General features: G+C 57.7%; 9 protein-coding genes across 23 annotated transcripts; 5 read left to right on the top strand and 4 right to left on the bottom strand.

Annotated features, from left to right (window-relative positions):
* Nucleotides 1-13,690: 13,690 nt before the first annotated feature.
* LOC308676988 (solute carrier family 12 member 9-like) lies at nt 13,691-23,786 on the top strand. The gene is made up of 14 exons (XM_081343069.1): nt 13,691-13,913; nt 14,487-14,728; nt 14,880-15,014; nt 15,578-15,709; nt 15,838-16,128; nt 16,342-16,449; nt 16,541-16,652; nt 16,865-17,022; nt 17,118-17,200; nt 18,303-18,427; nt 18,581-18,773; nt 19,846-20,020; nt 20,217-20,363; nt 21,562-23,786. Exons 2-14 carry the CDS (start codon nt 14,503-14,505, stop codon nt 22,464-22,466), a joined length of 2,790 nt encoding a protein of 929 aa, XP_081199195.1. The 5' UTR covers nt 13,691-13,913; nt 14,487-14,502; the 3' UTR covers nt 22,467-23,786.
* A 1,115-nt stretch (nt 23,787-24,901) lies between these two features.
* Nucleotides 24,902-30,797, top strand: LOC308677467 (ufm1-specific protease 1-like). 2 transcript variants are annotated; one of them, XM_081343906.1, is made up of 2 exons: nt 24,902-24,984; nt 29,161-30,797. In XM_081343906.1, exon 2 carries the CDS (start codon nt 29,178-29,180, stop codon nt 29,856-29,858), a length of 681 nt encoding a protein of 226 aa, XP_081200032.1. In that variant the 5' UTR covers nt 24,902-24,984; nt 29,161-29,177; the 3' UTR covers nt 29,859-30,797. The 2 variants fall into 2 exon arrangements, with proteins under 2 accessions (XP_081200032.1, XP_081200031.1); XM_081343905.1 differs by lacking the exon at nt 24,902-24,984 and adding an exon at nt 25,659-25,843.
* A 4,779-nt stretch (nt 30,798-35,576) lies between these two features.
* On the top strand, nt 35,577-40,039 carry LOC308677106 (beta-1,3-galactosyltransferase 5-like; the record flags this gene model as incomplete). The annotated part of the gene is made up of 2 exons (XM_081343271.1): nt 35,577-36,165; nt 38,473-40,039. 2 exons carry the CDS (start codon nt 35,577-35,579, stop codon nt 38,928-38,930), a joined length of 1,047 nt encoding a protein of 348 aa, XP_081199397.1. The 3' UTR covers nt 38,931-40,039.
* LOC308677851 (beta-1,3-galactosyltransferase 5-like) lies at nt 39,970-47,784 on the top strand (the record flags this gene model as incomplete). Its single annotated transcript, XM_081344548.1, has 4 exons — nt 39,970-40,022; nt 40,876-40,938; nt 46,082-46,617; nt 47,263-47,784. 4 exons carry the CDS (start codon nt 39,970-39,972, stop codon nt 47,712-47,714), a joined length of 1,104 nt encoding a protein of 367 aa, XP_081200674.1. The 3' UTR covers nt 47,715-47,784.
* Nucleotides 47,785-48,702: 918 nt separating this feature from the next.
* On the bottom strand, nt 48,703-64,001 carry LOC308678162 (serrate RNA effector molecule homolog). 3 transcript variants are annotated; one of them, XM_081345104.1, is made up of 20 exons: nt 63,909-64,001; nt 63,663-63,799; nt 62,100-62,228; nt 61,475-61,621; nt 59,451-59,639; nt 55,792-55,961; nt 55,368-55,543; nt 55,170-55,274; nt 54,641-54,752; nt 54,381-54,541; nt 54,229-54,290; nt 53,362-53,440; nt 52,968-53,162; nt 52,263-52,433; nt 51,995-52,148; nt 50,911-51,104; nt 50,669-50,825; nt 50,350-50,439; nt 49,804-49,900; nt 48,703-48,984 (listed from the first exon to the last, which is right to left on the bottom strand). In XM_081345104.1, the coding sequence occupies exons 2-20, from the start codon at nt 63,779-63,781 to the stop codon at nt 48,909-48,911; spliced, it is 2,583 nt and encodes an 860-aa protein (XP_081201230.1). In that variant the 5' UTR covers nt 63,782-63,799; nt 63,909-64,001; the 3' UTR covers nt 48,703-48,908. The 3 variants fall into 3 exon arrangements, with proteins under 3 accessions (XP_081201230.1, XP_081201231.1, XP_081201232.1); XM_081345105.1 differs by lacking the exon at nt 63,909-64,001 and having other exon boundaries at nt 63,663-63,815; XM_081345106.1 differs by lacking the exons at nt 63,663-63,799; nt 63,909-64,001 and having other exon boundaries at nt 61,906-62,228.
* Nucleotides 64,002-65,551: 1,550 nt separating this feature from the next.
* Nucleotides 65,552-66,546, bottom strand: LOC308678309 (stress-associated endoplasmic reticulum protein 2-like). 2 transcript variants are annotated; one of them, XM_081345418.1, is made up of 3 exons: nt 66,381-66,546; nt 66,229-66,301; nt 65,790-66,050 (listed from the first exon to the last, which is right to left on the bottom strand). In XM_081345418.1, exons 1-3 carry the CDS (start codon nt 66,462-66,464, stop codon nt 66,010-66,012), a joined length of 198 nt encoding a protein of 65 aa, XP_081201544.1. In that variant the 5' UTR covers nt 66,465-66,546; the 3' UTR covers nt 65,790-66,009. The 2 variants fall into 2 exon arrangements, with proteins under 2 accessions (XP_081201543.1, XP_081201544.1); XM_081345417.1 differs by having other exon boundaries at nt 65,552-66,050; nt 66,229-66,546.
* Nucleotides 66,547-67,012: 466 nt separating this feature from the next.
* On the bottom strand, nt 67,013-88,283 carry LOC308676986 (polyamine-transporting ATPase 13A3-like). 8 transcript variants are annotated; one of them, XM_081343062.1, is made up of 32 exons: nt 82,641-82,725; nt 82,191-82,284; nt 81,687-81,860; nt 81,127-81,306; nt 80,898-81,049; nt 80,736-80,805; nt 80,514-80,648; nt 80,360-80,432; nt 79,315-79,446; nt 79,066-79,245; nt 78,821-78,978; nt 77,302-77,490; nt 77,151-77,212; nt 76,280-76,487; nt 75,978-76,094; nt 75,850-75,867; nt 75,581-75,734; nt 75,232-75,352; nt 75,017-75,141; nt 74,312-74,490; nt 74,073-74,219; nt 73,878-73,957; nt 73,730-73,772; nt 72,615-72,724; nt 72,378-72,474; nt 72,221-72,293; nt 70,925-71,099; nt 70,081-70,280; nt 69,070-69,158; nt 68,135-68,215; nt 67,939-68,028; nt 67,064-67,425 (listed from the first exon to the last, which is right to left on the bottom strand). In XM_081343062.1, exons 2-32 carry the CDS (start codon nt 82,239-82,241, stop codon nt 67,261-67,263), a joined length of 3,828 nt encoding a protein of 1,275 aa, XP_081199188.1. In that variant the 5' UTR covers nt 82,242-82,284; nt 82,641-82,725; the 3' UTR covers nt 67,064-67,260. The 8 variants fall into 8 exon arrangements, 6 of the variants coding, with proteins under 6 accessions (XP_081199189.1, XP_081199192.1, XP_081199188.1 ...); XM_081343064.1 differs by having other exon boundaries at nt 76,280-76,430; XM_081343065.1 differs by having other exon boundaries at nt 70,081-70,277; nt 76,280-76,430.
* A 3,758-nt stretch (nt 88,284-92,041) lies between these two features.
* On the bottom strand, nt 92,042-105,447 carry LOC308678161 (TSC22 domain family protein 4-like). 3 transcript variants are annotated; one of them, XM_081345101.1, is made up of 5 exons: nt 103,927-105,447; nt 102,956-103,119; nt 97,326-97,377; nt 92,409-92,510; nt 92,042-92,280 (listed from the first exon to the last, which is right to left on the bottom strand). In XM_081345101.1, exons 1-5 carry the CDS (start codon nt 104,698-104,700, stop codon nt 92,122-92,124), a joined length of 1,251 nt encoding a protein of 416 aa, XP_081201227.1. In that variant the 5' UTR covers nt 104,701-105,447; the 3' UTR covers nt 92,042-92,121. The 3 variants fall into 3 exon arrangements, with proteins under 3 accessions (XP_081201227.1, XP_081201229.1, XP_081201228.1); XM_081345103.1 differs by lacking the exons at nt 92,042-92,280; nt 92,409-92,510 and adding exons at nt 94,918-95,657; nt 98,754-99,065; XM_081345102.1 differs by lacking the exons at nt 92,042-92,280; nt 92,409-92,510 and adding an exon at nt 94,918-95,657.
* A 1,737-nt stretch (nt 105,448-107,184) lies between these two features.
* LOC308678164 (neuronal tyrosine-phosphorylated phosphoinositide-3-kinase adapter 1-like) lies at nt 107,185-122,118 on the top strand. 2 transcript variants are annotated; one of them, XM_081345110.1, is made up of 8 exons: nt 107,185-107,261; nt 107,548-107,753; nt 108,110-108,362; nt 116,139-116,431; nt 118,086-119,330; nt 119,675-119,881; nt 120,292-120,401; nt 121,586-122,118. In XM_081345110.1, the coding sequence occupies exons 3-8, from the start codon at nt 108,157-108,159 to the stop codon at nt 121,844-121,846; spliced, it is 2,322 nt and encodes a 773-aa protein (XP_081201236.1). In that variant the 5' UTR covers nt 107,185-107,261; nt 107,548-107,753; nt 108,110-108,156; the 3' UTR covers nt 121,847-122,118. The 2 variants fall into 2 exon arrangements, with proteins under 2 accessions (XP_081201236.1, XP_081201237.1); XM_081345111.1 differs by having other exon boundaries at nt 108,107-108,362.
* Nucleotides 122,119-134,215: the final 12,097 nt, after the last annotated feature.

Below are 134,215 nucleotides of genomic sequence, written 5' to 3'. Positions count from 1 at the left end.
CCTGGCTGAGGGATTCTGGGAGTTGAAGTCCACAAGTCATTAAAGGGCCACGTTTGAAGACCCCTGCCTTAATCCAAGGCACCCACAGCTCACTGAAAACATTACTCGGAGGGTCTCCTGTCTCCCGCTCCCATCACATCCATCTTCCCCTCCCAGGTGTGTGGCATGTGTGGCAACTTCAACAACCAGAGCACAGATGACTATCTGATGCCAAATGGACTCTTGGCGGTCAACGACAGCCAGCTTGGGAATAGCTGGAAAGTGCCCGGTGATGCCGACCCAGGGTAAGCTGTCGGGGGAAGAGTGGGCAGTAAACGAACCAGCAGGAAGCTTATAACTAACGTTGCAAAGGATCTTTGCAGCATAGAACGCTAGTCTGGAAATAGAGTGTTTTTCAAGCTTGGCAACTTTTAGAGACTGGACAGCCCCTTGTTTGGAATGGTATAAGGTCTCCTGCTTGAGCAGGGGCTGGACTAGAAGACCTCCAAGGTCCCTTCCAGCACTATTCTCATCGACTGATATTCCTCCTAAAGCATCACGACCTCTTTTTCCGACAGCTGCCAGCCGGACAATCGTCCGGACTCAGAGCCCAGCTGCTCCCGCCAGGAACTGGAGCGCCTGAGCGCCTTGTGCCTGGAGATCATGGCGCCCAAGTACCAGGCCTGCCACTCCCTCATCGACCCCAAGCTCTTCTTCCAGAACTGCCTTTACGACATGTGCCAGTACCAGGGCATGGCCTCCGTCCTCTGCGACAACATCCAGGCCTACGTGGAGGCCTGCAGGAGCCACGGCGTGGCCGGCATCTCTTGGAGGAACAGCACCTTCTGCCGTAAGAGCCCTGGGGGACTGCAAGCAGGGGCCCGGAGGGCCACACACACGCACAAAAACCCACAACAAGCGATGCAAGGGACCGCTAAGATGTGCGGGAGGGCAGTCGGGACACGGAGGACCTTCTGCCCCTTTGCGTCCGTCCTCTCCCACAATCCCCCCAGCAGCCTGGCCCTCGTCCCTTTGTGCTCTTCCGGCACTGTTGGGTGAGCTTCTACCTGAGTTTTTCATACAGATCGTTTTTCACACAATCGCCGCAGCCTCCCCGTGCTTGCACGATCAAAATTGTGACACAACTGACTCGTCTTTATGGCGGTTGTAGCGTACTGGGAAGTTATGCGGTCCCCTTTTGTGACCTTCTGACGAGCAAAGTCAAGGGGGAAGCCGGACTCACTTAACGACTGTGTGACTGGCTTCACAGATGCAGCGATTCGTTTACCAACCGTGGCGACGAAAGCCGTACAATGGGGCAAACTTCACTTAACAAAAGTTGCACTTAGCAACATAAATTTTGGGCTCCATTGTGGTCGGGTACTCGAGGAATACCTGTCCTCACGTTGTAGTGGCTATTACAGGTAGTCCTCGATTTACGACAATTCATTTAGTGACCGTTCAGAGTTACAACCACACGGGAAAAAGTGACTTATGAGCGTTTTTCACACTTACGCCTGTCCCAGCATTCCCCCGGGTTACGCGACCAAAATCTGGGTGCTTGACAATGCTTGAGAGTTGTTGTGTCGTAAGTTGAGGACTACCTGTATTGAGGCCATGAGATTAGTGTAAAAGCACCCCATCCCCACCCCCCGACACACACACACACACACAACCAGCACATCATTTGCTAGAAATGTCCTCAGCTGCCCGGTTTAAAACAAAGGGAGTTTCCGCGATTCTGTTTCCAAAAACACTTATTGCTTTTTCTGTGCTTCTCCGTCTCCTGGCACAGCTCTTCCCTGCCCTCCGAACAGCCACTTCTCCGAGTGCGCCTCTCCGTGCCCGGCCACCTGCGCCAATCTCTATGCCCCCGCCAGCTGCCACCACCCCACGCCCTGTGTGGAGGGCTGCGCCTGCGACCGGGGCTACGTGCTCAGCGACCTCACCTGTGTCCCCATGCGGGAGTGTGGGTGCCGGGACCATCAGCAGGAATACCACAATGTGAGTGGGGAAGGCAGGGGCCGTGGACTCCCGCCATAGGTGGGCAGTGCCACCCTCGGGCACCCAGAGCCAAATCTGGCACCACGTACCCACCACGATCCGAGTAGCCCTTGGTTCCTCCCTGGATGTTTTGGGGGTCTATCCAGCGGAGATCTATCCTGGTGGTCTGCCATCTGGGCACCTTCTGAAACTGGTCCGGGGCCAGCTGAGCGTGGCATCGAGCTGGCCGGGCAGCGGCCGGAGCCTCACCCGTTGCGCTTCCTTTGCAGAACGGAGACACGTGGGTGACGAGCGGCTGCCAGCAACGCTGCACCTGCCTGGGCGGGCAAGTTCAGTGCCAGCCTTTCAGCTGCCAGGCGGGGTCCCTGTGCAGCACCAGCAACGAGGGCTTGCACCACTGCCGACCCACCAGTGAGTCCGCGGGGCGCCCAGGGCCACGGAGTGGGGGTCCCCGCCTGGCTCTGCCCCCCTCCTCGCTTTTGCCAACTCCCTTTCTCCCGCAGCCTTCCACCAGTGCGTGATCTCGGGGGACCCGCACTACCGCACCTTCGACAACTTCGTCCACCACTTCCAAGGGCGCTGCACGTACACCCTGGCCCGCACGCTGGGCCAGCTCCCCGAGGGCCTGGAACGCCTCTCCGTGGCGGGCCGGAACCACCGCCGGTCCATCTTCCACCGCGTCTCCTTCCTGCGCGAGCTCTACGTGGAGGTGCTGGGCTTCCAGATCACCCTCATGCAGGGGCGCAAGATGGCGGTAAGCGGCCAGGAGACCCCCCCCCATGGGCGGTGCTTTGGTTGAGGGGCGATGGGCCGGGGGGGGCGCTCGGCCTGACTCTGCCTCTTTTCAGCTCTTCTTCGTTCTTGGGCTCCTGGATGGTCTCTGCTCCCCATTGCGGATGATTTCCCCCCCACACACATCCACTCAGCAGCTGGCCTTAGACACCCCCCCGACCTCTGACCCTCCTCTTCCTCTCCATCTTCCTTTCTTCTCCCCCTTCTCCTTCTTCCCCTCCCCCCTCTTCTTTCTCCCCCTCCTTTTTCCTCTTCCATTCTTTCTCCGCTTTTCTCCTCCTCCTCCTCTTCCTTCCACTACTCCTCCTCCTCCTCTTTTCCTCCTTCGCTTGCCGGGAGCCAGCTGGGAAGGTGGTAGACGGTGAGCACAGGATGCTGGGGTAACGCAACCGTTGCGAGTGCACACCGGTTGCCAAGCCACCTGATTTTGCCTCGCCCGTTCGCGGGGATCCTTCGTCGCCATTTCCAGGCCCTTCCGACTTTGAACGGCGACCGGACGGTTCGTCATAAGACGAGGACCTCCGTCTTTGCCAATTGAGTCGCGGCATTGCAAAAAATGGCTCCGTGTGAACAAACCGCCATAGGGGCTGCTTTGGGGGCGGGGGTCCTTTCCCCTTTGCCCCCCACCTGCCGCCCCCAGTGACGGCTCCCCCCTTGGTTCCAGGTCAACAGTGTGAGGGTCACTCCCCCCTACTCCCCCACGGAGGGGCTCCAGATCACCCAGAGGGGCCGCAGACTGATCGTCCAGACCAATTTCGGCTTCTCGCTCTCCTACGATGGCCACAATGTTGCCGGTCAGTATTGTCCAGGGAGGGAGGGAGCAGGAGGAGGGGCGGGATGTGAGCGTCTCCTGACCGGGCCTTGGCCTCCGCCCTCAGACCACAGCTCCCGGCCAGGAAGAGCCCTCCCGTGGGGCAGGGACCGTTCAAAAGCAGGGAGGGTGTGGGTTAGGGTGCAAAGGGAGGGGGAGGACTGCCCCCCACACACTGAAATTGCTCAGAGGGCGGAGTGGAACTCAGAGGCCACGGCAAACCAACAGCTCTGCGGAGTTGTGAGGGGTCTCGTCCCCCTGGCCCAGCCGAGGGGCCTGGGTGCCACTGCAAAGCAGAAAAAGGGGAGGGGGTCTCCCCGGGTGGTCTTGGCTGGAGCACCAGGTATTCACAAGGTGGGGGTCATCTTTGGCGACCTTGTGAAAGCAGGCAAGGGAGTTGGCCTCCGTAGGTAGAGCTGAACATAACCCATCCTCCACGCCCATCCTAGAGGGTTGACACAAGAACCTCTGCTAGCCTTTCGGGGTCCCCAAAGGACATCTGAACCTCAGGGACAGCTACAGCAGCCCTGACCTCAAGCACTGTCGCTCCTCGACCTACGACCACAATTGAAGCCAAAATTCCTGTTGATACGCAGGACAGTTTTTTTGCCCCATTTTGTGACCTTGAAGTGAGCAACTGCGGCTGCTAAGTCAGGAAATGGGGTTGTTAAGTCAGTCTGGCTTCCCCAACGACTTGGCAGACGGCCGCAAAAGGGAGCCACGTGATCCCGAGACTGCAACCGTCGTAAATACGAGTCGGTTGCCAAGCGTCTGAATTTTGATCACGGGACCACAACAGTCATAAGCGTGGAAAGCGGTCCTAAGTCACTTTTTTCAGTGCCTTTGTAACTTCAAACGGTCATTAAATGAATTGTTAAGTGGAGGACTAACTTTAGGGCAGGGGTCTCCATCCTTGGCCCCTTTAAGACTGGTGGACTTCAACTCCCAGAATTCCCCAGCCAGCCATGCCTGTTTTCTTTCACCTAACCCTTAAAGTGGAGAGATTGGAGAGGAAGGGATTATAAGAGAGTAAGCAGAGCCACAGTGAGTATGCTGGCTGGGGAATTCTGGGAGTTGAAGTCCGCAGGTCTTAAAGTGGCCAAGGTTGGAGACCCCTGCCCTGTTTCATGTCCTCCCCTGTCCCAGCTCCCTCCTCCAAGAAAGGGGCTGGCTGGGGAATTCTGGGAGTTGAAGTCTTAAAGTGGCCAGGTTTGAAGGCCCCTGCCCTATTTCATGTCTTCACCTATCCCTTAAAGCGGAGAGATTGGAGAGGAAGGGATTATAAGAGAGTAAGCAGGGCCACAATGAGTATGCTGGCTGGGGAATTCTGGGAGCTGAAGTCCACCAGTCTTCATGTGGCCAAGGTTGGGGACCCCTGCTCTAGGGGATTAAGGGGTGATGGGGTGACCCACCCAGGATGAGGTTGGAGGGGCTGGGCTGGGCTCAGGATCCCCCTTTCTCTCTCCGTCCTCAGAGATTGTCCTGCCCAGCACCTACCAGAAGCGGGTTGGCGGCCTCTGTGGGAACTATGATGGCCGTCGCAACAATGAGTACATGAAGCCGGATGGGACCCTGGCCCGGACCCTCAATGCCTTTGGCAACAGCTGGCAGGTTTCGGTGAAGAGGAAGGAGCTGGACGAAGGCAGCGGAAAACTCAGCCCTGGCAGAGTCAGGTCAGCTGGGGGGCACCGTGGAAGGCATGGAGGGAGGGTCCCGGGAGGGAGGGCACTGGGCCCCCAGGAATAATCAAGCAAGGATCAATCAATCGGTCTATCAATCAGTCAATCAATCAACCTAGGAAGGCAGGAGAAGAAGCAATGGATGGAAAAATTATGAAGGAAAGAAGCAACCTGGAACGAAGGAAGAACTTCCTAACAGTGAGGACAATTAACCGGTGGAACTGCCCGCCACCAGGAGTTGTGGGGGCTCCATCGCTGATCGATTCATTCCTTGATCTTCCTCCCTGCTTTGAGCACCCCAAAGGCCTGTGGCTCTGGCTTGGCTGCCAGCCCCGGGTGCGAATCCTGAAGCAGCCCCTCTTTCCCGACAGGCGTCAGGAGCCGGAGGAAGAGCCCGAATCGGGGTTCCAGATGGACTGCACCCCAGAACAGCTGGCCGTCGTCAACGGGGCCAAGGCCTGCGGGGCACTGTCGGACCCCACTGGCCCCTTCTCAGCCTGCCACGCCGCCGTGTCCCCTGCCCCTTTCCAAGAGTGAGTGTGCAAGTGGGGTGGGGGTGGGGGTCCCGGGGCGAGGACAAAGGACCTCCCCCCCCCGGCTCTCTCTAACGGCTTCCCGCCTTGGGCTTGCAGGAGCTGCGTCTACGACCTCTGCGCCTTGTTTAACGACACGGAGTTGCTGTGCCAGGCCCTGGAGGCCTACGCCCAGCTCTGCCAGGAGCAGAAGGTGGACGTGGGGCGCTGGAGGCAGGAGACCGGCTGCCGTGAGTACCCCGGGCCCTGCTGTAAACGGGGGGGGGTGTCCTCCAAAGTGGCATTGCCCCCTGCCTCTCCAAATGAGCTAGACTACAAGGCAGGGGGGTCCTCGCTTTACGTCCCCTCACCCCCAGGGAGCGCGACCCTTTGAAGTTCTGACAGGCCTCCCTTGGGGTCCGCCTGACCCAGGTTCCGCATTCCGACGGTCTCTCTGCAGGCACTTCGGGCCCTTCGCTCAAAACCCTGCCCCTAAGCAACCCCACCCTGGCTTAAGGACCTCAGTGATTCTCTTAACAGCCGCCGCTGCAAAAAAAAAAAAAGATCATAAAATAGGGTGGGTCGGGTGGCGGGCCCATTTCACGACGGTCGAGGCGTTGCGACTGTGATGGGCAGGCCCCGCTTACGGTCGTAACGCGAGGACTGCCTGGATGCCACTCCTGAGTCTGCAGGGCCCTTTGGGGAACGGGCTGCCTGGGGGGGGGCACAATTTGGGAGTCCAGCGGCAGAGCCCTCTCCTCCCCCCCCCACAGCGATGGAGTGCCCGGCCCACAGCAGCTACCAGCCCTGCATGACCGCCTGCCCGGCGAGCTGTGCCAACATGGCTGCCCCGTCCAGCTGCGAGGCCCCCTGCGTGGAGGGCTGTGCCAGCGCCCCCGGCTACGTCCTCAGCGGGCTGGACCACGTGCCCTACGCGGAGTGTGGCTGCTCCAGCCAGGGGCAGTATTATCAGGTGGGGGCTCCCTTCCTCTCCCCCTCCCCTCCCCTCTCTTCTCTTCTCTTCTCTTCCTCCCTCTTTCTTTTCCTTCCTTCCTTCCTTCCTTCCTTCCTTCCTTCCTTCCTTTCTTTCTTTCTTTCTTTCTTTTTCCTTCCGTCCTTCCCTTCCTTCCTTTTTATTCCTTCCTTCATTCCCCCTCTTTTCCTTCCTCTGCACCTTCCTGCCTTCCTCCTTCCTTCTTCAGAGTCCTTCTATCACCTTCTCAAATTTCTGTATAAATGCGGAGCTAACCTCGAGTCGACCGATCAGACGATTCAGTGCAGGGGGATTATTCCAGGGGCTGCCAAATTGGATGGAGAAACAGACGGGGGGGGCTGGTGAAGGGGTGTGGGGTGGGCTTTAAGGAGGCGCTGCCATGCCTGACCCATCGCCCGCCCACCGGTGTGGCTGTTTTGGTGACCCCCAGAAAGAGCCGGCAGTTGTGGGATTTGGGACAGGAGGGCGGCCGAGCGGTGGGTGGCGAGTGGGGACGGGAGCTGCGTCCTCGGGGCTGCCCGGGCTCTCCTGCCTTCCCCCCCCATGTGGGCATCTAGTTGGCAGAGGGTTTCCCTGCCCTGGCACTGACCCCCTTCTCCCCAGATCAACGAGACCTTCCTGACCGAGGACTGTTCCCAGCGATGCACCTGCCAGCCGAGGGCCGTCCTGGATTGCTCCCCACTTGGCTGCAGCCAAGGGGAGGTTTGCGCCGTCTCCAACTACGTCCGCAACTGCTTCAAAGGTGGGCAGGGGCCCCGGGGGAGCGTTCTGCTCTCTGTTGCGGCAGGCAGTCCCTCGCCTGTGGGGCACCCCGGTTGGTGCCGCCCATTTGCACCACGTTTCTCCCCTCTCTGCCCCTGCAGCCGACGCCTGCCTCAGCGGCCCCTGCCAGAACGAGGGGACGTGCCAGGTCACCCCTGAGGGCTTCCACTGCCTCTGCCTCGAGGGCTACGTTGGACTCTTCTGCGAGGATTCCCCGCTAGAGAGTTCAACCCCAGCGCCCCCCATCCCCACCACCCACAAACCCATCCTCTCCAGCACTACCCAGGCCCTGCCAGACGTCAGCCTGACAACTAACCCTGGTAGGCAGCCCCCTGCTCTGCTGCCCCCCCCGGGCCTGGGGCTCTCTGGCCCCTCATTCCCTCCCCTGCTCCCCTCTTTGCTCTTCTCCTCCCTCCAGGGGACCCCGAGACACCCAACTTGCTGGCCATCCTGCTGGGCATCTTCATCCCCCTGGCCGTCATCCTCCTGGCGCTGATCATCTTCTGTGTCTGTCGGCAGCGGAACTTGTAAGGAGGGGCCTCAACCTGGGTGGAGTTGAGCACCCCCAGAGTGACAGAGTTGGGGGGGCTCCCCGACAGAGAGACGACGGTATCACTTGTGAGGAAGGAGAAATGTTTTAAGAACAAAGGAGAATATTTGTATCTCAGGGTTGAAATGAGGGTCCTCGGTGCTCTCTGAGCTTGGTGGGCTTCTTGCAGATGTTTTATGAACCAAATAGGTAACCTACATGGAGGGGGTTTTGGAGAAGAGGAGGAGGAGGAGGAGGAGGAGGAGGAGGAGGAGGAGGAGGAAAGGACTGTGGGGTCCTTGGTCCTCCGTCTGAGCTTGTTTTCTTGTGGACATTTCATTACCCAAATATGCAACATTATCAGTGCTCTGTCACCCAGTCTGGGTAATGAAACCTCTGCAAGAAAGCCACCCAGCTCAGAGGGCACCATGGAGAGACGTTTGGGGCTGGCTGCCCGCTCAGCCCCCTGTGAGCCGTCAGGGCTGCCCTGCCAGTGTGCTCCAGAGACTGACCCACACGCTGCCTCCCTTGTGCCCTCCGGCCAGCCTCACCCATCTCACAGCAAGGCAGCCCCGGACCGGTTGTTTCTCTGCAGCTCCTGCCACCTGCAGTGCACTTTCCCCCCCCACCTGCCCCCCCCAGACCCCGCCTCTTGCTCGCCAGGCTTCTCCTGCTGCCATAAGTCAAGGCCCGCCTGCAAAGGTTGTGTTGGCCTCACAGGAGACCCGCAATCAGCCGTTCAAGCGTGACGTTGCCCAGGAACTAACCACAATGCAGCCCTCCTGTTTTAGCCTCAGACTAGCCTTGCCCTGGCACTGTGAGGGATGCCACGGGGTGCAGGAGAAACCTCCGGGGAGGCGGGGGAGGGCACCAAGCAGGGCCGGGGCTGGAGTGGGGCGGCCTTTCTGGCGAGAGGGATGCTGCGCTTGCTCTGCTTCCCGGAGGGGCTTCAGACCCCGATTCCCCCAGACTCACTTTGCCTTCCTGTCTTTTCAGCGGGTACAAGATGAAGCTGAGGGAAGACCGCGTCTCCATCATCTCGACCTCAGGTGAGCCCGTCCCCTCCGGGCACTGGGCAGCTGGCAGCGAGCGCAGCTGGTTGGCTCTGACGGGTGACCTCCTGCCCTTCTGTCTTTCAGGCTTCGCTGGCTTGTGAGGCCCAGGTCCACGGGAAGAGGCCCACCCTCGTCCACCCCAAGCGAAGACACCCCCCGCCCCCATTTTGTCCGGGCAGCTTGCCATAGGTCACCACAGGACTCTCCCCCCCATCTCTAGAGCTGGCTTAATTGGGGGGGGCAGTGAGAGGACCTCAACCCCAACTCTACCCCACCAAGTTGCTTGCTGTTGCATCCAGCTTTCTCCCTGATGGGGGGGGGCTCATCACTGCACCCCCAGGAGGGGAAGGACTCTGCAGAAAGTGTCTCGAACACAGAGGGAGGAAGGGAGGGAGGGAGGGAGGGAAAGGAAGAACTCATGTATGTGAGAATTTGGAGACCCCATCCCATGGGGAGCACAGCAAGCTGGGCCCCCCTCTTTCCTGCAGGCCCCACTGCACCCAGGGTGAGGTTCAAAGAAAGACCCCAACAATTTGCCCTACCCCGACAGGCTCAGGCTGGCTGCTTAGGAAGCAAATGCCCCGCTTGGGCTGCAGGCAGCCAGGTGGGGCGGGGAGACAGGGCAGGGTCCCTGCGGGGAGCCAAAGGGGTTGGGGGCAACCAGGGCAGGGAGGGGGGATTCAAGTCCCAGATTTAATTCCCCAGCACAACCTGAACCCACCTGCAGGGGGAGCCCTAACACCAAAAGCCAAACACAGGGTTGAAGCAGGTGGATGGATCTTGATTGGCAGCCGCCACGGCTTCCCCCTTTGTGCTGGGTGCCCCGCCAGGAATGCCCAGCGGGCTCTTTGGGCCTTGCAGCCAGGGCAGGAAGGCGTTGGCCACGAGGAGCTGCGGGCCCCGGACCTCCCTCCCGGGGGCTGATCTGCCTCTCTTTCCATCAGGCCCAGGGCAAGCCAGCCCCCCCCCTGGTGTCTTTGCTCCAGATGCCCAAGAGACGGGGCAGCCTTGCCTGAGGAGCAGGTGCCAGGCTGCCCCTCGACGGCTGCTGCCAGCCCGGCCCCCAGGGAGCCCGCCCGGACTGGCCCCGGTTTGCACTGCTGCAGTTTGCGCCCCGCCTCCAGTCAGGGAGAGGGAAGAGGGGCCCCCTGGCCATCCAGACGTTCCCATGGATGCCCCCCCAGGGCCGTCCTGGGGGATCCTAGGGGGAGGGTCCCGTGACAGAGAGAGGCCTGCGTCTGAATGCGTGTTTCTCAGCCGTGGTGACTTTCCTTAAGATAAGGAGCCTTCCCAGAGGCCCCCAGCCAGCACGTGGGGCCAGGGGTGAGGCACACGCACCCCATAGCAGCACCAGAGTGGGCCAGTTTGCAGAGCGCCCCCCCCCCAGATGCGCTCCGGTCACCCCGATCGTGTCCAACTGCGAGACCCACGGATGTTTATTATTCATTTTAAGGGATGCCAGCCTCACACAGGTCAGCTGGGCACAAATGTCCACACCAGCAAATTAAACAACTTTGCAAAACCTTTCATTAGATACGTTGCTCTTGTTGTCCTGTTGTGTTTTTCCATTCCTCAACAACAAAGTGTTGTGTTCAGCTATTTCTCTGTTTTATTGTACTCGCTAAAAAGGCTATTCAAGGACTCTAATGAAGATAATGTTTACAAAGCGTCTCAAGAGGGCCCAGCCTTTAGTGCTGGGGGGCCATCCCAGCCCTGGGTAAATGGGGGGGGGGCAGAAGGGGCATAGAAAGGACCCCATGCAGAGCTCAGGGTGTATCTCAACCTTGGCAAGTTTAAGATGGGCCGATTCCCAGAATTCCCCAGACTGCGTGTTTTAAGATGGGTGGACTTCGACTCCCAGAATTCCCCAGCCATCCATCCTTAAATTGGGATGCAGAACTGTTCACGTGGGAATGTGACTTAAGCTGAAATCAGCTGGAACACTTCCGGATTCAGACCTTTTGCTGATTTGTATTTACACCTTTGCGCTCCCCCCCCCCCGTTTGCTTCTTCCAGGGGTTCCCCCAACATCTGGCGCTCCGTGGCTGTGGCCAACCTCATTTCTCGGCCTTTCTTCCAGAGGATTCCTCTGCCAGCTGCCTCTGCCCCACTTCCCACGGGGCAAGAGAGAAAATGGAGCCCAGCCTGATGGGGGAGATGGTACCTGGGAATTCCAGGCCCGGAAGTCTCCCCCGAGGCTGCTGCAGCCCTTGTTTGCGCTGATTAACCTCCAGCGTGTGGAGCTGGCTGGCTTATCGGCTGGCTGTTTGCAAAGGAGCAGCAGCTTCAATGGGGCCATTATGACCGCAGATTAAGAAGGCCGCTGACCCTCCCCTCTGCCCCACAAGGCCTGGCCCAGTTGGGGGGCGCTTGTGGAGCAGGACTGCAGGCTTTCCGGCCATGCCAGGGCTGTGTGCCAGTCAGGGCTGACCCCAGCCTCCCTGGCCAAGTGGGAATCGCTGCCTCTTCGCCTAAATGGGGGTTCCCACGGCCTTCTGGACCCAAAGCAAACCAGTTCTTCTGTTGGGGGGGCAGCCCAGTTGACAGGGGCTTGCATCCACCTCAGCCCCCCCCCCTTGCCAGGGAAACAGCAGGGGTGCTCCTGGCCACCAGCACACCAGGAGGGCGATGTGGATTAAGCTTTGGATTCAGGATGGGGGCATCCTAAACTCACCAAGCACTGCCCCCTTGGGGGTCTGGGGAAGGAACCCAGCCAGGCCTTCCCCCCCCCCTCTGAGTACTGAGGTTGGGTGCCTGGAGGAAGTCCCTTCCCCCGGGCTGGGAATCCCCCTGGACAGGGACCCACACCCGGGCCCTCCTGGAAGCCCACTTGGGGTTTTGCTACATGGCAGGAAAGAGTCTTCCTGCCCCCTCCTTTGTCTGAAGCCAGGCAGCTGGGAGTTCTAGTCTGGCCTCGTGCACGAAAGCCGGCTGAGTAACTTTGGGCCGATAACCAGGGGACGGTGAGTTCCAGTTGGGCCTTAGACACGAAAACCAACTGGGTGACCTTGGGTCAATCTCTAGGAGACAGTGAGTTCTAGTCCCATCTTAAGCATGAAAGGCAGCTGGGTGGCTTTGGGCCAATCACAAGGAAATGCGATTCTTCTCCCAACTCAGCCATGAAAACCAACTGGGTGACCTTGGGCCAATCCCCAGGAGGTGGTGAGTTCTAGTCCCGCCTTAGGCACGAAAGTTGACTGGGTGCCTTTGGGCCAGTCCTTCTCTCTTGGCCACCCCACAGTGTTGTTGTTGTGCGGAAAATAGGGGGAAGAAAGAGCATTGTGTTTGCCACCTCGAACTAGTTATAGAAATAATAAAGAATCTGGAATACAAATAAATGTTAAGAAATATTAAAAGCTTGCTTTCTTTGACAATGACCGGCCTGGAATGTGCAGCAACCAGGCATCACAAAGTGTCCGAGTGTCCTTCTGCGGCCGTTGTGTATCCCGGCTTGGCTCAGACCCAGCTCTGTCCTGGATCAATCCCCAGCGTGGGTGGTACAAACAAGACCCCCCCACCCCACTCTCGGAGCAGCCTAGTGCCCCAATGCTGAAGTTTTTGCTATGCAAGCAGAAAGCCAGGCCCCTCGGAAGACCCGCTGGGGACCAGCCCTTTCGCACACCCCACAGGTCCTCCACTAGGAGTGTCTCTTGTGCACCGGCTTTGCTTGGGTAGGGGGTCTGCAGCTCTCCCACCCCCAGTCAGCCAGCAGCCTCCCTCTGCCATTCAGCAACGGGGACTCTGGGGCAGCCCCTGGCGGGCCCTCCTGCCCGCCCGCCCGCTGCAACTCCTCCAAGGTCCCGGGGTTATCTCGGTCTCTTATCATCAAGCGATTGGGCACGTGTGGTGTTGTGGTTTTCGCAGCCCGGAGATAGCAGGGAGCCAGAGGTGACCAGAGGGGGAGGTGCCACCCGGGCCCAGCCAAGCCGTGGGGCTGCCCGAAGGATGCGGCAGACGAGGAAGGGGGTTCTCTGATGAGAGAGACACCCCACTGCTGGATCCGGATCTCTAAGCCTCATACCCCTCCCAGGGTGCCAGGAGAGACAGACAGACAGACAGACAGACACACACACAAATACCTGCAAAAGCCAGCCCTTGGTAAGGTGTAGCCTTGACTGTCTTTTCACTGGATTTTCACCTGCAACTGTCCCAGCCCCCTCCCCCTTATTCCCCGTTCTGCTTTCCGGGTGCCGGAGGGCAAACGAGCCAGAGGCCTTCGGCCATCGGGACACTTAAAACAAATTACGATCAACGAATCATAGTTTAGGATGGCAGCGATTGGGGAGGGGGGATTGCGATTCGCCCATCGCCTTCCCAGGAGCCACAAGCAAAAAGGAAAGTTGGGGGGGGATGTCCCCAACTTCTTTCCACCTGTTGGGAAGAATCACCACCGCGCAGGGGGCAGGAAAGGTGGGACCCTCCCCCCGCGCTGCAACTGCGGTCCGAGAAGACCCCCCTCCCCCCCCCGCAGGCGGGTAGCGTTTCCGAGCGGGGCGGGCGGACCTTCTCTCGGAGGAGCCCCCTAATTTCCCCCCAGCCCGAAGCAGCCGCTCCAGAGTTGGGGCGCCGAGAGGGGCTCCCCAGTTCTGCCCCCGCCTGGCGGGCGCTGCGGAGGACGCCCCGGGAGCCCCCTCCCCCCCTCCCTCCCCCGGCGCCGCCCCCGCCCCGCCCCGCCCCGCCCGGCAGGATCTGAGCTCACGGAGGAGGATGCAGCCCCGCGGCCAGGGCCCGGCCGGCCCGGTCACATGCAGAGCCCGTGACCGGCATCCCGGAGCCGCCGCGCAGCCCGGAGCCAGGTGGGTGCGGGGCGCCGGGTGCGGAGAAGCGGGCGGGGGGCTCTCGGAGCCGGTCTTCGCCCCCGGAGGGCCCGCCGCACCCCCCCTCCTCCTCCTCCTCTCGCCCGGCTTTCCCGGAGGGACCCCTCCCCCCTCCCCGCTTGGGGCGCTCAGCTGCTCGGCCACGGGCCCCCCCAGCCGCTCCCCCATCCGGGCGGCAGAAACAGCCCCGCCGCCTCCTCCGCGCTGCTCGCCCCGCTCCATCCCCACCGGCGAGGCGCCCCCCGAGGACCCCCGTTGCCCCCCCCGACTGCCCCGCCGGGCAACTTGGCGCTAGCGGCGCCCTCTTGATGGGCCGGAAGGGGGCGCCAGGAGACCACCCCTTTCCCCCCCCACCCGGTGGCGGCGGTGGCTGCCCCCAGGTAGACTCTCCCTGGACGCGGAAGCTCCAGGCAGCAGCGGCGCCGGGCGGGCAGCCCCTCCCTCCCTCCCGGAAGTCGGCTTCCTGCCTGCTGCGCCGGACTGGGAGGAGGGGGACGAGGAAGGCGGGGGGGGGGCTCTGCGGCAGCCTCTCATCGCCCCCTCCCCCCCCAGCTAAGCGGCCCGGGCCATGTCCACGGAGAGCTCCCCGCTGCTCAGCGGCCGCCTCTCTCGGCTCTCGGGGGACGCGGAGATGGCGGGGGTCGCCCAGGAAGAGGCGCCCCTGGTGGTGGGCTCGGGCTCCGGCGGGAGCGGCGGCGGCGGCCCCGACCCGGCCCGGCAGCTCTCCACCTTCTTCGGGGTGATCGTGCCCACCGTCCTCTCCATGTTCAGCATCGTGGTCTTCATGCGAGTCGGTACGTGGGGACCCCCCCCGCCCCGGCGGCTGGGGGGCTCCGGACCCTCCGGCCAAGCGGGTCCGGGACAGGGAGGCGGGGGGGGGGGAGCCAGGTTTCCCAGCAGGGGGAGGAGCCCAGCGCTCACCCCTCCCCCCCGCCCCCTCCCCAGGGTTTGTGGTGGGCCACGCCGGGTTCCTGCAGTCGCTCCTGATGCTGGTGGTGGCCTATCTGATCATCTCCCTGACGGTGCTCTCCGTGTGCGCCATCTCCACCAACGGGGCCGTCCAGGCTGGGGGCGCCTACTGTATCCTTTGGGGCTGGGGTCTCCCGGAGATTGGGGTCCTGGAAGGAGGCCGTCCAGGCTCCAGACGGCAGAAATCTGGTCTGCCTGCAGGGGGCAGCCCTGCTCAGCTCCTCCAGGTCATCCGAGGTCACCTGGACGCTGCCCCTCCAAAGCCCAGCCAGGGTGTGGGCCCTGCCCTCCCCAGACCCCGCAGAGGCAGAGATGGGGCTCCTGATCCTTTGGAAGAAGGAAGGGGACACGCCACGGCTGTGCCCCCCCCCCCGCCTCTGATGCAGGGCTTTAGCATCTCACCCAGGGAGGGAGACTGCTTCTCGAAGACCCTACAAGCTGCAAGGGGGGAGGGGGGACAGCCCAGGTGGTGAGGACGGGCGGGGCTCTCCAGGCTCACCAGCCAAGCCCCCCAAAAGTCCGGCCTGAGCGAGAGACACCCCCCCCCCGCCATCAGGCACCTCCAGCTCTGCCTCTGCGGGGCGGCCGTTGGGCTCCCTCGCAAGGGCGGTGTGTGGGGGGGGTGTTCCTTCTGTTTTTATGGAAGCTTTGCCTTAACTCCCCCCCCTCCCCAGTCATGATCAGCCGGACTCTGGGCCCCGAGTTCGGGGGGAGCATCGGCCTGATGTTCTACCTGGCCAACGTCTGTGCCTGCGGCGTCTATGTCCTGGGGCTGGTGGAAGCCATTCTGGACGTCTTCGGCGCAGGTGGGCCTCGAGCCGGACCCCGGGGGCTGGGTTGCAGAGCAAGGGCCACTTGCCCACCCTGCTCTGCTCTAGACACGGGTGCGAATGGCCCCCTGAATCGCCCCTCCCTCTTCCTCCTCCCGGCCCAGATGGATCCGACCCGCCAGGCAGTAAGACGCTCCCGCAGGGCTACCTGTACAGCTTCGTCTACAGCTCGCTGGTGCTGTTGCTCTGCCTGCTGGTCTGCCTGGTGGGTGCCCACATCTACTCCCGGGCAGCCTTCTTCATCTTCCTGCTGGTCAACCTGGTGCTGGTCACCATCTTCGTCAGCTTCTTCACCGTCTCCCCTCGGCTCATCACCGTCTCCCATGGAGACAACCAGACCTTCAACGCCTCCTTCACGGGCTTCAACATCTCCACCCTCAGGGACAACATGTATGGTAGGGGCGCTTCGCCCGCTTGGCCAGGAGGGGGGGGCAAGTGCTGGCGTTCAGCCCTGGCGTTTCCTGGGGGGGTGGAGGGCCTCTGGCAGCTGACCGTTGGCCAAGTTGAAAAGCCCTGGGGCGGGGAGGAGAACGGAGGACTATATGCAGCGGTGGGGTGGAGGCAGCCATGCCCCCCTCCTGGGATGACCTGGATCTTCCCCCCACCAGCCATGTACTCACAGGACTACACTACCAATAACCTGATGTCTTTCGCCACCGTCTTTGCCGTGATGTTCAATGGCTGCACCGGCATCATGGCCGGCTCCAACATGTCAGGTGAGGCCTGGGGGGCCCTGGGGAGGGTCTCGGGGGTCCTAGGAGAGCTTCCGTGGGGAGGCGGGATGGTTAACCCCCTCGATCCTTGCAGGGGAGCTGAAGAACGCCAGCGCCTCCATCCCCAAGGGGACGATTGTGGCCGTGCTGTACACCTTCGTCATCTATTTCTTCCTCTTTTTCATGACCAGCTTCACCTGCGAGAGGTGAGGGGCTGCGGGGGGCCCAGAGAGGGACCCCCGCAGCAGGTCGCCAGCCTCCCGTCCTCCCCCTCAGCTGGGGACTTCCTGGACTCGAGGCTGGCATGGGGGGGGCAGACGTCGGGCATGAAGGGGGGGGCATGCCTCCAGGGAGGGGCTTGTCAGGTGGAGGCCTGCTGGCAGGGGGGAGACTGACGCCCCCCCTTGGCCTCCCCCAGGGCCCTCCTGAAGGGCGACTACGGCTTCTTCCGGTCCATCAACGTCTGGCCTCCCTTCGTGCTGATGGGCATCTACTCCGCCTCCCTCTCGGCCTCCATGAGCAACCTGATTGGCGCTTCCCGCATCCTTCACGCCCTGGCGAAGGACGACCTCTTTGGTGAGCGAAGCCCCCTGCCTGCCGAGCCCCTCCGCCAGCCCTGCCCTCCTCCGCCTGGCCAGGAGGTCCAGCGCTGCATCTTTCTCTCTCTGCAGGGCCTGTCCTGGCTCCGGCCAAGATCGTCTCCCGAGGGGGCAACCCCTGGGTGGCCGTCCTCTACACCTGGGGCCTCGCGCAGGTAACACCTCCCCCCCAGGCCCTGGGGACCAAGGACCGCAGGTGGAGGGAGGCATCTCTGGGGCTCCTCCGGTAGCTGGGGTCTCCAATCGTGGCCCCTTTAAGACTGGTGGACTTCAACTCCCAGAATTCCCCAGCCAGCGTAAGTGATCTTGACCACTGGTGGGGGAATTCTGGGAGTTGAAGTCCACCAGTCTTAAAGCGGCCACGATTGGAGACCCCCGGTCCATACAGGCAGTCCTTGACTTACGGCTATAACGGAGCCCCAATTTTCCGTTGCTAAGCGAAACATTGGTTAACTGCCGCTTTGCAACTTTCCTCGCCACCGTCGTGAAATAAAACACTGCGGTTGTTAAGCCAGCAACAAGTGATTCCGGCTTTCCCCCCATTGAATTTCCTGGTCAGGAGGTCGCTGAAGGGGATCACATGACACCCCTACCCCGGGACATACCCTCCCCCCAAAAAACCCTCGTGTTGGTGGCTAAGCATCCAAGTTTTCATCAGATGACCATGTGAGGTGGGGGGGGGATGCTGCAGTGGCCTTAAGGGTGAGAAATGACCCCAAGCCCCTGTGTTCAGTGCCGTTGTAACTGAGCGGTCACTAAATGGGCCGTTGTAAGCCGAGGACTGCCTGTGCGCAGACTAAAGCAACTTCCTGCATCCTGGTGGGACAAGAGGGGTAGGCAACCTTGGCTCTTTTATGACTCATGGACTTCAACTCCCAGAATGCTGACTCAGGAATTCTGGGAGTTGAAGTCCACAAGCCATAAAAGAGCCGAGGTCCTCTTCCTGCTCTTTGGCCTCCGGAAGGCCGCCCCTCCCTCCTGGGACCCCAGACTGCCTTCCCCCACACCCCTCCCTCCCCTGGCCCACCTGGGGTGACTCTGGGGGTCCTCAGAGGAGCATCATTGGGCAGAAGAGACCCTAATTATGCAGGCCGACAACATGGCGGATGGCTTGTCCCGTTCCTGGCTCAAAAGGGCTGGCCCCCTCCGGGCCTTCAGCAGGTGATCTGGGCCAGGGGGCGCCGGAGAGCCCGGGGTCACGGACGGAAGGTGGGGGGGGTTTCTCCCCCCCCTTTTAAGGACTCCTGCCTTCCCCAGCTGGTGCTCCTGGTCGGGAAACTCAACACCATTGCCGGCATCGTGACCGTCTTCTATCTGGTCGCCTACGCCGCCGTGGACCTGGCCTGCCTGGCGCTGGAGTGGGCCTCGGCGCCCAACTTCCGGTGGGTGCAGCTTCCCAAGAGGGGAGGGGGAGGGCACGCCGGGGCGTGGGGGTGTCTGTGGGTCCGGCGGTGCCCTCGAGCCCCAGAAGGGATGGGGAGGGAGGGGCCGTGCCAGCCACCTCCCACTCGCTCGCTCGCCCTCTCCCCCGGCAGGCCCACCTTCCAGCTCTTCTCCTGGCACACCTGCCTGCTTGGCATCCTCTCCTGCCTGGTGATGATGTTCCTGATCAGCCCAGCGGGGGCCTCGGGCAGCCTGGGACTGATGCTTCTCCTGTTGGGCTTCATCCACCTGCGCTCGGCCGCCTCTTCCTGGGGCTACATCAGCCAGGCACTCATCTTCCACCAGGTGCGGCGCAGAGCGTGCGGGAGGCGCTGGGGGGGGCAGGGGCAACCTCTCCCAAAGGGGCCATGAGACACGGAGGGTCTTGGGGGTCCCGGGCGGAAGAGGCTGACTGGCTCTGCGCTGGGTTAGTGGGACGAGGGCTCCGGTCTGAGGAAGGGGCCGTGCGGATCCACGCGGGTTGGGGAAGGGGGCACCGTGGGGGTCTCCGAGGCAAGTAGGGGTCGTCCTCAACATACAACAGTTGGGACTGGAGCCTCCGTGGCTCAGCAAGGCCCTAGTCGTGCCTGGTGCTGCGGACTTTCCCCCCACGGTTGTTAAGTGAATCAAAAAGGGTCATAAATCAAATCTTGCTTCCCCGGGGAAAGTCAAACAAAGGGAGATCACCTGATCCCAGGAAGCTGGAGCCGCCCTCAGTCCGTGCTGGCTGCCAGGGCCCCAAATCTGGATCCCCACGTGACCCCTGGGGGACGCCGCAACCGCCGCGGCCCATCTCTTTTCCGTACGGTTGTCATTTTGAGCGGTCACTAAATGAAGGGCTGTAAGTGGAGGACTGCCTGCAATGCACAAGGCGGGAGCGACGCAGGGCAGGATCTGCTCGGTCCAAACGACAGCTCCCCCCCCTGTTTAGTGACCGTTCAAAACTACGACGGCACTGGGGAAAAAGCGACTTCTGACATTTTTCATACTTACGACTGTTGCAGCGTCCCCGTGATCAAAATCCAGACGCTCGGCCACTGACTCGTATTTATGACGGTCTCAGTGCCCCAGAAGGGTCGCGTAATCCCCTTTTACGATCTTCTGACAAGCAAAGTCAAGGGGGGGGGAAGCCGGATTCACTTAACGACCGAGTTGCTAACTTAACACCTGCGGTGATTCACTTAGCAACATAAAACGGGTCAAAACTCACTTAACAAATGTCTCGCTTGGCAACAAAAGTTTTGGACTCGGTTGTGGCCGTAAGTCGAGGACCACCTGTAGAGAAGAAGGCAGCAGGTAGACGAGGGGAAGATGTCTCTGGTGGGACTAACGGGGGGGTCTCTTCCCCTCTTGATCCTCCTCCTCTCCCCCCCCAAAGGTCCGGAAGTACCTGTTGCTGCTTGACATCCGGAAGGACCACGTCAAATTCTGGCGGCCGCAGATCCTGCTGATGGTGGCCAACCCCCGGGGTGGATCCCAGCTGATGCGCTTCATCAACCACCTGAAGAAAGGGGGGCTCTTCGTCTTGGGCCACGTGGAGATCGGGGACCTGGGTAGGGGCAGGGGTTGGGGCAGGGGGGGTGCCCTTCTTCCGTGGGACGCCACGTGGCCTGGGGTCTGTGGGGCAGGGCTCAGAGAGAGGCCGAACCCCAGAAGCGTGGCACAGCTTCGGGGGGGGGCGTTTCTTGACCCCTGCGCCCGCCCTGCCAGGGGCCCTTGGCGATGCCACCTTCGCTGCTTCTCCCGCAGACACGATGCCCTCGGACCCCATCCAGGCTCACTACAACTTCTGGCTCAGCCTGGTGGACAAATTGAGCATCAAGGCCTTTGTGGATCTGACCTTGTCTCCCTCCGTCCGGCAGGGGACGCAGCACCTGCTCCGGATCACTGGCCTGGGTGAGGGGCCCGGGGGGCTGCAGGGGGGGTGCCGGAGGGTTTGTGGTGCCAGGAGAGGAGAGACCCCCCCTCGGTGTTAAGGAGTCTGACACTTGGTAGCCCCTTGGGGTTGAGGCTGGCCCCTTGCAGCCCCTAAGGATGGAGCGCGTGCCAAGAAAATGAGCCTAAAAGGAGCCAGGGGCCCCTTGAGGTCCCACCCTGTGGCCCCCCCCAGGGTGGCCCTGCCCCCTCCCATCAACAGAGCGGCCAGATGTTTTGGGAAATCAAACCAAGCAAATCTATTTATTTAGTCATTTGTGTCCTGCCTTTATTATATTTAAGAATGACCCAAGATGGCAAACATACCTGATGTTCCTCCTTCTATCCTATCTTTTCCACAACAACAACCCTGTGAGGTGGGTTGGGCCGAGAGGGAGGGACTGGCCCCAAAGTTTCCCAGCTGGCTTTCATATCAAGGCGGGACTAAAACTCACCGTCTCCTGGTGATTGGCCCAAAGTCACCCAGACATTTTTTGTGCCTAAGGCTGAACTAGAACTCACCATCTCCTAGTTGTTAAGGCAGCCCTAGAATTCCCAGTCTCCTGGTGATTTGCCTGTTCACCCAGCTAGCTTTTGTGCCTAAGGTTGGACTAGAACTCAAAATCTCCTGGTTATTGAACTAAAGTCACCCAGCCTAAGGCAGGACTAGAACTCACCGTCTCCTAGTTTTTAAGCCAACACCTTAAGGCTTTCAGGCTTAAGATGGCATTAGAATTCCCAGTCTCCTGGTGATTTGCCTGGTCACCCAACTAGCTTTTGTTCCCAAGGCTGGACTAGAACTCGCTGTCTCCTGGTTTTTAAACCAGCGCCTTCACCACCAGGCCAAACTCTGCCACAGGAAGGCTGCTTGGACTTCATTTGGTAGCCATTCTGAGGACCTCCAGAAGGAGACAAAGTTGCTCAGCACACAGGGAAGCCCCCTCTGCTGACGTGGTGGGAAGGCTCCCCTCTGGAGCCTTTTGTCCCACTAAGTCAGGTTGCCCTCATCCCATAGAACAAAATATTGGGGGGCGGTTGTTTTCCCAGGGGACACTGGAATATAAACCACGGTCGGTGTGCTGGGTCTTGATCTGCCTGGGGGAGGCCAGCTGTTCTCCCCCTTGCTGAACCTGGCCAGACCATCTGCATTGACGTGGTCCGTGCGCTTCCTTGTCTGCAGGTGGGATGAAGCCCAATACGCTGGTCCTGGGTTTCTACGACGACTGCGTCCCTGAAGATTACTTCCTGCAGGACCCGGCCTTCAGTCAAGCCAAGGAGAACGACGAGTTCGGGGTGGACCTGGCAGCCCTGCAGGCCCACTTTCCCCCCGTGCGGGTCACGGCCAACCAGCGGGCTCTGAGGCCCTCCGAGTACGTGGCCATCATCTCGGACGCGGTGAAGATGCACAAGAACGTCTGCCTGGCCCGCTACTTCCACCTGCTGGACAAGGACCTGCTCTCCTCCTCGGCTTCCAAGAAGCGCCTGGAGGGCCGCTACATTGACGTCTGGCCCCTCAACCTCCTGCGCCCCAACACACCCACCTACGTGGACATCTGCAGCCTCTTCCTGCTCCAGATGGCCTGCATCCTCACCATGGTCAGCTCCTGGAAAGGCGCCCGGCTGCGCATCTTCCTCTGCGTGGAGTCGGGCGACCTGGGCTGGGTGAGCAAGGAGGAGAAGCTGCGGGAGCTGCTGACCAAGTTGCGGATTAAGGCCACCATCAAGATCGTGACCTGGGACCAGGTGGTCGCCTTCCAGAGCCACCCACAGCCTGCGGGGACCGGGAGGCCGAGCCCTGCCGAGGTTCAGGGCCCTCCCGGTCCTCCCAACCCAGAGAAGCTCTTGGGGGAGACGTTCCTGAACGCAGCCCCGTTCCGCGTGACGGACGAGTACTTGGCTTCGGTCAACGAGCTTCTGCTGAAGCAAGCTGGTCAGGCGGCCGTGCGCTTCCTCTACCTGCCGCGGCCTCCTGCAGACACCTCTCAGTATGAGCGCTACCTGGAGCAGCTGGAGATCCTCACCACTGGCCTGGGGCCAACCCTGCTGATCCACGGGCTGACCCCCGTCACCTGCACCGAACTGTAAGTGGCCAGCAGCAGGCATGCATTCGTGGCCAGCAGCAACCCCAACGCCTTGTCCTCAACGAACAAAACGTGCCTTTGTCTCTGGAGAAACGAGGAGGCCGTGCTGAGCACAGCTTTGCTGAAGACATGTGGGGGGGAAGGGTACATCTGGGGCAGCGGAGAAGGGCTGCTGAAATGGGGAGGGAGGAGGACCAAGGACTGCGCTCTCCAGGACACAGATGTCTTCCACTATTTGAGGACAACTTTCATGGGACCATCTCGGTGGGACTGAGGGTCCCAGTGAGAGATCTCCCTGGGCACCAGGGCTTCTTCTGAGCACTCCCACAAATCTCCAGAGCCGGAAGCACTTTCCTCATCCATTTCCTGGTGCAGAAGGCAGAGGGGGTGGCCTCCCTCCCTGTTGGAAGTAAGTGGGCGCGGATATTTGCCAAACGAAACATCTGGGACAGGCCCTTGTTGGACTTCAAGGTGACCTTCTCCTCCTCCTCAGCCGGGACTCTGCGCTGGCTTGACCAAGCCTGTTCCCCCCCCCCCCCGTGTGTGGAATTACAAGTCCCATCACGGGCCCCTCAAGGATAGCTAACTGTTGACAAGGACGATGGGATTTGCAGTGCAGCGTACCAAGAAGTGCATTTGGTGTCATTGCGAACACCGTTCGGATGAGGAACATTCTGTGAAGCTTCCGATTTGAGTTCGAAATGGGTTCTTTCTGCAGGGGTGTGTGTGTGTTTTGAATCCAGGACAGCTCTGTCTGGCTCGCGCATCTGGTTTTGGGCCCCAAATGGTTGGAACAAACCCTTCCAGAGGCCTTCGTCCTTTGAGCGAGCCTGGCCATCCGGAGTTGCTTCTTCCAGCGTAGCCTTCCTCCTTTTCAACAGCCTTTCCTTCCGCTGGAGCAGAACAGGCTGCTGGGGGCCACCCCAATTCTCCCCCTCCCCCGTGGCAAGCCAGGATGAAAGCTCCTGGGAGGGGGTCTCCGCCAAGCCATTAGCTTAGCAGCTGATTAGAAATGACAAGCACTTAACAAAAAGAGGGTTTTTACTTCTCTCCTGCGAAAGGTGCTTCTACTAACCACTAACCCACCGCAGATGAAGCTGCCTCTCCGGCGGGGGGGGGGGAGGGGGGCTGGGAAAAGGGGGCGCGGGGTTGGAAAGGGGGAGCAGCTGCTCCGCGGAACAAAGCCGGGCAATAAAAGCGAAACTTGCAGGAGCCGAGCGTCTTTGCCTTCAGGCTGCGGCGTTTGCGTGCCTTCCCCCGGGAGTCCCTGCTCAGCCAAGGCCGGGCGAGCACAACGGACCGAGGGCAGCGGCCGGGCGGCACCTCCGCGATCTTCCCGGACTGGCTGCTACGGAGGGGAGGCGAGCTCCCTTCCCCACCCTCCCCACCTCCAGCCCCGCCTGGGCTGAGCCTGCCGAGGTTTCGGGGAAGCGCCCCCGTCTCCTCCCCCCCCATGACCGGGGGTCCCTTCTCTCCGCGGGGGGACACTGGCGCGGCTCTCCCGCCGGGCAGAGCTTTCCGGGAGAGGCAGCGGACTGAGCCCCCAGGGGAAGCGGCGCTCCGCGGCGGGATCCCGACAGGAGCGCCGGCGAGAGCGGAGAGGCTGCGGCGCTGGAGCCGGTCCTGGTCCGAGCCCGGGTTCCGCGCGGGGCGGCGGCGCTGCAAGGAGCGGCTCGCGTCTGGGCTCCCCTCCGACGGCCGGCTGGGCGGGCGGGAAGCGCGTGGGGGAGGCTAGGCTGCCGGACCGCGGAGCCGGAGCTTCGTAGGCGAACTCGAAATGCCCCTTTTGAGGCTTGGCAGCTTCCGAGCGGGCGGACTTCAGCTCCCAGAATCCTCGCCGGCTGGGGAATTCTGGGAAGCCCACCTTTCTTAACGCAGGGTAGGCAACCTCGGCTCTTTTATGACTCGTGGACTCCAACTCCCAGAATTCCTGAGTCAGAGTGGCTGGCGCAGGAATTCTGGGAGTTGGAGTCCTTGAGTCATAAAAGAGCCCAGGTAGCCTATCCCTGTCTTAACGGATTGTTCTTTTCTTAAAGCTGCCGAGGTTGAAAAACCCCGTAGGGCCCTGCGTAAATCAGGCGACGGGTGGAGGTCGAAGGGCCTGCTGTCGGGGAATTATGGGACCTCGAGTCCTAAAGAGTTGGAAGGGGCAGCCCCGAAGGACCCCGGAAGTTCAACCGCCAAGTGCCTAGAGCGTCGCTCTTCTCTTTCGTAACTAGCCCCTCCGCCAGATTGCTTTGGCCATAGAGGCCCAATGTACAGAGCGGCGCTCCCAAGCAAGGCGTGGCTGTCCGAGCGCAGGTGTTCATTCGCGGAAGGAGGCCACGCCCCAGTGGGTGCAAAGGACGGGCCTGGGGGGGGGGACGACGAGGACGACACGCGTCCTTTCGGGCTGGCCCCTCCCAAGATGGCCGGCTCTCACTTCCGGTGGAGAACGGAAGCGCGTCCTCTCTAGGAGCGCGAGCCCTGTCTCCCTAGCCGGGCGGAAGCTCCCACTTCCGGCCTGCAGGTGTGCTCCCCAGGTGAGTCCAGGCGGGGGTGGGAGGAGGGAGCAGCCGGGCAACCCGCAGGAAGGAGCCGCCTCTTCGGACGCGCCCCAAGCCCTGACTCCCCCTCCCATCATCCCGGGCCCCCGAGAGTGATGGGAGTTGTAGTCCAGCTGTCTGGAGGGCGAGCAGGCGCCCTGAGCCCCCAAATGAAATAGAGACACACACACAACCTCGAGAGGCCCCCTGCTCTTCTTTGGGGTGCACGAGTTGGGTCTCTCCACCCCTAAACCCCCCCCGCCATGGAAAGGCCCCTGCGCCCCTCCCCCTGCCAAGCCTGATCCTGGTTTGCATGGCTCAGTGGGTTAGGACGCTGATCTTGTCAGTCAGAAGGTCGGCAGTTTGGCGGGTCGAATCCCAAGTGCCAAGTAGCAGAGTGAGCGCCTGTTACTCGTCCCAGCTTCTGCCAACCTAGCAGTTCGAAAGCACGTAAAAATGCAAGTAGAAAAATAAGGACCACTACGGTGGGAAGGGAACAGCGTTCTGTGCGCCTTTGGCGTCTAGTCATGCCGGCCACATGACCACGGAGACGTCCTCGGACAAGCGCTGGCTCTTCGGCTTTGAAACGGAGATGAGCACCGGCCCCTAGAGTCGGAAACGACTAGCACGCCTGTGCGGGGGAACCTTGACCTTTACCTTTTTCTTTTTTATTTATTTTTAACGCCTAAGGTCCTAGTTCCTTACGTCAACTCAAGATACCATATCGGTCCAATGAGATAACCCAAGCGGAGACTTCTTGATCAAGCAGCACTTTATTTGATTAAACTAAGCAGCTGGGCAGCCAACAAGCTGGAACGCAGGCAGAGTTACATCCAGAAGTGGCACACCTTGGAAAGTTGGTAGCATGCCTTTATAAAGTTTGTTAGACAATGAGAATCAGACAACGGAGCCGTTGCATCCTAAGGAAGACATCAATCACTCCTGCACACTCCCTTGTTCCCCCCTTCAGTACATCCCATCCATGCACACGTTTCCCACGCTTGCATGAGATTTCCCTGGTGCAAAAGCCAATTACGAAAAGCAGGAAAGCAACAGTTAAGAATAAATAATTCCCCTTTGTTCCAGAACCCTTCAAAAGTATGTTGGCCGCCCATCTTGCCCCTGGCGTAACTCCTGAGTGGCTGGCCATACTTCTGATTGTTGTTATTAGTTGCGAAGACCCGTCGCAACTCCATGGACAATATTCCTCCAGGCCTTCCTGTCCTCTACCGTCTTCTGGAGTCCATTTAAGCTCACGCCTCCTGCTTCAGTGACTCCATCCAGCCACCTCATTCTCTGTCGTCCCCTTCTTCTCTTGCCCTCCACCTTTCCCAGCATTAGGCTCTTCTCCAGTGAGTCCTTCCTTCTCATTAGGTGGCCAAAGGATTTGAGTTTCCGCTTCAGGATCTGGCCTTCTAAAGAGCAGTCAGGGTTGATCTCCTCTAGGACTGACCGGTTTGATCGACTTGCAGTCCAAGGGACTCGTAGGAGTCTTCTCCAGCACCATAGTGTTGTTGTTGTTGTTGTTAGTTGCGAAGTCGTGTCCGACCCATCGCGACCCTATGGACAATGTTCCTCCAGGCCTTCCTGTCCTCTACCATCTTCTGGAGTCCAGTTAAGCTCACGCCTACTGCTTCAGTGACTCCATCCAGCCACCTCATTCTCTGTCGTCCCCTTCTTCTATTGCCCTCAATCTTTCCCAGCATTAGGCTCTTCTCCAGTGAGTCCTTCCTCCTCATTAGGTGGCCAAAGTATTTGAGTTTTAGCTTCAGGATCTGGCCTTCTAAAGAGCAGTCAGGGTTGATCTCCTCTAGGACTGACCGGTTTGATCGCCTTGCAGTCCAAGGGACTCGCAGGAGTCTTCTCCAGCACCAGAGTTCAAAGGCCTCAATTCTTTTGCGCTCAGCCTTTCTTATGGTCCAACTTTCACTGCCATACATTGCAACTGGGAAGACCATAGCCTTGACTATATGCACTTTTGTTGACAGGGTGATGTCTCTGCTTTTTAGTGTGCTGTCTAGATTTGCCATGGCTTTCCTCCCTAGGAGCAAGCGTCTTTTAATTTCTTGACTACAGTCCCCATCTGCAGTGATCTTGGAGCCCAGGAAAATAAAATCTGTCACTACCTCCATTTCTTCCCCATCTATTTGCCAGGAATTAAGAGGGCCGGATGCCATGATCTTAGTTTTCTTAATGTTTAGTTTCAACCCAACTTTTGCACTCTCCTTCTTCACTCGCAACAAGAGACTCTTCAGTTCCTCTTCACTTTCTGCCATTAGAGTGGTATCATCTGCATATCTTAGGTTGTTGATATTTCTTCCAGCAATCTTAATTCCAACTTTTGATTCATCTAGCCCTGCCTTTCTCATGATGTGCTCTGCATATAAGTTAAATAGGCAAGGCGACAGTATACAGCCTTGCCGGACTCCTTTCCCAATTTTGAACCAATCAGTGGTTCCGTGTCCAGTTCTCACTGTTGCTTCTTGGCCCGCATATAGGTTTCTCAAGAGACAAATAAGATGTTCTGGTACTCCCATCTCTTTAAGAACTTGCCACAGTTTGTTATGATCCACACAATCAAAGGCTTTAGCATAGTCAATGAAGCAGAAGTAGATGTTTTTCTGGAACTCTCTAGCTTTTTCCATGATCCAGCGTATGTTGGCAATTTGATCTCTAGTTCCTCTGCCTCTTCGAAATCCTGCCTGTACTTCTGGTAGTTCTCGATCCACATACTGCTGGAGTCTAGCTTGTAGGATTTTAAGCATAACTTTACTAGCATGAGAAATGAGTGCAATGGTGCGATAGTTTGAACATTCTTTGGCACTGCCTTTCTTTGGAATTGGAATGTAAACTGATCTTTTCCAATCCTGTGGCCACTGTTGAGTTTTCCAAATTTGCTGGCAAATTGAGTGTAGCACTTTTACTGCATCGTCTTTTAAGATTTTGAATAGCTCAGCTGGAATACTGTCACCTCCACTAGCTTTGTTGTTGCTCAGCTTTTCTAAGGCCCACTTCACTTCACATTCTAGGATGTCTGGCTCGAGGTCAGTGACCACCTCATTGTGATTATCTGGGATGTTAAGCTCATTCTTGTATAGTTCTTCTGTGTAATTTTGCCACCTCTTAATCTCTTCTGCCTCTGTTAGGTCCCTGCCATTTTGGTCCTTTATCATGCCCATTTTTGCATTGAACGTTCCCTTCATCTCTCCAATTTTCTTGAAAAGATCTCTGGTCCTCCCTATTCTATTGTTTTCTTCTATTTCTTTGCACTGTTCATTTAAGAAGGCATTCTTATCTCTTCTAGCTATTCTCTGGAATTCTGCATTCAATTGGGCATATCTATGTTTTTCTCCCTTGCCTTTCGCTTCCCTCCTTTCCTCAGCTATTTGCAAAGCTTCCTCAGACAGCCATTTTGCTTTCTTGCATTTCTTTTTCTTTGGGATGGTTTTGGTTGCACCATAGTAAAACTCTGCAAACGTCCCTGTTAGGGAATTTGTTGTGCAAAGGTCTCCTTGTGCTACCAAAGAGTTGCACAGACAAGGAAGGGTACTGAGAGCAGTAAGAGTCACACACAAGAGTACACTGAGTTGTAAAAACAAAAAGTAGTTTACTTTGAGGTGGTGTAAGAACAAAAAATGCACAGTCAAAAATAAACAGTCCAGGTCATAAACAATAGCAACAGTCCAAGGAGTAATCCAAACTACAAAGTCTTCTTACCGGTCCAGAGGTCAATACACAGTTCAGGTTTACAACAGTAGTAAACCAACAGCAGAGCAAAAACAGTAGTAGAGATCAGTGAATCAGTGATAAGATTCTGTAGAAATACAAATACAGGCAGTGACCTGTTAACAACCTTTGCAGCCTTCCCCGCCCCTCCCCCCCCCCGGTCATTGCAATCAGAATGCAGGGGCTTGGCAAGTGACTCATGTTTATGACAGTCGCTGTGTCCGAAGGTCACGTGATCACCTTTTGCCACCTCCTGACAAGGAAAGCCAATGGGGAAGGCAGATTCGCTTAACGACCGTGTGACTAAGTTAACAAGTGAAGTGATTCACTTAGCAACTGTCTCGCTTAGCTACAGAAAGTCGTAAGTTGAGGACTGCCTGCACTGGAAGCAGCCACCACCCCTTCCTCCGCTTCGCTCCCCACACGTCTGCTCTTCTCATCTTTCAGGCCGTCCAGCTCCGGGCATGGCGTTGCTGTCCGCCGTCCACCTGGGCCTTCCTCCTCCGGGCTGCCCGCATCGCCAGGCCCTCGTGACCGGGCCCTACCGCCACTACCACTACGGCTGCGACGGTGTGGACGACCGAGGGTGGGGCTGCGGCTACCGTACCCTGCAGATGATGTGCTCCTGGCTGGCGGCAGCCGGGGGAGAAGCAGCCGCCGGCCGGCCGGTTCCGTCCCTGAAGGAGATCCAGGATTCCCTGGTGGAGATGGGGGACAAGCCCCCCTCCTTCGCGGGCTCGCGGGACTGGATCGGCACCGTGGAAGCTGCTCTCTGCCTCGATCATTTTTACCACGTGCCGGGCAGGCTGCTCCACGTCCGCCTCGGCCGAGACCTGGAAGGGGAGCTGGAGACGTTGTATGCTCACTTTCAGGGGGGTGGGGGCCCCGTGATGATGGGGGGAGGCCAGGACCACGCCTCCAAGGGGTTGCTGGGGGTCTGCTCCGGCCCCGAGGGACACCACCTGCTCACTCTGGATCCGCACTACTACGGTCCAGCAGGCTCGCTCAGCCGACAGGAAGCCCAGGCCAAGCGGTGGGTCTCCTGGCGGGGGCTCGGCTCCTTTGAGGAGGCCTCCTTCTACAACCTCTGCTTGCCCCAGTTCAGGGCCAAAGGGGCCCCCCCACTGCAAAAGAGGCCTTCCTGAGGCCAGGCACGCGACGCGGACCAGCAGTTTGAGCCCCTTCCAAGGGTCTGGCTGTGGGTGGGCATCACACGCTTGGCACGTGCTGGGGGCATCAACGTGGAAGGAGAAGCCTTGGCGGCAGCTCCTGCATCAGCCAAGAAGGGCTCCTGCCCTGGGCAGCCCTTGGGTTGCTGAAGCCCCTCACCCAAGCTCTGGAGCCACTGCTAGGCCTGCGGCATTGCCAGATCATTGCTGGGGCCTGGCTGAGCCCGGCCTTCCCTCCCTGGCCCGCACACCCAGCCAGCTCCGCTAAAGATCAGAGGACTAAAGTGGCTTTATTTTAATCTGGCTGGGGTTTGAGGAGGGTTAGTACCACATGGAGCTGGCTGGTTTGGTGGTTTAATCGCTCTTTAGTGCCGAAGCTGTGCTCCCAGCGGGCCTCTCCTGAGACGAGGTTCGTCGCCAGAGCCGGGCTGTCCTGCCCACTTGTGGACTTCAACTCCCAGAATCCCCCAGCCAGCAAGGATTTACCAGGATTCAGCAGGGGTTAGGACAAGGCACAAATACGGCCAGGTGACTTCGTTGCAATTTTTGGACCAGGTTAATTGTCTTAATAGCTGGTGGGAATGCTGTCAACATAACACAGCTGGCTGGGGAATTCTGGGAGTTGAAGTCCAAAGTCTTCCAAGTGGCCACGGTTGGAGACCCTTGCGTGGGTGACTTGGCAGGGTGTGGAAACTGTAACAAACGTTTCTTTTTTTTTTTTTTTGAAAAGTTTTTCAGTGCATTTTATCTTTAACAAAACAAAAAAACCCTCCCAACCCCCTCCCCTCTTCCCAACCCACCCCAACACCTCCCTCCCTCCCCTTCCCCCCTCCCCGACTTCCCAGAGCTAAATACAAGGTATAAAAGTAAAAACAATCATAATCTACCATATGCAAACAACAATAAACCATTAAATCTATCGCACTTTAACTCTTATAAAATGACTACAAGCAATATAAATATCACATCAATACTTATTCAAATGCTAAGTGAAACTTTTTAGTCCCATATTTATTCTGGATGTAATCAATCCATTTTTTCCACTCCACAATATATCTCTGTTGCGAATGGTCTTTCAAGTACGCTGAAATCTGCCATTTCCGCCAGGTTAGAAACTTTTAGAGTCCATTCTTCTATAGTTGCCAGTTCTTCCTTCTTCCAGTATTGCCCTACTAAAAGTCTTGCTGCCGTAATTAAATTCAACATCAACTTAATGTCCACAACAGTAGTGTCAGTAATAATACCCAGTAAAAACAATTGCGGACAAAACTTTATCCTTTTCTTAAATATCTTCTGCATATTCCACCAAATTTTAATCCAAAATGCTTTAACCCTTTTACAAGTCCACCATATATGAAAATACGTTGCATCCTCACAGCCACACCTCCAACATTTGGGCTGGCAGTTCGGATACATGCTTGCTAATTTTTTAGGATCTAAATGCCACCTATAAAACATTTTATAAAAGTTCTCTCTTAAATTTTGGGCCTGTGTAAATTTTACATTTCTCACCCAGATCTTTTCCCAAGTATCCATTGTGATAACTTCTTGAAAATTCTGAGCCCATTTTATCATACAGTCTTTAACAAGTTCCGTTTCTGAATCAATTTCTATCAATGCAAGATATATCCTTTTAATATGTGCTTGACCTTGATCTCTAATTTGCTTTACCAAATTTTCATCAGTCATTGAAAAACCAATTTTCTGATCTTCTTTCCACCTGGCCTGTAATTGCCCATCCTGAAAGCAAGTTTGAACAATCTTTTCTTCTCGTAAAAGATTATACGACTTCAAATGCCATAAATTCCTTTCCAAACTTAAAATTTCCTTATGTAACAAACATTTCTGACGTTAAACAATTACCAAAGAGAAACTCCCTTTCTGAATAACTAAAAACTGAAAAAGTACACATTGTTCTTGGACTGGTGTCGTAATTGTGTGACCGGTTGCGACACAAGTGTCCCAATACCCAACCTGGGCCACTCCTGAGGTGAAAGTCAGGGGAGTGCCAATTTTTATGACTTGTTCAATTGATGAATGGCAGAGCTGTGGAGGTAAGGCATGCTGTCCGGCCAGGAGGCTTGAGGTTTGAGGGGACTTCAGCGTCCCGTGGGGCAGGGGAGGGACACTCAGGGGAAGGGGGGGGAAATGTGGAATAAACAGGGGAAGGTAACAGGAAATGGGGGCTGGCTCCCCCCTCTTCGGCCAGCAAGACCCAATTGCCGCGTCCCTTTGGTCACATGGCCAAAATTCGGACACTTGGCAGCTGACTCATATATACGGCGGTCACGTGATCCCCTTTTGTGGCCTGACAAAGTCAATGGGGAAGCCGGATTCACTTAACCAGGTTACTCACTTAGCAACTGCAGTGATTCACTTAACTGTGGCAAGAAAGGTCGTAAAATGAGGTTAAACTCACTGAACGGCTGTCTCGCTTAGCGACAAATCTGGGGCTCTGTTATCATAAGTTGAGGACTACCTAAGGTTTTCCTGGCTAGCAACACCTGTCGTAACCCCAAATCAAGAATGGCACCTACTAACTAATCGTTCCATGCCAAATTCTTTGTCGTTTTACACCTGTAGTCAAAAATCTTGCCGGTCTGAAGGTTGTGTACATCTCCAACATACTTTGGGAACTGTTCAGGAGAGTCTGTCCTCACCCTCTTTCTCCCACAGTTCCTATCCGTGCTGAGTTGCTTCTTCCTTCTCTGCAGTGGGCCCCCCCTCCTGGGAATCCCCCTCGCTACATCTCCCTGCCCAGCACCCAAGTGATTATTTTCTGGGATTTATTTTGTTTTTTCCCCAACATCCCAGTTAAGTCTCTTTTTTGGCAGGGGTTGCCTGTCAACCGTCCCAACTTGGTCAGTTAGGAAAGAAAGACTCGCCGAAGTGGTTACAGAAGCGGCAAAAGTGAGATTTTCCCACGCAAAAGAATGATTAACCTTCCTCCCCTTTCCCTGGCCAGCCCTTTGGTCACCGGTCGCTGTCCAGTTGGATGTTAACAAACGGTTTGTGGAACCGTTTTTCACCTGCTCACCGGCTCTGCTTTCCTTTGGTGCGGGGGTCTCCAAACCTGGCTGGCAGAGGAATTCTGGGAGTTGAAGTCCACAAGTCTTAAAGCAGCCAAGTTTGGAGACATATATTTTGGTGAGTGCTTGAGACGGCCAGTGCTTCCCACGGGACAGGACAGCTTGGCTTCGATTCCTCTTGGTCCCCGCGCGACGTCTCCTCCCCCACTGCTCCCACTGCTTCTCCCCCCCCCATTACTGATGTCAGGGTGTCAGCTTGCAGTGCGTGGCTTAGCAGAACGGCAGCCGTGGCATGTGAGGCCGGGTGTTGCTGTGGCAGCCTGGCACCCTGTCAGATTCCCCCCAAAAATGTCTTCTTATTCCTTTATTCTATGTCTGCTTGTGCCTGCAATTTTATCTGGAAGACGGTTTTTGCTTGGAGCCGGAGGGAAACGAAACCAGCCGACAAAGACCTTGAAGAGACGGTTACCAAAACACAATGCCACCTGTGGCTTGGCCAAGATTCAAAAGGGCACTTACTTTTCTGGACTGCCCTATCTATGTTTCCTGGTAAAATAAATGGGGAAATCCCTTAGGAGGAAAATTCCACTTAGGGTTAGGGTTAGGTCGCCCTGAACTCGGAGAGCAAAATGGACACGGCCAATGAACTAGGAGTGCTTGGGTATGGTTAGGAGGGCACTGACTTCTAGGCTGCCCTATCTACGTTTCCTGGTAAAATACACGGGAAAATCCCATTGGGGAAAAATTCCATCCTGTTCCAGTAGCGGTTCAGCGACCTGTCCCAATAAACGGTCCTGGGTTTGTAAGTCCTGTCGTCTCTCCCGAGATCCTCCTTCTGAGGGTCCTACAAGAGGCCTGAATTCTGCCTCTCAGCCAGCCCGGACACAGGAATCCTTCGGTTAATGGCTGCCCTTGCTGAAGCCATTAATTTGGGCAGCTTCCCACCTCTCCGTGTCTCGCACCTGATGCTATCTCTCTGCTGCAGCCTTACGCGTTCAATCAGAATCGAGCTGGAAGGGGCCTTGGAGGTCTTCTAGTCCAGCCCTCTGCTCCAGCAGGGGACCCTATGTCATTCTAGACAAATGGATGCCCAGTCTCTTCTTCAAAACCTCCAGTGATGGAGCACCCACAACTTCTGGTGGGAAGCCGTTAGGCTGGCTAATCGTCCTCACTGTCAGGAAATTGTGTTCTAGGCTGGTTTGCTGCTTGATCATTTTTCATGTTAGTTTCCGCCCAGCCTCAGAAACTGTAAATGGGTGACCTTGCCATAATTAGACCTGCAATTCCAGATAAGGCTGATAATTGCATATTAGAACACATCAGGGCCAGATTTTATGATTTCTTTTTTCCCGTTTTAGAATCATAGAGCTGGAAGACTTTAGAATAACTTTATTGTCACTTTAGAACAGAAGAGAATCTGGAAGGGACCCTGGGGGTCTTCTAGTCCAGCCCCCCGCTCAAGCAGGAGAACCTATACCCATCTCAAACAGGTGACTGTCTAGCCTCTTCTTAAAAACTTCCAGTGATGGAGCGCCCACGATTTCTGGTGGCAAGCAGTTCCACTGGTTGATTGTCCTCACTGTCAGGAAGTTTCTCCTTAATTCCAGGTTGCTTCTCTCTTTGGTCAGTTTCCAACCGTTGTTTCTCGTCCGGCCCTCTGACCCCCCCCCCCCCCGTCACCTGCACCGAACTGTAAGTGGCCAGCAGCAACCCCAACGCCTTGTCCTCAACGAACAAAACGTGCCTTTGTCTCTGGAGGGGGGGGAGAAACACTAATCGGCATACATTGAACTTTCGTTGCATACAGCTCTCGCTCTCTCTCTCTCTCTCCCTCCCTCCCTCCCTCCCTCCCTCCCTCCCCCCCCCTCTCTCTCTCTCTCTCTCCCATCGGCCGCCTCCAGCGCTGGCACCTCTGCCCGAGTTCCGAAAAAGAGCCCTCCAACCTGTGACTCACGAAGGCGGGACCGCGCCCTGGGGCAGGTTGCGCAAGAGTCTGCCCCTCCGCCGGCCTGCTTGGACCTCGGGGGGGGGGGCTCTGTTTGGGACTGGGGAGGGGGCGGGCGAGCCCCAGGCCCTGAGAGGCTGTCGGGAGGGGCAGGGAGTCCCGGGACTGGGCTCTGGCAGACGCGGCTGCCCCGTTGCTGGCAGCACCGAGGACCCCACAGTCCTCCTCCTCCTCCTCTCCATCCTCATTTCTCCTCCTCCTCCTCCTCCTCCTCCTCCTCCTCCTCCTCCGCGAGCCTGAGCAGTGCAGCCGCCGCTCCGCGACAGACGCTCCGACCCAGCGAGGCGCCGTGTTGCGCCCCGACGAGAGCCGGAGCCCCAGCCTGGGGCGTGGGGGGCTCCTCCGGCCCCGCGGGGCGTCCAGACCCCAGCCCGGCTTCCCCTCTGCTCCCGGGAAGGGAGGGAAAGGCCGGCGTTGGTTGACTGTCAACGAGGCAAGACGAAAGAGGCTGCCTCGCTTCGCGGCGGGGCTCAAAAGCCGGGGGCGGGGGCGGGGAGGCGCTTGGGGGCCTTGGCAAGCCAGCTGAAGGGGGACTCCGGCCTTGGGGCTGCCTCCCGCCCCACCCCCAGGTGCTGCACAGGGTCTCCGGAGGGAGGGGAGGGAGGGAGGGAAGCAGGCGGCCAGCTTGGGAGCGGCGGCGGTTGAGGGCGGGCAGACCCCATGCGTCCCCGGGGCCTCCCTCAGCTCACCGTCCGCAGAGGCTGCCAGCTTTGCGGGCTGGCACTGGGGGCCCTGACCTCCATCGTCTTGACCCTGAGGTGGCACAGGGAGCAGCTGGTCCCCAGCATCACGGCCAGCACCATCGGCAGCCAGACCGTCTCAGCCCTGACCGACGGCACCTTCACCTTCCCCTTCAACCGGAGCGCCTACGAAGCCCACTTCCCTCACCTGCAGCAATACCGGTGCCAGGAGGCAATTGCCCGGGACGACTTGTGCCAGGGACCCTCCTGGCTGCCTTTGCTGCTCCTGGCCATCAAATCCCACCCGGCTTCCAGCGGCAGGAGAGCCACCCTGCGCCGCACCTGGGCCCAGCCGGCAGAGGTGGGGGGCTTCTGCCTGCAGCCCCTTTTCCTCCTGGGGGCCACCTCCAACCAGAAGCACCTGGAGCTGGTGGCGCCGGAGAGCCGCGTGTTTGGCGACATCCTGATGTGGGACCTTGTGGAGTCCCACCACAACCTGTCCCTGAAGGAACGCTGCTTCCTCCGGTGGGTGCACGGGCACTGCCAGCAGGCGGCCTTCGTCTTCAAAGGTAAGTGGGCAAGGTGCCCCCAAAACTGGGGCTCTGTTCACACGATGCCCTCAGCAGGCAAGGTCTGGAAGCTGATTGGCACCACCTGCTATGCTGGCCTGGGTCCATCTAGAGCAGGGGTATGGCAACCTTGGCTCTTTTACGACTCGTGGACTTCAACCCCCAGAATTCCTGAGCCAGCATGGCTCAGCTTGGAAACCTCTCCCTTTCCCCTCAGCACGGCTGGCTCAGGAATTCTGGGAGTTGAAGTCCACCAGTCATAAAAGAGCCCAGGTTGCCTACCCCTGATCTAAGTTAAGCCACAGCGTTAACGTAGACACGCTGTGGCTTAATGGGCTGATGATGGAAACACCCAGGCTGGAGAAATAATCTGTTTTTCTTGGAACACGATTCATTTCAGGTGAGCAAACAGGTTAGAAGTGTGTTTAGGTCAAATGGAATATAGACTGAATGAGGGAATTCACACACACACACACAGACACACACACACACGCCATGCTAGCCAGCAAAGGAGAAAGTGAGGGAGAGTTAATGAAGAAGGGGAAGGGCAGGTGTGGGGACAAGGCTGCCCTTTGGAAGAGAAACTCTCCTTCACCCCTTTGCCCTCCTGCCTTTTGTCCAGGGCCTTCTCTTTGTCAGCTGTGGGCCTTCGGGGGGGGGGGGGGAAGCCACGTTAGTCTCAGACTACCCAAGATCCAAAAAACAGGCAGCCCCTTTTCTGGGAGAGAATTCTGACGAAAGGCAGGTTTGTCAGATCACAGACCCACCCAGGGATGCCAGGATGGTTAACAAGCATCTTGCAAGCATCTTGCGTGGAGCTGCCCCCGGGTTACCGGCCTCTCTTGGCCCCCACAGTTCCTCTGCCTTCCCCCAATTTAACCCCCCCAGCAGCCCAGCCCCTCCATGCACCCCCTCACTGCTTGCCAAGCTTCCAAGGGGGCTCCATGGCTCTCCCTGATCTCTCTCAGCTGAACCCTTGGGGGGGGCTGTTCCAGGGACTGGGGGGTTCCCTTCCCACAAGTACAGGCAGTCCTGTACTTGTTTAGTGGCCATTTGAACTGAACTGGCTTATGACCAGGTTTCAGACAACCGTTACAGCATCCCCCCAGGTCAGGCAACCAAGATTCAAACGCTTGGCCACTGACTCCTGCTTATGACGGCGATCTTCTGACGAACAAAGTCAATGGGGGAAGCCAGATTCACTTAACGACCGTATGGCTAAGTTAACAACTGCGGTGCTTCACATAACAACTGTGTTGGGAAAGGTCACAAATGGGGCAAAGCTCGCTTAATGACTGTCTTGCTTAGCGACAGAGACCTTGGTCTACATCATAAGTTGAGGACTTGCTGCAACAGGGCTGGTTGGCCATCTTCGGTGTGGCCTTGGAGCTGAGGCAGAGCTGCGGGCCGAGCTGGTGGACAGGAAATGCTCCCCGTGGAAGCCCCATCAGCTTGAGCCCCTCTCCTTTGGGGCAGCCCCAGAGATACTACAGGACTTGCTATCCTGTCCCCCCTGGTCCTTCTTCTCTTCATTAAACCAGACACGCCCAATTCCAGCAACCTCTCTCTGCGTGTGCTTCAGCCTCCAGTCCTCTGATCGTCTTTGTTGCTCTCCTCTGCCCTCTTTCTGGAGTCTCACCACTTTCCTAATCTCCTCTGCTCCCTCTGCAACCTAAGCTTCCATCGCACTTGAGGCTGGGCTTTTGTCAGTGTGCCGTCACACGTCCCATGCTCTCTCTGGCTGCTCTGATTTCACCCTGCCTGCACAAGAGCCCTCCCGGCACCCGCTTTCTGCCCGAGACGCTCCCTTTGCAGGGTGCCTGCCAAGGCTGACTGGCGGCTGAAGCCGGACCCCCATTGTCTGGCCAATACAGAACTAGAACTACTATTTGACATGCAGGGAAATTTAAAAGCGCCACGTGGCCGGCCGGCCTCATTTCTTCATGTGTTCCTCGCCCTGACCGTCCCCCTGTCTGCTTCCACCGGCAAGCAGGGGGAAGAGTTACCTGCTGGGAGGGGGTGTCACAAAAGCCAAGATGGCGGATGCACCTGGCGATTAAGGCCCAGTCCTTTTAATCTGCAACACCTGTGAAAGCGTGTTTGTGTGTGTGTGTGTGTGTAGGCTCTTGACCTCCCGACCCTCCGGCCTGGATGGTTAGGGTTCCAGGGTCCGAAAGCTCCAGCTGGACACCGTTCCTTTGGAAAGCGGGTGGGGTGACTCTGGAAGCTTCAGTTGTGCACCCCGAGGATCAACTTGGGGCGTGATCTGTCACCATCCATGGGAGTAAATACCCCGTTGCTTTTCAGGGGACGATGACCTCTTTGTGAACCCCAAGGTGCTGACTGATTACCTCCGCCGGACGCCCAACGCCTCCCGCTTCATCCACGGCAACATCCAGGTCCACTCGACGGTCATGAGGTTTGGCAAGTATGCCGTCCCATGGGACCTCTACCCCCTGGACCGCTACCCCAACTTTGCCTCCGGAGGGGGGTTCATCATGTCGCGCATGGGGCTGGCCGGCCTCTATCGAGCCTCTCTGCAGCTGCCCGTCTTCCCCCTGGATGACATCTACCTGGCCTTCCTGACGCTGGCAGCCAAGATCCCCCAGCGGCACGACGGGGGCTTCCGCGTGTGGGGCATCCCCAAGGACGAGCTCTCGGCCTACCAGGACTCTGTGTGCATCCACGGGGTCAGCATGGAGAGGATCGAGGAGGTGTGGAAGCAGCTGGAGAGGCCCCCACAGGACCCCCGGACCCCCTCTTAATGGCTGCACATGGACCGGGCCTCCCCGCCCCTCCCCTGACTGGTGGGTTAACCAGACCCTCGCGGGCCTCTGGGCCTCGTCTACGGTGATTCTCGGCCATCCAGGTCATAGTTATAGCAAAGGTGATTTTCCAGGAGGCAACTGGATTTCCTTTTGTTTTCTTTGAAGACGTTTCGCTTCTCATCCAAGAAGCTTCTTCAGCTCTGACTGGATGGTGGGGAATGCGAGGCTTGTCCACTTCAGGTGTGGCCATGTGAACAGGGCACGAGTGGCCATAGGACTGCCCCCACCCCCGGGGAATTAGAAGATACATCACTGTGACAAAGCAGACATAAAAATTAGCAATATTGTTGGACCTGCCCCAACTCAGACCTCTGGGAAAGAAAGACCCTCAACTCCATTTGGTTGAAGCAATAGGTTCTTTTAGTAAGGTTAAGTGGTTTCAGTGAAAATAAAGCTAGATCTGAGTGAGCAAAGGTTACACTTTTCCCCCCCGTTCCCTGCCCCTTCCCCTTGACCATCACTGTCCAATAGGATGCCGTTTTGATATTTTGGGAGCCGCTTTGATACTTGGCCCCTCTTGACGTAGCTTTGCACTCTGTTCCCAGGCCAGACCCCCGTGGTTCTTGTCCACCCTCTCCCGTCCTCCCTTCTCATTTCCATGCCTGAACTTTACCAGCCCAATTCCTCCCTCCCTTCCCCTCCCTTTTATGGCAGGATGCCGGCAAAGCCAAAAAGCTGAAGATGGCAGACCCAACAAATACTTTTTGGGGCTATGCTGGGCGCTCCCCACCCCATTCCTTTCTCCGACCTTGCAATCTGCGTTTCTGCTTTGGGAAGTGAGCGCAAGGCGGACCAGCCTGTCCGGCTGCAATTTTTAGAACTGGGAATTCCCTTGGGTCAGGGTAAGGGAGGGTCCTTTCTTGGCAAGGAGGAAGGTTGGATAGGGCATCTCAGCTCTGCAACTGTGTGTGTGTGTGTGTGTTTGTTTTGGGAAGGCGAGCCCTGGCCAACGCCTGCAGCCTCTGCACCAGCTGCCATGGGCACACTGGGACTTCCAGAGCATCTGTTTTGCACACCGGGGCCTTTCCTGTGAGAGGTTTGGGGAGGGGGAGATGGGTAAGCGCCCCCCCCGACTCAGGAGATACCATGGGGGCATTTGGGAGGGAGGGAAAGGAGTCTCCTGGAGGGGAAGTGCGGCAGACCTCACCTGAATGCTGGGGAGGGGGCTGGAAGAGGCTGGTGTCCATAGTGAAAGGAATACAAGTATTATTCAGAAATTTCTAGTGAGTCTAAAGGTTGAAGCAGAAGCCAACTGAAGATCAGAAATAATATTTTATCTTAAGTATTGACAAGTACAAATACGAAAAGCAGAAGTTACAGATTGTAAGAGGAAATATTGAAACAACTATAGGAGACGGACTGTGGTAACAGAAAATCAGATGGTGAAAGATAGGCTATGGACAAAGGGGCTTCCTGGAACATGGGAAGGACGGTGGTTTAAGGCGGTCCGGAAAGTTTATCGGATGACTAGGGAAGGGGTGTAGAGTGCGATAGGGGAGGTGGAATCTCAGTTGGGGATAGGATATAAAAATGTGTTAATCAGCTCTGTAAGGTGTGGCTGAACTCGTGTGTGTGTTTCAGTCCACCAAGCCTTTGCAAACGCTTCTTTTGAAATAAAAACTTGGTTGCTGGAATTCCAAGTGAGTTCATTTGTTTTGGATCTTGAGCCACCTTCCAAACAACTTGGGGGCTCGTCCTGGGATATCACCGGGAGTGGGCACCCCTAAGGGGAAAGGCACCACGTCTATTTTGACGGTTTCCTGAAAGGTGACCACCACCACCACCCCTGCCCAGTACCCGTGAAGAACCGGATGCTAAATTAGTGGATTCCAGGAACAAAGGAAGTCAGGTCAATTTTTTTTAATGCCCCGAGGGTCTGAAGGACTGGCAAGGCAAGGAGGTGGGTGAAGTACCAACTGCCGGGAAACTCTGTGCACAGACCCAGGTAAGAAAATCAGGGCATTTTTAGTTACCTGGGCGGCTGGGTGGGTAGGCTGGTGTGAGAGGGTGACTGAGATGCCCCGAGAGCCATAAGGGCTGGCAAGGCGAAGTGAGAGCCGACTCCTGAGTGGAAAGGAGGAAGTCAGGTGGTCTCATTAGGTTGGTAAGGATAAGAGAGCCAGACAGTAACCACTGATGGGTAATAGATTTTCCGAGAAGCCACAAAAGAATCAAAGAGGGGACTCCCAAGATGAGGGAAAGGGAGAGAATGTTTTCATCCCTCCTCACAGTCCCCTGGGAAAGTTCCTGGCTGGATGGAATCATCCTCCTTATAGCGGAATGGTAAAAGATTTCGATAAAGATTTGATGATTCGATACTGTTATTTTATTTGGGGACAAAAACGAATAGATGCGGGAACTCAGTGGCCATAGTTAGGTAGTTTTAATTACTTCATTTGAGGGCAAGGTTGGCAGAATAAACTATATACTTGAGGTAAAAGTATTATGATAAAGTATTGCTGTTTTAAATGTTAGCAGGATGGGATGGAGTCATCTGGAAAATACACCTGGGATAAGAGTAAAGGTACCACGACTCAATATTGTTATTTTGAGTGGCCAAGAAATCCTGTTAAAAGCATTAGTGCATTTTGCTCAAAATATGGAAGTTTTAAAAATTGGCTATGTCAAGCACTAAATATTTATTTATTTATTTATTTATTTATTTATTTATTTATTTATTTATTTATTTATTTATTTATTTATTTATGGGACTTATATGCCGCCCTATCTCCCGAAGGACTCAGGGCGGCTCACAACAATAAAACAGCTATAAAAAAACAGTAATACAAATATTAAAAAAGAATTAAATTACAAAACCCCATAATTAATTACTAAAACCAATAAAATTTAAAACAATATTAAAAACCCCCATCCTCAGTCCAGGTTGGCCAGTTGGAAAAGATACGTCTTTAGGTCGCGGCGAAAGGACCAGAGATCCGGGGACATCCAAAGTTCTCAGAGGAGCTGATTCCAAAGGGCAGGTGCCCCAACAGAGAAGGCCCTCCCCCCGGGGGTCGCCAGCCGACACTGTCTAGCCGACGGCACCCTCCCTGTGTGAGCGCACAGGGTGGAGGGAAGTCATTCCTGGCAGCAGACGGTCCTGCAAGTATCCCGGGCCTAGGCCATGTAGGGCTTTATAGGTAAGAACCAGCACCTTGAACCTCACCCGGAGGACAACCGGCAACCAATGCAGCTCACGCAGGAGGGGTGCAATATGGGAGTATCGGGACGCTCCCATCACAACCCGCGTGGCCGCATTCTGCACCAGCTGAAGCCTCCTGGTGGTCTTCAAGGGCAGCCCCATGTAGAGAGCGTTACAGTAATCTATACGGGAGGTAGGCTAACAAAAGAAGTTTATATGCCTGTCGGATCCCAGGCAATATATAGTCCATTTTTGTTAGAGGAGTGTGGAGGTAGTGTCTGCATCTCTGTGTTGTGTCTAATAATAATAATTAATAAAAAGGCCTTATTTACAAACAAAGAAAGAGATTAAAAAAACAACAAAGTTGCTCATTGGCTTGTGAACAGCTCCTTGTAATTATAATAATAGTTATTGATTTGTCAGAAGAAAGTATGAAATAAAATATCTGTACGTGAAACGGTTTATTCAAGCAGCTTGAATGGAAGTGAATGTATGGATATGCTAATCCTCTGTCTGTGTGTGTGAAAGAGAGAGAGTTTCTCCCCCACCACAGACTGTGAAAGAAACAGTAAACTGCAGAATTTTTTGTTTGTTTATTGTTGCTGTAAAAGTGAAATGAAAAGGCAATATAAGCATTTGTGAGAGAATTAATGGAAATGCATGTGAAGAAGAGAAAACTATTTTGTTAGTGGTGAGATTTTTGTGTAATTCTTCTTTTTCTGGCTGGGGTGAAATTTAATGTTTAATGTTCCATCTGAATGGAATCTGATTAAATTGGAATTTGACTAAATTTATATTAAAAGCAAAGAGTTGATACTAGTTTGATACAAAACTATTTCAGTAACTCAGAATATCTTATTAAGCTTGTTTATTTATTTTTGTGTAGTTGCTTGTTGTTTTATTTTTATTTTTATAATGTTTTTATGTCTGTGTGCAGGACACAGTGATAGAAAATAATATGTCAGAATCCATTTATATCATATTCATAAATGTATGTTTAAAACATTATTCCATGGATTCTGCCATCTTCCAAAGAGAAGAGAATGGATGTGTATTGAACCCGTATTAGGCATTTCAAAGGAAAGGAGAAGCCTTTTGAACTGGGGAAACAAAAGGGGGGGCTAGCATCTGGCTTCTGTCACGGAAGAGAGCAATAAACATGAAGGGTCCTAAGTTCCTTTTTCCCACGAGAGGGATGATACGAGATAAAGGATGGGGGACTGACCAAATGGGGTTAAGGGGGGTTAAACCGGGAACTCTATATAAGGGTTTACTTCGTGGAATAATATTAAGTCCTGTCTCGTTTCCTACAACCAAGCATGTCATAGTAAAGATTCTTTTTGGAATAGACTTGACTCCAAGAATTTTGTCTTCCGAAGACGTGGTTTGGGGTGGGCCCTGACATAATACCTAAGAGAATTTAAGGAATTGTAATTCCACCCTTGTGTCAAACAGCTCTGTAAGGTGTGGCTGAACTCCTATGTGTGTTTCAGTCCACCAAGCCTTTGCAAACGCATCTTTTGAAATAAAAACTCGGTTGCTGGAATTCCAAGTGACTTTATTTGTTTTGGATCTTGAGCCACCTTCCAAACAATAGCGTGTGGGGTGAGTGGATGGGGGCTGCCCCACTCCAGAGGGCCCTTCTTGCAGAGGTGGGGTGTGGCAGCCCCCTACTCTATGGCTGTGTTTACGGCAGCCCCCCCTCCCTCCGAGGGGTCATTCCAGGTTCCTGGGATTGGATCCCTCCCAGCCTGCTTTGCCTCCTCCGGGGGGACTTTCCTCCTCACCCCCAGCCTGCCCTCCATCCCACCATGAGTGGGGTCAGCTACTTCCATTAACCGGTCTCAGGCTGGGCCTGGGCCATGCCTGTCACCCCCACCCACAATTTTTCTCATTGTCTCCTGTGCCCACCCCAGCTGTGGGGCTGCCCCCCTCCCCGGCCTAACCCCTTCCTAGAGCAGCCCCAGGGTGAAGGAAGGCAGCCTTCCTGGTGCAAACTGCCAAGATCTTGGCACCTTTTCAGTCAGGGATCTCCCCCACGGGGGGGGGGTGTCTGGTCCCCCAAATGGGCACTGGGGGGGGCAAGGCGAGCCAAGCAGAACCAAGGGGGGGGTTGCTTTCTGCAGCCCTATTTGATCTGGGGGGAGGGTTTTTGCCTTGCAGCCCCCCCCGGGTGGGGTTGGACCCCTGCCTGGGCAAACCCAGCATCTTTGACGCCCCCCCCAGCTGCATTGCATCTCTGCTTCCCTCACTACCACCACCACCCTGGTGTGCTGGATGATGGACAACAGAGTCCCCGCTGCCAGCCAGCGCCTGCCTGCGGCCATCTTGGTTGGGGCCGAGGGCTCTCATCCCCCAAGATGGCTCCCGGGAGGTGCTTCAGGAGGCTGTGCCCCAGGAAGTGGGTTCCGCTGGGTGCGCTTTGGGTCCGGCTGCCTTCCCCGGGGCGAAGGGGAAGGGCTGGCCAGCCACGGGGCCCGAGGCCTAAGGCCTGCAAGCCGCCTGCCTCCCTTGCAAAGCCTCTTTGCCCTCCCACCCCAGGCCAAGGCTGGGGGGGGGGGAGCTCCCATTGCGTGCTTTCAAAAGGCCCCACTCTCAGCCCCCCAACCCCCAATTTGAGGGGGGGAGACGGGGAGGGTTGGAGGGCTCTGGCAGGGAGCAGGCCAAGCTCCCTTTTTGCAGAAAAATAATTTTCTTTTCCCATCCAGGGAAGAAGGACTCTGCCTGCCTCTAGCGGTCTTGTCTCTGTTTACAAAGGCCTGGGGGGGGGGGGAAATTCTCTTTTAAAGAAATATCTGGGGCTGGATTGTTGACTCTGGTGCCCACAAGGGGTGACCCCTCTTTTCAGCCCAGCTGCCGATCAGTGATTATTACAAAAGACAATTGTTTGTGTTCTCGTTCTCTCCGGCCTGGGAGAATTGTTCCATTGATATCTAAAAATCTCTCCACCTTTTGGGTTTGGCAATGGCCGTTAATCAGGTTTGTCAATGAAAGGTGAGGTTGACACAACTGAATTGCACCAGGATGTGTCTTTTTTAAAAAATTATTTCCGTGTGTTGTTGACCCTCTCTGATTTTATCACCCCTCTGTAGACATTGCTGTAGCCCCCCCAACCCCAAGTTTCTTTCCGGGGGGAGGAGGCTATGAACATTGTGAAATGAAAAAAAAAGAAAAGTCAAGTTTTTAACCGTCGCTCAGTGAATAATTGGAAATGTCAGTTTGATGCTTGTTTGTAGAGGAGCCACTATGCGTCAAAGTCGTAAGCTATTTTGAAAGTTTGCCGGTCATCCGTTTCAAAAGGGAACAGGTTCAAACTCCTTTCTATGCAAACCCAACGGTTGGGTCCGAGTTTTAAGATTTTAGCTTCGTTGCTTCATTTGCAAGACATTGGGGGATCCAGCAGGGCCGCAGCCTACCACCTGCCTGGGGTACGGGATGTGTGTGGATGTGGCTTGGACTTCCCAGCTGCCTACCATGGGCACCGCAGTGCCCACCAGTTTCTTGAGACGTTGGGTGCCGAAAGTGCCCCCGGGCTCTGGGGGCAGCATCTGACGGGCAGAGCAACTTCCGGCTGCTTTGGCAAGGCCTGTCAGGATGGCATTCAGCCCCATTTACGTTAGTAACACCAGCTGCCTGCAATTAGTGCAGGTTCGCGTCCCACCAGGCTCAAGGTTGACTCAGCCTTCCATCCTTCCGAGGTGGGTAAAATGAGGACCCAGATTGTTGGGGGCAATAAGCTGACTTTGTAATAATGCCGCTTGGGGTGTGTGTGAAAGCCCTAACAAGCAGGCATATACATAGAATGAAGGCTATTGCTAAGCACATTGGTTTGTGCTTAAATTGTAAGCCGCCCTGAGTCTTCGGAGAAGGGCGGGATATAAATGGGATTAAAATAAAAAAAAGTAAAATAAAGTTCCCTTGGCTTAATTCTGCTTTTGTTTCCTAGGCTCAGCCACGTCTTCGTGTCGAAGTGGTGCCTGGGGCTGGCAGCTGTCCTGTTGGTCTCGTCTGCCGTGAGGAAGTGGTTCCCTCCCCCACCCCTGCCTGCGCCCATAGCCCTGACCGATGGCACCTTCACCTTCCACTTCAACCGGAGCGCCTACGAAGCCCACTTCCCTCACCTGCAGCAATACCAGTGCCGGGAGGTGTTTGCCCCGGATGACTTGTGCCAGGGACCCTCCAGGGTGCCTCTGCTGCTCCTGGCCATCAAATCCCACCCGGTTTTTGCAGGCAGAAGGACCACCCTGCGCCGCACCTGGGCCCAGCCGGCGGAGGTGGGGGGCTTCCGGCTGCAGCCCCTTTTCCTCCTGGGGTCCACCTTCAACCAGAAGCACCTGGAGCTGGTGGCGCAGGAGAGGCGCGTGTTTGGCGACATCCTGATGTGGGACTTTGTGGAGTCACACCACAACCTGTCCCTCAAGGAACGCTGCTTCCTCCGGTGGGCGCACGGGCACTGCCAGCAGGCGGCCTTTGTCTTCAAAGGTAAGCTGCCCAGGGCAGCAGGGGAGTGGGTTTTTGTGCTTGCCCCCCAGGAGACCCTGTAGGGAGAGTGAAGGGCTCCTTACATCTTTCGGAGGCAGCCCCAGTTCAGCGCTGTTGGGAAAGGTGTGTCCAGAGAGGGTCAACCAAGTTGAGAAAAACATTGTAGGTCAGTGTTTCAGGCATTTTCCCATAGTCCAGGGCTGTCCAACCTTGGCAACTTTGTGGACCAACTCCCAGAATTCCCCAGACAGCAAGGGTTTCCCGGAATAATAGAGATAGGACAAATGTGGCTAGACTACCTTATTACATTGTTGTTGTTTTTGGATAGACTAACTTTCTTAATAGATAGCGGGAATGCAGTAGATGTAATATATCTTGACTTCAGTAAAGTGAAAAAAAAGCTGGCTGGGGAATTCTGGGAATTGAAGTCCACAGGTCTTAAAGTTGCCAAGGCAGGACACCCCTGCCATAGTGCTTGCAGGCCCTTCAGGTAGCACAGCCTGTAGCCTGGCACCATCCCCACCTTGCCCCGCCGGGGTCCTCTGAACCTGCTTTCTGGTTTGGAAAGGCTCCGTAGGGAGTGCCAACTTTATAAACCACAACAGCCTGAGAAATGGCAGCCTGCCCAAGTGTCTTGCTCTGCAGGAGAGGACGATGTTTTTGTGAATCCCGCGGCCCTGACGAAGTTCCTCCGGCAGACGCCCAACGCCTCCCACTTCATACATGGCTACATCCACTTCCACCCTGCCGTGAAGAGGATCGGGCGGGACGCCATCCCTGTCCCGTTCTTCCCCGTGGCCCACTACCCACACTTTGCCTCGGAAAAGGGCTTCCTGGTGCCTGGCGCTGCCCTGCCTGCCCTCTACCAGGCCTCCCTTTGGTTGCCCACCTTCCCACTCTGTGGTGCCTACTGGGGCTTCCTAGCTTTGGCTGCCCGGCTGCCCCATCAGCACAACGGAGACTTCCGGGCCTGGGAGAAGACGCAGGACCACTTCACCACCTACCAGCGGTCCCTGGTGGTCCATGGGGTCTCCAGGAAGAGGATGGAGGAAGTGTGGCAAGAGCTCAGGGCCTCCCTGCAGAGCTTGCCCAAGTGAACGCAGCAGCGGTTGTGCCCACGACGCGCCTTCCTTGGCCCACGTTGGATTGGGGTTGAGCAGCTGTGGCTTCAGCATGGGATCCAGGAAAGGTGTCAACACCTGTTTGCACCAGCTTCCTTCGACCGCTTGGGAGAGGGCGGGCAGCCGTCAAGACCCGCGCTTGTCAAAACTGGTTCTCCATATTCTGTTATTAAAAAGTCTCCCAAGCCAGTGTGGCTGTGTGTGAATGCTTCCAAGTGCTTGTAGTCTCTAGAGCTGGAGGGGTGGGTGGGGGAGGGGTCCAACCTTGGCAACTTTTAAGGCTTACAGACTTCAATTCCCAGAATTCCCCAGCCAGCCATGCCAGAGCGGAGGCCGAGATGCCCGTGGTGTCATAACCATCTATTAATTGATGAAGAAAGCAAATGACTGTCAGGAGAAATGAGCGTTTCTGAGCTCAGCGCAAAAGAAGCAACTTCTGATGTCTTTCCAGATTTTATTTATTCATTTAAAACTGGGTTGTCCGACCTCGGCCCCTTTTATGATTTTTGGACTTCAACTCCCAGAATTCCCCAGCCCGCGTGGCTGGACCAGGAATTCTGGGAGTTGAAGTCCACAAGTCTTACAAGGCGCCATTGTTCGCCACCCCTGCTCTAGACCATGTTCAACATTGCAAGGCAGTGTTCAAATGATCCAGTGTGCACCAGGGAGGGAGGGAAAACATGTAATTCCTATCTAAACCCCACAAACGAGAGACACACAACTTCTCAAGGGCAAACGGGGGCTCTGCTCAGCGGCCTCCCTTCCCAAGCACCCTCAGCAGACTCGGGGGGGGGGGGGAAGCAGGGTGCAGCCCCAAGGCACACCTCCACTCGGCCAAGGCGGCCTTCGTTCGCACACTGAACCCTAACTAAATTTCATTTTGGATGTGTGCCGTTGTGCCCACAGTAAAGAAATGACAATAAAGGTTATCTTATCTAAGATATGGTGAGCAAAGAGAGCGGAGCATGGGAAACGGAGAGGCTTTTATTGAAATCCAAATACAGCTAAACACACAAAACCGGCAGACAGATCTCGAAGACCCGGCTGCTGACCTGGCTTCACACACACGGGGAGGGCCGAGCGGGAGGATGGGGCTGTTTAAAAAAAAGCGAGGGAGGGGGAAATGGGAGGTCATGAAGCCGAGTGTGTGTGTGTGTGGGGGGGGGGGGCTCAGAAGAAGTCCACGTCCTCAGGGGCGTCCAGGTCCTGATACTCCACAATGGCACGAGGGTCTCCTCGGACCATCCTGGAGAAAGAGAATAGCAGAGTTGGAAGGGCCCTTGGAGGTCTTCTAGTCCAACCCCTTGATCAAGCAGGAGACGCTACACCCTTTCGGACAAGTGGCTGTCCAGTCTCTTTTAAAAGCCTTTAGTGGTGGAGAACCCACAACTTCTGGTGGCCAGCTGTTCCCCGGGCTAATTGTCCTCACTATTAGGAAAGTTTCTCCTTAGTTCCCTTGATCAGTTTCCCTCCGTTGCTTCCTGTTCTGCCCTCAGGTGCTTTGGGGAGTAGGTGGAAACCCCCCTCTTCTTCGGGGCAGCCCCTCAACTGTTGCAAGACCACTATCACCTCACCCCTGTCATGTCATTAAACGGGACACCCTGAATTCCTGCATCTGTTCTCTGTACTTTTCAGCCTCCAGTCCCCCGATCCTCTTTGTTGCTCTTCTCTGCACTCTTTCCAGAGTCTCAACCTCTTTTTTTTATACTGTGGTGACCAAAACTGGATCCATTAATCCAAGTGGGGTCTCACCAAGGCCTCGTAAAGTGGTACTAACACTTAAGAGTAGAAATACAATTAGAATGAATTAGAATGAATTAGAATAGAACAGAATAGAACAGAACAGAATGGATCCAGAACTGGATCCATTATTCCAAGTGGGGTCTCACCAAGGCTTTGCAAAGTGGAACTAATTCTTCAGGTGATCTGGATCCCACCCCTCTCTTCACGCAGCCTAGGACTGCAGGGCCACAGGCGGTGAGCGGCCCATTCCTCCCGCCCCACGCAGGTTCGGGACCTGGCCCTGCCTCTCGCACAGGGGACGGGAAGGCTTCCCTGTAGCTACCTGTTCCGTGGCTTATTCAGGTAGCCAGCCTGCCCTCGGAAGGTGTCATAGTTGCCCCGCCCGGCGGCATATGGGGCCGGGGGGTAGGGAGGACCACCTGGAAGAGACGAGGAGAAAGGATGGGAATAACTAGAGAAGCAGGAAGGGGCCTTAGAGATCGCCTAGTCCAACCCCTGGAGAATCGGGAGATTCTATACCAGGGCTCTTCAAACTTGGCCGCTTTAAGACTTGTGGACTTCAACTCCCAGAATTCCTCAGGGCTGGTTGAGGAATTCTGGGAGTTGAAGTCCACAAGTCTTAAAGCGGTCAAGTTTGAAGACCCCTGTTCTGTACCCTTCTGGACAAAACACACACTACGTAGCCATCTTTTGAAGTACACCAGACTTGGTGGCCCCCAACCAGACCCGCAGCCCTGCCCATGTTAGGGTCTCTCCGTGGGGCCCTGGGTGCGGAGCCCAGCCTCTCTAGGGGAGGGGTCTGCGGGCCGCAAGCCCTCCGAGACCCACCCTGCCTTCCGCTGCCCAGAAGGGGAGCTGCACCACGTACCTCCGTATCCCAGGATGGGCGGGCGTGGCTGTCCGTAGGGCATCAGTCCCTGGGGGGCCTGCGGCGGGTAGGGCAGCCCCGGGGCCAGGCCTGAGGAGGGCAGAGGGAGGTGTTTGGCCCTTGCCAGAGGAGCGCCACCAAAGCCGCCCTTTGGGGCAAGGAGGTGACCGCGCATGAAGGCACCAGCCGGGCAGAGGGGCCGTTTCCCCGGCCTGCTCCTCGCCCCTCTTCTAGCCCGCCACACGTGCTGAGGGAAGAGGCTGCGGCGTCCCGATGTGGGGCTGGCCGGGGAGGGGGCTTGCCAGGGACCCAAACTCACCCTGTCCAGGGATGGGTGCCTGGTTCAGCTTGAACTCGGGGAGGGCCGGCCGCTTGGCGTCCATCAGGAAGTTGTTGAAGAAGGCCACCTCCTTCTTCACCTCCTCGATCTTCTCGGCGTGCTTGTTGAAGATGTGCTTGTGCACGAACTCGGGGCCCTGGCGGGGGGACAGAGGAGGGGGCGGTCAGGGACCAGGCTGCCCGGAGGGAGCCCGAGTCCCGGGGACGGGGAAGAAGGCGCACCTTGAACTTCTTCCCGCTGAGCGGGCACTGCCACTTGTCCTTGCCCAGCTCCAGCGTGTTGGCGGTGACGAAGTTCTCCACTTCCTGCTCGGGGTCCCTCTTGCCCATCTTGAGCGCTTCCTCCTCCGACAGGGACTCCCGGACGCTGAAGAGCGGCTGCAGCTTCTCCTCAAACGTCTTCTGCCACTCGGCCACTGGGGAGGGGAGGGGAGGGCCGCCCGTCCGGGGGGTCCAGAGTCCGTGAGCGCCCACCTCCCCTCCTTCCTCCACCCCACCGCACCACCCGGGGGGCGGAAGAGGGGCTCCCCAGGAGGAGGGGCAGACTCCGATTCTGACCGCGGACCTTTCGGACGCCCCTTCCTCACCCGAGGTGGAACGCGCTGCAGGCAGTCCCCGGCCTCTTGCCCCCAAGAGCCCTGGGGCTGCGGGAGTTAGGAGGCAGCAGTGCCAACGGCTAAATCACTGCGGTTCGACCCTGACCGGCTCAAGGCTGGCTCAGTCCCTTCCAGCCTTGCCAGGTGGGTAAACCGAGGACCCAGATGGTTGGGTGGGGGGGGGAGAACCGCTCAGAGGACTGTAAAGCAGTACCGTGAAGCGGTATATAAGTCTTAGGGGCTTTTGCTAAGCACTCTTTCAGCGACCGCTCAGTTACGACGGTGCTGAAAAAAGAACCTACTGCCGTCCTCGGACTTGCAGCCGTTGTGGCACCTCCGGTCACATGATCAAAATTCGGGCACTTGCCAACCGGCATGTCTGCATTGCGGCTGCACCGTTCCGGGGCCACCTGACCACCATTTACAACCTTCCCGGCCAGCAAAATTGACAGGGGAAGCCAGAATCGCTCAACCAGGACTGGATCCACTTATCAACCGCAGCGATTTGGCTGACCGATTGTGGTTTGTTTTTTTAAAAAAAGGCGGTAGGATCAGGTGCATCTCTCTGAACAGCCGCAGAAATTCTGGCCGTGACAACAGCAGCGGTCATTAAGCCGAGGACTGCCGGCGCATCTAACAGCAGCTGCAGCGCAGCAGGGGTCTGTCTGGGATACGGGAGTGCCGGGCAGAGGGTCGGGCACGAGAGGTACCTTCGCGGTGAGTGACGCGGTTGGGGGGGATGGGCCCCCGCACGTGGATGATCCCGCAGCGGTTGGGCATCTCGTCCTCGTTGAGGTACTCGGAGGTGTTGTAGTAGTCCACTGAGTGGACGATGCGCAGGTAGAGGAGCAGCTTGTCCAGCACCTGCGGGGCCCCCAGAGTGAGGGAGGGAGTGAGGGAAGGTCAACCACCTGCCGGGGCCCCCCAGGGAAGGGAGGGGGGGGACGGCCGGGCCTGGCCCTCCTGGGCGGGGCTCACCTTGACCAGCTTCTCGTCCCTCTCCACCGTGATCTCGGCCGGGTTCCCCTCCTTGGGCGCCTCCTCCGAGGGCTCCCCGCTCCGTCCCAGCAGCTCCTCCTCCTCCGCGCTGACCTCCTCGATCAGGTAGTCGGTGATGTTCTTCAGGATGGGGTTCTGCGAGGGCAGGTTCTGGGGGGGGAGGGAGGGGCGCAGGGTGAGGGGCAGCCCCTCCCCCTCCGGAGCTATGGCCCGGATGCAACTGCCACAGCCGCAGCCCCCCTCCCCCGCAGGCAGAGACACCGTCCTTGTGCAGGCAGTCCCCGACTTACAACGGCTTGTTTTGTGACCGCTCAAAGTTACAACAGCTCGGAAAAAAGTGACTTACAACCATTATTCACACGTACGTCCCCATGGCCACGTGATCAAAATTTGGGTGCTTGGCAACCGACTCGTACTTACAACGGCCGCAGTGTCCCGGGGTCACACAATCCACCGAGTAAAGTCAGTAGGGAAGCCGGGTTCACTTAACAACCAGGTTACTCTCTTAACAAACGCAGCGATTTGCACCGCAGCACGGAAGGTCGCAAAATGGGGCAAGATTTACTTAACAACTGGCTCACTTAGCAATGGAAACCTTGGCCCGTTGTACTCGTTATGTCGAGGACCGTCTGTCTGCCGATGACCGTCCATGCTGCCCCCCCACCAGGCCGCCCAGAGACCCACCGAGACCGGGGTGGGCAGCTGGGCCTCCTCACCGGCCCCCCAGAGCCGGGTCCGGCCGTCCAGGGCGTGGATCAGCTTGGCCGCCAGCTTGATGTCGTTGCGCAGGATCTGCTTGTGCTGCGTGATGCCGTTGACGTTGCGCACCCGGCGGGTGAGGTCTCGGTTGACGCCGGGGCTCAGCTCGCAGTCCCGCAGCTGGGGGGGGGGGGAACGTGTTGGTGAGGCCGACGGCCCCCTCCCCACCCTCACACGGGGGCACCTGCCCGACCCAGAGCCCAGGCCCCATTCCCTGCCCTGCCCACCCAAGTGGGGAGGGGGGAGAAAGAAGGGCTGATTTTGAGGGTCAGGCCAGGGGCACCAAGGGCAGCCTGCTGGCGGCGCCCCCCCCCTTTACCCGAATATTCTGGAGATTCCAGCAGATTTCCTTGATGTTGACGGTGCGGTCAAAGGTCACCCAGCCCCTCCGAAAAAACCTGGAGACACGAAAACGGCCGCTCAGAGGGGAGACTGTCCGTCAGTCCGAGAGGCAACTCCCCTCCCCCCTTTTGCAAGGGGTTAGGGTCTGCACGTCCCCCTCCCTCCCAGAACGGCAAGGCAGTCATCGGCAAGAGGGGGGGGGCTTTAGGGGTGCTGCTCAGTGAGGGAGGGGGCGCCGAGGATCCAGCCCCTCGCAGTACTCCAGCCAAGTCAGGCAGCTGAGCTGTGTAACCCCCCCCCTTTCTGGATTTTAAGAAATAAGAAAGGAAATATTTTCTTTCGTTCTTTTCTTTTTTCTTCCTTCCCTTCCCCCCTTTCCTTTCCCTTCCTTCTTTCCCTTTATTTCCTTCCTTCCCTCCTTTTCTTTCATTCTCTCATTCTTTCTTCCCATTTTCTTTCTCTTTCTTTCCTTTTCTTTTTTCTTTCCTCCTTCCTTCCTGTAAAATTTTCTTTTTTTATTTCCTTCCTTCCCTCCTTTTCTTTCATCCTTTCTTCTTTCTTCCCATTTTCTTTCTTTCTCTTTCTCTCCTTTTCTCTTTTTTCTTTCCTCCCTCTTTCCTGTAAAATTAGCTGGATGCCCGTTTCCCCCAGGGGCGACTCTGGCTGGGTGGCTTTTGCAATCGCATTTCATTCCCGGCCGGCCTGGGGGTGAGGGCCGAGCGGCATTTGTTTCTGCACAAAGAGCTTCACTGCCTCAATAAAGCTTGGCCCAAACTTAAAAAACCACACTAGTGTGTGTGTGTGTGTGTGTGTGTGTGTGTGTGTCGGGGAGATGACAACTTACCTCCGCTCCGGCTGAGGGTCCGAAAGCGCCACTCTCATGAAGCCGGGGTACCGTTTGAAGAACTGAGGGAGCAGAGGGGGGGGGCGTCTGTTGAGAGGGAGGCACGACCCCACCGCCCGCCCCTCCTGCCGCTCCCCCAGGGCCGCACTCACCGCCACGATCTCAGCCTGGGGGATGTTGGGGGCGATGTTGCGCACAAAGAGCGAGCAGGTCTTGTGTAGAGCGCGAGGCTTGGGCTCCCCCTCCTTCTCCTTGCCTTTGGGGGACCCCTCCCCGTCCTTCGGGCCGGCCGATTCCTCCTTGGGCTTCTTGTCTGTGGCCACACCGAACACAGCCGCCGCCTTAAGGCCAGGCCGCCCCCTCCTCCGGGGCCCGGGACCCCCGGGACCCTCCCCCGAGAGCCTCTCCCCACCTTTCTCCTCTCCTTGGGGGCGCCCGCCCTCGGAATCTGTGTCGGACTCCGAAACACTCCCCTCGTCGTAGCTGTCGTTCCCGCTGCGCTTCCGCTTGTGCTTGTGGCTGGCCTGGAAAGAAAACAGGACGTGGGCCCTGGCGCTTCCTTGGGGCCAAAGAACACCCCCCCACGGGCACACTGGGGGCCCCCAGTCAGGAAGGTGGGAGGTTAATAAGTTTGGAGAAGGAAGAGAGGGAGGGAGGCTGCTACAGGCCTACCTCTCTGCTGGATGACGCAGCGTGTGTGTGTTTGTGTATGTCCCCATGTTCCTGGTGCTGGAGGCCAGGGGGCCTGCAGGTGCTCCCCAGCTGGCTGAAGCCCCCTCCTCTCGTCCGTTCGGAGGGTGGTCCGGGGACACCCCAGGCTATTTCTCTCCTTCGAGGTGTCTGACCTCCCCCCGTCTGGCTGGCCTCCCTCCCTCTTCCGCTTCTCTCCCTTGCAGACCTCACCCCGTCTGGCGGGGGCAGAGGGACCCCTCCCCACCTACCTTCTTTGGGTCCTTCTCCGGCTGCTCCTTCTTCTCCCCCTTCTTCTTCTCCTCCTCCTCCTCCTCCTCCTTGCCTTTCTCCTCCGCAGCTTCCTCCTCGGCGGTCTGAGAGGGAGAGAGGGATGGAGGGGGGGCTGCCCGTCAGAGACCGGCCTGGTACTCAACCGGGGGGGGGGGGCTTCTCCCCTCTCTTCCCACCTTGGCCTTCTTGGCCTCCTCCTTCTTCTCCTCCTTCTCGGAGAGCTTCCGCTCCTGCTCCGGCAGCCGGTTCTCCTCCTTCTTCCCCGGCTCCGCCTTCTCCTGACGCTCCTCCTCCTCCTCCTGCTCCAGCACCTTCAGGTCGTGCTGCGTCCCGCCTTCCATCTTAATGACCGCTGGGGGAGCAAGCCTCGCGTCGGACGGGGCCCCAGGACCCCACCCAGACGCGGCTGGCCCTCCGCGCTCCCTCAAAGCCCCAGGAAGGCACGGGGCCGAACTCTGCCCCCGCCCCCCCCACCACCACGGAAGACTCCGGGCCTCGCCCCGACGCGGGGCGCTGCTCCTTCTGCCGCGGCCACCCCCTGGGCTCCGGGCCACCCGGTGCCGGCGCAACCCGTCGCCGCTGGTCCAGGAATCCACCTACCGGCATCCAGGACCTTAATGATGGCGTTGGCCTTGTCAATGTCCAGCTGCAGGCCCTCAAACCAGGCATTGTCCATCAGGTAGAGGAAGACGTGGAGTCGGTTCTGCAGAGCGTTCTGGGCCTCCTGCTTCCTTCGCCCGGCTTCTTCGGGGTGGTACTTGGAGCGGAACCTGGACGGGGTCCAAGCAAGGAGGGGAAGGGGGGGAGCAGAAAGAGACAGAGAAGAAGGCGGGAGGAGAAAGGCCTTAGCGGGGGAGGAATGGAGCGCGCTGCCCCTCGGGCACCGTCCACACATGCAAAGCTCAGGGAAGGACGTGGCAGGGAGGAGGAGGGGGCCTAGGGGGGCACCTGAAGACCTTAGGAGAACCGCCCAGAGGCAGGCTGGACTTGACGCTCAAAAATCCTGATTAACAGCCCGGCTGTCGTGCAAATCTTGGGGAGCGGGGGGGGGCCTCTCCTGCCAACGGTTGCAGCCAGGGTGCCCCCACCATCTCCTCCTCCTGGAGTCTTCAACGTAGCTCCCTTGCTGCCTCTCCTAACCAGCCCGAGGGCTCCACCTGGGCGCCTCCAGATGCTTGAGAATGCCCACACCCATCGTCCCCACCCACCCGGCATCTGGGGAGAGGGGGTGGGAGCAGGTTCCCATCACATCTGGGGGACCAGGTGCTGCTCTCCCCGAGCAAAGGCAGATGGGGGGGGAGAGGAAGTGCATTGCATGCCATCCCTGGCCCCACAAAGCGTCGCTCGGACCCCCTCTGGATCTCACCCCCCTGGGCCTCCTCATGGAGCTGGGCCTCCTGCTTCGTAGCACTCTCTTAGTGTCCAACTATCCACTAAGACCTTTGGACTTCAACTCCCAGAATTCCCCATTCTGGGAGTTGGCGCCCCAAGGTCTTCAAGGCTTCTAATGCTTGCTTGCAGGGCCCTGCTGCTTCCCACCCAGCCCTGGCCCACCCTCCAGCCTGCCCCTCCGGGCTTCCCCAGAAGGATCCCCGGAGCCTTGCTGGAGCGCCACGGTCAGAGAGCTGCCGCCTTGTGTGGGGAGCTTGCGCCCTCTGCTGGTTGGGCTGGGGATAGCCCCTCTGCTAGCCCCGGGCGCCAAGCCTTACGGGGAGGCGCTGGTGGGAGGGCGGTGAGGGGCAACAGGAACTGGACGGGAGGAAGAGAGTGGCCACAACCAACGCCAAAGCACGCCTTCTACCGCTCGATCTCGCCAACCGGGAACGAGCCCTTAGAAATGTTAGTTTTCTTTCTCTCAGCTCTGATTTAAGAAGACAGAACACGTCATACATACACTGAGGGAGTCACACTGCGAGCCTTCCAAGTGAAGAGAGTTTTCTTCGGCGGATTTTAAGAAAAACCACCCGGATTTAGGAACATTGCAATCTCTCTCTCTCTCTCTCTCGTGCTGGGGTGCAGGACTTGAAAAAAGAGGAGTCGGCCTGCACCAGCCCTGAGCTGTCTACCTCCTACAGGTTCACATTCAGCTAATCACTGCATTGTGCACAGTGAAGGCCCTGACTGGCTAAGCTACGGAGGAGGAAAAAAAATCACCACGACCAGCAGAGAGAGGAAGGAAAAAGGAAAAAAAACAAAAACCAGATTCAAGGCTCTTGGGTGTTTTTTGATTTATTTATGGATTCTCCCGGCTGAGGACGGCTGAATTTTGGAGACTCCTGCGAGAGGTTCGTGGGAGGAGGGGAGAAAAGGCCGTGTTATTACAGTTAACATCCAAAACAAAAGGAAATTAAAAAAAATCTTATCAAGGAAATAAAAAACTGGTTAAAACGAGGACACAGGTACATCAGATCCCCTCCCTCCCCCAGAATGCGGAAAAAGAAGAGTCCATCCTTCGGGGCTCCTCTTGGGCCACTACCAGGGCAAAGGACCCCCTAATTTGGGGGAGGGGAGGCCTTGCCCCTCTCCATAAACACCCTCTTGGCCCCTCCTTCCGCAGCCTGCCAGGTTCGCTTCCACACCCCGGTGCGTGACGTTTTCCCAGGAATGGAAAAACATGACTTTCTGGGCTGTTGTTTTCCAGCCTGAGGTGTCCTCTGTGGCCCCCCAGGTGACCCCAGGAGTTTCGGAAGAGGAAACAGCCACGGGGCCACCCACCCGCCGGAAAGTCTGTCCCGTGCTCTGGGCTGGAAAACAACGAGGTCTCTTTCGTTTTTCCCCGGAACGCTGGCAGGACGAGCCGGAGGAACCCGGCGCTCCGGATGCCCGTTGTGGGCCTAACCCTGGTTCTGAACTGAGGAAAAGGATTTGGGGACCCTCATCAGGGACACCCCATCTTAGTGACCCGGCTAGAAGCCCCAGTGCTGTCAAGGATCGACAGACGTCCATTCTGTCACGCTCCTTGTGAGCACTGGCCCTCTTTTTTGGCGTGGGGCACGGAGGGCGTGTGGAGGGGGGAGCAGTTCTGAACCGGGTTCCGGGAGTTCTAGCGCCTCCCTTTCCCGGAGGAACCAAACAGCCATTCAAGGCGATCCTGGTTAGCAATTCTCCCCGTTCTTCCCCAGCTATGAACGTGCCCACGAGAGGAATCCTTTTTTTAATTCCGTGACCGCAGTCGGGATGCCGGGACAAATTATTCAGGAATGGTAAATGAGATGCGGGCAGTCCTTGACTTACAACTATCCGTTTACAACTGCGCTGGAATAGGATAGAGCTGGGAGGAACCTTGGAGGTCCTCTAGTCCAGCCCCCTGCTCAGGCAGGAGAACCTATACCGTCTCAGGCAGGTGATTGTCTAGCCTCTTCTTAAAAACCTCCAGCGATGTTTTTCACACTTACGACCGTTGGGGCCGCTCCCCTGGTCCCGGGATCGAAATTCAGACGCCTGGTCACTGGTTCATATTTATGACGGCCACAGTGTCCCAGAGGGGTCACGTGATCCCCTTGTGTGACCTTCAGCCAAGTCAAGGGGGAAGCCAGATTCAGTTAACAACCGGGGCAAGGAAGGTCGTGAAACGGGGCAAAATTCGCTTAACAAATGCCTCGCTTAGCCACATGAAATCTGGGGCTCAGCCGAGGTTTTAAGTCAGGGACTGCTGGCATAAGGCCGGGCCACCTGGTCTATCACGCCGGATTAGGGTTGTACTTAAGGTAGCAGACCTGAACCCAGAGAGGTGGCGAGTTCAAGTGCCACCTTAGGCACAAAGCCAACCAGGAGACCCTGGGCCAGTCGCTCCCTCTCAGCCCTCGGAAGGAGCAGGCCGTTCCCGAAATCTTGCTGACGAAATCACAGGGACTCATAATTTGCCAGGAGTTAATAGCAATTCTTCCCAGATTCTTCTGGTTGCCGAAAAGGGGGTGGGGTGTGGGGGGGAACAACAACAACCCAGCCTGGTTTGCTTTGCCTGCCAACACGGCAAGGCCTCTGATGAGCGAATGGACAGCTTCTCCCTCACTTAGCAACAGACGGGCAACTGCAGTCGTAATATGAGGACTGCCTGTGTACTGCTCAGGATGGGTGTGGTGCTGCAGCCCAGGAAATAAACAATCATTTCTAAATGCCCCACCCTGGTTAAAGAGCCAGTGTCTAAACCCAGAAGCAACCAATGCCCGACAGACTTGGCTTACTGCCCTTAGAGTGCCCAGGAAAGTGCCCGCCCGCCCTCCCTCCGAGGCGGGCAGCCCAGCCCACGAGACACGTACCACTCCTCGTCCTTGTGGGCCACGAAAAAATTCTGCATCTGCTGCCGGCGGAAGTCAAGCTTGTAGTCGTTGTAGCGTTTGACGGCTTCCGTCTCATCCACGGAGTCCTCTAAGGAGAGGAGGAACTCCTTAAAATTCTTCATGACGGGGGGAGCGATGCCCAGGTCCACTTCTGCAATATTCCCCAGCCTGGAGGGGGCAGAAAGAGAAGGGCTCAGCTTGGGACCACCCCTCTCTTTCCATTGGTTTCGGAGGCCAGGAATGCACAGGATAACGAAAAGCGGACATGGCAGAGGGAAGATTAAAAGCATCAAGGCAAGAGAAACGCTGAGAAAATGAAAACAGTGTCTATAAACCAGGGGGGGGTGTCTCCAAACTTGGCTACTTTTAAGACTTGTGGACTTCAACTTCCAGAATTCTGGGAGTTGAAGTCCACAAGTCTTAAAGTGGCCACGTTTGGAGACACCTGGCTGAGGAATTCTGGGAGTTGAAGTCCACAAGTCTTAAAGTGGCCACGTTTGGAGACACCTGGCTGAGGAATTCAGGGAGTTGAAGTCCACAAGTCTTAAAAGTAGCTAAGGTTGGAGAGCCCTGCTATAAACCATGGTGTTTCTGCAAAGATATTTTGCTTGAACAAGAAAAAAAAGCACACAAAATAAGAGAGTAAAAATGCAAGCTCAGACAGCATTTAAAAGCAACAAGAATCGAACTCGCAGAGAATCATCTTCTTCATCGGATGCCAGAACCACACCCGGCCACGCCGTGACATTTCCAGTGGGATCCCAGCGGCCACAAAAGAGCAAGGAAATTCAAGAGGGTGGCTGTAAATGGCTCGCTAGGAAAACCGAAGCTGTGTTCCTTTGGTGTTTCAGAGCTCGCAAAGACCCACTTGGGTTCAGGGATTAAAGCACCAAACTAAAAACCAGGAGATGGTGAGTTCCGGTCCTGCCTCAGGCATGCTACCTGGCCTGGGTGACTTTGGGGCGGTGCCTCTCTCTCAGCCCAACCCACCTCACAGGGTGGTTGTGGGGAAAACAGGAGGAGGCAGGCTTGTTAGGTATCTTTGTTGCCTTGAGTTATTTGTAAAATAATAAAGGTGGCAGATAGATAGATAGAGGTAGGCAATACCGATGGATCGATACGTAGATGATAGATATAAATAGATATAGACAGATAGACAATAAGTAGGTAGATAGCTAGATAGACAACATAGATGCATAAAGTAAAGGTAAAGTTTCCCCCGCACATGCGTGCTAGTCGTTTCCAACTCTAGGGGCCGGTGCTCATCTCCGTTTGAAAGCCGAAGAGGCAGCGCTTGTCCGAGGACGTCTCCGTGGTCACGTGGCCGGCATGACTAGACGCCAAAGGCACACGGAACGCTGTTACCTTCCCACCGTAGTGGTCCCTATTTTTCTACTTGCATTTTTACATGCTTTCAAACTGCTAGGTTGGTAGAAGCTGGGACAAGTAACAGGCGCTCACTCTGCTACGCGGCACTCGGGATTCGACCCGCCAAACTGTCAACCTTCTGATCGACAAGCTCAGCGTTCCTAACCCACTGAGCCATGCAAACCAGGATCAGGCTTGGCAGGGGGAGGGGCGCAGGGGCCTTTTCCTGGCGGGGGGGGGGGGTTGGGGCTGGAGAGACCCCTCTCGTGCACCCCAAAGAAGAGCAGGGAAATAGCCAAATGTGTGTCTGTGTGTGTGTGTATATATATAGAGAGAGAGACAGAGAGAGAGAGACATAAATACAGACTGGCAGACAATATAGGCGGATGGATGCATAGGTAGATATAGATAGATAAAGATAGGTAGGTAGATAGGTATACAATAAGTATAGATGGATAGATACGTAGATGATATAGAGATATAGATAGATGAATGGAGGTAGTTAGGTAGATGACGGACGGACGGATGGATAGATGATACAGGCAAACAGACAAAAAAATCAAAAACAAGTAACAGGTTACTTTAGGAAAAGAAACAGCAGATAGAGAAGCCCCCCCCCCAAAGTATCTGCTTACCTGGCTTGGATGGGGAGGATGTGGTGCTGTGTCACATGCATTTCGGGGTGTGCCCAAGGCTGGGGAGGCCCGTAGGATGGGCCAGTGGAGACCCCGCTGTAAGGCATCTCGTAGGCGGTGTGATAGGGGTCTGCCGTGTGCTCGTCCCTGGAGAATGGAAAACCAAATCCTTTTCTGCCTTCTCAAAAAGCACCTCCCTTTCCCAACTAAACCGACCGAGCAGGATGCTCGGCTCCCTGGTCCAACCCCTGCGGGGAGACAGACCCCCAAAGCCCACCTAGTACAAATTATTGTTTGTTTATTGTATGGCAGATTCACGTCACATTTCAGTAAAAAAGAAAGATGGGGAAAAATACAAAACCCAGGATACAAAACCCAAAACCTTAACAGGAGGATTGCAGACGTATAGGTAAGTTGCAAATATTTTTTACTTCATTCGTTGCAGCCAGGAAACCAGCAAAATCTGCATTCGAGGCTCTGTTTTGACACAGTGTCGCCACGTGTTGGATTAGTTAGCCCCACAGTCACAATTCGGTGATGGCATTTTGCCCCACTCGTGGAGGTTGCCTGCCGTGGCCAGTGCGGTGTTCGGCCTAATACAAACTAGCGCCAGAAGAGAACCCACCAATCCCGTCTCATGCGTTTCTGTGGCGGACTCAGCTCGTGACGAGGGGGGGAGAATCGCTCCCGTCTGCTCCGGTCGTAATCTCGGTATTCACCTCGGCTCCGGCGTTCTCGGCCTCGGTCCCATTCCCTAGCGGAAGGAAAGGTTTCAGGATTTGCATCCTGCTGACCCTGCCTGGATTCCTTGCGGCATGTAGCAAACAGAAGGCTTAAAACCCTAAAACCTCTCCCGTCGGCCCAAGAAAATGGGGATCGGAAACCAAACTGCCTTTCCAAAGGAGTTTGTTTGACTGGCTTTCTAAAAGTCATTCGAATTTCCAGGCGTAGAGACTGCACCTATATTATGAAGGTTTGGTTGCTAGCAAACCCTGGATACGTTTCCGCCTACCTGAGGGGTTCTTCACTGCATTTGAGCTGGATGATGTTTTCCTGCAGTTATTTCATTACCCAAATTAGGTAATATCATTAGTGCTAGAAAGGCGCCAGAGGGAAGGAGAAACAATGGATGGAAACTAATCAAGGAGAGAAGCAACCTGGAACTAAGGAGAAATTTCCTGACAGTGAGGACATTCAACCAGTGGAACAGCTCGCCACCAGAAATTGTAGGCGCTCCCATCACTGGAGATTTTTAAGAAGAGACTGGACAGCCACCTGTCTGAGACGATGTAGTTCTGCTTGAGTGGGGGTTGGACTAGAAGACCTGCAAGGTCCCTTCCACCTCTATTCTATTCTATTCTATGAGGAGGAGGAGATGAAGATTCGTTTTTCTTGCCATGCACACGTATACATAACCCAAACTAGACTGTTGCTTTTCTGTGTCATACGCGTGGGTGTATGCACAACTCTGTATTTATTTATTGGAGGTGGTGGCTCTTTGAGAGCTGCATGTAATGAAATTTCATTTTAACGCATGCCGATTAGTGTACAAAGTGACAACAAAGCTATTATTCTATTCTCTGCTTTCTATTCTATTCTTCTAACGAGAAGAAAAAGATGATGATGATGATGATAACTGTGGGGTCCTGGGTGCTCTTAGAGCTGGGTGGTTTTCTTGCCAATGTTTTATGACCTAACTAGGGAACATCATCTGTGCCAGAAAGGGGGGGGGGGTTTGCAGAGTGAAGGAAGGAGGGGGGCAAGGAGGAGGAGGAAGAGGAGAAAAGGGCTGTGGGGTCCTTGGTGCTTTCTGAACTCGGAGGTTTCCTTGCAGACGTTTCACGACTCCAACAGGGAACATCATCAGTGCCAGGAACGGGGGGGGGGGTGGGGGGGGTGGTGGAGAGGAGGAGGAGGAGGAGGATTAGCATTGGGGGGTCTCGGTGGTTTCCTTGCAGGCCTTCCATGGCCCAACCAGGGAACCCAGGGGAGGGAGGGGCTTACCTTTCTAGCCCGGATGTGACGCCCCCCCCCAGTCTGGGCCAGGGAAGGCCTGCAGGGGAAAACCCCCCCCGGCTCAGAGACCCTCCCCCTCTCCGCCCTGCTGCTCCAGAGCCTGCCCAGCGCCCCCCACCTGCCCCCCATCCCCCCCCCGAGGCAGAGAAAAGCCCCCCGCCCCTCCCCCCACCTATCGCTCCAGTCGTCCCGCCGCCGGTCGTCCCGCTCCCGAGAGCGGTCGTAGTCGCTCCTCTCGCGCCGGAACTTGTCCCGCCGCCTCCGGTCGTACTCGTCGTCGCTGTCCGCCATGGCGCCGGGCAGAGGCCCCTGCAGAGCGGGCGGGAATGAGGCGGAGGTGGGCCGGGGGGGGGAAGGGGGTCCCCCGGGCGGGCGGGGGGGGGCGGGGAGCGAGGGGGGAGGCCGGCGCGCTCCTCACCGGCGAGCAGAGGCGGCGCGGCGGGGTCCGAACGCGGCCTCGGCGGCGCGGTCACCTCGCCGGAAGCCCGCTGCGTCTGCTGGACGCACTTCCGGCCCCGCCTCCAGCCGCGGTTCCGCTGCGCCGGAAGTCCCGCGAGAGGGAGGCGGGGCCACGCGTAGTCTTATCCGCGAGGCGCGTTTTCTAACGCATCTCGGTTCTTGTCCCGCGGGATGCTTTAGGAGTACAGTTCCCATCATCCGCAGCCACCTGGGCCCAATTGGAGGGGTGGCCGCAGGGGTGAAGCCGGGAGGAGAGAGAACGGCTGAGAAGGACGCTCTAGGCTCCGGAGCTCTACTTCCGGGAAACGTTCGGGCCGAGCGCGCTTCACCACAGAGGCGAGGAAAGGCTAGAGCGGCAACTTAGAGTTGACTAGCCCGCCAAAGGGCGACGGGAGAGCTAGAAAATTAGAGTCATCTCCCCGATCTCCAAGGTGTCGTTGACGGGTTCCGTCAGCCCAGGATCGCCGCTTCCTGCCCACGTGGAGGGAGGCGGGACTTCCTGGACTATTTTCAGTTTGCGATTTTTCTCCCTTTTGTACTTTGCAAACTTGCCTCCCTGCTCCACTCCCCGCTGCAACCTTAGGAAGTAGGAAATTCTGCTTCGTTTATTGCGTCTTGAGGTCACCATCTTCGTATAGCATACGATTCACCTTGATTCATCTGCAAAAGGCTAAGCAGGTGCAGATCTGGCTTGTACCTGGATGGGGCACCAACAGGAAAACCCAGGGCTTAAAGCTGGGAAGGTTGTGAGCCACTGGCAGTCCGCAGAGATAAATCTCCCATCGACCATCCCAAAGTCAGTCCAGAGATTTTGGGCGGGACCCCCACACCCTTCTCCCCTCAGGGAGGCTCACCCTTCTTGGCTCTCCAAGGATTCAAACCCAAGGCCTGCCAACATACCCTATCCTGCAAATGTCCCAGGATAATGCAGCACAGGAGTCTTCAAACTCGGCCCTTTTATGACTCGTGCCTGGCTGAGGAATTCTGGGAGCTGAAGTCCACGAGTCATAAAAGGGCCGAGTTTGAAGAGCCGATGTAGCAGGATCCAATCTGTGTTAGTTACCGGGATGAGGTTTAGTCTTCCAAGCTTCTGATGCTGGAGCCCATACTTGGGAAACTTCTCTCTCCAGAATAATTCCCTATTCCTTACAGCCAGAGCAGTTTAAGCAATTTCCAGCGGTTGTTTTGAGGCTGATGGGCTTGTGAGTTCCTCGACTGTAAAATGGCTGCTAGCTTGGCTGGCTCAAGCAGATTCCTCTAAGACTCTTATCCTCTCTCTCAAGGCTGCTTCTCTGGACAGCTGGAGTGGTTAGTCGGGACAGCAGCCTTCTGGGAGTTCCACCCCACCCCACCCAGCTGACAGGCAAATGGGGGGCAGCTGCCTCACCCCAGAATGGAGTGACCCAGCTGCAATCCAGCTGTTGGTGATGGGTGGGGAGGGCCTGCACAGGGCATCTGCTTGGTCAGATGCAGAAACCACAGACCATGAGCGATTCTGGACTGTTTGTTGGAGGGACCCCTTTGAGAGGGCAGGAAATTTAGTTGGTGGGCTTGCAACTGGCAGGAAAATAGCACTTTCTTACAAAATCACATTCGTTCGGCTTGTGGCAAATTGCCCAGGATGGCAATACTTTTATTCAGCAGCTCCACGCTAGATGGCAAGGGGAAAAAGGAGCGGTGGGCTTAACACACAGAGCGCGCAAGAAGCTTCCAGAGGTCCCAGCGGCTCACGCAGACGCCACGGCCCCACCGGCTGCCTGCTCACAAAGACCCCGGGCTTCTCCTTGTGGGAATTCCTCGGGAAGCCCCCCATGCCCGGCAGCCTCCCCCAACCCACGCTGGGCGCGAGGGCCGTCCTCTCCTTCGGCTCCTGGCTCCGGGACGCCCAGGCTCCGGAAAGCAGGGGACGGCAGGGCACCCCAGGTCCGGGACGGAGCCGGCGCGGGGCAGCAAGCAAAGGAAGACGCTCATGGCTGTAAACGTGTCCAAGAGGGCCGAGGAAAGGCCTCCCCCCGAGTCCCCGAGGGCCGCCGGTGCCGGGACACCCGCTCCATCGGCCGCTAGCCTCCCAGGCGGATGCTCTGGATCATCTGGAAGATGGCTGGCAGGGGAGAGCCGGAGGGGAGAGTCACGGGCAGGCATGGAGGACCCCCCCTTCCCCAGAGCGGCAGGGCGCCGCTTGGCAGACGGGCTCCTGGCCGCGTACAGAGCGCCCTGGACGCCGCCCCCCCTGCGCCCTGCGGGTGAGCCCGGCGGCCCCGGGCGGGGGCGGCCCCTACCTGAGCCGCAGACCACGAAGACGAAGAGGGCCAGCAGCCACGGCCCCACCGGCGCCCTCTCCTCCGGGGGGCTCTGGGGAGGAGAGCGGCGCGTGAGAGGGGGAGGCCGCCCGCCCCGCCCCGCCTCCCCCCGCCCGGGCCCCGGGCCCTACCGGCGCTCGCTGGGGGCCGCCGCGCTGCGCGATGCTCCGGCTGTGCCGCTCGTTGGCCACCTTCATGCGCTGCACGCCGGGCATGGCCAGGGGCGAGCGGGGGCCGCGCGGCTGTCGGGGCGCCTCTGGCTGAGCCCCCCCCCGCGCAGGCGCAGCGCGCCCAGCCCCCTCCCCCCCCGCCCGCCGCCCCCCTCTGCCGCGAGTCCCGGGAAGAAGCGGCCGCAAGCGGGAGAGAGGCCGGTGGCCAGGCTGCAGCCCCCCCCCAACACCCCCCTCCCCGGCTCTTCCCAGCGGCGTCCGGGGCGCCTACCAGCCCCCCCGCCCCCTCCCCTCGGATGCCCCCCCTTCGCCCGAGGAGAGACCGAGGCCGCAGAGCAGGGCAAACGCTTCCGCCTTTTAATTTCCCCGCAAGTGGGAAGCGATCCGGGTGGTGCTGGGTGCACCCAATCCTGAAAGGGGGAGGGGGGTCCGGGAGGGGTCAGGAAGGGCTTCCAGGGGAGGGAAAGGGAATCCTGGGAAGAGGCATTGGGGACCAGGGAGCTTCCCCCCCCCCCCCGCCGCCCCAAGTTCCACAATCCTTCCAGTTTCAGATCAAATACATTCAGCCAAAGGGGGCTTGAAAGGTCCTCCCGGCCCCCAAGCGAGGCTGTTCTGGAGACGGAACCCCCCCCCGTCTCCTCTCCCCCAAGGAAGCTCACGCCCACGTGGACAACCCACTTGGGGGGGCTTCTGGGAAGGAAGATGGGCGTTGCTGCTGTCCCAGTGGCTCCTGGTTTAAGTGGAGACCCCAGCATCCCTTCTCCAGGCAATTCTTGGCTGGGGAGGCATCCTGCTTTGGGGCTGGGGGGGGCTCCGCTGTGTGCCAACCGGAAGGGCTGGGTCAGGCGTGGGTCTCGGCGGGGGGCACCCTCGCCCGTGTGCTGGTCTTGGGCTGCGGGGGCCAGTCCGGGTCGAAGAGGAGCTGCTGGGCCAGGCGCTGGTACTTGGCCTGGGGAACCGCCTGCCGGCAGCAGGACAACACAGGGGCCGCCTCCCCCAGCTCCAGCTGTGGGGCAGAGAAGGGGCCGCAGCCTGAGCGCCTGGCCGGCCTCCAGAAAAGGCACAAGGTGGCGGCAAGCCTGGCACCCGGCCCTTTGGACCCATGCCAGGCTGGGCGACCACAACTGCCCAGCCAGCCCTCCTGGCCTGCAGGTGGTCACTTGCGAGGCCCAGGCCCCCTCCCCTCTCCCCCCAAAACAGGAGGTTGTGCCCAGGAACAGTGTGTGCAACTCCACAAACGTTGTGGGCTGTTAACAATCAAACAAGGGTCTGGTGGGCTGCAGGAGGCCGCATCCCCCACCCCGGCCGCAGGGTCTCTCTGGCTGCAACGTGTGAGGGGGGGGGCTTCAGCCAGATTGGGAGGGGGGGCAGAGCTGTGCAAGACGGAGCCCTCCACTCCCCCCCCAGGCAAGTTCCAGGCCCTGGGGTGGGTGGGGGTTTAAGCCTTTTTGTCAGCCCAATTCCTGAGCTGCTGGGCCCCTTGCCTCCTCCCTGCCCCAGAAGTGGAAGGGCTCTCTACCTGTGGGAAGGCAGCCTGCCTGGGGTAGTCCTCCCTCTGCCTTCCATAGCAAAGTCGCTGCCAAAGGATGTCGCAGTCGCACACGAAGTTCTGGGGGTGCAGGAGAGGGAGATTAGCCGGCCGTGGGACGACTTGGGGCCACTTCCCCACTCGCAGCCCCCCCCCACCCCACAGGCGAGGGGAGCCGGGCGGTTACCTCCAGGCAGAGGGACAGCACCAGGTTGCTGAACGCCAGAACCAGCAGAACCAGGCGCCACTCGTAGGGGATGCAGGCCAGCTGCAGAGAGAGCAGGCAGAAGTTCAACCGGTGGCTCCTGTGCCCTGTTGAACTCCTGCCCGGGAGGCAAATCCCTCCTCCCCGCTTCATTTCTGGGGGCCCCACCCTGCCCCAAATGCACAGGTAGTCCTCCACTTACAACACTTCATTTACTGACCGTTCAAATGTGGCTGAAAAAAGGGCCTTATGATCCTTAATTTTCATAATTAGGACCTTTGGCAGCTGGCTCCTATTTACGATGGTCGCAGCGTCCCAGAGGGGTCACGCGATTCCCTCTTTGTGACCTTCTGGCGAGCAGTCAATGGGGGGCGTAGATTCGCTTAATGGCCGTGTAACTAATTTACCCTCTGCAGTGATTCGCTTACCAACGATGGCAAGAAAAGTCATAAAATGGGGCAAAACTCACTTAACGACTCACTTAGCAGAAGTTTTGGACGCTCCCCAAAATCCTGGGCCAAGGGGTCCTTCCCCCCTCCCCAAAGGCAGGAATGCGGAGCTTCTGACCCCCCACAAAAGACCCAGAGCCAGAAGACGCCAGCGGCTTCCCCTCCCCCCAGGAGGCCCCAGCAAGGGGTCGCCCCTCTCCGGCGGGGGGGGGCATTCTGGAAGCAGGGGTGTGTGTGTGTGTGTGTGTGCTGCTGAGATGAGCCCCACCCCCGCTCGAATCCTCTTCCCTTCTGCAGCCCCGGCCATCAGCTCCAGGCAGGCGCCAGAGGGAGGCGGGCAGGGTCTATCTGACCCCCCCCTCCTTGGAGGGAGCGGCCCAGATAAGAGGGCCGGGCGGGGGGCCTCGTCGTCCTCGGGCAGCAGCCTCCGTCCGTCTGTCCTTCGGGGTGAGCAGGCCGGGGCCCTACCTGGAAGAGCCGGTCCAGGGCGGGCAGCGGGCAGAGCAGCAGCAGGAGCAGGAAGCCGGAGGCCAGGAGGAGGGAGGCCAGGAAGAGGCCTGCGGGGAGGGAGGCCGGGGTCAGTCTGGCTGGGGGGCTCTTGGGCCCACCCCGGTCTGTCCCTCTAGTCCAGGGGTAGGCAGCCTTGGCTCTGTTATGACTCGTGGACTTCAACTCCCAGAATTCCTCAGCCAGCCATTTCACAAGTCATCAAGGGAGCCATAGTGTTTCCCCCCCCCCCATGCTGGCTCAGGAATTCTGGGAGTTGAAGTCCACGAGTCATAAGAGAGCCCAGGTCCCCCACCCCTGGCCTAGGGTGGTGCTGCCAAATCAAAGGGCACCAAGTCTGAAGGGCCATAAAAGGGCATTACGGGCAGTCCTCGACTTACGGGTCATTTAGTGACCGTTCAAAGTTACGACGGCACTGAAAAAAGTGACCGTTGCAGCAGCCCCCCGGGGTCACGTGATTGAAATTTGGACCCTTAGCAACCGGCTCATATTTATGACGGTTGCAGCGTCCCGGGGTCATGTGATCCCCTTTGGTGACCTTCTGACAAGGAGAGTCAATGGGGGAGCCGGATTCACTTAGTGACCGTGTTACTCACTTAACAACAGCAGTGATTCACTTAACAACGGTGGCAAGAAAGGTGGTAAACTGTGGCAAAACTCACTTAGGAACAGAAGGTTTAGGCTCAATTGTGGTCAAAAGTCAAGAATTGCCTGTCAATTATAATAATAATAAGAAGAATAGAATAACAAAATGCAGAAGAGAAGAGAAGAGAATATAGAATGGAACAGAATAGAATAGAATTATGGAACAGAACAGGACAGAATGGGGTGGAATGGAGAGTAGAATCTCATTGTGGTCACATTTCCACTTAAAACCTTGTCTCAACTCCCGGCCCCAAGAATGGCAGCCCTGGGGCTGAAATCCCTGTGTGTGTGTGTGTGTGTGTGTGTCGGGCTGAGCCGGCCCCTCACCGTTGGTGTGGGTGGGCTGCCGGAAGGGGCGTCCCTTGGAGAAGGCCAGGGCCACGAAGACGTACTGGAAGCAGGAGACGAAGAAGAGGGTGGTGTTTTCGTAGCTGCGGACGGAGTCGGGGTCCTGCCCCCCCATCTCTCGGGGGTCAGTGGCATTCGGAGGGGCCGAGCCGTTGGTGGGGAGGCCGCCACCGCAGCTCCTAGAGGGGGAACCCAGAGTGGTCACTGCAGCGCCCCAGGAAGGGCTGCCTTGCCCGGGCCAAGCAGGGGAAATCCGGAACCCTTCAAGGGAACGTCAAGGTTTATCGCCAGCTTAAACTCTCTGCAAGAACCTGAACTACAGGGAGTCCTCAACTTACAACAGTGACCATTCGAAGTTAAAACGCCACTGGAAAAGGTGACTTATGACCTTTTTTCACTCTTACGACCTTTGCAGCGTCCCCGTGGGTCACATGATCCAAAAGCAGACGCTTGGCAACTGGCTCGAATTTACGACGGTCGCAGCGTCCCAGGATTTCCCCCTTTCTGACCTTCTGGCAAGCAAAGCCAATGGGGGGGAGGGGCAGGTTGACTTTACGGCCGTGTTACTAATTCACCAGCCGCAGTGATTCAAAAACTCACTTAAGAGCTTTTGGGCTCCCCTGTGGTCGTGCGTGGAAGACCACCTGTGCCAAACGGTCAAGCAAATTGGCGGCAGGTAAAGAGTCCGTGGAATTCAAGGCAGGCTGGACTCCGATCTCTTGCGGACTCGAGACAAATGGCGTGTTTGATCCCTCCCTCCCTCCTTTCCTCGGGCTCAGCCTGTCAATCTCCTGTGCTCCACCCCCGCACAGCCCCCACTTACTCCTCCTCCTCCTCCTGGGGGTACCAGGGCTGCCGCTGGACGAGGAGGAAGGCCCCCACCTGGAAGGCGAGCGACAGAAGGATCTGGCCGAGGACGGAGAGAAGCAGCTGCGGAGAGACCAGGCTGCCGGGCGGCCGTTGCGGGACCAGCTCCCTCCAGGCGCTGTTCAGGCTCACTAGAGGAGAAGCAGTGGGGACGGGTCAGGACCGGCCCGATCCAGGCGCGGACCCACTCTGCGCGCCCTAAAACCCCACAGCTCCTTCAAACTGGCGCAGCAGACCCTCCAACCTCCGCCGTGTAGACCCTGCCAGCTGGCCCAGCCTGCCCGGGTGGACGGGCACACGGGCTCCAGCCAGCTCCGAGGGGGAGACGACAGGAGGAGGGCCCAGTGCAGCCCGAGGCTGAAGGAGGCAAAATAATCAAAATAATCCCGGGCATACGGGCAGTTCTTGACTCAAAATTCGTCTAGTGACCGTTTGAAGTTACAACAGCACTGAAAAAAGTGACTTAGGGTCGTTTCACTTAATGACCACTGCAGCTGTCACGTGTTCAAAATTCAGCCCCAGGTTTCCATTGCTAAGCAAGACAGTTGCTAAGTGAATTTCGCCCCCCGGTACCACCTTTCCTGCCGTGGCTCTTAAGTGAATCGTTGCGATTGCTAAGTTAGAAACACGGCCGTTAAATGAATCCGGCCTCCCCCACTGACTTTGCTTGTCGGAAGGTCGCGAAAGGGGATGACGTGACTCCAGGAGGCTGCCACCGTCGTAAATGTGAGTCAGTGGCCAAGCGTCCGAATTTTGATCACGTGACCCTGGGGAATGCTGCGACGGTCGTTAAGTGTGAAAAATAGCCGTAAGTCACTTTTCCCAGTGACCTTGTAACTTTTGTCACTAAATGAACGGCTGTAAATCCAGGACGACCTGTATTCTATTCTATTCTATTCTATTCTATTCTATTATTTTCTATATTCTATTCTATATTCTATATTTATTCTATTCTATATTCTATTCTATTCTATTCTATTCTATTCTATTCTATATTCTATATTCTATATTCTATTCTATATTCTATATTCTATATTCTATATTCTATATTCTATATTCTATATTCTATTCTATTCTTATTTCATTCTGTTATTCCATTCCGTTCCATTCTATGCTATTCTGTATTTTACTATTCGATTCGATTCTATGCTCTCCGTGAGTCATTTATAAAAATAATAAAGGCCGCTTCAAAAAAATAAAAGCTCAACGGACAGATTGGACAGCTGACCCTCGCCGGGGGAGGCGCACTTACTGCTAAAGGCCAGAGACAAGATGATCGCCATGTCAATGAAGAGGTACTGGACATCTCCCAGGTTGCCCAGAATCTGGAAAGAGAGGGTAAGGGCTCTCATCATCCCCGGACTTCGCCCCATCTCAGGGCGGGGGGCTCCCCAAACCCCCAGGCTCACCGAGTAGAGAAGCAGCACGCTGAGATACTGGATGATGCTATAGAGCGACATGAATTTGAAGACGCAGAAGGAGGTGACCAGGGCCGCTCGGCCCTCCCTGGGGAGGGGAAACAGAGAGAGAGAGACCTTCAAGGGGGGGGGCAGAGAAAGCGTCTCCCTCCACATGGGATGGATCTTCTCCTGGGGGGGGTCTTGTGTGAGTCCCCCACGTCCCCCCCCCTGGCAGCAGCCACCTACCGGATGAGGTCCGGAACGCAGGCGATGCTGGGGGTCTTGGAGGTGAAGGGGGAGGCCACCGAGGCCTCCAGCTCCGACAGAGAGATGCCCGCCTGGGCCCGCTTCAGAGCCTGCGGAGAGGAAGGAGACGAGCCCCCCCCCCAGGCAGGACAGGTCTCAGCCGGGAAGTCCTGGCTCCAAGCCGCCCCCCCCCCCACGCCCAACTCCTCTTTCGCTTTTACGCTTCTCCACTTTGGCCATTTCTGCTTTTGCCTCTGCTCCTTTTTACTTCGCTTCTACTTCTATTTCTACTTTTCTTTTTATTATTTTGTTTTATTACTTTACGTCCTACTGAATTTGTTATCGCAGTAAGGCGATCCTGGGCGGCGTACAGCATTCAAAATAAAAGCACAAAAGGAATGAATGTTTATTTATTTGTGGCTTTATATAAAAGTGTAAAGTCACAATAAAAAATGCAGGTTAAAACTAAGAGATAAATAAATGAAAGTATCCATCATTATTTAAAAGAAGCAATGACAAACCACGGGAAGCATTAACTTTAACCAACGGCCCAAGAATGGCAGAAAGTCAGGAGCCCAGGCCATCCGGGGGGGGGGGGGGAGGCGCTGGTCTCTCTCTCTCTCCCTCTCTCTCTCTCCATCTCTCTCTCTCTCTCAACCCCCCTCCAGCATAGCCAGCCCTATTGGGACCCCACACCAGCCGGCTAGAAGGGAGGGGCAGATCTCCCCTGCAGTGGCAAGAGAGTCCGGGGGCGGGGGGGGGGGGCAGCAGAAAAGGCTCTTTAAAATCAGGGCCGTCCAATCTTGGCCACTTTAAGCCTGGCTGGCTGGGGAATTCTGGGAGTTGAAGTCCACAAGTCTTAAAGTGGCCAAGATTGGACACCCGTCTCCCAGACCTCGCAGGTGGAAAGTCCTTGGCCAAGGAGGTCTGGAGGCCTCTTCTGCTGCAGTGAGCGGGCCAGACCAATCCCATTGGGGGGGGGCAAGACCCTTACTCAGATGGCCTACTCTCCATTTGAGATTCTCCACCCAGCCCCTGGAGCCGGCGGACTTTGGCCAGCCCCCTCTCCTTCTGGACCGTTCCGCGTGTAGGGCGACCCGGACGGGACCACTCACCCCACAGTCGTTGGCGCCGTCTCCGCACATGCCCACGCAGTAGCTGCAAGAAGCCACCTGGGTCAGGAGAGGGAGGGAGGGCTCCCACCGCCCTCTGTCCTGCTCCACTGGGACCCCCTTCTCCCCCCCCCCGTTTCCTGGCACCTACTCCATTTTCTGCAGGGCTTCCACCAGCTGCGTCTTCTGATCGGGCGCCATGCGGGCGTAGATGGTGCCACAAAGCAACAACTGCAACGCAAAGCAACAGCTGCGACTTGGGCGAGGGGGGGTAGGACTTGTGGCCTCCTCCAGGAAACCAGCTCCCCCCCACCCCACGCCTCCCCTGTCCCTGGCAGGGTCCCACCTTCGGCAGCAGGTCTGGGAAGTGATCCAGGAGGACCGCAAAGGATTTCCCCCCCATGGCAAAATGGTAGCTGATGTCCGGGACGGCTGGCTGTGCAGCAGGGGGGCGATCTGCCTCATCCACCAGCAGCTTAATCTCCGGAGGGCCCTGAGGGAGAAGGGAAAGGGCACGGTGGGCAAAGCGGCTGCCCCCCACGCCCCCCGGAAGAGGGTCGGGAAACGCCGGAAAGAGGCTCTCACCTGCTGCTCGCCCTTGCTCGCCGCCCTGCCCGCCACGGGCAGTTCATCGGCGTATTGCCAGTGGATGGTTGCTGGCTGCCCGTCCCTGGGGGGCAGAGCCTCCGTCAGGACCACCTTCCCCTTGGACGGGATCATGCCACACTCGCGGCCCACGGAAATGGCGGTCAACAGGTTGTCCCCTGGGCCGTGGAGAGCAGGAGGAGAGGGAGAGGGAGGGGGAAGAAGAGGAAGAGGAAAAAGAAGAAGAGGAGGAGAGGAAGGAGGAGAAAAAGCAGGAAGAAGAGGAAGAGGAAGAAGAGAGGAGGGAGGAGGAGAAAGAGCAGGAAAGAGGAAAAAAAGAGAAGAGGAAGAGGAGGAAAAAGGAAGAGAGGAGGAGGGAGGAGGAAAAAGCAGGAAGAGAAAGAAAGCAGGAAGAGGAAGAGAAGAGAAAGGAAAAAGGAAGAGGAAGAGAAGAGAAGAGGAAAAAGAGGAAGAGAGGAGGGAGGAGGAGAAAGAAGGAAAAGGGGATGAGAAAGAGGAGAGGAGGAGGGAAAATGAACCCCATCTCCGCAAGACCCCCAATCCCTCCCCCACTCGAGGAGGGCAGCCCTTTGCTTTAGCACCTGCCCCCCCCTTACAATTTCCCAGCCAGCTCTGCCAGGAGAAGCCATCACCGTTGCCGGAGGGTTCAACGCGGGGTGGGGAGAGCGGACAATGTGTGCCCACCTGTCACCATGACGGAGCGGACGCAGGCCCGCCGTAGCTCGGCCAGGATCGGCACCGTTTCCGGCTTCAACTTGTTCTGAAGCAGGACCAGCCCCAGGAAGTCCATGCTGACCTCCACGGCGTCTCTGGGGGAGAAAGGGGCAGCCGTTGGGGCGGGGCTGGGCGTGCAAGGGCCCCGTCGGGACCCTCGGGGCCACGGGGGAGCCGTGACTCACCGGGAAACATGGTGGATTTTGTGCCACATGTATTTGCTTTCCAGCCGCCGGCTGGCCAGGGCGATGACACGCAGTCCTCCTCGGGTGTAGGACTCCAGCACGGAGGAGAAGTCGTCTGGAACTGAACGGAGGCATTGGGGAAGGAAGGGGGCCACCCTCCCCCACCACTGGTGAGCCACTCGGGCTGGGGCCGAGACCCCGAGGGGTCCGTGTCCCACGGCTGTCCCCCCCGTCTGGTTTTTGCCGGGGCGTCCTCAGAGGGATGGGACGGCCAGGGGACAGCAGCAACCTCTGCCGGGTGTCCCCTCCCTTCCCGCCCACCCCTTGTCTGCAAAAGAGAAAAGATTACTGGTCTCCTTGCGGCAGAGGCTGCCCACTGTCTCCGGCGCGCCTTTCATGTAGGCCACCAGGCGCTTCTCGCCCAGCGTACGGGTCACGACACTCATGCGCCGCAGGCCGGAGCAGAAGGGGAACTGCGCCAAGATGCCAATCTGGCTGCCTCTCTGCAAGGGGAGGGGGACGAGAGAGGAGGGGCAGAGAAGGTGGCACGGTGGGTGAGAGCGCTGGGCTCAGGGGGGGCCCTGGTTGCCCGGGAGGAAAAGGGGCTGCCCCACTTACCATCAGGTCCAGAAGCTCCTGGAAAGAGAGCAGAATGGAGGGTCAGAGCTGAGACCCCCCAAGGCCCACACCCGGGGCCCCAAAGCCCGGCCCCGTGGCCCCTGCGTTCCTCCAGCCTCACTGCTCACCTCGTCCCCAGTCGGTGCCTCTGAGGGCGCTGGGAGCCGGCAGCCTGGCGGGTGGACAATGGTGGGCTGGATTCGGTCATGCAGGGCCGTTTCCTCCTGGGTGGGCTCCTCCAGGACCTGGTTGGGGGGCAGGAACGGCTACGGTCCCACGACTCCGAGAAGCGCAGGCCGGCTTCCGAGCCACCCCGCCTCGGGTGCCCCGTGCAACCCCTGGCGCCCCGCATCGCTTGGGTGGGCCCGTGTCTAAAGCAGCGAGGCGAGAAGGCCTCGCGCACTCAGAAGGAAAGGCGCGACGGCCTTACCCAGCCGGTGGCCGCGAACATCCTGAGGTCGAGGGGGTCTCCCGAGAGGCGGCCCTCCAGGGTGGTGAGCGAGTGGCAGGCAGCCATGGCGGCGACAAACGAGGAGCTGGCCAGGTGGGGCTCACGGACATCTCGTCCCATCGGGAGGAAGCTGGGAAGGAAAAGAGCTGAGCCCTCTTGCCGGCCGGCGCAGAGGACCCGGCAGGGCCTGGGGGGACAAAGGGAGGTTTTCTGGGGGGCAAGGCCGGGACCCCCAGTTATGAGGCCGCTGCCGTCATCCCCAATGAAGTTTTGTGTATAACTGCGTGGATTGTGCGTATGCGCTTACTTCTTCTCTGTCATGTTCTCCTCGTAGGCTAAATAAACATATACAGGAAGTCCTGGACTCAACCGAGTCCAGAATTTCTGTTGCTAAATGAAATAGACTTTTTCCTCATTTTATGACTTTGCTTGCCACCGTTGTTAAGTGAGCCACTGAAGTTAAGTGAGTCATGCGGTTGTTAAGCGAATCTGGTTTCCCCATTGACTTAGCCGGTCAGAAGGTCGCAAAATGGGATTACGTGACCCCTCTGGGACACTGCGACCGTCGTAAGTGTGAGTTGGTGGCCAAGCAGCCGAATGTAAATCACCTGACTGCAGGGACGCTGCAGCGGTCATACTTCAAAGTCACCAAGCAAACCGCTGTAAATTGAGGACAACCTGTAATTCTGCCCCAGTTCCAAGCTTAGGGACCCTCTGCAGATTCAGCCCCCCTGCAGGGAATCCCTGCCTCCCCGCCTCCCAGGGCCACCGAAGCCCCCTTCCCAATCGGCTGATTCCTGCAAGGTGGCAGTCGACCACAGCCACACAACGCCCCCCCCAGCCCACTCACCGGCCCCCCTGCGCTTGCACAAACCCCCAGAAGTCCAGGCCATCTTCGGTCAAGGTGCCAGTCTGCAAGGGGGACAGGATCCCGGTCAGCCAGCCGGTCCGAGAAGAGCTGCCCCTCCCCCTCTCCCGGGGGAACCAGAGGGGGGAGGCACCTTGTCGAAGCACATCAGGTTGAGCTGCCCACAGAGGTTGATGCGCTGGGGGCTGAGGGAGAAGATCTGCTTCCGGCGCAGGCGCCGCTGGGCGTAGACCACCCCGGCCGTCATGGCTGCCGGCAAGGCGGGGGGCACCGTGATGGTGAGGATGTCCAGGGATTCCAGCACGATGCGGCCAACGGGCTCCTGGCCGGGGAGGGGAAGAGAAAAGGTGGGCCCTTCGGTCAGAGCACCCCCCCCCAAAAATCTAGAGATGCCCAGTTTGATTTATTGTCTGTCTGTCTGTCTATTTATTCATTCATCGATCGGCCAACTATTGTATATATATGGGTCTCTCTCTGTCTGTCTATCTATTCATTCATCCGCCAACTATTATATACATCTAGTTCTGTCTGTCTGTCTGTATCTATCTATCTATGATCTATCTATCTATCACCTATTTATTCATTCATCCATCTGCCAACTATTATATATATCTGGGCCTGTCTATCTGTCTATCTCTCTTTCTCTCTCTCTCTGTATCTCTGTATCTCTCTCTCTCTCTCTCTCTCTCTCTCTCTCTCTCTCTCTGAAATGTGTATGCCACCCATCTCCCCTGGTGACTCTAGGCAGCTTGCAAGTTATCTGGGTCTGTCTATCTGTCTATCTCTCTTTCTCTCTCTCTCTGTATCTCTGTATCTCTGTATCTCTGTATCTCTCTCTCTCTCTCTCTCTCTCTCTCTCTCTCTCTCTCTCTCTCTCTCTCTGAAATGTGTATGCCACCCATCTCCCCTGGTGACTCTAGGCAGCTTGCAAGTTATCTGGGTCTGTCTATCTGTCTATCTCTCTTTCTCTCTCTCTCTCTGTATCTCTGTATCTCTGTATCTCTCTCTCTCTCTCTCTGAAATGTGTATGCCACCCATCTCCCCTGGTGACTCTAGGCAGCTTGCAAGTTATCTGGGTCTGTCTATCTGTCTATCTCTCTTTCTCCCTCTCTCTGTATCTCTGTATCTCTGTATCTCTCTCTCTCTCTCTCTCTCTCTGAAATGTGTATGCCACCCATCTCCCTTGGTGACTCTAGGCAGCTTGCAAGTTATCTGGGTCTGTCTATCTGTCTATCTCTCTTTCTCCCTCTCTCTGTATCTCTGTATCTCTGTATCTCTCTCTCTCTGAAATGTGTATGCCACCCATCTCCCCTGGTGACTAGGCAGCTTGCAAGTTATCTGGGTCTGTCTATCTGTCTATCTCTCTTTCTCTCTCTCTCTGTATCTCTGTATCTCTCTCTCTCTCTCTCTCTCTGAAATGTGTATGCCACCCATCTCCCCTGGTGACTCTAGGCAGCTTGCAAGTTATTGCAAGATAGACTCCTTGCCACTGTGCCTGGGTGCTGCCCATTTTACAAACCGAGAGTGGGGGTCTACCTGAAGGATTCCCCCCCAGCCTGCCCCCTCCCCCTGCCCTCCATTCGCAAGGGGGATTCCTCAGCAGCAGCTGAAGCAGCCCCTGCCCTCCGTGCTGCCCTCTGCTGGACACCCACGGCCTGCTGGACGCTGCGGATCACAGAGTACAGCATGCCGATGCCAGCCACGCCAACCAGGCAGAGGAGGAAGCGGAAGGCGTCTCGGAAGAGGCGGAAATCGGTGGGCTTCGGGAACAGGATGGAGCAAACGAGCTGCCCCTTGGAGGTGGAGAAGCCTGGGGAGAGAAGGGCTGGGGGTCAGCCCCCGGAAAAGCACCTTTACACACACACACACCGCCATTCTGAGCCAAGAAGGGCCTCACCTGTCCGGATCACCAGTGCCCGTACTGGCTCTCCGGAGTAGTACCGTGTCTGGATGACGGAGGTGCCGCAGAAGAGCGTGTGCCGCTTATGTTCATCTGGGTCATAAACCGGATCCCGGAGGGGCCCACCTTCCCGGGCTGGGACGGGCAAGGCCGTCTTGGTGACGGGGACGCTTTCCCCTGGTGAGAGAGGAAGATCAGAGGCCAGGAAGGACACGCTTCCCGGCAGCCCCCCTGCCGCTCCCTTACCTGTCAACATGCTCTCGTTGACGATGGCCATCCCACTCAGCAGCACCGCGTCGCACGGCACGGTGAGTCCCGCGGGAGGGACCAGCAGCACGTCGCCCGGCACCAGCTCCGTGGAGAAGATGGCTTCCGTTTCTGCAAGGAAGATGGCGAGACTCCAGTTCTGGGGGACGCGTTGGGGCTGCACCAAAGGGGGCAGTGGGCTCCAAGGCTTCGGTCCACCAGTCACAGCAAGGCTCCAACGTGGGCCCGCCAGCACCCTTCCCTGACCCCCACCGGTGCTTCCCCGTGAACCAAAGTTCAAAGATTGGAGTCCTGGTGGACGATCACTTAAAGGTGAGCCAGCCGTGTGTGGTAGCAGCGAAGAAAGCCAATACAATCCTTGGTTGTATTAACAAAGCCATAGAATCAAAACCAAGTGAAATATTAGTACGGCTTTTTAAAGCCCTAGCAAGGCCACACCTGGAATACCAGCATCCAATTTTGGTCACCACATCCCAAAAAAGATGTCGAGAGTTTGGAAAAAGTTCAAAGAAGAGCAACTCAAGAGGATCCGAGGCCTGGAGACCAAAACATACGAAGAACGGCTGCAGGATTTGGCTCTGGCCAGTCTGGAGGAAAGAAGGACCAGAGAGGACACGAGAGCCGTTTTCCGGTATTTGAGGGCTGCCCCAAAGACACGTGTGTGTGTGTGTGTGTGTGTGTGTGTGTGTGTGTGTGTGTTGGCATTTGAGGGCTGCCCCAAAGACCGGGGGGGGGCAGGGGGGGGCAACTTATTTTCCAAAGCACCAGAAGGCAAAAAAAGAAACAATGGATGGGAACTAATCAAGGAGAGAAGCAACCTGGAATTCAGGAGAAACTTCCTGACAGTGAGGGCAATTAACCAGTGGAACAGCTGGCCACCAGAAGTTGTGGGTGGTGCAACACTGGAGGTTTCTAAGAGGAGACTGGACAGCTGTCTGAAACAGGGTCTCCTGCTTGAGCAGGGGGTTGGACTAGAAGACCTCCAAGGTCCCTCCTAGCTCTATTCTGACTGGGGCCGACTCACCACAGGGTCCTCGGGCGACGGCCACCTGGACGACGTTGTGGGCCGAAACCATTCCGTGCAGCAGCACGTATTGCTGGAAGAGGAGGAAGGGCCGGCGTCAGGGCCAGGGTAGGCCTCCCCCTCCCCCAGCCCCGGCCGCCTGGCCCTCCCCCACCTTGCGGATGGTGTAGAGGGAGGAGCCGATGGAGAGGAAGGACATGAAGAGGATGGTGGAGGCGTAGAGGTAATAGTCATCCAGGGACCACAGGAGGACGCTGAAGGCTTGGAAAATGTAGAAGGGGTTCAGGACCTGAGGAGGGAGGGAGGACACGTGGCCAGGGGTCAGGACTCCATCTTGTGGCTCCTGGGGCCCCCTCCCTCAGCCCCCCAGACCCACCTCTTTGATGAGGAGGTGGGCCAGGGAAGGCACTTGAACGTCGATCTGGTTGGCGCCGTAGAAGATTTTCCTAGGAAGAGAGTAACGTGCTCGCCTGTCCCCTCTTCCCCCCAGGAAGCCCCCCCCCGGCTCCCCCCCAGCTCAGTACCACCTCCTCCTCACCGGTAGTCCTGGGTGCTGCGAGGGAGGCCCCCGCCGTGGCCAAAGTGCAGGGAGGAGCAGGGCTGGCCCCGGTCCAGAGCGGTGAGTCGCCGGAAGGCCTGGGCCTCCGTCGCCCAGAGGTAGCGCACGTTGCGGTGCGTGAAGAAGCGGACCTGCGGCAGGGCAAGACGGTCAGGGGCATCCCTGGCGGAGGAAGGGGGGCTGCCACAAGGGGCCTGCCCCAGCTCACCTGGGCCTGCTCCCCACAGGTCGCTGGGGAGAGAAGACGATCCTCACAGCCCGTGTCCTCCGTCAGCCCCGCTGGGCACGGGGGCCGCTTGCTCTCTGGCTGCTGCGGGAAGCCCAAGGGGTCGGTGCCGGGGGCAGAGAGAGAGGAGACCCGTTCCCTGGACCAGGTCTGGAACTCGTCCTGGAGGAGGAGGAGGAGGAGATGGAAGGAGGAAGAGGAGGAGGAGAGGAGACAGAAAAGGGGAAGAGAAAGAGGAGATGAAGAGAAGGAGGAGGAGGAGGAGGAGAAGAAAAAAAACAGGAGGAAGGAGATCTGAACCGCGCCCTGCTCCACAGCTGGGGCACAGAGCTGCCCGTCCGTGGGACGCAGAAGCCAAGAAGGCTACCCCGCACCCATCCAGATGACCGCTTCCTTGGGCCCAGAAGGGAGGCCTCTTCCCAGCCTGACAAGGCGCCCTGCTGGCCCTCGGGCACGTCCAGGGGTGCCCCCCGCCTGCGGAGGGAGGGAGGGTCCGGTCTGCAAGGAGCCTGCTGGGGGGAGGGCCTCGCTGGGGCCCCTACCGTGGTTCTCAGCAGCACCATCTGGGCATCCCGCAGCGGCACAGCCCGGCACGTCCACTTGACGCTCAGCTCCGGCAGCCAGTACAGGAAGAGGAGGAGGAAGCCGCCACTGCAGACGGTGCCCAGCGAGACCAGCGCCAGCTTCCAGCAGCAGGGGCTGTAGCCCCGGATCTCCTGCGGAGGGAACGCAGTCAGGCCAGCCGTGGCCCCCGAGAGGGTCTGTGTCAGAGGGGCCACGGTAGGTGGGCGGCCTCAGGAAGCTGCAGCTGGCCGCCAAGACCGGCTCCTGCGGGAAGGTGAGGGGGGTGGACAGGAGCCACGAGCACCCAGCCCAGGCCGATGGTGGTGCCCCTGCAGAGCAGGACCCCAGCCTCGTGGCAGCTCCTGGGCAGGGGGGCCACGGGGCCCACCGGGGGAGGCACGGCCCTGGGTGCCAGCCTTGAGCGCTGCCGGCATAAGGGGCCCACCCAGCCGCTGGCACTACCCCCGCCCAGCTGCACTGACCATTTCATCCTCCTCGTTGCAGTTCACGTACGCTGCGGTCGTTCTCGCCATGCTTCCTTTCTGTGGGTCACACGCCTACCCCACTGCCAAGCTCCTGTGGGGCAGGAGGGGCAAGAGCTGTCCCCTCAGCCAGCCATTCCCTGCCCCCCAGCCGGCCAAAGGCAGCTGGCAGGAGGAACGGCCCTCCCGCCCCACATGCCCCTCCAGCCTCCCCCCAAGTCCCAAAGCAGCCTCCCCGGCCCCCGAGCTCCTCGGCCGGCCCCTCCTGGCTCCGGGTGGCCGGCCGACTGCCCTGCTCCTGAATGAATCCCGTTGTCCCCTCCAGCCTGTGGCTTTGGGCGGTCGACCAGCGGGATGTGGCCACGGCCCAAAGGCCGCTAGTGAGGGCAGAGAGCCCAGCCCCGCCTGCCCAGCCGGAGCCCCCAGCCGGGGGGGGGAGGGTGGACTTACGGCAGCTTTTGTCACTGTGTCAGCTGTAGGGCCCCGGGTCCACCGGCCACATCCAGGAGGGGAAGGTGGGCAGCGTGGGCAGCAACTGGAAGGACAAGAGGCCAGGCTAAGCAGGGGCGCCAGCTGATGGGGGGGTGGCACTGCCCGTGCTTGCTGGGGGGGCAGACAAGGAAAGAGAGCCATGGGGAATCCTGGGGAGGGGGGGGGAAGCAGAGGGCAGCCCCGCCTGGGAGATCCCCCGCTTCGGACCCCATCCCGTCCCCGGCATGCATGTGAGACGGTGGCCTCTTGCAGGCAGCAGCCTCCGTCCCCGTTGCTCGGCTTCGGCCCCAGAGTCCGGCTCCTGCTAGTCTTGAAAAGTCAGCTGTTTCCACACAATACACTCGTGGGTTGCAAATTTAGAGGCTGCGTTTGTCCAACAGGCCAAGTTTTAAACCAGGAGTGTCCAACCTTGGCGACGTTAAGACTCGGGGACCTCATCTCCCAGAATTCCCCAGCCAGCCACGTTTCCACTCTGGGAGAGCTTGCACAGGAGGGCTGAGGTATCAGCTCGCCCAGCCAATCAGAGACCAAGAGAACTCCCCGTACGGGAGCAGTCCACCTTTTACCATAACTAAAAGGAAGGAAAGACAGGATCTCGCAGCCGGGAACAATGTGGGCTGTTGTAGCAAGCCCTGATTGATTGGGGCAAGTTCACACCTGTCAAACCATCCACTCTGACGGTTCGTGTCGGAATCCGACAGGCGCCTGGCCGCCCTTCGCCCGAGTTCCTCAAGCCCAGTTTCCTCTTGGCACGGGGCGCTGGCCACAACACCTGGCAACCCGGGGCCAGCAAACCAGAAAGGATTTCATGCACACATGATCTGCGCTGCAGCCCCAGACCGGCCTTTCTGGACAGGCAGGTTTCGGCTGGCCTGGGTCTCTTGGGCAAATACCCCCCCCCCAGCCTGTTTCCAAGTTCCTGATCCTGCAGGGCGCAGGCGGAAGAGCTTGGAGCAGCCTGGCATCAGCCTGGCTGGTGGAGGGCACCACCGCCCGCCTCCCTCTGCCTCTTCAGCCTGGGCACCGTCAGGCCACAGTCTCTTCTTGGAGCCGATACAGACCCCGCTCGCCGTACGAAATTTCCACCGCTAAGTGAGACATGAAGTTAATTTTTATTTTTTTTTATTTTAATTCCATTTATATCCCGCCCTTCTCCGAAGACTCAGGGCGGCTTACAAGCTTAGCAGTAGCCTTCATTCTATGTATATGCCTGCTTATTCGGGCTTTCACACACACCCCAAGCGGCATTATTACAAAGTCAGCTTATTGCCCCCAACAATCTGGGTTAATTTTGTTAGATGATTAGTGCCAGCCATTGGCAGTTCCCCAAAAGGATCATCAGATGGAGGCAAAGAGGCTTCTTTGCTTCCACTGATGAGCCAAGGGTCTCGGACCCACAGCCCCATTGGCGAGAGAGTTTTATGGTCAAGGAGGGGCCAAGACCCCCCATAAATACCTCTGCACGAGGGGCTGCTCTTTGTTCTAATTCTAACTCTTGTTCCAGTTCTGTTCTCCAGTTCTATCTCTACTCCTAACCTCTAGTTTAGTCATGTAATGCTAGCTTGTTGTCTTTTATTTTATTTCTCTCTCACATGCAGGCATGAATGCTTTCATGCCAAGTATTTATTTCTCTTTGATCTATCATGAATAAAGCTAACATGATTGCATCTCTGCGTGATGCCTTTGCTTGGAAGCTCCTTTAACGATTCACTCGTGAGAACACCTCACAAATTTTGTCCTGTTTTACAACGTTTCTTGCCAGTTGTTAATTGCTGGAATTGTTCACTGAGTAAGTGAATCTGGCTTCCCCGCTGGTTGGTCAGCAGGTCACTGACCCCAGGACCGTCGTAAATATGAACCAGCTGCTGAGCTTCTGAATTCTGATCATGTGATCGCGGGGATGCTGCAATGGTCTTGCGACCCTATCTGGACCGAGATGCTCTACGTACGGTCACTCATGCGCTCGTCACCTCCCGGGTAGATTACTGCAATGCTCTCTACATGGGGCTGCCCTTGAAGACCACCCGGAGGCTTCAGCTGGTGCAGAATGCGGCCGCGCGGGTAGTGATCGGAGCACCCCGATACTCCCATATTATACCCCTCCTGCGTGAGCTGTATTGGCTACCGGTTGCCCTCCGGGTGAGGTTCAAGGTGCTGGTGATGACCTATAAAGCCCTAAATGGCTCAGGCCCGGGATACTTGCACGACCGTCTGCTGCCGGGAACGACTTCCCATCACACAGGGAGGGCCTCCTCAGGGTGCCGTCGGCCAATGTCGGCTGGCGACCCCCAGGGGGAGGGCCTTCTCTGTGGGGGCAGCTGCTTGGTGGAACCAACTCCCCCGGGAGCTCCGGATGGCCCCAGACCTTCGGTCCTTTCGCCGTGACCTTGAGACATATCTTTTCCAACAGGCCGACCTGGACTGATGATAATGGGGGTTTGTAATTATGATTTTAAATGTTTTTATTGGTTTTGGTGGGACTTTGACACAATTTAATTCTTTTTTAATATTTGTATTCATTTGTATTTTATTGTTGTTAGCTGCCCTGAGACCTTCGGGAGATAGGGCGGCATACAAGTCTCTTAATTAATTAATTAATTAATTAATTAGAGTGAAAAATGGTTGTAAACCACTTTTTTCGGCAGCGCCACAACTCCAAATGGTCACTAAACGAATGAAGTCGAGTAGTTGCCTGTACGACTTTGGTGTGCCCTTACTGGACGGAGGTGCCCGGTTTGGGAAAGGCTGGTGGCATCACCCAGGCCTTGTCTTGGAGGGTTTCCATGCCCACCCCAAATGCAGGAGACCACGACGGGGGTCAGCGAGGCCTGGGCGCGGCTGGGTGCAAAGCCGCAGAGGGTCCTCGGGAGAGGCGTCAGGGAGAAACTCACTTAACAAATCTCTCGTTTAGGAACAGACACTTTGGGCTCAGCCGAGGTCGTACGTGGAGGAGCGCCCGTATTTGAAAAGTTGCATGCTGCGTGAGGGCAACGGAGGAAAGAACAAAAAATCCAATTTAGAGGTGTGGTCCAGAGCGGAGGGGTGGGGAGGGACCGCAGCGGGGGTCTTGCTTCCCTATAACCGAGAGTGAAGCACTTGGCACCCCCCAACTAGGGCGGGGGGGAACTTTAGGAAGATCCCTGAGACCCTTCCCAGCTGGGAGAGGCAGCCCCTGCCCTGCCCCGGAGAAGGAAGCGGGCTGGTGCTGCCAATTTTGTTAACGGCTTCTCCTGCCTTGGTACCGTAACGGCTTTCCCTCCAGGGCTGCGTTGGCTGCCAAAAGCCCGTTGACTTCCTGGCCTTGAATCAACCCGCTACGCCCCGCTGCCAGGGAGCTTAGCACGGCCCTCCCCTTCAGCTGGGCCTGGCATACCCGGGTGAAAGCAGGGCACCCAAACCCTGAGCTTGGCACAAGCCTCGGTAGAAAACTCAGCTTGTGGCTCTTGGTAAAAAACCCCGGAAAAATCCCAGTTCAGGCAGAGAAAGCTGGGAAGGTCAGCGGAAAGCCTTGGCTCCCCCGTTCCTGCAGCTGGAGACGCCCAGCGCCCCAGCGCCCCCGGGCTGTTCTCTGCCAGGGCATGCCCGTCACTCTTCCCCGCCCAGGAAGAGCCCGGCTTGGGCGCAGCGCAGGTGGGACCCCCAGGCCACACGAGCGGCTGTGTGGTCTGGCCCGGAGGAGGAAGCAGCACGCTGGATGCCGAGCCCCCTCCCGGGGCAGCAGATTCTATGGGGAGACCCCACCCAGGCTGATGAGCTTGATTTATCTGCCGCTGAGGCTTGGGGTGAGGGAGGGCTCCTTTATCTAGCCCCCAAATCTCAGGCCTCTCCAGCTGCCATCCCGCATCAACAGGGAGTCCTCAACTTACAACCACAAGGGAGCCCAAAATTTCTGTTGCTAAGCGAGACGTTTCTTAAATGACTTTTGCCCCGTTTTCTTGCCACCGCCGTTAAGTGGATCTCTGCTGCTGTTAAGGTAGTAACACGGTGGCTAAGTAAATCCGGCTTTCCCACTGACTTTGCTTGTCAGGAGGTCGCAAAACACACACACAAACAAACACACACCGGGACAGGGTGACCATCGTAAATACAAGAAGCGTCTGAATTTTGATCCCTTGGCCACGGGGATTCTGTCGTCAGTGTGAAAAATGCCACTTTTTTCAGTGCCGTTGTAACTTTGAAAAGTGTCACTAAATGAGCGGTGGTTAAGAGGAGGACTGCCTGTGCCCGTATGGGGAAGTGGGGGCAAGCTGGGGTTTGCATGCAGACACACAGGCAAGGCGAGGATCTTAATCTTGGGCAGGAATTTGGACTAGAGCAGCCTTCCCCCCCCCCAAACCTTTGGGGTAGCTGGGGCCGGTTCCCTGGACAGAAGGGGGGGGCTGGTTTCCCGTGCTGCCTGCATCCCACGGAGGGGGCTTCGCTTGTTTGCACGGGCCGGTTTCTGGCCTGCCACGGACCGGGGGGGGGTTGGGGTCCTCCGGACTACACTAGAAGACCCTACAAGGTCCCATCCAGTCCTATGAATCTATACCACCCCTGGCACCCCAAAACTGGCAGCCTCTGGTTCAGACTAGCATGGGGTATGGGGGGGGGGGGTTGTCTCTGGCAATTTGTCATTAAAAACACACAAACACCCAATTTGTGGGGCTGCAGCTGCCTTCCTGGAGGGCTACGCAGAGGGGAGCCTGCCTTTGCCACCTCAAGAGGGGATTCCACCAACAGAGAGGAACCATTTGTGTCGTGTGTGTGTGTGTGTGTGTGTGTGTGTGTGTGTGTGTGTGTGTGTGTGTGTGTGAATGAATTAACCATTAATCAGTGGAACAGCTTCGCTATAGAATTTGCGGGGCTTCGCTGCTGGAGGTGCCTGGAATGGCTGAGCAGGGGGTCGACTAGAAGACCTCCGAGGTCCCTTCCAGGCTGTGTTTTTTTTGGGGGGTGGGGGTGGTCTGACAGCGGCTGCTGGAGGTGCCTGGAATGGCTGAGCAGGGGGTCGACTAGAAGACCTCCGAGGTCCCTTCCAGGCTGTGTTTTTTTGGGGGGGTGGGGGTGGTCTGACAGCGGCTGGGAGACCGGGAGTTGAAGTCCGCCCATCTTGAAGTTGCCAAGTTTGAGAAACGTTGTAGCAACGTTGAGAAACATCGTGTAAATGCAGCCTCCGGAGAAAAACTGGCGGGAAGTGCAAGGAGCGCTCGGAGATCCTTGCAGTTGGCCGGGAAAGGCCGGACGGGGGGCGCCGCGAGGGTCCGGGGCTGCTCCTTCCCTGCATGCGGCCGTCCGGCTAGAGGGGAAGGGGCTGCCAGGTTGCCCTCCCGCCCGGGACGCAGCCTCTCCTTCCCTTCCCCAGGCGAGGATGGTGCTTTCCCCGGCCGGGCACGCTCGCCCGGGACCCCCCAGCCCGCCCATTGACCCTTCCCGCCCGGCCACACGCAAGATCCCCTCCCGAGGTCGCGTTCCCACGAGACGCGGATTCCCGCCTCGGCCCACGTGACCGCCGAACGCGCCGCAGCCCACGTGACTCACCCGCTGGAGGCTCCTCATCACATCTCCCGGCGCGGGGGAGGGGGCGCGAGAGGGGCGGGGCCGGAGAGGAGGAGGGGGAGAGGGGCGGGAGAGCGCAGGCGCGGCGCTGGGGCCCGAGAGGGGCGAACGATCCGACTCCGTCGCGTCCTCCGGGACAAAGCGCGAGGTTGACCCCCGCGCATGCGCCACCTGGGCCCCCCCCGCCCCTCTACGCCGGCCGAGCCATGCGCAGACGCCCATCGGCGGCTCTCCCGGTCTCCCGTTTCCTCCTGCCGGGAATCCTGGGAAATGTAGTCCCTCTGGCCGGGGAGGGCGGGTTGGAGGGCCCCCACGTATTCATGTGGAGGGTGCCGAGAGGTGACATAAAGGGGAGAAAGAGGGCAGCTCCCAGCTCTCCCCTCTCCTTTGTGGGGTCAGCTGCAGCCCCCGGGGCCAAGGGAGCGAGAGGAAGAGGACGCGTGTCTCTGCCAAGCTCACACGACCCGGCTCCTGTGTCCTCCCAGCCCCTGAGCCTTGCGGAGAGGCCGCCTGGGGTTGGCTGAGAGGCCGAACGGTTTGCGGCGGAGGATGGAGAGCTTGTGCAATGCAACGCGGCCGGGCGGGGAAGGAGAGCAGAAGGTGGGAGTCGGAGAGAGACGTCGGAAGACCCGCCCGAGAGTCCGGGCCTCTGATCAACTCAGGGCAAGGGCTGGGGGGGTGACCCGCAGGAGGAGAGCCGGGTTGGGCTACGGGAGGCGCCGATCGGAAGGACTCCCCAGTCGCAGAGCGTGAGAACGAAGACACGAGTGTTTGCGGGGAGCGCTTAAGTTGCTTCCAGACGCCCCGACTTCGGGACTGTGTCCAAAAGCACGTCGGGACTCTGGAAAGAGTGCAGAGAAGAGCAGCAAAGATGGGGGGGGGGCTGGAGGCTAAAACATGAAGAACGCTTGCTGGGATTGGGTATTGTCTAGTTTAGGGGGCCTTCAAACTTGGCCCTTTTGTGACTCATGGACTTCAACTCCCAGAATTCCTCAGCCAGCCAGTTGAAGTCCACAAGTCTTAAAATGGCCAAGTTTGAAGACCCCCGAAGTAAACGGATGTGGCTGCCCTTCCGTTTTCTTGATCTTGCCAACTGGCCTCACGCCGCTGACTCCCCTTCCCAGCGCTCTGCATATGGTTGCAAAGCCAACGGTGATCCAGATGGAGAGGAGGTAGACGGGATCCAGACAACTGGATCTTCCTGTCCTGTTTGGATTGCCTACCATATAATTACTTCCTTCCATAATGCCACGTTTAATTAAATCCAGGACTAATTAACGTCCTTCTCAAAGATGTCTGTAGCCATCAGCTCAGGCCCTGATCTTGCCCAGCTCCGGGCAGCCCTTCCTGCAGGCAGAGGGCTGTGCGCAGGGGGGCAGCCAAGCGGGGCCCTTATTGGGTGGTGGGCCCAGAGGAGCAGACAGCGGTGGAGAGGCCTCCGCCTGACCCATCTCGTCACCCTGGTTTCTTCCTGAGGTCCCGGGCCTTCGAAGCAGGAAGGTGGCGCTTTGCCAGGGCAAAGGGGCCAGCCGGGCAGCACTTGGGAAAGACTTGGCGTTCCCTCTGCATGAGGGAGCCTGCCAGGAGACGGAGATAACACAGCCACACCTTCGCAACTTCCCTGGCTCTGACGTTTCTGTGAAGGGAACATGCAGGCAGTCCTTACAGACCCATTCGTTTAGGGCAGGGGTAGGCAACCTTGGCTCTTTTAGGACTCGTGGACTTCAACTCCCAGAATTCCTGAGCCAGCGTGAGGGAACTATGGCTCCCTTGATGATATTGTGAACTTCAACTCCCAGAATTCCTGAGCCAGCGTGAGGGAACTATGGCTCCCTTGATGATATTGTGAACTTCAACTCCCAGAATTCCTGAGCCAGCGTGAGGGAACTATGGCTCCCTTGATGACTTCTGGACTTCAACTCCCAGAATTCCTGAGCCAGCGTGAGGGAACTATGGCTCCCTTGATGACTTGTGGACTTCAACTCCTAGAATTCCTGAGCCAGCGTGAGGGAACTATGGCTCCCTTGATGACTTGTGAACTTCAACTCCCAGAATTCCTGAGCCAGCGTGAGGGAACTATGGCTCCCTTGATGACTTCTGGACTTCAACTCCCAGAATTCCTGAGCTCAGCTTGGAAACCTCTCCCTTTCTCCTCAGCATGGCTGACTCAGGAATTCTAGGAGTTGAAATCCACGAGTCATAAAAGAGGCAAGGTTGCCTACCCTTGGTTTAGGGACTGAGGTTACTGCAGCACCAGTGATCGTTTTTCACACCTACCACCATTGCAGCGCCGCTGCCCCTCCCCCACTGCTCACATAATCAAACTTCACACATTTGGCGACTTGCACGTATTTATGACAGTCGCAGCATCCGGAGGTCGTGATCCCCTTTTGCGGCCTTCTGACAAACGAAATCAATGGGGAAGCCGGGTTCACTTAACTGGGTTGTTAATTTAACAACTGCTGTGATCCACTTAAGAACCAAGGCAAGAAAGCTCACGACGGGGAAAAAAGTCACTTAACCACTGTCTTGCTCAGCGACGGAAATGGGCTGAATTGTGGCTGCAAGTTGAGGACTCCCTACAGACAGCCCAGGTCTTAAAACGCTCTCGCTGTCGCTGCCGAAATTAAAAGGGTGAAATCGGACAAATCGTTTTACCAGCTGCGTGCAGTAACAGGAAAGTGCAAGCTTCAAATCGACGTACATCTGAACCCATTTGGATCAGAGCTTCCTTTCCGGTCGGACTGGGCTTCCCCCAAACAAAGCCCGCCTCCCCCCCAAAAAAAGAATCGGGGGGGGCACAGATTCACCTCCCTCTCTCGCTTTCTTTCAGGCTGCCTGAAAGGCCAGATAAGAAATGACAAGTTGGATTGTTTATATCAGGGCTCTTCAAACTTGGCCCTTGGATGACTGGTGGACTTCAACTCCCAGAATTCCATGTTAGATGTTTTTGTCCCCAAAAAGGTCATCAGATGGGAGCAAAGATGCCTCTTTGCTCCCACTGGTGGGTCAGGGGTCCCCGGCCCCTGCAGCCCCATTGGAGAGAGTTAATTGGTAAGGGAGGGGCTGAGGACCCCCATAAAAACCTCTGCTCGGGGGGGGGGGCTGCTCTCGCTCTCTCGCTCTGCTTGCTTGCTCTCTCTTTGTTGCTCTCTTGTGGGAGTGATCCATGAGCTCAATCCAGGCACGGATGCCTCCATGCCAGGGAACTCTTTCTCTTTACTCTATCGTTAAATAAAGCTTCATCTGATCGCATCCCTGCGTGCTGCCTTTTTACTTGGAAGCACCTTAACGAACCATCGGTCTCGTGAGGCCATCTCGCATTCCAGTCATCAAAGGGCCAAGTTTGAAGAGCCCTGGTTTATATACAGTTTGGTTTGGCAAGCGATTGCTTTGATTGCACTCTCCCCCACCCCACCCCCAGTGCTGGGTTCAGTTGGGGCCCTGCAGCCTAAAGCCAGCCTTTACTCTTCCCAGTGCGCCCATCTTTGGAAGGGAAGGGGGCACAGGCAGGGCTCCCTCCGAAAGCCCCCAGAGCACTGACGAAGGGCACAGAGGGCGATCTCCGGAGTCTTGAAATCCCAGGAGGAGGAGGAGGAGCGGCTACTGCAGAGTAAATGAAGGCAGACCGCAGACAGAGGCAGCTTTCAGCAAGCTGTAATCAGGGCGGCCCTGGGTTCGGCTCTTGGCACCCCCGGGAGGCCCTGTGGGCGCGGAGCGGATCTCTGGCATCGGGAGGGGAGCAGCAGGTGGAGGCTAGTCCCTGCTTTTTGTACACAGACACACAAATGCACAGAGAGGTCCCTTTTCTTCAACTCCTCTTTATTCCCTATCGGCATAACCTTTATCCGGAGCAGAGGCGCCTCTTTCTCAAGCTACGGGGCAGCTTCCCTCCTGCCCCTCAGTGGCTTTCATGCTGCTGCTGCTGCTGCTGCTGCTGTTTCCGCCTCTCTATCACAATTTTCCACAGCCGCAAACGGATGAGGTGAAGCACTCCGGAGAGGTCGCGCAGCAGCTTCTCCTCCAGCTGGGCGTCGGGGTCCCCACCGGCATCCTCCACCTGCAGGGGGAATGGCAGCCGTGGTCCCACAGCCAGCTGCCCCCGGGATAAAGTGCTTCCCTTTGGGGGAAGTCAGGGGCTCGGCGCCGGATGTGGGGGGTGGGCGCTTAATAAAGCGAAGGGCGTACCTCTGGGGTGTCTCCGAAGAGGGACGGGAGACTCCTGTCTTTCAGCCACGATGAAATTTGTGCCAGGGGCCAAACCCGGTCTCTCACTGCCAAGGCACCCTCCTGAAACGGGTGAGATGAGTTTTGGGTAGAGCAGGGGTCTCCAAACGTGGCCCTTTGACGACGTGTGGACTTCAACTCCCAGAATTCCTCAGCCAGGGGTAGAGGGTGGCGGGATTCCTTTTTCTCAGCACAGAAGATGCTGCAGAGACCCCTGCAGGTGATGGTTTGGCCCCCCCTGGGTTCACGCCAGCCCCGCTGACCCCCTCCCACTGTTTCCCACCCTCCTCCGTAGGCTGCTTCCCGCCGGATGTGCTTGGCTGGTCCCCACCCGCTCAGTCCCAGGACTGAGGCAACTGGAGTTCCTTGGGGGGGGGGTTTCTTCTTTTCATTCCAGAAGGTTCTTCAGGTCTTCTTGGATGAGAAGCAAAGCCTTTTCCAAGCAAACGAGCAAGCCCACACCTTTGGGACAACCCTGACCCTGGAGGGCCGGGAGTGGGTTCCGCATGCATTGTTAAGGCTAGGAAGGGGGCAGAGAGGGGCTGTGGGGCGGGGAGGGGGTCCTGATCCGGAGGGTCCTCTGGGGAAATGGTGGGAAGTGTGGTGGTGCTCACAAAAGGCATCTGATGCGCTGGAAGCTGGCTGGGCTTGTCTCCACGCTTCCCAGCCGGTCTGATCTCAAGATTGGCCACAGAGGAGCTGCCATCTGGACTCCTTGTGGTACCCCATAAATTGGGGAGGGGGACAGAGGCCCCATGACGAAGCCCTCCCTTAGAACAGAGGACCGGTCCATCCTGCCTTTAATGGGATGCTTCTACTAAAACCGGAAGCCTCCGTGTAAAACCCAAACAAAAGCACTGGATAATCTATCTTAGCCCAGAGGTCGTGTGGATCCCAGAGGGATGCAGGTCCACAGCGGGGAGGCAGGTGTGCAGAACAGCAGACGGGGGTGGGCTGGGGCTTCCTGGTGGCGTGAGGGAGGGGAGACGAGCTGCTCACCCCTTGCTCTTTGGCAAACAGGAGGTAAATCACGAAGGACCCCGACAGGGCCAGGAGCAGAGCCCAGGGCAGCAGCACAAAGGGTTCCTCTGTGGGGCCGCCGCCCCCCTGTGTGCCCCCACCGAAGGACCAGGCAGACTCCTGCATGCCCCTCGGAGCCGGCTCTAGTTCACCCACTCTTTGCCGGTTCAGCTGGGCCTGGCTGGCAGACAGCCATGCCATGAAGAGCAGGGAGAGCCGGCACAGTGGCATGGTCTTCCCAGGGGATGTGCTGCATACTGGTTGCTAGGGAACCAGTTGCCAGGGATACCATACTCTGAGGCTTCTGTGGACCAAGAGGGCCATTGTCACGCTGAAGCACGCAGGGGAAGGGGATGAGGATTGGGGTGGGGGGGGGGGTGCCACAGGGGAACCACAGCTACAGCCTCCTTCCTGTCCGTGAACACCCATTTGCAGGCTGGAATCGGCACCGTCCACCAGAGGGGTCTGTGGCCCGGGGCTGACCTCCTCATCTGTGGATCAGCCACACAGGGAAGCCTCCCTCTGGTGTCTCTGGCTGGTCAGCCTGTAGCAAGTGGCCGCCGGAAGCTTCCGTGGCTCGCCCTCACAGTCTGGCAAGGCCCACCACCTTCGCTCGTGCTGGGCTCTGCAGACTGGGAGAGCCACCCTGGCAAAGGAAGGCTGGGTCGGGGGTCTCGGTGTGAGGTTGCATGCCAGCTTTCGCTTGGTGGGACGGAGGCTTGCCCCATCCTGGCCTGAGCCCAAACACCCCAGCCGGCCCTTTCCGCTGGCAGAGACAGTGGCCTTGTTTCTCTCTGCCCTCGGGAACACGGCGGTCCCGGGAGGGAGGGAGGGAGAGGGAGGCGGGCACAGCAGACAACAATGCTCTTGTCACCCTGCCCTGCTGGTTGCGGGCAGGCGTCCACGTGCCGCGCTCCTCCAGCTGCTTGGCCCAGCCTCTTGCTCGGCCTGCAGCCACGTGCTTCGGCAGAGGGACAATGCCTGGGATTCAGCCACTGCCCTGGGGGTCAAAACAAGGGGACGGAACGGCTTGTGCTTGGGAGCAATTCACTAGGGCAGGGGGGGGACACCAAGAAAGCGCAATGTCTCCTCTGCGGCGGCTCTTTGATCATCCATGAGGGGGGCAAGGTGGACTTGGGGGGGGGGCTGCATCTTCCCCAAAGGGGCTTTTTCCAAAAGGCAGCTGGACTGACTTGGGCTTCCGAAAACATTTATCATCCAAGAAGGTCACAAGAAGCAAAAAGTTTTCAAAGAAAAGGAAAAAAGAATAAGGAAGTCCAGTTGCCTTTTGGCAAAAGCCCCTTTGGGGACAAAGATGACCCCGGAGGACAGAGCATCGCCACAGACATTTTGCTCTGCAGTCCGAGGCAGATGCCGGCAAAGCCCCCTCCTCAACGGGACCACCGCTTCTTTATTGGAAGCCCCACAGATCAGCCCACAACACAGCGAGCGACTTGAACAGCTAGGTACTTTAATAACCTGAAATACTGCAAAAGTGCCCTTGATATAAAAGTATTGCCAGCTAGTTCTTCACCCCAATTTCAAACCACGTCTGTCGTACCTTCAAAAAGCCCCCTCCCACTTCAGTCTCAAGGAGGGGGCCAAATGCAGCATTCTGCCCCCAGGTCAGGGGAGGAAAAGCCCTGCCAGGGAGGAGGGGTCCCCCAGTCCAAGGGGGGGAGAGTTTCTCACCAACCCACCGCCTCTGGACCTCTCTTCCCTGCTATGAAACATATCCTGCTCCTTTGGAGCAGGGGGGGGTGAAATTGCACCCCCAGAAGGCACATGCTGGGTTAGTAGCCCAGTTCCCCACCCCCACCCTAAAGGCTGGTTTCACAAATGCACACGCACACACGTGCACAAACCCCACCCCCACCCCCAAATAGGCAGGTTCACATCGGTGGGACTCAGCAGCCTCCCCTCAGGCAACAGCGTCAGCAGCAGCTGCTCTCTGGCCCTCCGTCCATCCATCCGTCCGTCCGTCCAGGGTCACGCGGAGCCGCTGGACGACGGCTTGTTTTTGTGGAGCTGAGCCTGAAAGTGGCCGATCTGCTCCGCGTTGGCCAGGGAGCGCAGGAGACTGTTCTCCTGCTCCAGCGCAGCGTTGCGCTCAGAGAGTTCTTTGATCTGCTCCCGCAAGATCTCCACCTCTTCCCGCACGGCGAACATCAAGTGGCTCTTGACCAGGTCCTGAGGAAGCAGAGGCAGGAGCTGTGAGGTCCCTCCGCGGCCCAGGACGCCGGCCCTCCCCCACCACTGCACCGGCAGGCCGGCTCTGTGACTCAGCCTCTCACAGATCCGGAATAACAGAATTGGAAGGGGCCTCAAAGGTCTTCTAGTCTAACCCACTCCTCAGGCCGGAAACCCTAGGCCAGGGGTAGGCAGGCTTGGCTCTTTTATGACTCGTGGACTTCAACTCCCAGAATTCCTGAGCCAGCACGGGGGAACTGTGGCCCCCTCGTGACTTGTGGACTTCAACTCCCAGAATTCCTGAGCCAGCATGGCTCAGCTTGGAAACCTCTCCCTTTCCCCTCAGCATGGCTGGCTCAGGAATTCTGGGAGTTGAAGTCCACGAGTCATAAAAGAGCCAAGGTTGCTACCCTGACTCTAGGCCATTTCAGACAAATGGGTGTCCAGTTTTTTTCTTAAAAGCCTCCAGTGTTGGAGGATTCACCACTTCTGGAGGCAGGTTAATTGTTCTAACTGTCAGGAAGTTTCTCCTTAGTTCTAGGTTGCTTCTCTCCTTCATTAGTTTCCATCCATTGCTTCCTGTCTTCAAGCGCTTTGGAGAATAGCCTGACTCCCTCTTCTTTGGGGCAGCCCCTCAAAAATATTGGAAGGCTATCATGTCACCCCTCACCCTTCTCTTCGTTAAACTACACATACCCAATTCCAGCAGCCGTTCCTTATATGTTTTAGCCTCCAGTCCCCCAATCATCTTTGTTGCTCTTCTCTGCCCTCTTTCTAGAGTCTCAACATCTTTTTTACATCGTGGTGACCAAAACTGGATGCCGTGTTCCAAGTGTGGCCTCACCGAGGCCTTGTAAAGTGCTATTAACCCTTCACGTGCTCCTGATTCCACAGCAAAAGGGGTCCTTGGCACTGTGGTTTTACTAAGGAGGGGCCAAAAGGGTGCAACTCCCACCAAGGCTGAACTGTTAGCCAAAGTGTCACTGCAGAGTCCCTGACGCCCATCTACAAACTCTTCCTAGCAGGCCCAGGGTTCACGCTAGCCGGCTGCCACAGCCTCTCTCTCTCCTGAGGACAACTACGAAGACGGCAAGTTGCCACTGGAAGCAACTTTGGCCTCTGGCAGATCCCGGCAACTTCTTGGCGTCTCCAAGCCTGTATGAGAGGCCTGCCGGCTGCCAATTGACAGGAGGGAATGGGTGGCTGTGTCTGAGGCTTGCCCGGGCATATAAAACCAGGGCAAGCACATCCAGAAACCCCAAAGGTGCTTTTTAGAAGGCAGCTAGAGTCCCTGGGTTTATAAAACGAAGAGACCCATCTTTCTTTTCTTTAAACAAAACACAGCAGCGAAGTATTTGTAAACATTCCGCTTCTCATCCAGCAATTTAGGAAGCTTGACAGCGAAACGTTTTCAAAGAAAATAAACATTTTCTTTTCAAAGGAAAACCGAGGACGTCCAGCTGCCTTTGGGACAACTGTGCCCTGGATGGCAGAGGATCTCCAGGGACACATCCAGAAACGTCATCCGAGAGGTGGGTCTGGCAGCTGGCAAGGGTTGGGGACTGGCACCCCCTGGGCAGAAGCTGGCTCTTGATCACGGACCCCACGGTCCGCCCGTGCCCATCCACCAGGGCCGCCGCCATCCCTGCCCCGTCTCTCTGGACTTACCATGGCTTGTTCAATCTTGTTGTCAATGGCGATCATGCTGCTGTTGGTTCCGCTGTGGGAGAGAGAAGCCCCCGTGAATCGGATTGCCCCACCAAAGGGGAGCCTGCCCCGACTTGTAAGGCCAGCAGCCCCCGTGCAGTCCTGCTGCCGCCCCACAGGGCTTCTGCTCCCCAGAGCCAGCCCCGCTGACCCCTCCCAAGGCCTGCCAACTAGGCAAAAAGAGAAAAACAGAGTTGGAAGGGACCTTGGAGGTCTTCTAGTCCAGCCCCCTGCTCAAAGAGGACCACGATCCCAGAGCAGGATTCCAGCCAGAAGGGCTGGAAGCCCCAGTGAAGCAGGTGCCCCACTGCCGTAGGGACCCGGCAGATTCAGCAGCCCCCCGGTGCCAGTGGCATGGGGACGGGGTGTGGCCAGGGGGCTGGCACTGCCCCCTCCCGGGCCATTCTGGCCCCAGCAATGTATGCCCGCCCCACCGGGTGGGATAAAAGGCTCCGAGCCCACCCAGGTGTGCGGTCTGTGCACGAGCAGCTCAAATGGTCTCGCAGGGAGGCCTGGCCTGGCTCCTCCCTCCCCCTCCGGAGTCCAGGTGAGCCTTGCTAAGCTTGCAGAGCTCAGATGGGTCAAGCCAGCGGCCCTCCAAGTGGGGTCCAGAGATACATCAGCCGGGGAAACCCACAAACCCAAAGCACTTTGGCTTTCTCAGTTGTTTTAAGAATGAGACCCCCGTGTCTCTCCCCCACCCCGGGAGAGAAGCAGAAAAGACCCATTAAGGTGTGTGTGGGGGTCCTTGAAGTTCTCTGAGCTTGGTTGGTTTTCTTGCAGACATTTCATTACCCAACTAGGCAGCATCATCAGTTTGGGGGTGAAACCCTAACCATGTTCAGAGAGCACCAGGGACCCTGCGATCCTCCTCTTCCTCCTCTGTATAAGCCCCCCTCCCTTCTAGCACCGATGATGTTCCTTAGTTGGGCCATGAAATGTCTGCAAGGAAACCACCCAGCTCAGAGACCACCAGGGACCCCCACAGTCCTTCCTCCTCCTCCTCCTCCTCCTCCTCCTCCTCCTCCTCCCTTCTAGCACTGATATTACCTAGTTGGGCCATGAAATGTCTGCAAGGAAACCACCCAGCTCAGAGACCACCAGGGACCCCCACGGTCTTCACCCCGGAGCTGCAGAGGTTGCTGAGAGAATTAACCAAAGCGAGAGCTGCATTCACACGCCCTGCTTGCCTGTCTTCTGAGTCCACACGACATTCCACACAACGGACCAGCTAAATGAGCGGAGAACACAGCCAGTCCGTTTTGCACAAGGCTCCTTCCCTCCAGAACAACCTTCGGGGGGGGGGGCTGACCCCTCTCTTGACCCCTCTCCCTCCTGCCCACCAGCAGCCCAGAGGCCTCCCCCTGCCCAGACTGCCCCCCCCACTACCTGTGGAGGACCAGCAGGAGGGAGAGCAGCCTCTGGTCCGCCTCCTTCTTTTGGCATCCGTTCAGCTTCTGGGGGTTTGGCGGGGTCTCCTTCGGCTTCCTGCCCCGGGCGGGGGAGGCATCCCGGGATGAAGCCGGAGAGGTGCAGCCCCTGTGCCTGGGGCGAGGGGAGGCCCCCGGATCGGGGAGCAGGCAGCAGCCACAGCCGGGGTGCTCCCACCGAGACTCGTAAGCGTTCACCAGGGATCTGACCGAGGCCCGTCGGCGGTCCAGAGACATCTCCCCCACCTGTCCTTCCGCGCCCGGCTTTCCGCTGGGGCCCAAGGGTGGCACCCCCAAAAGCAGCTGCTAGGGATCCCTTTTCCCGTCTCCCGTCGTCGTCGTGTCCTTCGGTCACCCGCCGGCCCTTCTGAGCCTCGATCCCTCCCAGCCCATCGGCAGGCAAAAGGCTGGCCACAGCCAGCCGCCCAGGCTGGGAAAAGGCTGGCGGTGCGCGTGGCTCCCGCAGGACGGGGCAGGCGACGGACCCTTGCGTGGCCAGCCAGCTGCTGGCTCCGCATAAATAGCCATCTCTGTGCCGGGCTCTCGGCCCCCTCTCATTCACTCTCATTGGCTGGGGGGGCCGGGGGGAGCGCGCCCCGTTCCCCACCTCGGCAGAAAGCAGAGCCAGCCAGCCAGCCAGCAACTGGGGCCTCAGCTGCCCAGCCTGCCAGGCGTGCCAGAGCAGCCGTGCGCCCGTCACTCTCTTCCGTCCCCCGCGCTCAGGACGGAAGTGGTGGGGGGACCCTCCGCTCTCCGCCCCCCCTTTCGTTCTTGGCTCAGATGTGCCCGAGAAGGCGTGCAGGGGGTGGGGGCTGCACAAAGGAACCTTTATGAATTTGCCACCTCTGTTTACGCCAGTCCCGTCCAGGGAGGGGGGGGACGCCGGGGGTGGGACATTGTTATGGAAACAGGGAAAGGAGTCCAAGCGCCTTGCACAACCCAGCAGCCCCGGCCCCCTCGAATGAGGGCCCGGCCTGCCTCCGCCCCCCCGGCCCAGGCAATGGTGCCCTTGGCAGACCCTGAAGCTTCGTGGGCCCCGGGGGGGGGGAATCTAGGAGGCAGAATCAAAGCAACCCCCCTTCCATGGGAACTCTCATTCTGCCCTCTGAGCTGCTTGGTGGTGGTGGGGGCAGAGGGGGTTTTGCGACCACCCTACAGGCAGTCCCAGACTTACGACAGCACATTTAGTGACCATTCCAAGTTACGACGGCGCTGAAAAAAGTGACTTGTGACCATTTTTCACACGACCGTTACGGCATCTCTGCCGGTCACAGGATCAAAATTTGGACACTGGGCAGCCAATTCATATTTATGATGGCTGCAGGGTCCCAGGGGGGGGTCACGCCATCCCTTTTGGCGACCTTCCGACAAGTAAAGTCAACGAGGGGAAGCCGGATTCGTTTAACGACCATGTGGCTCACTTATCAACAGCAGTGGCAGGAAAGATCGTAAACTGGGCCAAACTCACTTAACAACTGCCTTGCTTAGCAACGGGAATTTTGGGCTCAATTATGGTCGTAAGTCAAGGACTCCCTGTACCGGCAACTGCACAACAGTTGCCTAAATTTGCTTCAGCCACAAGTCGGTTTGTTTTGCGGCTCAGCGGTGGGTCAGTTGGCGTTTGTCGAGGTTGCCGGCTTGCAGATGGGCGGACTTCAACTCCCAGAATCCCCCAGCCAGCCAGGCTGCAAGCTGACAACCTTCAAGACACAGCTGGGGGTCTCCGGGGAACAGCAACCTGGTGAAGTCAGTGGGGCAGGAGGGCCCCCCCCGGGCCAGGGATCCCCACACTCAAGGAGGCCTTTTCTGACCCCTGGAAGAATTCTTCACAATGGCACATTGGACAAGCCCCCCGGGGCCCCTCCCTCACAGTGCCCCCTCTTTGCCACTCGCCATGCTGAGCCTTGACTCCCCTTGAGCACGTGCAGAGTGTAAAACCTCCAAGCGATTCACAGCATAGAGCCGAGAGGAGAACCCAGAGCAGGGTAGCCCTCTCTACGACCTCCATCTTTTCTCCTAACCCCCACCCTGCAGGGCTGGCTGGGCGGGGGTGTTGGCATCACTCAGGACATGCTTTCTGGGGAGGGGTGGGCGACAGTGGGGCAGGACAGGCTAAGCATAAAGACAAGATTTGCTGGTTCCGAAGGGAGCCTTCCCCCCACCCCCCTGTGCTGTGGGGCAGAGAGCAGAGTTGGCAGGAAAGGCGCTTCCGTCAACTGACACCCCCCCCCCTTGCTGAGATGCCCGCCTCTAAGCCCTAACCGGCTCTGCCAGCCCTTGGAAGGATTTAATCTGCGCAGAGGGTTCTTTCACCCCGCCTCCTGGGGCAAAATGTCCCACCCGGCCCCCGTGTTTCCGTCTGAAGTTTTACCCCCCCCTTTTCTTCCCTCCTGCCCCCCCCCCGGCCGACACTTAATGTGGCTAAGAATAGTAGAGTCACCCCCAGGAGGAATGTAGTGGGTGCTAGACTGAACCGGCTGGGGGGGGCAATCTTGATAATGGCCCCCATCAAGCTTTTGGGGAGGGGGGAGGCAAGCAGGGCAGGGGGCTCTCCTAGGGCGACTCGGCGGGAGGCAGGAATCGGAAGGCAACCTCCGCTCGGCCCTTGGGGTGCCCTTGGCGCCAGCCAGGACCTCTGCCCAACCTTGGGGGGTTGGGCTGAAAGGGGAGGGAGTGGACTCTGGCATGGGGGGGATGGGATTGAGACCCCCGGAAAACCAGAGGGGGGGGAACGGGCACAAATGTGGGGGAGACTTGGGGGTCCCTCTTGGGCTGGTGGTCAGCTGGAGGGGCTGAAGCAGTTGAGGCAGCATGAATGGATGTGGGGGGCACTCTCCACGGAGGGGCTGCTGTCCCTCCCCAGCAGCTAAAATGCCCGCTGTGGGTTCTGAAACGTCCAGGCACCTGAAGGTCACCTGGAATCAAGGAGAAACTTCCCAAGCAGGAGAACAATTAACCAGTGGAACCGCTGGCCACCAGAAGCCGTGAGCGCTCCATCACTGGGGGGGGGGTTTAAGAAGGGGTAAGACAGTCATTTGCCCAGAATGGTCTCGCTAGGGTCTCCTGTTTAAGCAAGGGGGCTGGACTAGAAGACCTCCAAGGTCCCTTCCAGCTCCATTCTGATTGATTGAGCAAAGAGCAGTGAGCAGGGGCCGGAGGGCGAGGAAGCTGGGCAAGGAAAAGACGGGGGGGGGGAGAGATCTGCCTGTGTTGGGGGGTTACTTGGCTGCTGGCACCTCCAGAACCAGGCGCAGCTCCGGGAGAGCCAGGCTGAGAGGCTGCTGGGGCTGGGCTGGCAGAAGGCTGCCGTGGGTCAGGCTGGAAATAGACTCTCCTCTGCCCCCCCCGCCCCCTCCCCCGGAGCTGGCTGGATCCCCTCTGTGCCAGGATGGAAATAGCAGCAGCTGGGTTGGGAGGGAAGCTGGCCTCAACTACCTGGGAGGCGGCCGAGGGGGGCCGGATCCTGAAATTCTACACGCTGCTTCCCTCCCCGCCCCACAGCTCCCATTTCCCCCCGCCTGCCCCAAAACTCCCCGGGCCCCAACACAACGACTGTTTGCGCAGGAAGAAGCCACAGAGTGCGTCACAGGAGCAGAGGAGGTGGAGAAACACCCCTCCGAAGAAAGACGGTCCGATTTCGTGGAAATTGTCCTGGTACAGAAAATGCTGCCCCGTGGGGGACACACACACACACACACACACACACACACCCCGATCCTTCTGACCACTGGCTGTTGCAGCACCCTGAGCCACTTCCGAGGGGGTTTGGGCTGCACCACCCCCGCAGCACTCGCAACCGCACGCACACACATCCGCTCCTTCCTTCTGACAACACCCCTCTTCCTCAATCCCCCGCCTTGCCCAAGCCTGAACAGGGAACTGCGCTCAGACTTTGGCAGGAGCCCGTGCTGAGGGCAGCCGGAGGCACGTGCAGAGAGCCCAGGCGTCTCGGCATTAAGAAATCCCCTTGCAACCGGCCGCAAGTCAGCTTCCCTCCGATGTGTCACCTGCGCCCCCGCCCCCCTCCGGCCTCACCCACTCGGGCTCTCCATGCGCCCAGCAGGGAGCAGGTGAGGGGGGCCCTGCCACGCCCAAACTCACACCAGGGTTACAAGCCCCCCCCTACAAGGCTTGGCACAGCCCCCCCTCCCCGGCCCCTACCTGTCGTCATCGCTGTCGTGGCCGGCCCCCATGCCAAACATCGACCGGGCCAGGTTGAAGCGGGCCACGCCAAAGGGGTCGGAGGTCCTCCGGTGGGGGCTTGCATCACGGAAGAGCAGGGGAGACGGGGACGATGGGCGCGAGCGGGTCTCTCTGGGCAAAATCTGTCAGGAGGGTGGAAAAGCTCAGCACCCCCCCCCCCAGAGCAAGGAGGAAGGGGAATTGGGGAGGTCAGGTGGGGGCTTTCCACTCTGGCCCTCTTGGGCCCCGCACGGAAGGGGAAAGCCAGGTCAAAGGGGCTTCCCTAAGGGGGGGTTGACTGTTTGCATAGCCCGGAAAGAGAGGAAAAGGCTGGGCAGGGCAGGGCACGCTCCCCCTGCCCTCTGGCCATCCAAAGGCCTTTTCACTGAGCGTGACCCTGCTAGGACACCAACCCTTTGCTGCGGCCTCAGACCGACAGTGCTTCCAGGTCAAGGGCACCTGAACGGATCCCCTGCACCAGGCCTCTTTCCCCCTCTTCCCCGGGCGCAGCTGAAGACTTCCTACTGGAGAGGCCTCGGGCAGGGCACCCCCAAACTCTGCTCGTTCCCCAGCCCTCTTTCCCCTTGGCAGAGGGGCTGGTGGGTGCTCAGCCACGGCTTGCCAAGTTCCTTAAAGGACCCGGGGGCAGATCCAGCACTTCCGTCCTGAAGGCACCAGAGGGATCCAGCATCTGCCCGTCCCCCCCCCCCCGTGGGCAAGAGGGAGGGAGAGTTGCCCCCAGGAGGACGGGCGGAGCTGGGCAACCCTCTGAGAACAAGGGAGTCCAAGCTGCAGGGCGGGTGAGCCCAGAGGACGCCCCCCGAGTGGCACTTTCTCCCAGCCGAGCTCCCTCTGCTCTGGCCTCTCCTGGTGCCTGGCCTCGGTTGGGGGGAGGGAAGCAGAGGGTGCCCAGGACCCCCCTCCACAGGTCACGGGGCTCCCGTCCTCACCTTCTGCCGCTCCTCCGTCTCCCTCGGGATCAGCTGGGTGACGCTTTTTGGCAGCAGGTGCCCCTCCACTCTCACCAAGGGGATGGTGCTCGGCTGGGGAGGGTCTCCGGGCTCGTGGGCACTTTCCTCCGGAGCCAGGGGCCGCGTCTCTGCCGCAACCCGGGGGCTGTGTATAGACGCGGTGCCGGAGGGGGTCCTGCCGGGGCGGAGGACAGGCAGGCCGCCCCCCAGGGAGCGGGCCTGGTGGGCCGAGGGCGCGGGCCCCGGGAGCACCAGCAGGGACTGCAGGCCAGGCCCCCCCTGGCGTGGCATCTGGGGGCCGAAGGGCGAGGAGGGCTTGGCCAGCAGGCCGGCCACCTCCAGCCGGGAGTCCAGGGACTGAGGCTGCCGGGCAGAGTCTGCCAGCCGCCCCACCGTGTGGTGGTCCATCTCCTGTTCGTAGAAGTCTCGGCAAGTCCAGCGCCCACGTTTGTACGGCTCTCCCAAGCCGTGGTCCAGCTTGACCACACGGAAGCGGGAACTGGACACGCCGCCGGTGGGGCCGGGGAGCGAGGGGGCCAATCCTGGGGAACCTGGAGCCAGGGGCCCGTTTTTTGGCCCCGTGCCACCATTGGGGTGGTGACTGCCATTCTCCACAGGGCTGGGCTCGTCCGGCAGGCCCCCCGCCAGCTTGGCAGAGGGGCCCTTGGCATCCCCTCCAGGCGGACCCTCCTTCCCATAATCAGAGGTGACGCTGGTGATCTGGAAGCCGCTCTTCTTCTTCCCCACGCTCATGGTCCCCGGCAGGCTGGGCTCTCAGCAACTCTCCAGGGAACAGAGGCGGGGGGGGGGGGGGGGGCGCTAGCAGAGCTGCTGCTGAACCGGCCGCCCCCGGGCCATCGCCGCACCAGACACCAGGCAGAAGAAGCACCGGTCCAGAGTTTGCACCTCAGGCCGCTCCGAGGGCAGGACGGCACCCCCCAAAGGCGCCGGGGTCATCGGCCCGTGATCGCTGCGGCTGGGCCGGCCGGGCGCTGGCACTCGGTGGCTCCGGCGGGTCGTCTGGCAGCAGCGAGAGGTTGGTGCGCCCTGGCCAGGAGCAAAGGCAGCTTAGGGGGCATCGGCCTGGCAGGCGTCCCGCATTGTTTCACTCCCAGCTGCAACTTTCTCCGGCGGCGGCGGCGGCGGCGGCGGCTCCTCCACTCCGAAGAGAAGCGGCTGAGCGGTCCGCCGGCTCCCGCCTCGCCTCGCCTCGATCCCGGCCCGGAGGGCAGCTCAGGGAGCCGCGGGGCTCCGCTTCGCTTCGGGGCATCGCGGGGCTGGGCCGGAGGGCATCCCCGCCGCTCCGGGGCTGCGACCACCCACCGGACAGGGCTCCCCCGGAGAGAGGAGGGCCCGTCGCCCGCGCGCCCCCCGCCAAGGGCCGAGCCTTCCGCGGGCAGAGTGGCGGCCGGGGCTCCGCTCGGCTGGCTGGCCTCGGCTCGTCTCCCTTCCTTCCCCAGCGCCGCTTCTCTCCGCGCCCGCCTCGGCTGGCTGTTGACAAGTCCCAGCACCAGGAAGTCCGGCCCCCTCCCAACCAGCTGACTGGTTGACGCCCCCCCAGCTGGGCCCGGCCCAGGCGCGCTCGCCTCCTCCGCCCCCCCCGCAGGGCAGCGGCCCCCCCCGCCTTAACCCTTTCCCTGCCCCGCGGCCGCTGCCCGGGGGCCGCCCGCGTGGGAAGCCCCCCCTCGGCGCCCGCGGAGCGAGAAGCAGACTCCGGCCTCGCCAGAAGCCGGTGACTGTCGGGGGCGGGAACCCCCACCCGCCCGAGCATCGCTGGGAAGGCGCCACCCCGCTGCCCCCCATCCCGGACGGAGGCTGCGGAAGGGGCGCCGTCCACCCGAGCGAGCCCCGGAGGAGAAAAGCTGCGCCCCCCCCACGCCCGCGGAGAGCCTTTCCGCTTCTCCCACCCGCCCCCGCCGCCGATCCCCGTTTGGGGGACCGAGGAGTCGCCCTCCCCTCACAGGGGACCCACCAGCGGGGGTCTCCAGCCTGGGCCCGGGACGGGTGGACTGGGGTGACCCGGAGGGTCCGGCTTCCAATCCCTCCGCCCCTTTGGCTGGCCCACGAAGCCCCGGATCCCCGCCTCCCTCCGCCCCCCCCAAGCCGAGGCCCAGCACGTGCAAGCGGGGGGCTCGGCGAGGGCGCCCCGGGAACGCTGCCCGGCGTCACGTGAAGGCTGCGATGGGGCGCTGCCGCCCCCTGGTGGGCGAGCGCCGCGCCGGTCCGCTCCCCTCGGGCAGGCGGCGCGGCTAGCCCAGGGGCCGGTGGGCCACCTTCGGCCGGCAGGTGGGAGTCGGGACCCCCGCCGCGCGCGGCCGGTGGCTGAAGCGGCTCGTCGGGCGGGCGAGATTCCTTCCGGCCGCCGCCAGACCCGGCCAGCCGGACCGGCGGGGCGAGAGGCGCTCTTCGCGGGCTCCGGGTCCCGCGAGTGCGGCGGGCGAGCCAGGACCGCCCGGGCTCCCGCGTGCAGAGCCGGGCCTCGCTCAGAGCTGCCGGGAAGCCGCCGCCACGCGGCCGTTCTCCCCGGCCGGGCCGGGCAGCGTCTCCGAGGGCAGCGGCGGAGGCGGCATCGCGGCCCCGGCATCCCAGCGGCAGCGCAGCAGCCCGGCGTCCCCGAGGTGACCCCGAGGCGCCGTGGAGCGAGCGGACCCTCCGTGCGCGCCCCGCCGGCTCCTCTCCGGTCCAAGGCACGGCAAGGACGGCGGCGGCCGCGGTCCCGCTTGACCCGGGCGCCGCTCCCGGGAGGGCAGGAGCCGGGCGGGCGGGCGCCAGCTTGGGGAAGGCGCGCCGGCACGGAGCGGCCGCCCGCCTGGTCCCGCAGCCCGCCCCCCCGAAGGGAAGGGAGGGGGAGAGGCCGTCGCGGGGCCAGGCCGCGCCTCCCTCGGGCAGGGGAGCCAGGGCTGCGGGCCGCGAGGGCAGGGCCGCGCCGCTCGCCTCCGGCCGCGGCTGCTCCGCCGGCGCCTCCCGCGGCGCCCCTCCGGCCGGGATGCCCGCTCGGGCCGGGCGGCGGGCCCCTCGGGGACGGCGGGAAGGGCCTCGCCGCGCCGCGCTCCTGCGCCGCTGCGGACGAGGCGGGGGCGTCCCCCCCGGCCGCCGACGGGCTCCCGGCCAGGCCGGGCTCGGGGCTGAGCGGGCGGGGGACGGCGCCGCAGCCCCGGCGCGGCTTCCTTCCCTCCCCCGCGGCGGGCGGGGGGCTCCCCTCCCCTCCCCCGCCCTCCCCCCGCGCTGCGCCCGCGCTCCCGGGCGGGGGAGGCGCGCCGAGACGCTGCGTCAGCCGGAGGACGGGGGAGGCGCGCCGAGCAGCCCCAGGCCAGGTGAGCGGCGGCGGCGGCCGGCTCGGGGGTCCCGCCGGCGTCAGCGCCGCCGCCGAGGAGCACCGCCCGGCCCCGCCCGGCGGCGTCGCCGGAGCAACGGCAGGGGCGGCGGCGGCGGCGCAGGTGCCTCTCGGAGCGGCGGGCTGCGCGGGCCAGGAAGGCGGCGCTTGGCGGGCGCCTCGGTGCAGCGGCGCGCGGACGGGCCGGGCGGGCGGGCGGGCGGGCGGGGGCAGCCGCGGCGCGGGAGCGGCTCAGTGCGCGGAGCTCAGCCATCCTCTCCCCGCAGCCCCGGCCGGGACCGCGCCCTTCCCGCAGGCCGATGGCGCCCGGCGCCATGGAGGGGCGGCCCCCCTGAGCCCGCGGCCGGCATCCTCCTCGCCCGGGCGGCGGCGGCGGCGGCGAGGATGGCGGGCGACTGAGTCGAGCCGCGGCCGGCAGGAGAAGCGATGCCCCCCCGCCCCGCCCGCCCCCCCAGATAACTCCGCCCGGCAGGTAGGTGGCGGGCGGGGGGGCGCGGCTGGCGAGCGGGGTCCGGCGGCGCGGGGGAGCCGGGGCTGCGCCTCCCTGCCGGCCTTGCCTGCTCGCGCCCCGCCCGGCTCCTCCCGGGTGGAAACGGCCCGGCCCGGCGCGCCGCCCGCCCGGGGCCGCCCGGGGGCCTCTTCGCTCCGGCTGGGTCCGGCGGGGCGGGGGCGGGAGGCCGTCCCGAGCGCCCCTCCCCCGCCACCCTGGTTTGCTACGGAATCGGGTCAAGCGCACGGCGGGCGGGGAAGGCCCGGCGCTCTGCACGGGCTCAGAGGCGGCCTGGCTTCTGGCGCCTCTCTGCTCAGCCGGCCTCTTTCCCGCAGCAGCGCCCCCTCCGGGCGCCCCCGGCCCGCCTTTCGCCGGCCCGCGGAAGATGAACGCCAGCCCCCAAGAAGCCCTGATCTCCGCCTTCCTGCAGTTCATCGAGGCGCGGGGCCGCTGGTGCTACGGGGCGCTGAGCCAGACCTGCCGCCCCCAGGAGCCGCGGCTGCGGAGCGACATGAACCTCCTCTACCGGAAGAGCGGCAAGGTGGAGTGGAAGCAGCCGCCGGAGGCCAAGGGCGAGGAGCCCAAGCGGGGGTGAGCGGGAAGGAAGGAAGGAAGGAAGGAACGCCCCCCCTGGCCCGCTGCACGCCAGGGAGGGGAAGGGGCTCCCGGCGGGGGGGGGGGTCGGCCGGAACCTGAGGAGGGGCCCTGTGCTGTTTCACCCCCTGGTGGGTGGGGTCCTGGCCCCTCCTGGCCCGTAGCCTCTTCTTCCGTCGCCCACCCGTGTCCGAGGGCTTCCCTGTGTGGGCCCACCCCCATCTCCGGGCCAAGGGATGCTTTGCCGTAGAGCCTTCCCCAGCCCCGTGGGGCGAGAGATTTACCCCAAATCTGCTTTGGGCGAGTTTGGCTGCCTTTGTGTGCGTAAGGAGGCGATCGGGCCCAAGTGGAAGTATTAGGGGGGAAAACTCAGTGTAACTTACCAGAATAAATGCCCAGAATAAACCGGGAATTGGTTTGTCTCTTACAGAACTGAGGAAGGTCTTAGGGCTCTTTGTGATGCTGTTTCTTTGCTTTATGAGTTTTCTGCCACAATTGTTAGTTGCGAAGTCGTGTCCGACCCATCGCGACCCTATGGACAACGTTCCTCCAGGCCTTCCTGTCCTCCACCATTTAGGCTCACGCCTCCTGCTTCCGTGACTCCATCCAGCCACCTCATTCTCCATCGTCCCCTTCTTCTCTTGCCCTCCACCTTTCCCAGCATGAGGCTCTTCTCCAGTGAGTCCTTCCTTCTCATTAGGTGGCCAAAGGATTTGAGTTTTAGCTTCAGGATCTGGCCTTCTAAAGAGCAGTCAGGGTTGATCTCCTCTAGGACTGACCGGTTTGATCGGGCCACAATTAGCACTGCACAGGTCAGGGGCGAACAACTGCAGCAACTTCACCAGCTGTTGAAGCACCCAAATTCCTGAGCCAGCGAGGGGAGCAGAAGGCCACAGGTCATAAAGTTGTTGTCCAGCCCTGGCACAGATGAGGGGCCTGAGTTGATGGCTTGCCAAGGACAATTAACCAGGTTAATCTCTCCTGCTGATTTAGAAGGACCCGGTCCCTTCAGTGAAGGTGTACCTGTGATCCTCCTATTGTGTTTTGGTCCTGTAATGCAGGGGTCCCCAACCTTGGCCACTTTAAGACCGGTGGACTTCAACTCCCAGAATTCCCCAGCCAGCATATTCACTGTGGCCCTGCTTACTCTCTTATAATCCCTTCCTCTCCAATCTCTCCGCTTTAAGGGATAGGTGGAAAAAAACAGGCATGGCTGGCTGGGGAATTCTGGGAGTTGAAGTCCACAAATCTTAAAGTTGCCAAGGTTGGAGACCCCTGCTGTAATGTGAGAACGGTTCTTTTGGAAAGTCGACCTTATTGTGGCAATTTAGAACGTTTCGGTTTTTCATTGAGGCTGTGGCAAAGGGGCACCTGGCTGTAAATTCTGATTTTGAATGGATTTGCAACCGATTTCCTGCCAGGCTTATGGTGCATCAGCCGGTTCAGGCTGACGTCCACGTCCCGAGCGATTCTCCTGGTTATCTGAGTTCTGCTGTCCGTCTTAAGGAGTGGGGCTCTGCTGTGGTAATGGGCTGTGGAGTATGGTCTTTGGAGCGGAGAAACCCAAACCTCCTCTTGGTTGTGGGTCACGGTTTGGGCTTGTCGGCTTGCATTCCTTGCTTCCTCGGGATAAACTGCGTTGGGCCAGGGTAGAAAGGCAGAAAACGGATGGCAGAGAAACAGCCAGTGGTCCCTTGAGTCTGCCCACTGACTTTGTTTTTTGGTTTCTTATTCACTTGCTTGCTTGCTTATTTAATGTGTGTGTGTGTGTGTGTGTATACACACACACAAAAAATATACACACGTATATATACCGATACACACACACACACACACGTGTATATACTTTTAATTTTTGTTAAATGATGGACATGTGTTTACTCCAGGATCTTTGAAATGAATTGCCTGCTCTGGAGCGTTAAGGATGACAAAATGGGGGGGGCAGGCCTGTGTGAAGCCCCCGCTGTGGGCCCTGTTTGCAGAAAGGTGGACGGTTGGTGGGGGGGCTCGGCCCACTTGTGAATTCAACCAACCTGCCCAGATGACCCACTAAAATCGCCCACTCTGGGGATGTGTGTGAAGGTCACCCTGCAGCTGACCTGGTCAACGCCGTCTTGCGCTTCCCTTTCTGTCTCTTTGTGTCCGCTTGGAACTGTCTCCCCGCTCTTAGTGCCATCATAGAAGTTAGGGGGGGCTTTGGGTTAGAATGGTTATGTTCCCCCCCTTCTCTCTCTCTCTCTCTCTCTCTCTCTCTCTCTTGTTAAGTGAGTTTTGTCCCATGTTACGACCTTTCTTGCCACAGTTTTTAAGTGAAACGCTGCAGTTGATAAGTTGGTAACACGGACGTTAAGCGGACCTGGCTTCCCCCTTGACTTTGCTTGTCGGAAGGTCGCCAAAGGGGAACACAAGACCCCCACACACACCCCCGGGACACGGCAACTGTCGTAAACGTGACTCAGTTGCCAGCTATCCGAATTTTGATCATGTGGCCCTGGGGAATGCCGCGATGGTCGTAAGTGTGAAAAACGGTGCTAAGTCGCTTTTTTCAGTGATGTCGTAACTTTGAACAGTCACTAAATGGACGGTCGTAAGTCAGGAACGGAACGTAGCACAGGCAGCTGCATCCCGACAGTCCCCAGGGGGATGAGTGGACTCCGGAGAAGCCCAGACGGGGCTACTCCCCGCTTCTCCTGCCCGACCCTGGCTGGGCCCTGCCCTGCTCACCCAAGCCACCCCCCCCCAGGGCACAGGGTCTTTCCTCCCCCAGAGTATCTCCAGGTGGGGTCCCCTGAGAAGTACCCCGAGAGGCTGGCTCCCCCGGGGCCTTTGCAGGGGCTTGCAGAAGAGGCCAGAACAGCAGGAGCCCCGGAAGGCAAAAGGGCTGCAGTTGGCATTGAAGCAATTATTTTATTTTCCACAGAATCTGGGCTGATCTGAACAAAGCGCTTCTGAAACTGGGGGGTGGGGGGGAAGCAGAGAGGCTTAACCCCAGGTAGGACCTTGATGAATTGTGCAATTTGTCAAAGGCTTTTTTTACCATTTTGCTTCTCGGGAACTGCTGGGATGTGCTTGCTGAAGACGCGGGGGGGCTGCTCCTAAGGGCTTCGGCTGCAAAATGTTCCTTCTGCCACAGGGCTGAGCAGGGCGAGAAGCACCTTTGCTCCCCACAGGTGAGGCTTTGGGGAAAGGAGGGGCTGGCTGGCTTCTGGCCGGACTGTCGTAGGAATCAATCAAGGAGAATATTTGCAACTCAGGATTGAGACGAGGGACGCGTGGTGCTCTCTGAGCTTGGCTCTTTTCTCACAGACATTTCATGACCCAACTCAGTGTTAGAAGGGACGGGGGCTTGTGAGGAGGAGGAGGAGGAGGAGGAGGAGGAAGACTGTGGGGTCCTTGGTCCTCTCTCAGCTTGGTAGCTTCCTTCCAGACGTTGCACGACCCAGCTTAGGTAACATCATCAGTGCTAGAAAAGAGTAGGAGGGCCGGTGGGGGGTCTCCGAGATGGGTTCTTTCCTTGCAGACGCCTCATGACCCAGCTAGGGCACGTCGTCAGGGCTGGTAGGGAGTGGGGCATGCTCTCGGGTTACGTCCCAGTGGCTTGCCCTGGCTAAATCAGCCATCAACAGACACACAGAGACAGCTGACTTCTACACACTATGCAAAAGGGGCAATCGACAAGCCCCAAAGGGACCCAAAAGATCAAAACCCCTCCCCCACCATCAGTGCACCCCCAGGTGGGCAGAGATGAAGTCCCAGGTTAACATCAGACCAGCAGTCCAGAAGTGAGCCATACCCCAATCAAGCGGCCAACAGTAAACAGCCCAAGGAGAGAACAGCCCCCAGGGCCACAACCTCACCGCCAGCTGGCAGGGACGGTGTTCCTCAGCTGGGTCACGAAACGTCTGCAAGGAAACGGCGCAGCTCAGACAGCACCAAGGATGTCGCGGCAACAGCCGCCGCCTGTAGTGAGGCAGGTGGGAGCCACTCAGAGGGTCCTTGAGGCAGCGGGCCCCCTCCCCAGTCAAGGAGAGAAGCAGCCTGGAGTTAAGGAGACACTTCCAGACAGTGAGAACGATGAACCAGTGGAACTTCTTGCCTCCGGAAGTTGTGGCTGCTTCATCACTGGAGGCTTTCAAGGAGAGATTAGACAGCCATTTGTCTGGAACGGATGAGAGTCTCCTGTTTGAGCAGGGGTTGGACTAGATGACTGGCCGGGTCTGTTCCGATTCTGGGATTCTGTAAGGCGTTTCACCTTCTCTGTGTTTGAGCAACCAGGCAGAACTGTGACTCTTCCCCAACTCTGTTATTCTACCTACGGCTCTTAAGCCGGGCATTACAAAAGCTTTCCAAAACACAACGAGCCATCATGGTTTGAGGCAACAGGGCAACGAAAGGTGGTCAGAAGCAAGGGCCCCAGGTGCATTGAGGCCCCCGCTTGGCGGCAGCGTTCTAGTTTCAGGATGACATCCAACAGGTGAAGGCCACCTAGAAATTGGCCAGAAGGGATTTGAGCCTCTGGTGCAAATCCTTAGCCTGGCTTGCTAGGTTTTGTGGGAACGCGGCTTGATGCTTCATAACCTTCTGATGGCTGAGAGGGCAGGGGTAGGCAACCTTGGCTCTTTTATGACTCGTGGACTTCAACTCCCAGAATTCCTCAGCCAGCTGGCTCAGGAATTCCGGGAGTTGAAGTCCACGAGTCATAAAAGAGCCAAGGTTGCCTACCCCTGGCTGAGGGACTTGGCAGGAAGTGGCCAAGGGGTCTGGGGTTGAAATGGGCCTCGTGGTATCATAACCTTGTGTGTGTGTGTGTGTGTGTGTGTGTGTGTGTGTGTGTGTGTGTGTAGCAATGTGGATCAGGTGCTGGACCTAAGGAAGTTGATTGAGTCATTGAAGGGATGACCTCACCAGCCTGTGGTCATCTGGGTGTCATGTGTTGTGAACACAGGGCTGGTGGTCAGTTCTTTTAACCAGTCATTAGGTTGAGCCATAGAATCAAATGCTGGGAAGTGATGTGAAAGGGTAGCAAGTCATAGCAGGATTAACTAATTAAAGATTAATTAAATTAAAGAGCTGTGGTGGGAATGCAGTATTGCAGGCTAACTGCCCACCGCCAGCATTTCGATCCTGACCGGCTCAAGGTTGACTGAAGTTACTCAAGGCTGGCTGGGGAATTCTGGGAGTCGAAGCCCACCTGACTTAAACTTGCCAAGGTTGAGAAAGACCTCACCAGCCATCCCCAACAGAGGACTACCCAAATATGGATGGTTTCTGTCGGGTCAGGGAAGGAATAAGAAATCAGCAACCCACTTCCGACTGGCGGTCCTTTGCGGCTTTCCCAGCTACCCTCCTGCAGAACGTGGGGCCAGGTCTGTGGGTCGAGACCCCCGGGTGCTTGCAACTGGGAAGCCCACTCTGAGCTCAAGGAAGAGGCTCTTGGCCAGCAGGATAGAATTCCTGGCCAACTGGCATAGCCTCGTAAGGGGTAAGAGGATCCCTCCCCTGTGAAACTGTCCCTAGGGGCTTCCTGGTGGGTCTGTCCTTTGGGGGGGGACCCAAAGCACCGGGCCCTCCACCGACTTCCAGACGCTTTCCACAAAGCCTCGGAGCAAGGGGTGGTTTGGGGGCCCAGGGGACAAGGGGGTGGGGGCGCACGGGGGAAGATGCCCATCAGGTGTTGGGTGCCAGTGGTTCAACGTGTGTGGTGTGCCAACGGTGGGCTTGGGGCCTCTGGGCAGCATCTCCTGTGCCAAGCTCACTGGGCCCTGGGAGCAAGGCCCTCCCCTTTGTGCTTTCGATTCAGATCTTTGCTGGTGGGGAATTCTGGGAGTGTCTTAAAAGTTACCAAGATTGAGAGAGATGAGGCTCCATTGTTGTATGTTTTCTGTGGTCTTCAGTTTTGTGGGGCGCTTTCCAAGGGGGAGGCGGCCTTGGGGCGCCCGAAGGAACAGGAGCCCCTCGTCTCTCCTCTTCTGCATCCCCCCCCTTCCTAGCTGGCAGCTTGCAAGGGGTTAAGACGCCAGCAGGCTGATGTTGCCGGCTCCTGCAGGTCACCCAGACACAGTTTCCATGGAAACGGCTGGGCCATCAGCCAGCATCCTGCTGCATCCTCATGCTTTTGGTACCCAGGACCCTTCACTCCTGCGAACAAAACCTGGGGAGGGGGTGGGGAACAGGACAACCGATTTCCAAACCTGCCAGCTGGGAGGGGCAGGAAGGAGCAGGGGAAGGGGAGGGCCCCGATGCTGAGAGAAGGGAAAGGGCATTGCGTGGCCTGGTGGGGGGGAGAAAGCCCCACTGTCTGGGGCCTCTGGTTGAAAGGGTCCCTGGTGGGCTGCTGCTTCTTAGGGTCTGCATGAGAAAGCTGCCTTAAGATGCTCGGGGTGGGGGTGTGTGTGACTTGCATCACACTAAGCCAGAACGTTTGTGGCAGTTCGGGCACCGTGTAGGTCTGGGACGTGGCCCTCGTGTCGTATTAACCCAGTTTTGTGTCTTGCGTGAATCCAGGTCAGGAAATCGGGTGATTTGGGCAGGTTCGGTGGCCCAAAGGAGGGGGTCTGTCCAGGAGCTGACCCTGTGCAGCCCTTTCCTCTTTCTCCAGCCTCTTCCGGGCCTGCCCCAAGGGTGCAGGAGCCTCCATGGGGATGACCTTCTTCCTTGCCTGGGCTGGCCCCCCATCCAGCTCCGACGGGTCTGGGGGGTGCCAGACTGGCCACTTGGCGAGGCTCGCTGTCTCCGGAGCAGGGAACAGCGGAGACTTCTTCCCTTGCCCAGCGGCATCTGCCAGGCTGCCAAGAGAGACGGGCTGGGGGACAGGAGAATCTCGGGGGGGGGGGGCGGAGAGGCACTCGACCCACCATTCTTGTTCCCGAGGACTTACTTGCCAGCTGCAGGCTGAGATGCCAAAGCGTGTTTCTCTGCTGTGTCTCACTGGCAAGGATGCCAGGTGGACGAGGGGGCACGGGAGACGGATCCTGAGGCTCTGGGTCTGAGTCCTAGGCTCGGAGGAGGGGGTCTTGAGGGTGCAGTTCCACAAATCCAGCTTCCCTGCCCTGCTTGTCCGACTGACGTGCCCAGATCCGCTTGAGATCCAGGGTTGGTCTCCTGGTGAAGCACAAACAGATGCCATGTTTGTTGACAACAGGAGCGTCCAACCTTGGCGACTTGAAGGCTGGTGGACTTCAACTCCCAGAATTCCCCAGACATTAGTCTGGGAGCTGAAGCCCACACGTCTTAAAGTTGCCAAGATTGGTGACCCCTGGAACTGGAGAGCGGGTTTAGCACCGATAGTCCAGGATGCAAACGTGATTCCTTTGCCATCCCATTAACTGGGTTTGGCATTATATCCGAGAGGCTTCTGGATCCCGTGAAGCAGCTCCCGTGATTTTGGGCAAGGGGCACCAGAGCCTCGCTTAACAACCGTTGCAGCATCCCCATGGTCACGTGATGAAAATTCAGGCGCTTGGCAACTGACTCGTGTTTACGACGGTTGCAGCGTCCCGGGGAGGGTCTCGCGATCCCCTTTTGCGACCTTCTGACAAGCAAAAGTCAATGGGGAAGCCGGAGGTTACTAACTTAAGAACTGCAGTGATTCAACCATGGCAAGGAAAGTCGACAAATGGGGCAAAGTTCGCTTAACAAATGTCTCACAGAGGAACAGAAATTTTAGGCTCCGTTGTGGTTGTAAGTCAAGGATGTACATAACGATGGAGCCCCCCCCCCGATGCAAGGCCGCTCAGCGCCCGGCGCCCTCTCCCCTCCTCTCCCCTCCTGCAGATCGACCAAGGAGACAGGCGTGGGGAAGGCGCGCGACGTGGCCTCCTTCCGCCGGCATTTCAGGATGGGGTTCATGACCATGCCAGCCTCCCAGGAACACGCCCCGCACCCTTGTGCCAGCAGCATGGCGCCCCGCTCTCTCTCGTGTCACTCCGTGGGCAGTGTGGACAGCGGCCCCGCGGATGGGGCGGTGGGTTCTCGCAAGCCGCCCGCGAAGCCGAAGCGGCACCCCAGCACGAAGCTCAGCACGGAGGCCCGGAGCGCCCTGGAGCTGATGGGAAGCAAGAAAGGAGGTGAGGAGGCGCTTTGGACGCCCTTCTGCGGGGGGGTTGGAGAGAAGCCTGGCCTGCAGCCTCTGAGGCTCACCTTGTGGCTTGACTACTGCGATGGGTTCTGCATGGTGCCGCCCTTGAAGACTAAGCAGAAGCTTCAGCTGGTCCAGAATGGGGCCGTGTGAGCAGAAATGGGCACGCACAAAGTTGTGTTGGTTTCCATTTTGCTTCCAGGTGTGATTCAAGAGGTGGGTGGTTACCTAAACAGCCCCCCCCCAGCAGAGGGTCTGAGGGCCTCTTGAGAGGAGCCCTGTCCCCCCTAACATCTGATCTGGCAGGGTTGACACACTCAGGCGTTCCTTTGATTAAAGAGCCCCATCTATGGGGACCAGAGCAGGGCACCTTGCCTGGCACAGGGGCTGCCCTATGGAACCAGGGTACCCCCAAGATCAGATGCCCCACCCCCGCTGACCTTTGAAGCCCCAGCTGTCCGGCCTTTGGCCAGGATGGGTCCAGCCCCTTGTGAAGAGGAGGGGGTGACCGGTTTTACCGCTGTTATTTTCACTTCTACAGTCGTTTCATTTTTAATTTTCAACCATGTTCGGTTTCTTCACCACCACCCACAGCCTTTGGGCTTCGATGGAGGGTGAAGAAAGAGAATAGAATAAAATAAGAATAAAATAGAAGAGAAGAGAATAGGATAGAGTAAAACAACACAATAATTTTAAGGGTGACTTGTTCAAAACTTCAGCAAGCGTGACGCACGCTGAGCAGAGAAGGACAGCGCTGGGCAACTTCGCCTCTCGGCAGTCGGGAAACCGTGCAGGAGGGGGGAGGGTGTCGGCCTCCAGGTTCTCCCCCCCAAGGAAGAAACCAAGGGGGCAAATGAGGGGAGGGGGGAGGGCCCAGAAGGCCCCATGGGAAAGTTGTTGCTGGTCTGACTTTCTGAGGGGGGGTCAGACTTTGGGGAATCCTGGGTGCAGAGGAGGGCAAGGGAGATTATCGGGCGGCTGAAAGACACGAAGAACGGCTGCAGGATTTGGGTCTGGCCAGTCTAGAGAAAAGAAGGGGGAACATGATAGCAGCATTCCGGTATTTGAGGGGCTGCCACAGAGAAGAGGAGGGTCCACCTATTCTCCAAAGCACCAGAAGGCAGGACTAGAAGACCTCCAAGGTCCCTTCCAGGTCTGTTCTGATTGATTGTTGTAAAATCGGGTTGCCGCGTGGCTGACCCAGTTCACAACTGTTACGGCCTTCATGGGACAGGCTCCTCCGTTAGCCGCATGTCGAGGAGGGCCTGTGTGCAGGAGGAATCTTCCGCCCCCTGGAATAAACGTATAAAGAGGGGGTCAACCTAACCTCCCTCCGAAGCACCAGAAGGCAGGACAGGAAACAATGGGTGGAAACTGATCAGGGAGAGAAGCCACCTGGAATTAAGGGGGAGTCTCCTGACAGAGAGAACAATTGACCAGTGGAACAGCTGGCCACCAGATGTTGTGGGCGCTGCAGCCCTGGAGGTTCTTAAGAAGACACTGGGCAACCATTGTCTGTGTCTCCTGCTTGAGCAGGGGGCTGGATTAGAAGACCTCCAGGGTCCTCTTCTCCTATTCTGGAACAGCCCCCTGGGTGTGTGACGCGGGGCCTTCTGCCATCCTCTCCTCCCTTTCTCTGCCAGGGTGCCAGAAGGCGGGGGTGGAGAGCCGAGAGGCCGCTCGCAAGGTGCCCCCACAGAAGCCCAAACGCAGCCCCAACACGCATCTCTCCGTGTCGTTCGACGAAACCTACTCCGGGCGCCTCCCAGGCCCGGCTGCAGGGGGCGCTGTGCAGCGCTACGGCCGTGCCGCGTCCCACAGCCAGGCCAAGGGCTCTGATGTCGAGGAGGATGAGCCGGTCTACATCGAGATGGTGGGGGACATTTTCCGGGGACCCGGCCCCCCCTCCCAAGGAGTCACCGCTGCGGAGGACGACTCGGACGAGAGCGAAGCCATCTATGAAGAAATGAAGTATCCGCTGCCTGAGGAAGGGGGGGAGCCCCGCCCCAATGGGGCCCTCACCTCCCCGGGGCATCAGCCCGCCAAGAAGGAGGCCACCAAGGCAGCGCCAAGCAGCAAGACCTCCCCCTGCGAGATCCCACCCCCCTTCCCCAACCTTTTGCAGCATCGCCCCCCCCTTCTGGCCTTCCCCCAGGGCAAGAAGGGGTACAGAGGTCCCGACGGCTCCAAGCTGCCCATCCTGTGCCATGCCAAGGATGCCCCCTCAGCCCCCATGACCCCCCAGGTGCCCAGCCACCATCATCAGCGGGGCGGCGAGAACCCAGCCCTGGCGCCCTCTGGGCGGGCTCGCAGCCACTCCACACCACTGCCCCCCCAGCCGGCCAGCCAGAGCAAGCCGGACAAGGATCTGCCCGTGTCTCACAGCATGATCTGCCCTTCCGCAAAGCCGCCCCCCACCCTGGCCCTGCCGGTGGCCTCTGTCCCCTCCGGGCTGCCCGGGAAAGACAAGCCAGCTGTCTCGTACACCATGGTTTACTCGGCAGTCAAGGTGACGACTCACACGGCGCCCTCCGAGCAGAAGGAGATCTCGGTCCTGCATGGGATGCTGTGTGCCCGCCCGTCCACCGTGCCTGCTTGCAAGCAGGTGCAGCGCATTTGCACGCTGCCTGAGCCGCCCCCTCTGGGCATGGTGTGGACTTACCCGGCGCCCTGCGTGGGGCTGAAGCGCCCCCCGGCCTACGAGAGCAACAAGAGCCTGGGCACCAAGGCGGCATCGGCTGTCAAAATTCAGCTGCGGGACCGGGCCTTCGACAGCATCAACCAGGTGGTGGCTGGGGAGGAGTGCGGCCGGCCGGCCGGAGAGGAGGAGGCCTTTGGCTGGATGCTGCAGAGGAGGGCCGGCACCCGGAAGGGGAAGGAGCCTGACAGTAAGGGCGGGCGAGAGTGCGGGGCGGGGGTAGAAGAGGGGGAAAGGATGCAGAGAGTCTGACAGCCCGGGCCCAGGGTGGGGAAGGGGCTTTGGTCTTGACCAGAGCATGAATGGGGGGCTGCTCAGGAAGAAGGGGGTGCTGAAGGGAGGCAATTCTGGGTTGGGGTCTCCTATTTGGGGTCACCTGGGGGTATTTCTTCTCCAAGGGGCTCGTCTGCTAACTTAGAGTGGGGAAATTCTGTCCTCGCACCCTGTCTTTTGAGGGATGGCTGGGCGCGGGGGGGTTGAGCCAGGCATTCTATGGATGCCCCCCCTCTGCCCGTTTCTTTCCTTCCCTTGCAGAGGTCCCAGACTGCTCCCAGGCGTGGGAGGGCGGTGAAACTGCTCAGCCCAAACTGGAGAAGGAAGAGAAAGTCCTGCCGAGTCACCCGCAGTCCAGCATCCCGGTCCGCGCGCCCGCCCTCGAGTGTCTGGCCACCAAGATGCCCGGGGGCAGGACCAACCTGCCCATCCCCTGCCAGACCTTCCCTGCCTGTCACCGCAACGGAGGTGAGTGAGCCACGGGGGGGAGGGGCCTCCTTGGGCTGGTGGGCGGCCCTCTTGGCCAGTGGGGAGGGGCGGGGGATCCCCTGTAGGTCTCTGGCCTGTTTGGGGCTGCAGGAGGCATCCTTAATGCGGCTGCAAAGAGGCCGGTGACCTTCAGGGGAAGGCAGACCGCCGCAGGCAAAACAAGACACAGATGCACACAGAAACACACACGACAAACAAATACAAACACACACACACACACACCCGTCAACGGGCAGAAGAGAGCCTGGGAGAATTCTGCTTTATGGGGGAATGGGATCCTTCCTGCCCTGCATTACAGCCTGGCTGTTAGGGGGGGGGTCAACTGAGGGGGGGGGAGCTTGAGGCAAAAGGACTCACGGGTCTCTTCCTTCCACCACCCCCCTTCCCAGATTTCACTGGTGGGTACCTTCTGGGCCGCTCGGCCTCCACTTCGGGCGTCCGACAAGCTGTGATCCACAATCAGAGGCTGTGCAGCCATCCCAGGGACCCAGACAGCCCGGTAGGTGGGGGGAGGGGAGGGGAGAGGGCAGCAGGAGGGGCTCCTGGAAGGGGAAATGGCGCCCCAGGAGGACAGCCTGCCTTCTCAGCTACGTTGGGAAGCAAAATACTTGCAGAACGTAGGATGTTCTTTTAGGGATGGAAATAATGTCGGAAACCAATCTGGTGGGGCTCTCCGAGCACGGTGGTTTTCTTGCAAATATTTCAGGACCCAACTAGAAGGGAGTGAGCTTTGTGGGGGGCGGGGAAGGAAGAGGAAGGACAATTAAGGGGTCACTGCTCTCCGATCTTGATTATCCAACTAGGAAACCTGGTTAGCATAATGGTAATTGGTGGTGATGTTCTGTAGTTCGTTCATGAAACATTTGCAAGAAAAGCACCAATCTCTGAAAGACCAGGGACCCCACTGTCCTCCCCCTCCTCTCCAGAAACCCTCCCTCCCAGCACTGATGAGGTTCCCTAGTTGAGTCACGTAATGTCTGCAAGGAAACCACCCAGCTCAGAGACCCCCAAGGACCCCACAGTCCTCCTCTTCCCCCTCCCCTCCCCTCCTCCTCTCCACACACACACTTCCCTTCTAGCATTGATGATGTTACCTCCTTGGGTCATAAAACATCTGGAACCCCCTCCCAAACAAATTCGGAGAGAACCAAGCACCCCCAATCTCAGGCCTGAGCCACAATTGTCCCCTTCTACTGGAAACACGCAAGGCGGAGAGAGGGAAGGCAGCCCCCCTCCTCAATCCTACCTCAGGCGGCCTCAGGAGAAGAGACTTGCTCGAGGCCCCCATCTGGTCTGCCCACCAGGCTCAGGGAGATGCAGGGCCTCCCCTCCACTAAACTGATGCCCGGGGGGGGAGCGGGGGAGGAAGGCTGAAGGGCACCTGCCGCCCTCGGCCGAAGGACCCCGTCTCCGGTGGGCAGCTGCAGTTGGCTGCCCTTCTTTCCGAAAGCAGTGTTTGCTGACCAAGATGGTTCCCGCTCCCAGCCAGAGTTTTTGTGTGTCTCAGAACTGGGCAGTGCCCGCTTGTGCCCGCAGCCTTCCCACCCACCCCCTTCGGCCACCTGCCAGATTCCCATGGGGGAGGGAGGCGCCTGTGCCCGGCCTCTCCGGGCCTGAAGCCGGGGAAGAGGGGCAAAGGCCGTGGGGGGGCTGGCTCCTAACCCCCCTGCCCCGTTTTTGCAGGCCTTGCCCTATGCCCCCCCGCTGCCTGCCCCGGAGGCCCTGCAGAGCTCGCGAGAGAGGGACGGGAAGCTGCTGGAGGTGATCGAGCGCAAGCGGTGCGTCTGCAAGGAGATCAAGGCGCGGCACCGCCCGGAACGCAGCCTCTGCAAGCAGGAGAGCATGCCCATCCTGCCCAGCTGGCGGAGGAGCACGGAGAGCCGCAAGTCGGGCACCCCGCCCTGCCGCCGCCAGCAGACGGTGCTCTGGGACACGGCCATCTGAGTGGGCAGGGGCTGAGCCCCGAGAACCGGTGCCTTGGGCCGGCCAAGCCGAACTGGTGGCAGGGCCAACCGCTGGCAGCCTGGTCTCCTGCTGGGGACGATCCAGAGATTGGGGAGGGGGGCTAGAAGGACACTTTCTTTCAGGGCAGGGGGAGGGGCCCCTCACCGGGGGCACCTGGGCATCGGAGGCCAGCAGCGCAGCAGCCCACCGGAAGCCCAGCTGCCCGCAGCATGGATGCCGAGCGAATGGTGCCGCAGGACATCTCTGACCAGTCTTGGGGGGGGTCAGGGCAGGGGCTGGGGGGGTCTCTGTGTGGGGGGGCTCCTCTTCTGGGCCAAAAGCTGCTGGAGGGCAGGCGGTCCACTCCACCCACCCACCCCTGGGTTTCTTCCACTTCTGAGAATGACCCTGGGAAAAGAGGGGTGTGCCGATTTTGGAGGTACCCCCGGTTAAAGGCCTTCCATGTTTGAAGCTGTGTGGACCTCCTGACTTGTGGTGCTGAGTTCTAGGTCTGCCAGAGCTCAAAGGAAGGAAGGAAAAGAAAGAAAGAAAGAGAAAGAGAGAAAAGCTGTGGATAAGAGTGGAGGAAACATCCCAAGTAGGAGTTTACAGGGAGTCCTCGGCTTACGACCGAAATTTAGCCCAAAATTTCCATTGCTAAACGAGACAGTGAATTTTGCCCCATTTCACCACCTTTCCTGCCACACCTGTTAAGGGAATCGCTTGCGGTTGTTAAATTAGGAATGCGGTTGTTAAATGAATCCGGCCTCCCCCTTGACTTTGCTTGTCGGAAGGTCGCAAAAGGGACACCGTCATAAATAGGAGTCAGTTGCCAAATGTCCGAATTTTGATCATTTGACCGTGGGGAGTTCTGCAACGGTCGTTAAGTGAAAACGGTCCTAAGTTGCTTTTTTTCTACGCCGTTGTAACTCGCAAACAGTCACTGAGTGAAAAGTGGCATCCTTGGCAAAACTAAAAGCCTAAAGTCGACTCTCTCCCAAGCCCAACAGCCTGCGACAAAATCACGAAACACTTATTTTCCAACGTGTCAAAAACGATGTAAAAGAAAATGGGTTGGGGGCGAAGCAGTTGGTGGATGAGTAATCCCCCCCCCCCGAGGTTCCTTCCCTTTTAGAGGAGGGGACTTAACCTAGGCTGGAAACGGGCAAATCCTCGAGTCTTTTTCACTTTTTACTAGCCAGTTTGCCAAAACCCATGATTCTCCCCCCACCCCCACCCGAAAAAAGGCAGAAAGTTTGAATGGAAATAAGGTGTGCCTCGGAGGGGATCTGATTTTTTTTAAAAGTCTGGCAGTGTGTTGCGGTTCATAATTTGGCAGTGAGGATGTTGTGGTTGTTGCAAGCACATTGAGGTGGGTAAGTTAATTCTCTGTCCTTAGCAGGAAATGTGTGTCTTTAATGCTGGAACAGCGTTTCTCAACTTTGGTTAACTTTTAAGATGGGTGGACTTCAACTCCCAGAACTCCCCAGCTAACTGGCTGGGGAATTCTGGGAATTGAGGTTCACCCATCTTAAAAGTTAACCAAAGTTGAGAAACGCTGTTCATGACAAAAAACTTGATCCCTCTTTTTGGGTTCTGGAAGACTCGGAAACTCCAGGGTTCCTCCGCAGGTTAAACACAGGGTAGACCGTGGTTTAAACTCGTGCCAAACCCCCATTCTATGCTTGTTGTACCTGCGCTCAGCACCTCACCTGGGCCAGGGCGAATCCTTCTTTCTCCAGGCCCGTCTCGCCCCACCCCAGAGCTGAGTGAGGGGGTCAGCCAGTCTTGGGAAAGGGTGGGGGACACGGGGGTCAGCCTCCTCCGCATTTAGCGTTGCAGATGGCAAAACCAATCAAGGGTCTTCCATCGTTTCAGCCGCCTGGCGGCCTTTCCCAGTCCATGCCACGCCCTGGGCATAGCCCAGTCTCCCCACCAGCTCCGGTGCCCACCCTGCTTCATTCCCTGTGCCACCTAAGCTGGCCTCAGAATCAGAAGAGCGCTGGAAGGGACCTTGGAGGTCTTCTAGTCCAGCCCCCTGCTCAGGCAGGAGACCCTAAGCCAGGGGTAGGCAGCCTTGGCTCTTTTATGACTGGTGGACTTCAACTCCCAGAATTCCTGAGCCAGCATGGCTCAGCTTGGAAACCCCTCCCTTTCCCCTCAGCATGGCTGGCTCAGGAATTCTGGGAGTTGAAGTCCACCAGTCATAAAAGAGCCAAGCTTGCCTGGACCAATTCAGGTAAGTGGCCGTCCAGTCTCTTAAGGCCTTAAGTCTCACGGCCCTGTCTTGACGGTCCTTGCTTTGTGTCCAGGTGCCCCTGTTCTGACGCTGCTGAGCAAACTGGGAATTAGGGTCCCATCTGCCGTGCAAGGATTTGACCAACCTGTTTGAAGTTAGCCCCTCCCCCCCAATGGCTCTGGACCCCTTTAGGATTCGTTCTGCTCCCCCCCCCCCAGCACCACTCAACGTGTCCCATTTCTGCTTCCAATTGTGGCTTGGTAAAAGCCGCTGTTTTCTGTTAGCGTCCCAAAGACTTGGCTGGACCAGTTTAGACGCTGGCGTGAATCCGTTTTACAAATTAGGACGACGGACACAGCAGCGACATAAACAAAATAATAATAATAATAATTCAAACCCTAAAAGGCACCACGGTGGGGCACAAGAGGAACCCAGTTGGGGACTTCTGGGTCCGATGCTCAACACCTCCCCCCTCCCCGATTTAAATATTTCACAAGATTGTCTAGTGTAGCAAGATGAAACTGCTTTGCAAAAATATTTATGCTGGGGAATTCAAGGGAGGGTATTTATATATTAAAAAAATGAAGGAAAGAAAATAAAATTGTCACGCTGGTTGCTAGTCTCTGGGTTACTTTCGTTGGCTCAATTCTCAGCTTTGCATGGGCTAGGGAATTCTGGGAGTTGAAGTCCACCTAGCTCAGGGGTAGGCAACCTTGGCTCTTTTATGACTCGTGGACTTCAACTCCCAGAACTCCTGAGCCATCACAGCTGGCTCAGGAATTCTGGGAGTTGAAGTCCACGACTCATAAAAGAGCCAAGGTTGCCTGTCCCTAACCTAGCTTAAAACATGCAGGCTGGGGAATTCTGGGAGTTTAAATAGAGAAAGATCTGCTAATATAAGTAAGGAAAGAGGAGAGGAGACTTCTCCAGTTGTGGCTGAAGGCCAGCGAGGGCTGGTGGGTTAAATTATAAAATTAATTTTAAATAAATTCAGGCTGGAGAATCTTTGGGGAGTCCCCTCAGATGAAGGCTGGTTAAAAGGGCTTCCTTGACACAGCTGTGGGCTCCCTGTACTGGGGGGGGATGGTTTAGTGAATTCTGCACCCCTGTTCCAAGCAGTGCATATACAATTAGGGTTCCTCCCCCCCCATCTGTTACTTGATAAGAGTCTAACATCTTCTGTGGAGCATATATTAACAGAAGCCGTTGTTAAGGTGTGAGGTGCTAGTGAAGTGTCAGATTTTTCCCTTCTCTTCAGAAAAGTGCTCCCACCGAGCCGAAGAAGGTAAAATGGCTGCATTCAGACTCCCAATGCAACCCCCCCAAAAGGGATTAAGGGGAGACGAGAGAGAAAGAAGGCAAATTTAGGGCCCACGTTCCACCACCTTTTTAGGGGCGTTGTCCCTGGCCAAGAAAGACTCAGTTCCTTTGTGGATGTCCTCCTGCCACTAAATGGGGTAAGCTTGCTATGCCTGGAGGCCAGTGGCCCCCATGGCCCAGGTGGAGGGGGGCCCTCCGTCTCCTGGCAAGTGGCCCTGCGAAGGCCTCAGTTCAGCCAAGCTGGGAGGCAGAGAAGGAGAAGGAGGGGGGAAAGTGGAGTGAGCACTCTGGGTCCTGCCTGGCCCCACATTGCTACAGATTACCCCCAAGGAAATGTGGGTCATCCTGGAGAAGAAGCAAGAGTCATTGTAGAATTTAGAATGGAATGGAATAGAATAGAATACAGAATAGAATAATAAAATACAGAATAGAGTAGAGTAGAACAGAACAGAATCATAAAATATGGAAGGGAAGGGACCTTGAAGGTCTAGTCCAGGTGTAGGCAACCTCGGCTCTTATTTATTTATTTATTTAATTAATTAATTAATTAAATTTCTATACCGCCCTATTCCCGAAGGACTCAGGGCGGTTTACAGGGCAGCATAAAATACAATATAAAAATAATATAGAATTAAAATGCATTAAATTAATTAAGCCCAATTAAAACAATATTTAAAAAGCTAAAACCCCTTCAGTCTTTTATGACTCGTGGACTTCAACTCCCAGAATTCCTGAGTCAGCTGACTCATAAAAGAGCCGAGGTTGCCTACCCCTGGTCTAGTCTAACCCCCTGCTCAGGCAGGAAGCCCTATTATACCATTTCAGACAAGTGTCAGTCCAGCCTCTTCTTGAAAGCTTCCGGTGATCAAGGGGGGCTCCAAGAAGGACCCCAAAGGATGACTTGTTCCCCTTCTCGAGGGTCCTCCCAGTGTAGGTCATCTCAGACGGAATTGAAGCTTGGGGTGGGGGGACCCTGCTTTGCTCCTTCCAGCCGCTGAGGCTCTGGATGACTTTCAAGGTCATTCACCTTTTGTTAGCAACGGGTTAGGGTCCTCCTATGGTGCCCAAGAGCCCTCCCCCTTCCTCTGCCTCTCCCTTATCCCTCTCCTCTCTCTCCGTTTCTTTTATCCCTTTCTCTTAGGACACACTCTCTCTCTCCTTATTCTCCCTCTCTTATTTCTCTCATCCCTCTGTCTCATCCTCTCTTATCCCTCTCTTGCCCTTATCCCTCCCTCTTCTCTCTTTTATCCCTCTTTTGCTCCCTTATCTCTCTCCTCTCTTTTTCTTATCCCTTTCTCTTATCCCTCTCTCACTCTCTTAGCTGTCTTATCCCTCTCTCACCCTTATTCCTCCTTTTCTCATCTCTCTATCCCTTTCTCTTATGCCTCTCTCTTTTCTCTTACTCTTATTCCTCCCTCTCTTATTTTCTCTTATCCCTCTGTCTTGTCCTCTCTTCTCCAACTCTTATCTCTCTCTTGCCCTCTTATTCTTCCCTTTCTTATCTCTCTCACTTTTTTATCCCTTTCTCATGCCCCCTCTCTCTTTCTCTTATCCCTCTCTCGCCCTTATTCCTCCCTCTCTTATCTCTCTTGCTGTTTAAAATCTTTTTAATCCCTCTCTTTTGCTCTCTTATCCCTCTCTCTCTCTCTCTCTTATCTGTCTCTTGCTCTTACCCTGTCCCTCTTATCTCTCGCTTTCTCTTATCTCTCTTAGCCCTCTCTGTCTTATCCCTCTTTCTCTGCCTTCTTCTTCTTCTCCTCTCCCTCTCTCCCCAACCCTGCCAGATCCAGCTATAGAGCCACAAAGCTGTGGCAAAGAGCCTGTCCAACACGGTGTCACATTGCGTCAGAGGTTGGTGGTGAAAGGGAAGGGGTAGTGGTTCTTCCCTAAGAGCCCAGGACAGGGGTGTCCACCCCCCTCCGGCAGTCCTCTGGGGCAGAAGCACTGGAGCACCTGGTCCTCTGGCGCCACCTAGAGTCCACTTCCACCCCACCTTCTGTCTCCCACAGGAAGGGGGGGGATACAGCTCTCCACCAGCGCCCCCCCCCCCGAAACAGCCACCATGTCCCCAACTTGGCCCTGTCCTGAAAGTGACCGGCCCACCTTGAGTCCGGGGTGCTGCTGGGCCTAATCTCAACACCAACAGTCCTCCAAAAGGGGGGTGTCAAAAATCCCCCTCCCATCAAAGTCTACCTTCAGAGGAATGTGACTTACGTTGGGCCTTCCCTATTCTCTATGGGGGCGGCCCACCAGAAAACTCTGTCCCTCTCCCCAAAAGAAGGGAAGTGCCCTTTTCACTGCCCCCCCCAGTGCTGTTGAGCAGCCCCCCAGGTGGGAAAGGAAATCGGGGAGGGGTGGGTGGTTTCTAGCCCAAGAAAGATGCTTTGAGCAGACCTGCCTCTGCCTGCCATTTCTCTTGGCACGGATGGGCACGGAAGAGGGTGGGGGGAGCGGCTCCTCCGGTGCCAGTCTTAAAAGGGCCCCGTGGCCCCCATCTGTGGGGAAATGATGGCAGAATGTCTCCCTTTGTGCCAGGCCTTTAAGAGCCAAGAGCAGACGGGTTCTGTGCCACGAGCTGGCACCAAAGGACGCCTTGCCCAGCCCGGCCAGACAGACCCCGTCTGGCTTCTGTCACAAGCCTTGCGGGCTCCTTCCAGCTGGCATCTGCTTTGGCAGGCACTGCCCTGAAGATCACTACTCTCCCTACAAGGCCACCAGATCCTGTGCCGCCCACTGGATGCCAGTGCTTCAACTGTGAATACGCCAAAGGGCCCAGGCTCCTTGGGCTGGGAGAGAAACAGCTGCCTTCCTCTCCCTTCTGGGTAGGACCATCCCGTCCCAAATGCCATTTGGGACGGGATGGTCCTACCCAGAAGGGGGGGGCATTTGCTTAGGAGCCAATTCAGCCCCTAACTGCCTTTTGATCAAGAGAAAAACAGGAGGGCTCAAAGGGCCCTTGGTCTCCCACCTCTGCTCTCCCAGCCCCAGTGAACGGCACCCTCCTCAGTTGTGATCCATCCAGGCCTGTCGCTCAGCCCCATTTGACTCCTTGAAATTAAAGATGGTGCGCCCCAAGACGTCCAGTCAGGTCAATTCGGGCACGGAACAGGTCCCTGTTTTCAACAGGGGGCGCTCCAGAGTAAGGGGCCGGCAGCTATGGCCCTTTACAACCTGTGGACTACAACTCCCAGAATTCCTGAGCTGGGATGGTCGTAAAGGGGCCATACTCCTGCTCCATACTTTACTACTTTTGAGTAGGTGGCTAGACTAGCTGGTGTAGCCACAGAACTAGGATTGATCCAGAAAGCACCTAGCCCAGGGGTGGGGAACCTTGGCTGTTTTTATGACTTGTGGACTTCAACTCCCAGAATTCCATGCTGGCTCAGGAATTCTGGGAATTGAAGTCCAGAAATCATACAAAGAGCCAAGGTTCCCCACTGCCGGGCTAGCCAAACACCTGGCTGGCAGGGTAAAGTTTATAACGGATCAGGAAGGAGATTTCCGTGGCATCAACCTCCTTGTTGCCTCTGCTGGACGGCTGGCCATTTGCAAGCTTGAACAGTCTTGTGCAAAAGTACTCACAGTGTAAGAGAGTTGACAAGAGACCTTGGAGGTCATGTAGTCCAGCCCCTTGCTGAAGCAAGAGACCTTATATTGTTTCAGACAAATATGTAATGTAATCAGAATGGAGCTGGAAGGGACCTTGGAGGTCTTCTAGTCCAGCCCCCTGCTCAAGCAGGAGATTCTATCCCATCTCAGACAAGTGGCTGTCCAGTCTCTTCTTAAAAACCTCCAGTGATGGAGCGCCCACAACTTCTGGAGGCAAGTTGTGATTCTGCAAGTCTAAAGACTGATTAATTGTTCTGTCTGGAAATTTTTCCTTAGTTCTAGGCTGGTTCTCTCTTGAATGAATTTCCATCCATTGTTTCTTATGTAGAAAATAGGCTGAAACACAACCCCTGCTCTTCTTCAGGGCAGCCCCTGAAATATTGGAACACTGCTACCGTGTCACCCCTAGTCCTTCTTTTCACTAGACTAGACATACCCAATTCCCACCCACCCACCCAACATTTCTCATATGTTTTATCCTCCAGTTCCCTGATCATCTTTGTTGTTCTTCTCTGCACTCTTCCCAGATTCTCCCAGATATTTTTTATATCATGGTGTGGGAAGTCAGCCACCCAGGGAAGGAAATATAAAAGGGCAGAAATATATTTCCTCAAAGGATGTTAAAGAGGCAGAAAAGCATGCCCAGTTTTTTCAGTAGCCCCAAGTCTCCCTCCCCCAAGCAGAAACCAGCTCTGCAGAAATGCAGATGTAAATAATCCAGGAAGGTTGGACGCCCCCAGCTAGATGATTGAGAAGACAAAGACACCTAAAATCTACATAGCCCACCCAAACTCTAAGACAGGACATAATAGGGTTAATCCACAGATGCCAAAGGGACACAGGTCAAATTACACGACACAGGAAATGCAAAGCCTCAAACAGGAGCAGGAAACAACCTCGAGAGCCCCAGAGGGTATAAAAACCCACTCCCTACATGTGCTCCTTCTCTCTTTTCCTCCAGAGCCATCTTCCTGTCTGGCTCTCCTCTTCAATAAAACTGCAACCTTCTTTCTAAAGCAGTCGCCATGTTGTTTATTCCCAGCTTGGACTGAACCCTGATGAAGACTTTTCCTTCAACAACAGTGACCAATATTCCAGGTGTGGTCTTACCAAGACATTATAAAGTAGCACATTATAAAGTGGCACCTGCATTTGGTCATGATATCCAAAATGGAGACCCAAAGGTGCTTTTTTCTAAAGGCAAGTGAACTTTCTTGTTTTTGTTGGAAGACGTTTTGCTTCTCATCCAAGAAAAATTGCAGACTCCAGGAACCATTTGTGCTTCAGTTTGAGATAATAATAATAATAATAATTTTATTTATATACCGCCCTTCTCCCGAAGGACTCAGGGCGGTGAACAGGGCAGATATATAAAAAATACAAAAATACAAAAGTTAAAAGAAAATTAAACATATGCCCAACTAAAAACAGTAAATACATACATTAAAAATGACAATAAAAACCCAACCCATCCCCCATCAGGCCAGGCCGGCTTGTTCAAATAAGAGTGTCTTCAGATCGCGACGGAAGGAGCGAAGGTCAGGTGCCATCCGGAGCTCAACCGGCAACCGATTCCATAGCTCCGGGGCTCCCACAGAGAAGGACCTCCCCCTGGGGGCCACCAGTCGACATTCTCTGACCGGTGGCACCCTGAGGAGGCCCTCTCTGTGGGCACGCACAGGGCGGAGGGGAGTTGATGCCGGCAGCAGGTGCTCCCTAAGGTACTCCGGACCCATGCCATGTAGGGCCTTAAACACCATTACCAGTACCTTGAATCTCACCCGGAAGAGATTCAGACAACACAAACTCATCCCCAACAGCTGGCGCTTGTGTTCAACAGTGAAGGGACACAGGGCAGAAAACATCCTGCAGAAAACACAGCTCCACAACACAGCCCTTTCAGCAGTTCCAAGAAGGCTCCACACCCATTTGCACCACTCAGGTGACTCTCAGGACGCAGATAAACCTCCAAATGGCCTCAATGACCCTCTGAAAGAAGGCAAATGACCAGCTGTCTGCAAGGAGTATAAATCCTCCCATTCCCCACCATCCAGTCAGAGCTGAAGAAGCTTCTGGGATGAGAAGAGAAACATCTTCAAGCAAAAACAAAGCAAGCCCAGTTGCCTCTTGAAAAAAAGCACCTTTGGGACAGCCATGTCCTGGATGACAGGGAATCTCCACAGACATGGAAGATGGGTACTTTCAAATGAGACATGGAGCTGGAGAGCTTCTTCCCAGGGCTCCAAATTTGCGCATGTGTGTGTGTGTGTGATCTCTGGCGCTTTTTTCAGCTGACCCTCCTGCCATCCGCAGAAGTCGGACACTTGATCAGATTGGCTCAAAATTCAAAGCTGCCAATTTGGTAGAGGAAAGGGCAGCCTGGCCAGCTATGGGGGGCATTTGGGTAACAGACCCGGAGCCAGAGGAACATTATTCCTCAAAGGGACAGGTGCCCTGTTTTTAAGGAACGATGTGGGGCGGGGGGAGAAATGAGCTGTGCCAAGTTTGCAATATACGCAATAATCTCTTGTGGAGAGTGAAGTTCCAGCTGACCTTTATAGAACGGTTGCACCATCTTTCCTTTTTCTGGGAAAAGCCTCAACTGAGAATTGCAAGAGGGTGTTTTGCTCAAGTGTCACTTTGCTGAGGGACTTGTGATGCCACGTGCAGCCTGGACCGATTATAGTACTGGATGCACTTCCATAATTTCAAGCTCACGGTGTCAACAAGCTAAGCAACCTCTGGAATCTGAGGGGAGCGTGTCCCAGGAAGAAAAGAGGATACAGCCGTTGGATTCTCACTCCGTGGGCGAGCCGGCCTTCCAATCTCTTTGCAGCTTGCTTGGCAAGATTTTCTAAAGTGGTTTGCGTTGCCTCCTTCCTCAGACGGCCAGGAAAGAGGGAGAAGAGATAAACCTTCTCCACTGTCCATATTAAGCCAAATTTTCAGGTAGTCTTCAACTTACGATCACAGCTGAGCCCAAAATTGCTGCTGCTAAGCAAACAACCTGCCTCCAGAAGCGGTGAATGCTCCAACACTGGAAGTTTTTAAGAAGAGACTGGACAGCCACTTGCCTGAAATGGCATAGGGTTTTCCGCCTGAGCAGGGGGTTGGGCTAGATGACCTCCAAGGTCCCTTCCAACTCTATTATTATTGTTAAGGGAGTTTTGCCCCATTTCATGACTTTTCTTACCAGAGTTGTTAAGTAAATCACTGTGGTGGTTGTTAGTAACACGGTTACTAAGTGAATCTGGCTTCCCCATTGAATTTGGTTGCAAAAGGGGACACTGGAATGGTCATAAACGTGAGTCGGTGGACAAGCATCTGAATTTGATCACGTAACCATGGGGATGTTGCAATGGCCATCAGCGTGAAAAAGGTCATAACTCGCCTTTTTCAGGGCTGTTGCAACTTTAAACGGTCGCTAAATGAATTAGTTGCAAGGGAAGGACTGCCAGTACTAGCTTCCTTCTTTGTAGCTGGGTGTTATGTTCTGCGCTCTGTGGGAGAACTCGCACACATGTTTCATAACTCTTTCCAGGGCCAGGAAATTCTTGGCTTTTGAGGGGTCTCCAGGGGCTGCAGCCCACCTTAACCCTGTAACATGGCTTGGCTTACTGTCTGCCTTCAGTGCAACTGCGGTGTCCATTGACGGCTCAGCCCTGCAAGGCCGTCTCCTTTAGCACTCAAGAAACACTCTGTAACTAGACATTATTCATGGAGCCACAACTGTGTTTTACTTTCTCCCGCGGTTCCTGTGCATAACCCTGTCTTTTGATATGGTTCTATTACCTGTAAGTTAGCAGTTTCCAAATTCTAGGCCAGGAGTGTCCAGTCTTGGCCACTTTAAGACTTGTGGATGCCAACTCCCAGCTGGGGAATTCTGGGAGTTGAAGTCCACAAGTCTTAAAGTGGCCAAGATTGGACACCCCTGTTTTAGGCCTTGACCATTATATAAGAGATGCTGCATCCACTTCTTTATTTTGTCACAAGAGGTTAACAAACCCAACTCCAAAATACAGAACGGGGTGTGTTTGTGTGCGTGTGGTGGTGGTGGTGGAGGGGACGGGGGAGATTTTTTTCGTAGAAAGGAATCAAGCTGGATTGGAGAATATCCCAAAAGAGTTTCACGGGGACTGGACTCCGAGAACTCATTCTGCCTGTTGCACAAACGGGGGAGGGAGATTCACGAAAACCTGATGCATAAATTAATAAATAATAAATCTAGGAAACGCATGACTGGCGTTTGTGTGAACACTTTGCTAAGGTGGTACCAACGTGATCAGGCGCAGTTCAGGCTGGCTGGACACCTTCTCCTCCTCCTCCTCCTCCTCCTCTTCCCTCACTTGTGAATTCCCACCCCTTTTGGGGGCTGCAAGGTTTATTTACAGCAATGGTGTGAATCGCCAGCCAGTCACTCCCGCCTCTGTCTCCTGGGTTGTCAGAAGCCTGCAAGCAGCCTGGCTCCTGCATTGGAAGGGAAACGCCTCAAATTATTGCAGGCTGCCAACTGTTCAAAGACCATCATCCCGAAGCCAAAATCTTCCCAGTACCCCAGGGCACAATGGGTGCCTGCCCAAATATTAGCTTTGCTTCACGAGGCTGTTTGGCAACGGCAAAAGGGGTCGTAGTGCAGTCAGAATAACAGAACCACAGAATAACAAAAGTCAGAAGGGATCTTGTAGGTCAGGGGTAGGCAACCTTGGCTCTTTTATGACTCGTGGACTTCAACTCCCAGAATTCCTCAGCCAGCACAGCACCTGTTGTAGGTGCTCTTCTCCTGCTCAGGCAGGACTTCCTGCTCCATTCCAGACAAATCATTGCCCAGTCTCTTCTTAAAAGCCTCCAGTGATGGAGCACCTACAAATTCTGGAAGCAAGCTGTTCCACTGGTTAATGTGGGGTTACAGAATAACAGAATTGAAAGGGACTTTGCAGGTCTTCTAGTCCAACAGGAGATCCCTATACCGTTCCAGACAAGTGGCTGCGCAATCTTAAAAACTTCCAGTGTTGGAGCATTCACACCTTCTGGAGGCAGGTTGTTCCACCGGTTGATTGTCCTCACTGTTAGGGAAGTTTCTCCTTGGTTCCAGGTTGCTTCTCTCCTCGATGAGTTTCCATCCCTTGCTTCTTGTCCTGCCTTCGGGTGCTTTGGAGAAGAGGGGGACCCCCCCTTCTTTGGGGCAGCCCCTTCAATATTGC

This window comes from Vipera berus (assembly GCF_964194415.1).
Source record: "Vipera berus genome assembly, chromosome: Z".
NCBI lineage: Eukaryota > Metazoa > Chordata > Lepidosauria > Squamata > Viperidae > Vipera > Vipera berus.
This window is presented reverse-complemented; position numbering and strand designations above follow the sequence as displayed.

Excerpts from the sequence above, each read along its gene's own strand:
- LOC308676988 (XM_081343069.1), top strand. The coding sequence starts at position 14,503 with ATGTCCACGGAGAGCTCCCCGCTGCTCAGCGGCCGCCTCTCTCGGCTC. Across the intron at positions 16,653-16,864 it reads ACCAGCTTCACCTGCGAGAG|GGCCCTCCTGAAGGGCGACT; the intron begins GTGAGGGGCTGC and ends GGCCTCCCCCAG. Across the intron at positions 20,021-20,216 it reads CGTGGAGATCGGGGACCTGG|ACACGATGCCCTCGGACCCC; the intron begins GTAGGGGCAGGG and ends CTTCTCCCGCAG.
- LOC308677467 (XM_081343906.1), top strand. The coding sequence starts at position 29,178 with ATGGCGTTGCTGTCCGCCGTCCACCTGGGCCTTCCTCCTCCGGGCTGC.
- LOC308678162 (XM_081345104.1), bottom strand. The coding sequence starts at position 63,781 with ATGGCGGACAGCGACGACGAGTACGACCGGAGGCGGCGGGACAAGTTC. Across the intron at positions 55,962-59,450 it reads GCCCACAAGGACGAGGAGTG|GTTCCGCTCCAAGTACCACC; the intron begins GTACGTGTCTCG and ends GACCCCGTCCAG. Across the intron at positions 54,291-54,380 it reads CCCAGGCTGAGATCGTGGCG|TTCTTCAAACGGTACCCCGG; the intron begins GTGAGTGCGGCC and ends CTGCTCCCTCAG.
- LOC308678309 (XM_081345417.1), bottom strand. The coding sequence starts at position 66,464 with ATGCCCGGCGTGCAGCGCATGAAGGTGGCCAACGAGCGGCACAGCCGG. Across the intron at positions 66,051-66,228 it reads CTTCGTGGTCTGCGGCTCAG|CCATCTTCCAGATGATCCAG; the intron begins GTAGGGGCCGCC and ends CTCCCCTGCCAG.
- LOC308676986 (XM_081343062.1), bottom strand. The coding sequence starts at position 82,241 with ATGGCGAGAACGACCGCAGCGTACGTGAACTGCAACGAGGAGGATGAA. Across the intron at positions 75,353-75,580 it reads CCTCTGCCGCAAGGAGACCA|TTCCAGACGACTTCTCCTCC; the intron begins GTAATCTTTTCT and ends GCCTCCGTTCAG. Across the intron at positions 73,773-73,877 it reads GAAGCCCTGCAGAAAATGGA|CTACTGCGTGGGCATGTGCG; the intron begins GTAGGTGCCAGG and ends GGCTTCTTGCAG.
- LOC308678161 (XM_081345103.1), bottom strand. The coding sequence starts at position 104,700 with ATGAGCGTGGGGAAGAAGAAGAGCGGCTTCCAGATCACCAGCGTCACC. Across the intron at positions 103,120-103,926 it reads AGACGGAGGAGCGGCAGAAG|ATTTTGCCCAGAGAGACCCG; the intron begins GTGAGGACGGGA and ends CCCTCCTGACAG. Across the intron at positions 99,066-102,955 it reads CACGACAGCGATGACGACAG|CGGAAAGCCGGGCGCGGAAG; the intron begins GTAGGGGCCGGG and ends CTTGGGCCCCAG.
- LOC308678164 (XM_081345110.1), top strand. The coding sequence starts at position 108,157 with ATGAACGCCAGCCCCCAAGAAGCCCTGATCTCCGCCTTCCTGCAGTTC. Across the intron at positions 119,882-120,291 it reads TGCCTGTCACCGCAACGGAG|ATTTCACTGGTGGGTACCTT; the intron begins GTGAGTGAGCCA and ends CCCCCTTCCCAG. Across the intron at positions 120,402-121,585 it reads CCAGGGACCCAGACAGCCCG|GCCTTGCCCTATGCCCCCCC; the intron begins GTAGGTGGGGGG and ends CCGTTTTTGCAG.